Source organism: Erythrolamprus reginae, chromosome 9 (assembly GCF_031021105.1).
Source record: "Erythrolamprus reginae isolate rEryReg1 chromosome 9, rEryReg1.hap1, whole genome shotgun sequence".
Taxonomy (NCBI): Eukaryota; Metazoa; Chordata; class Lepidosauria; order Squamata; family Dipsadidae; genus Erythrolamprus; species Erythrolamprus reginae.
This window is the reverse complement of record NC_091958.1, coordinates 29,965,600-30,109,778: the sequence shown is the minus strand read 5'-3', so window position 1 is coordinate 30,109,778 and position 144,179 is coordinate 29,965,600. Positions and strand designations below refer to the sequence as shown.

Genomic DNA, 144,179 nt, shown 5'->3' with positions numbered 1-144,179 from the left:
TTTTTATTTTTCCAGTTCTTAATTTGTTTCTGAATTTTTTTCCATATTAAATTATAATTAAATTCCACCATTTTTTCCGGATTCTTTAATAACCATACTCCTAAATATTTCATTTTCTTGCTACCCAGTTTTAAACCCGATACCTTCCGTATTCCAATTTGTTCTTTAGGCCCTGTATTTAAACAAATAATTTCTGATTTTTCCATATTCACTCTTAACCCTGATTGGTTTTTAAACTCCTGAAGTATTGTAATCATTCTTTTAATCATATCTATTGGTGTTTCTGTAACTATTATAGCATCGTCTGCAAATAAATTTAATTTTAATTCCATACTTCCTATTTGATATCCCTTCCATTGTATATCTTTTCTAATTTTATTTGCCAATGTTTCAATTGCCATTGCAAAAAGCATCGGGGATAGGGAACATCCCTGCTTATTCCCATTATTTATTTCTATCTTCTCCGTTCTATTTCCATCCACTCTGACGTAGGCTGTGTTGTCCTTGTATATTTCTTTTATTATTTGACAAAACCCTTTCCCCATATTCAAACTATTGCATAATTGGAACAAATACTCATGATTTATTTTGTCAAAAGCTTTGTAAACATCTAACTTTAGTAATCCCATTTTCCTTTTAGTTTTGGTAGCATGGTGCAGCACATTCACTATATTTCTAATTGGCTCATATATTCTTCTCCCTTTTATAAAACCATACTGGTCTTTCCCAATTATCCTTGGCAATATATTTTCCAACCTATTTGCTAAAATTTTCATAAAAATTTTATAATCTTGATTTAGCAGACTAATTGGGTGGTAGGAACCTGGTTCTTTTAAGTCTCGACCTGGTTTAGGAATTGTTACAATTTCAGATACCTTCCATGTTTGTGGAACATCTAGTGTTATGAGGATATTGTTATACAGTTTCTCCAAATGCGGTAATAGAATTTCTATATACGTTTTATAATATTCACCTGTAAATCCATCGGGGCCTGGTGCTTTATCGGGTTTTAACCCTTTTACCACTTTAATTATTTCATCCCTTGTTATATTTGCATTTAACATTTGTCTTTCTTCCTCATTCAGCCTTTCTTTAACCTCTATTTCTTGTAACATAACATGTTCTTTTTCATATAGTTTTGCATAAAAGTCTCTTATTACATTTTCTAATTCTCTGTTACCATATTTCATTTTCCCTTTCCATCCCCCAACTTTTTCTGATATAAGACTCCATACTAATTAGATTACCCCTAATAACTGCCTTCTTCGTGTCCCAGATAACTGATTGTCTCATTCCGTAATTTTGATTTATTTCATAAAATTCCTGAATATCTTTCTGAATTTTTTCCTTATTTTCTTCACTTACTGAGACAATTGTGTTATATCTCCAAATTCTTTCTCTACCAGTAGGGTCTATCTTTATAACTGCCGTTATAGCTGCATGATCAGATATCCAATTACTTTTGATTTCTGCCTTTTTAACGTGAATATTTCCTGTTTTGTTCATGAATATATAATCAATACAACTAAACTTATTGTGTCTTGCTGAATAATATGTCCCTCTATTTGAATTATCAGCGTGTAAATCTATCATATTTAACTTATTCAAATTTAATTGCTTCTTTTCTTTGTTATTAGCTGTTATTTCTACATTGAAATCCCCAGCAAATATCACCATCCCCTCTGAAAATAAATCCAGTTTACGTTTTGCATTCATAATAAATTGTTTAGCATTTACATTTGGAGCGTATATTACCGCTAACGTTATCATCTTTTAATTCATTTTTCCTTTTACAAATAATAATCTTCCTTCTTTATCCCCTTTTGTTTGTATCACCTGAAAAACATTTCTTTGATTTATTAATATGGCCACTCCTTTACAGTTTGTTTCTCATCTACACTCAAAAATATATTTCCATTCTTTACTCTCAATCAATTTATCCGTTTTTTTCCTTCCCTTATGAGTTTCAGTAAGAAATAAGAAATCCACATAGTTTTCTTTAGCTAATTTCAATAATCTATACCTTTTCACAGGCGATGCTAAACCATTTATATTCAATGCCATAATTGTTCGATCACCCATAATATTTCCATTTAACCTTTTTCCCTCTTGCAACCCAGAGTTCTGTTAATTTTTTCATTTTTATTAAAGATTCTCCCCACCAGGTGCCTCCCCCCGAATTTCTCTCACAAGGAGAGAAGAGCGGGGGGGAAATCCGCTGCTTTGGCTAGGCACCGTAAGGGGCATGGTTCCACCGAAGCTAGTGCCCCCCTATGTTAAGACTTCTCAATCCAAAAATTTAAAAATCAAAGTCCAGAATCAATATATGGTAATTAAAATATAGAATATAAAATCGTCTTTTCTCTCTTCTTTTTTTTTCAAAGCAAACCATTTAACAACGGAAAGTAGGTCCAGCCGTGTCTCACTTTCGCAGAAGGATTTCACTCAGAGAAACAAACTTTTTCTCTTTCGCCTTTTAAGTTCAAGATCTCCACTTTTAAAGTATTGAGTACCAAAATTTTACCTTGTATGTGCTTATTTCTTCTTCTTTCTGTTGATCTTATTATTATGGACTTCTGTTGTATTTCTTCACTTCCTTCATGGACAGATCGCTATGGCCATGTCCCTGCCGATGCTGGGGCGCAGTTCTCCATGCTGCAGCTGTGGGACTTTCCCTACCCTTTGGGGCAGCGGCGTTCTGCCCCTAGGGATCCAGGAGACCCCCTGTTCTATGCCGAGCCCTCTGGGCTCAAACAAAGCACAAATCGCGCCCTGCAGCACGAAAAAGGAAGGAACGAAGACGGAGCTATGTCTTCGTCCTCCCGGCGCGATCGGAGCGTCACCCGGAAGTCCTGCCAGGCCATTTCCTTAAGCCATGGTTTATTTGTTTGTGTATAGCATGCTCAGTAAACAGGAGAGCTGTGTTTTGCTAATCCATGTAGGGTTTAGAATATAGTATAAACTCAAACAGAAAGTTTTTGGCTAAGTGAGGATCTTGTATCTCTTATCCTAGTTTGACACTTGAATTAAGAATAGAGAGCTTGTTTTGACCACATGATGAATTGAATTCTAAACAAGATGTTGCTGGCTGTAGTTATCATGTCTGAACTGTCTGTCTCCATTCAGCAGAGATGGGGGGGAAATGGGATTTTCTTCATTATTAGCAGATTCTCAGCTTCCAACCTTGTTCAAAGAAGAAAGTGGTATGAAAAAATGAATCAATTTTTGGTGGTGTTGTTAGTTGCAAAGTCATGTTTGACCCATCATGACCGGATTTAGGACTTTTTGTCTCTGCCAGTTGGATGAAGCTCTTTCTTCCTTAGCAGCTGATCGGCCGCTGAATTATCTCTCTGGCCAAAAGGCCCCTAGCTCTTCACCGCAGCCCTTTCATCACAAAAATCCACATTCAGTCGCAGCCTTTTGGCCACATGGGACACTTTGCCACCATCCAATCAGAACGGTCCTAACAAAATGCTACTTTTGGGAAGGAAAGAATGGGACAGTTCGCCTCCTCTTGAGTTATCCTTCCCTGTTTGCAGAGAGAGAGAGAGGTCTGTTCGTGCTCTGGGCATCTAGACGATCCTATGCATTTTTTACCCCCTCCTCTGTTCATGTGGAGAGTACCCAAAGTGTGGGAGGAGGGGGGCTTTGGGAGCTCTTTCATACATGCACACACACCAGACTGTTCCAGAATCATAGAGATGGAAGGGATTTCAGAGGCCATCTAGTCTGACCCTCATCTCAAGCAGGAGGCTGATACAGAATGATAGAGATGTGGGGGATCTCACAGGCTATCTAGTCCAACTCCTGCTCAAGCAGGAGATTGAAACAGAATCCTTAGAAAGCTAATTTGGGAAACCAATCAGATTGGTCCTCACAAAAGAGGGGTGGGAGAGAGAGCTAGGTAGCATCCTCTTAGCAAAGGAAAGAAGTGAAGTTACTGGTTACTGACTGGGGCCACTTTATGACCTGCTCGTCATGGTAATCTGTGGAATTTTTATGATGTGTGGAGCACTAATGACAAGAGAAAATGTTTGCCGAGAGAGGCAAAAGCTCTGAGGCCCCAGAAGTGGGGGTTGCGCTGGAGTTTTCGGAGAGGGGCGGCATACAAATCTAAGTAATAAATAAATAAATAAATAAAGTTTCCTCTTCAAAACCGTGGGCTCTACAGGTCCGCGGTCACCCGACTAGGTAATCGTAGCTCTTCAAACGCCGAAAGAAACCCGGAGGACTGGGAATCACTCAGCAACAGCGTGACGTCACAACCGGAAGTCCCACCCTTTTACACCCATACACATTTAACAAGAGTTGGAAGGGACCCTGGAGAGTCCCCAAAGTGGATCTGTGGAATTTTTACAGTGCGTGGAGACTGATGCAAAAGGAACAAGTGGTTATGACAAAACAAACTAGCTGGCATCTAGTCCAATCTCCTTCTCAAGCAGGAAACCCTTACAGAATTGGATGAGACTTTAAGGAGATTATCTATAATCATAGAGATCATCTAGTCCAACCCCCTTCTCAAGCAGATTTCTACAGAATCTGAGAGATGGAAGGGACCACAGAGGTCATCTAGTCCAACCTTTCTCAAGCAGGAGATTTCTATAGAACAACAGAGTTTGAGGAGACACCAGAGGTCATGTAGTGCAACCCCCTGCTCAAGTCGGTGACTTCTTCAGATTCCCATACAAATTAACAAGTGTCACAGAAAATCCACTGGATACATTATATGAACTTAAAATAATTTTGAAAGATTTTGAGGCAGTTTCAGGAATGGAAATAATTTTGAATAAATCAGAGATAATGTTATTGAACATGAGTTTGACATAGCAAAAAAGAATAGCAGAGGAAGGAGGGATACAATTATCAAAAAGGAGAATAAAATATTTAGGTATTCAAACAACTAAAAAAGAAGAGTGGCCTAAAAAATGGAATCATGATAAGTCCCATCCCCTCGTGACCCCATGGGCAATATTTCTCCAGGCCTTCCTGTCCTCTACCATTGCCTGGAGTCCATTGAAGCTCACGCCGGCTACTTCAGTGACTCCATCCAGCCACCTCGTTCTCTGTCGTCCCCTTCTTCTTTTGCCCTCAATCCCCCTAGGCATTAGGCTCTTCTCCAGTGAGTCCTTCTTTCTCATTAGGTGGCCAAAGTATTTGAGTTCCATCTTCAGGATCTGGTCTTCCAAAGAGCAGTCAGGGTTGATCTCCTCTAAGACTGACCAGTTGGATCACCTTGAAGTCCAAGGGACTCACAGGAGTCTTCTCCAGCACCAGAGTTCAAATTATTTGGCGCTCAGCCTTTCTCATGCTCCAACTTTCACAGCCATACATTGCAACTGGGAAAACCACAGCCTTGGCTATATGCACTTTTGTTGGCAGGGTGATGTTTCTGCTTTTGCTTTTTAATATGCTGTTTGTTTAATATGGTTTTTACAATCAGTTTTAGGTAAACTGAATCTAGGTTGTTTATTACTAAACCAACCAGTGCTTCGGGAGGCCAAAAATGGCTGTACAGTACTTGTTGTATAAGACGCACCAACACTTCCACCATCTTTTGGGGGGCAAGGAAGGTGAGTCTTATAATCAAAAAAATATGGTATTTATCAAATGAGCTGATTAGCCACAAAAACTTTACTAAAATCAAAGGTATCTTATTCCTTTGTTACAGGCCCATCATTCTGTCTTTAAGACGTTTGTGGTTTATGGTCAGAAAACAGACACCACAAGGACCCCTGGAACTCCAGCGGTGGTGGGCTGGTAAATGGTTTTGCTCCTGTTCATGCACAAAGCATCCTAGGCCGGTGGGCGGAGCCTCCGGCCACCAGCACAGTAGTGGTCTGCACCTGGTATGGGCCACACTATAGTGTGGGGGCAAAAACCGTGATGCGCACACACAGCTGCGCAACCCCACATGAGATTCGGCTTCTGCGCATGTGCTGCAAGTGAAATCTCATGCAAGGACACCTGTGCTCATGAGATTTCATCGATTTTCAGTGGTTTTTTGCTTCCACGCATGCGTGGAAAGAAATTGCAGAAAAATCTCTCACACGTGAGCATCCTTGCATGAGATTTCGCTTCCTGTGCATGTGTAGAAGCTGAATCTCTTGGCGGCACATTCCACACATGCATGTGTAGAAGCTGAATCTCTTGGCGGCATATGTGCACCTCCACGTCGGTCACCGGGAGCGCCAGTGACGGGCAGACCTTCCCTACACCAGCGCTATTGTTGTAAGAACAGGTCTGAACAGGGAACAGCCGATCAGTGAACTCTGTGCATGGTTAGGAGTTACAATAGCAAAAACCCAATTCTTATAGTCAGGAAAATCAAGACAGGTCAATCATGAGCTTCTTTTTCAACCTCTCCTCCCATCCCAAATGAAGCTTGTTTGTACATGACAGCCACTAATCAATCCATCAAATATTCTGTCATAGGCTAACATAAACAGCGGTTGAATTCTTCCTTGAAGACTATCTCTATATTCCTCTACCACAATGGCATTCATGCATTTGGAAGCCTTTTATATAAACTCAAGAACATCATCAATGTCTACCAAAACGGAGTGAGGAATCTGCCACTTGGATATTTTCCGTCTCCAAACCTGGGAGATTTCAGATGATTGATGATTGACACTCTATGGCAGAGGTCCCAAACTTGGCAACTTTAAGACTTGTGGACTTCAACTCCGTTGGCTGGAAAATTCTGAGAATTAAAGTCCACAAGTCTTAAAGTTGCCAAGTTTGGAGACCCCTTTTCTGTGGCAAATTCCCACCTCTGTCCCCTCCTACAATGGCCTACCTGAAAGAGGCAAGACGTTTTCACGTAAATGCAGATAAGTCTTATTTCTTTTGCAGGAGTCATTTGGATATTCTTCAACAATGTTTTTGGAAAATACATGGAATGCCGGCTCTGTCTCGAAGCATCATATCCCTGCAATGCACCATGAAACAGACATTTATGCAAATTATTATCTATGCTGCTACGATAAACTTTTCCCTTTGCATTCCCAATTCACAAGATTTAAAACTCCATGTCTGGAATTCCATCATGACTAGATAAGTTTGAAATTAGATTGGGTAACTGTAGATCAGCCTAGGAAGGTAATAACCAGTATTGGTTATTACAATGAGGTTAGAGTGCAGGACCACAGACTACTTCTGCTAACTACCTGCTGCCTGTAATTTGGTAGTTCAAATCTCACCAGGCTCAGCCTTCCATACTTCCAAGATGGGTAAAATGAAGACCTCAAATTGTTGGGGGAAATATGCTGACTGTGAAGCACTGTGAAGCGGTATATATAAGTCAGTCATGGTGAACCTATACCACAGGTGGCACGCAGAGCCACATCAAAGGACATACGAGGTGTTGCCCTTTGTCAACTTCAGCGCACACTGACCAGCTGATTTATCAGCCTTGCAGAAGGCCATTTCACCCTCTGGAGGCTTCAGGGAAGCTGCCCTGAAACCCCCGGAGTGCAAAAAACAGCACAATGGGCAAACCATTTTCCCATTTGGCCATTCCAGACTTCGGGCCTGCACAGGGCAGGAGGGGGTGAGCATGCATGGTGGGACATACTTTTGGCATGCGAACCAAAAAAGGTTCGCCATCACTGGTCTAAGTGCTATGGTTATCTTAGCAGGCTGTGGGGGAACTTGTCTTTCATGAAAATTGATCAAGTTAATGTTAATCACATTAATGATAATATTTTAGGTGGATGTAGTAGCATGCTATTTAGACACATAATGGTGGATTTCCAGTGCAGGATTTATCATTTTGTGTGGATCCAGGCTGTATGTGCTAAGAAAAATCATGATAATTCAGAGAACTATATAGGGTAACAGTAAACATCCTTCCTCCAGCCCACTTCTCTATTCAAGATGGATCAAATAACTAAACCATTGTGTCCCAGTCTTGACAGCTTTAAGTTGAGTAGACTTCAATTCCTAGAATTCAGATAGTAGGCTGCCTGGGGAATTCTGGGGATTGAATCCACACATCTACAAATTGCCCAAATTGAAAGACACAAAATTAGACAGATATTGGAGAAAAGGAAAAGAACACTTACTAAAATTGTCTCACTGTTGATATTCAACCCTTCAGGTTTAGTGTATACTAATGTTTGAATATTAGAGTGAGCAGTAATGAGATTATCACTCGGTAAATCGACTTCTGACAAGATCCCCTGCAAGTCCTTTAGGATGCTATAAAAACAAGCAAAATAGAAACCATAGGCCTTGTAAATGGAATATACTCTGGTGCAACTCAATAGTCAGTCTTCAGATTAAATAATTTATAGAGATGATCCAACAACATGTCATCAGCTAGAGAAAGTTAGCATCTCTTTTATTTTATTGCTCTACAGCTGTGCTTCTCATACTAGAACGTCTTCTGCCTCACATGTCCCAGCGACTGATTAGGTTGCACAGAGTTGGCCTTCTCCGGATCCCGTCGGTCAAACAATGCCGTCCGGTGGGACCGCTGGGGAGAGCCTTCTCTGTTCTCCCGGCCCTCTGGAACCAACTCCCCCCAAAGATTCATACCGCCCCCACTCTCCTCGCCTTTCAAAAAGCTCTTAAAACACACTTTTGTCAAGCAGGCCTGGGATAGTTGAAATGATGGTTCTCTGCTCCATCCATCAATATCTATGAGTGATGACTGTGTGTGTTTTATTGGGTTAAATTTTTACTTGTTTTTAGTTATGCATTGGGGTATTTTAAATTTTAATCATGTTTTTTACTGTTGTAAGTGCCCTGAGAAGGATGCAAGGAGAAGGGCAACCTATAAATTCAACAATCAAACAGACACACAAACAAATAAGTAAATAAATAAACTTGGCAAGTTGAAGATGGGTGAACTTCTACTCCCAGAATTCCTTCTGGCTGGCAAATTCTGGGAGTTGGTCCATCTTTCTTAAAGTCACCAAGGTTGAAAAGCATTGGACTAATTAGTTGTTTTCTCTGTGTAGGTTATGAGAATAATAATGAACATGACTTTGAAAGACTGCTTAAAAATCAGAAACTGGAAATCTGATATATTTAGAATGCATGGTAGGAAGTGCTACATTAAGCTGAAATTAAATATAGACATAAAATGTTGCTTACAGTTAGAGATCAAAGTTTATGACAGCTCCACCTGGATGTGCCAGAAATTCAGTACTTATTAATTCAATCAGTCCAACACTGGTTTCATGAGCGTGTGAATGAGTGGGACAGCACAGGATCAGTACTGGTTGCAGCACGGATGGTCCAGTGCAACGTCCCGGAAGGAAAAATAGAGATGCACACACATGTCCGTGTCCCTGATGCGTGCACACGTGCGCCCGCATCAGGTTCAGCTTCTGTGCATGTACAGGCAGCGAAATCTCACTTGAGGATGCTCACAAGAGAGATTTTGCCAAATTTCGGTGTTTCAACACGTGCGCAGAAGCAAAGAAATCACCAAAAATTTGTAAAATCTCAAGCGTCTTCACACAAGATTTTGCTTCCTGCGCATGGTCAGAAGCTGAATCTCATGCCGGCGTATCTGCACAGGTTCCCTCTGTTCCCCACAAAAATTAAACAATGTGGCTTCCTTGAAGTTGCTGTATATGGACTGGCCAAAAGGCAAACTCCTTCCCCTCCATTTTTATAACATAAAAACGCAAATAATAAGAACCTACTTCCCTGTCCTATTGGAAGTGCATCCTGAGTTTATGTGTTCTTCATAAATCTCCATAAATGCAGCCACTTGTTGTTCGCGTACACGGTTTGCAATGGTTCTTTCGTTGCTGGGCGCTTAACACCAGGGGCGGCACAGAACATGGGAAAGAAGAAGTAACAGAAAAGAGAAAAGGTATCTCAATATCAGCAGGAATAGAAAATTTGAAGATCCAGACAGGAGCAGAAATGGTGGTCATCTCCAATTGATATGAAAGCAGACCCAAAGGTGCTTGTTGAAGAGGCCACCGGACTTTCTGGGGGGCTTTTTTCACTTCTTATGCAAGAAGCTTCTTCAACTTCAACTTCTTCATTCCCCACCACCCAGTCAGAACTGAAGAGGCTTCTTGGATGAGAAGAGAAACGTCTTCAAAGAAAAACCAGAAACTCCAGTTGCCTCTTGAAAAAAATGCACCTTTGGGATAACCATGCGCATGAGAATCTCCATAGACCATTTGGGGCAAAACTTTTTATCACTGCGTCCCACTCCCTCCCGTGTGCCCTGCCCCCTTGCACATGCGTGCAAGACCCCTGCATGCGCCCCGTCCCTGCACACACGTGCGCTCCATCATGCTCTTCCACACTCCCCCACCCCTGTGCACGCGACCCCCATGCATGCCACCATGCATATACACATAACCCCGCGTGTGTTCCCCTTGCCCCCATGCATGCATGCACATCTCCTGCATGTGCCCCATGCCCTTACATGTGCTGCAGAGACCCAGAAACCAGCTGGTTGGCGGGAGGCGCACCACATGGACGGTGGAGCTGAGCTGGGGTGACAGGTCGCATGCCTGCAGAGAGAGCCCTGGGTGCCTCCTGTGGTATGCGTGCCATAGGTTTGCCATCACAGCCATAGGCCTTCATAGAACCACCAAGTTCATCCCTCTGCGTGAAGCTTCCTCGGCTGGACCTTTACCAGATCTGTTGGGAGTGCAGTTTTGCCAAAGCCCTCCTTGGCTGGGAGATCACAGGTCGCCCTTGATTTATAGCCACAGCTAGGATGGGAACTTCCATTGCTAAGTGATGTGGTTGTTAATTGACTCATCGCATTACTGCATTTGATTTTATAACCCTTTTCATTAAGCGAGGGATAGTTTAATGTGCCTTAATGCACTTTCGAGAGTTCAGAAAGTGCCTGGTGACCATTTAAAGTTACAATGACACTGAAAAAAATACTTATTTTTCTATTTACAACCTTTGGAGCATTAATAAATAGAATAGAATAGAACAACAGAGTTGGAAGGGACACTAGAGGTCTTCAACCTGCTGCTTGGCAGGAAACTATAGTAGTGATGGCAAAACTTTTTTGGTTCGCGGTCCAAAAGGAGTGGGTGTGGGTGTGGGTGTGCTACCATGCATGCACAAACCCACACTCCTCCCCACGCATGCGCACCCCCTGCGCGCTGCCCTCCGTGGTAGTGAAAAAAATGCCCAAATGGGCAAACTGGAAGTTCAGAAAAATGCACTTCCACTTTGCTGTTTTGCTGTTTTTTGTACTCCGAGACTTCAGGAAGCACAACAGCAAACCAGAAGTGAATTTTTCCGAAGTTCTGGTTTGTCTGTTTGGGGAATTTTTTTGCTTACGGGGCTTCAGAGAAGCTTCCCTGAAGCACCCGGAGGGCGAAATGGCCTTTTCCAAGGCCAAAAATGAGCTGGACAGCATGTGAACGCATGCTAGAGCTGAAACATGGCAAAGTCTCACGTGCCCTCCGATATGGCTCCACATGCCACCTGTGGCATATGTGCCATAGGTTCACCATCAGGGCCTAAAGCATTTCAGGCAAATGGTTTTCTTCTTTAAAACTTCCAGTGTTGGAGCATTCACAACTTTTGGAGGCAAATTGTTCCACTGATTAACTATTCTAAGTGTCAGGAAATTTCTTCTTAGTTCTAAGTTGCTTCTCTCCTTGATTAGTTCCCACCCATTGCTTCTTGCCATGTCCTCAAATACTTTGGAGAAATAAATAAATCAAACCATGAAATTAACTAGCCATCATGGAAACATCCTCAACAACCCACTGCAGTTCTTAGGCAAAACCCTTGCAAAGAAATCAGAACTGCCTCTTTCTGCTTAGCCCACCAAGGTCTTTTACCTGTTACAGAATTCACAAAAACCCAGCAGGCAAAAAAGCCAAGGCATATTCGAGAATCCATTGCTGAATCATGTAGCCCGCTCCATGTAGCCCGCTCTGAAAAAGAACCAAGATAAATGTAGGAGGTCTCCTAGTCTAAACCCCGAAGGGATGGCTCCCCTCATGCTGCTCTGAGCACCCTACACAAGACCACAAAGCCACATTTTAACTCTGGGGAGTCCAATCTTCAACTCCCAGAATTCCCCAGCCAGCTTTGCTGGCTCTGAGGATCTCTGGGACTTAAAGTCCACAAGTCTTAAAGTTGCCAAAGGTGGAGACCCCTGTTCTATAGGATGGTGTCAACTATCTCACTCAGTCATCTAGCAAAGAAAGATCCCTGGCTGCAACCAATTTAACAACCAGTTCACTGAGCGCACACTTTGTGCACACACCCTTCACCCATGTGCATGTTGTATTTATGAGCCAAGGTGGTGCAGTGGGTAGAGTGCAGTACTGCAGGCCACTAAAGCTGACTGCTAGATCTACAGGTCAGTAGTTCAAATCTCATCACCGGCTCAAGGTTGACTCAGCCTTCCATCCTTCCGAGGTGGGTCAAATGAGAGCCCAGATTGTGGGGGCAGTTGGCTGGCTCTGTTAAAAACTGCTATTGCTAACATGTTGTAAGCTGCCCTGAATCTAAAGAGAAGGGTGGCATAAAAAAATTGAATAAATAAATAAATAAATTTAAAAACCACCCATTTTAAGCTCTAAAACTTACCTTTTACCACAGCTCCGGTGAGTAAAACAGCTGAGGCCTGCCAATCCGCTGTGCCACATGAATCAGCTGAGCTGAAAAACACAGAAATGTAGGATGGAGATGGCAGGAGTGGGTGAGCAAAGCCAACTGCTCCCTGGAACTACCAGTTCATCCGAACCAGTCTGAACCGGCAACAGCCCAGCACTGCTCCTGGCCATTCATTTTTGCCAAGAGTATACTTTACTGAATCTTAGGTGAGTACAGAAATAGCAAAAATGAATATAAAGTTCTCCCAAACAAACAATACGAAGTAAATTCTCCTCTTCACCACTTCCCACTATGCACTACCACCACCCCGTTCTCTATAATTGTCCAATTAGGTGCTTATATATTGTTTAGACCAGTGTTTCCCAACCGGTGTGCCATGGTCAGGTGTGCCGCGAAGAAAAAAGCTCAGCTTCTGGTCTCGCAACTTTTTGCAAAGATCAAAAAGTTGTGAGACCGGAACCTGAGCTTCATTATTTGTGCCTTCCAAGTTTTCCGGCAGCTACAGCGCCCCGCCCGGCTGGAGCTTTCCTGGTGACGGCAGCAGGTGAGCTTTGGGGCCTGGTGGGTGGGCGGCAGCAGCGGGAGGGCGGCGCGCAGCGGGAGAGTGATGGCGGCGGCAGCGGGCAGTAGCCATGTGGCGGCGCCAGGGTGGTCAGCTGTGAGGCGGAGCTCCGGAACGGAGACTCCGACCGGCGGCGGCTGGACATGTTGCTGTAGCCGTGCGGCGGCAGCGGCAGCGGGCAGTAGCTGTGTGGCGGCGCCAGGGTGGTCAGCTGTGAGGCAGAGCTCCGGAACGGAGGCTCCGACCGGCAGCGGCTGGACATGTTGCTGTAGCCGTGCGGCGACAGCGGCAGCGGGCAGTAGCCGTGGGGAGGCGCCAGGGTGGTCAGCTGTGAGGCGGAGCTCCGGAACAGAGGCTCTGACCGGCGGCGGCTGGACATGCTGGAATTGCGTGGCTGGCACTTGCCTGCTGGCTGGGCTGGGACGGAGGCTCCAGCCCCACGTCCATGCCCAGCGCAACGCCAACATGTACGGCGTCTAGCAACATGTCTAGCCGCCGCCGTCTGTGCCTCGGTTCCGGAGCTCCACCTGACAGCTGATCACCCTGCTGCCGCTGCTGAGAGAAAAAGAGAGGGGGGAGAGAAAGAGATAGCAAGAGAGGGAGAGAGGGAGAGAGGGGGTTAACAAGAGAGGGACAGAGAGAAAGAGAGAGGGGGGATAGCAACAGAGGGAGAGAGAAAGCGAGAGGGAGAGAGGGGGGAGAGAAAGAGAGAAAGAGATAGCAAGAGAGGGAGAGAGAAAGAGAGAGGGAGAGGGGGGAGAGAAAGAGAGAGAAAGAGATAGCAAGAGAGGGAGAGAGAGAGGGGGGGAGAGGGGGTTAGCAAGAGAGGGACAGAGAGAAAGAGAGGGGGGATAGCAACAGAGGGAGAGAGAGAAAGAGAGAGGGAGAGAAAGAGATAGCAAGAGAGGGAGAGGGAGAGGGAGAGGGAGAGAGGGGGAGAGAAAGAGATAGCAAGGGAGAGAGAAAGAGAGGGAGAGGGGGGAGAGAAAGAGATAGCAAGAGGGAGAGAGAGAAAGAGAGGGGGAGAGAGGGGGAGAGATAGAGATAGCAAGAGAGAGAGAGAGAAAGAGAGGGAGAGGGGGGAGAGAAAGATAGCAAGAGGGAGAGAGAGAAAGAGAGAGGGAGAGAGGGGGAGAGATAGAGATAGCAAGAGAGGGAGAGAGGGGGGAGAGAAAGAGAGAGAAAGAGATAGCAAGAGAGGGAGAGAAAGAGAGAGGGAGAGAGGGGAGACAGAGATAGTAAGAGAAGGAGAGAGGGGGGAGAGAAAGAGAGAAAGCAAAAAAAGAGAGAGAAAGAGATAGCAAGAGAGAGGGAGAGAGAGGGGGAGAGAGAAAGACAGCAAGAGAGAGAGAAAGCAAGAGAGAGAGAAAGAGGGGGGAAGGAGGGTGAGGGAAAGACATTGAGGGAGGGAAGGAGGGAGAGAGAAGGAAGGCAAAAAGGAGAGGAAGGGAGAAACAAAGAGAGATGGAGAGAGAGGGGGAAAGAAAGAGGAAGGAAGGGGGAGAGAGAAAGGGAGAGAGAGAAATAGAGCGAAAGGGAGGAAGAGAGATATTTTTTTGTCCAAACTTTTCTTTGCCCCCCCCCCCCCCGCTCAATGTTCCCCAGGATTTTGTAAATATGAATAATGTGCCGCGGCTCAAAAAAGGTTGGGAAACACTGGTTTAGACAACAGGTGCCTGGAGCTTCTCAAATATAGATTGGTGAAACCAGGCTTAAGAGCAGTAACTCTGAGAGAGGTATTGGAGTCTTAGTGGACAACCAACTGAATATGAGCCAGCAGTGTGTGGCAGCAGCCAAAAAAGCCAATGCAATCTTAAATTGCATTAACAGAGGGATCCAATCAAGATCAAGGGAGATACTAATACTCTATAAAGCCTTAGTAAGACCATAACTAGAGTACTGCATCCAGTATTGGTCACCATGCTATAAAAATGATATTGAGACTCTAGAAAGAGAGCAGAGAAGAGCAACCAGGATGATGAGGGGACTGGAGATTAAAACATAATGATGAACAGTTGCAGGAACTGGGCATGGCTGGTCTAGTGAAGAGAAGGACCAGGGGAGACATCATAGCAGTCTCCCAATATCTCAGGGGTTGCCACAAGGAAGAGGGAGTCAAGCTATTCTCCAAAGCCCCTGAAGGCCAGACAAGGAATAATGGATGGAAACTGATCAAGGAGAGATCCAGTCTAGAAATAAGGAGACATTTTCTGACAGTGAAAACAATCAACCAATGGAACAGAAGTTGCCTTTGGAAGTTGTGGGAGCTTCATCACTGGAGACTTTCAAGAAGAGACTGGACTGTCATCTATCAGAAATGTTGCAGGGTCTCCAGAAGCGACCCAGACACACCCCTGAATGGGCTTTCTGGGTGGCACCATCTTGGTTTTTAAGCACCACACATGCACACGTGCCACTGAGCGAACCAACAGCAAAGAAAATGGAAAACCACCCCTGGGCAGGCAGTTGGACTAGATGACCTACAAGGTCATTTCCAACTCTGTTAATCTGTAATCTGAGGGTCAACTGGTCTTCCATTCCCCCCTCCTCCCTTATAATTCAATCATTCCCTCTTCCCTCCCTTCCCTCTCCCTCATTGCTAATGTCAGGCTGTCGGCTCATAGCATTTAGCAACAGCCTTTAGACCTATATACTGTTTCACAGAGCTTTGCAGCCCTCTCTAGGCGGTTTACAGAGAGTCAGCCTCTTGCCCCCAACAGTCTGAGTCCTCATTTTACCCACCTGGGAAGGATGGAAGGCTGAATCAATCTTGAGCCTGGTGAGATTCGATCTGCCAAACTGCTGTCAGCTGGTGATCAGCAGAAGCAGTTTGCAGTACTGCACTCTAACTGCTGCACCACTGAGGCTCTTATGAGGCTTGGATAGGATAGATGGAGACATGATAGGTGGAGTGGGCAGAGAAATCCCCTATACTTGGTTCCATAGGATGCCAGCTTTGAAATAACGGAGCTGCAGGCACCCACTCTGCAGGATGTGGCAGAGAGGCAAAATTAAATTTCCTTTCAGTTGCCGAACCCGGCTACATCAAGCGATCTAAGCATCTTTTATTTCTTAGAAGAGATCTTTGTAGGTGAACTGCCTACATTCGACTTCAGCTTAAAACTGCAAACCACAAGTTACGTGTACACTTAACATACTGGCCTTGCAGCTTGAGATGTACATTTAGTGCCATAGGTTTGCCATCATGGTGCTAGCCTTTAGAAACCGTTTGAAGTTATGACATCACTGAAGGTGTCTTATGATCATTTAATTCACCTAAGGTATTTGACAAAGTAGACTCTAAATAAAGTAGAAAAATGTGGGATGGACAGCAACACCTCCAGATGGATTCAAAACTGGCTAACCAACTGCCCTCAACATGTAATGCTCAATGGAACTACATGTACATGGAGGGATGTATGCAGTGGAGTACCCCAAGGCTCTGTTTTAGTCCCAGGATTTTTCAACATCTTCATCAATGACTTGGATGAGGGGATAAATGGGGAACTCATCAAATTTGCAGATGACACCAAACTGGCAGGAATATCCAACACTTCAGAAGATAGCTTCAAAATACAGAAAGTTCTTGACAGACTTGAACATTGGGTGCTATCTAACAAAATGAAATTCAATGGTGAAAAAAGCAAGGTTCAACATTCAGGCAAAAACCCCATACACAAGTACAGTATATGTGGTATCTTCCTCAACAGTAGTAACTGTGAGAGGGATCTTGAAGTCCTAGTCGGCAACCCTTTAAATAGGAGCCAGCCGTATGCAGCAGCTGCCAAAAAAGCCAACACAGTTCTAGGCGGCATTAACAGAGGGATAGAATCAAGATCACATGAAGGGTTAATACTATTTTATAAGGCCTGGGTAAGGCCATACTTGGAATACTGCATTCAATTTTGGTCACCACAATGCAAAAAGGATGTTGAGACTCTAGAAAAGGTGCAGAGAAGAGCGACAAATATGATTAGGGGACTAGGGGCTAAAATATATGAAGAACAGTTGCAAGAACTGGGCATGGCTAGTTTAATGAAAAGAAGGACCAGGGGAAACATTATAGCAGTCTTTCAGTATCTCAGGGGTTGCCACAAAGAAGATGGAGTTCTCCAAAGCACCTGAGGGTAGAATGAGAGGCAATGGGTGGAAATTAAACAAGGATAGAAGCAACTTAGAACTAAGGAGAAATTTCCTGATAGTTAGAACAATTAATCAATGGAACATCTTACCTCCAGAAGTTGTAAATGCTCCAACACTGGAAGTTTTAAAGAAAATGTTGGATAACCATCTATCTGAAGTAGTGTAGGGTTTCCTGCCTAAGCAGGGGGTTGGAGTAGAAGACCTCCAAGGTCCCTTCCAACTCTGTTGTTGTTATTGTTGTTGTTAGTAGTAGTGGTAGTGGTGGTAGTAGTAGTAGTAAGTATTCACACTTAACAACCGGTGTAGCATTCCCATGATTGTATGATCAAAATTTAGATGCTTGGAGACCGGTTCACATTTATGATGGTTTCAATGTCACAGGAACATGGAATCCCCTTTTGTGACTTTCTGACATGCAAACTCAATGGGGAAACTAGATTCACTTCCGTGTTCCTAACTTAGCAACTGCAGAGGTACACATAACAGCCATGGCAAGAAAGATTGTAAAATTATGCAAAGCTCACAACTGTCTCGCAAAGTTAACAGAGGTTTTGAGCTCAATTGCAGCTCTAAGTTGAGGACTAAATGGCATAGTTAGCACCCAAGGCCTCACTGGACGACCACAATGGGGTTTGTAGTCCACACACCTCATCGAGGAGCAATTGGGGTCAGTTGAGGTAACCAATATGGTCTGTTAGCTGAGTACACAGCTATGAAAGGTCAGTTGGTCCTCTTGCATGTTTTTAAATCAGTATTTCCAACTTTATTTTACATTTAAGATGAAGGAAGAGGGTTTTTTCCGCAACATTCACTGAACTGCAGCATTATCACACTAAAGGAGAAGTTTCTGGTTTCCTGTTTTTATGGTACCAGAAAGGATTTTTTTTTTTTGCTCTAAATTCAAAACTTTTCCTTTTCTTCATTTGAAAATCTTGAAAGTTCAGACATTGGTATCCACCTTCCCAGCTGAGCTCCTAAACCAATCCAGAGAACAGCCAGTTTAATCTTGTTATGCCTTTCAAATATTTGGGGATGACGGTTCCTACATTTTCCAACCACCATGTGGATGGATGGTTTCTTTATTCCTAACACATTGATTTTAACTTGTCTAAGTCTTCGGAGAGGGGCGGCATACAAATCTAATAAATAATAATAATAATAATTATTATTATTATTATTATTATTATTATTATTATTATTATTATTATTTTTAAAGCATACAATGCAACAAAGCATCTACCAGTAATTCTCAACATATGGCTGTAATGGAGACTGCCTTGATGGTGCAGTGTCTAGGGTGCAGTATTGCAGGTTAATTCTGCTGCCTGCCTGCAATTTGCCAGTTCGAATCTCAGCAGGCTCAAGGTTGACTCAGCCTTCCATCCTTCCGAGGTGGGTAAAATGAGGACCCAAAAATTGTTGGAAGCAAGAGGCTGACTCTGTAAACCGCTTAGAGAGGGCTGGAAAGCACTCTGAAGCAATATATAAGTCTAGGTGCTATTCTCCTTCCTTCCTTCCTTTCTTCGTCCCTCCCTCCCTCTCTCCCTCAGCCTTCCATCCTTCTGAGGTGGGTAAAATGAGGACACAGATTGTTGGGGGCAAAAGGCTGACTTTGTAAACTGCTTAGAGAGGGCTGTGAAGCAATATTTATTTATTTATTTATTGGATTTGTATGCCGCCCTTCTCCATAGACTATATAAGTCTAAGTGCTATTGCTATTGCCCATGATGGTTGTAAGTCATGACAGTTGTAAAAATGATTGTCCAACCCAATTTTATGAATATTAGAAATCTGGATGATGTTATACTAATTCTTATGCTTACTTTCCCTTTTATTTCTATTAACAAACATATAACTGGATAAGATTTTGTGATGTTCTGTTTGATGGATGGTGGATTTGGGGGTTTTGTTTTATCATGATAATTTTTTAAGGTTTTAAAGCATATGCCTATAATAAGCACTACTCTTTGGATCTAGAAAAGACTCCGTTGTTTCTATGGAAATGGCCTTCATTACAGAATGTTTCTAGTCTATAAAAGTTCCTCTTCTATAAAAAGTGTAACCACATCCTTTGGGTGATGAATCACTCCTTGAAATTTCCTTCAGTGTTTGTTTTTTTAAAAAAACCCATCAAGAACAAAGGGGGAGAGATTTAATTTCAAACAATCCAATATAAAGAGAGGTGAAGGAAAAACCTGAACAGAGAATTTTCCAGATGTGTTGGACCACAACTCCCATCTTCTCCAGTGCAGCAGGCAATGGGGGCCTCAGAATGTCTATAGAGATACTCAGTCACCAAGTTATGGTTGTCCTGAGGGTGTTTTTTCAGAAGGCAACTGGACCTTTGTTATATCTCGAAGAGGTTTTTCTTTTTGAGGGCCTCAGGAGCTTTTCAGAGCTGCCACTGGAGGCCCATAGAGCGTTCTGCTTTTAATAACTCCAGATTCATCAACTCTCAAGTTGATGGATCTGGCCTTTTTCTAATTTTCCTTATCCTGCGATGCATCTTCTTTCTTCGTGTTCACTTTCATTTTATTTTGTTGTGAGGTTTATCTACTTTTTTTGGTGGGGAGGTTGCAGTTTTTTAGATGTATGTTTAAGATAATGTGTCAATTCGTAACGACGCAGAGGGGACAATCTATAGAATAACTTTGGAGACTCTCAGTCATCTAACCCTGAGCCTGAGTCACGGTTGTCCCAGAGGTGCTTTTTTCAAGAGGAAACTGGACTTTCTGATTTTTCTTGGAAGACGTTTCGCTCCTCATCCTAGAAGCCTCTTCAGCTCTGACTGGAAAGTGGGGAATGACCCCAATGACACAGACATGGTGCTTCAACCACCCTCGAAAAGGATGCAAATGACCAGCTGTCTGCAAGGAATATAAATCCTTCCCCACTGTCCTGTAAGAGCTGAAGAAGCTTCTGGGATGAGAAGTGAAACGTCTTCAAAAGAAAAAAGCAGGAAGTCCAGTTGCCCCTTGAAAAAGGCGTCTTTTGGACAATAGAGATCACCATCTCTCAGCTGTGGCCAGGAGAACCTTTGCCCAGGTTTGCCTGGTATACCAATTGCGGCCCTTTCTGGACCCCTTTCTGGGGCCTTCCTTATGCAGGACATCCTGCATTTTCTTCCAACATCTTTCAGTGCAAATTGGGTGCTCTGGGGTGAAGCTCCATTTTCGCTACCCCACTGTGATCCCCCCCCCGTTCGGGCAGTAGCCCACCCCTGAATGCAGGTTGGCGGGACCCCAGGGGAGGGCCTTTTCTGTGGTCGCCCCAGCTCTATGGAACCAACTCTCCCCCCCCCCGATGTCCTTACTGCTCCCATCCTACTGGCCTTCCAGAAGGCCATGAAGACCTGGCTTGCCGGCAGGCCTGGGGACCATGAAACTGACATCTGTCATGGCCAAATTACATTGAATGGTATGTATGTGTGTTGCCTGAACTGATTGAGTTATGGGTTTTTAACTGGGGTTTTATAGTTTTAGATTTTCCATATTTGACTTCTTTTTTACTGAATCCTTCGGGATTGGGCGGCATAAAAATTGAATAAAATAAATAAATAAATATAGAATGACTTAGAGTTAAGATGAGATGGGATGGGATAGGCATATAAATAGAAACAGAACAGAAATAGGAATAGAATAGAACAGAACAGAATCAAATAGAATAATGGAATAGGAATAGAATAGAAACAATAGAGTGGAGTGGAATGGAATAGAATAGAATAGGACTTTGGAGGTCTTCTACTACCTATTCAAGCAGGAGAATCTATAACATTTCAGATAAGTGACTGTCCAGTCTCCTCTTAAAAACCTCCGATGATGGAGTCCCCACAATTTCTGGTGGCACGCTGTTCCACTGGTTAATTGCCTTCACTGTTAGGAAGTTTCTCCTTCATTCAAGGTTGCTTCTCCCTTTGATTAACTTCCAACCATTGTTTCTTGTCCCCCTAGTGCTTTGGGGAAAAAATTGACCCACTCACATCCTGGACATAAATTATTTCAACTTTTTCCCTCAAGACACTGCTATAGCTCAGTGATTTTCAATCTCTTTTGAGCCGCGGCACATTTTTTACATTTACAAAATCCTGGGGCACACCACCAACCAAAATGACACAAAATGTCACTCTAAGACACTCTCCTCTCTTTTTCCATCCCTGAGTCCTCCCCCCCTTGTGTGTGTGTGTGTTTATGTGTGTATACACACTCTTGAACCATTTCCAAAAACAGGTGAGGGCTGGGGGGGGTTTCTCTCTCTCTCTTTGGATGCTTTTTAGCATATGCTTTAAATCAAGAGTCACTTCTCTCTCTCTTTTGTTTCTCTCTCTTTCCTCTCATTCTCTGCCTCTATCATTTTCTCGTTTCTCTTTTTTTCTCCCCTTTTGCTCTCATTTCTCTCTCTCTCTCCCTTCCTCTCCTTTTCTCTCTCTCTTTTGCTTTCTTTCTCTCTCTTTCTCTCTCTCTTGCTTTCTCTTTCTCTCTCTTGCTTGCTTTCTCTCTCTTGTTTCTCTCATACTACTTCTCTCTTTCTCTCTTGCTTTCTTTCTCTCTCTCACTCACTCTCTTTCTCTCTCTCTCTTGCTTTCTTTCTTTCTCTCTCCCTCTCTCTTTCTCTCTCTCTCTCTGTCTGTCTCTCTTTCTCTCTCTCTTTCTCTCTTGTACACCATGCCGGCAACAGCACTAGTACATGCTGGCGCTGCGCTGGGCATGGGTGTGGGGCTGGCACCTCCATCCCGGCCCAGCCAGCGGGCCAGTGCCAGCTCCGCAACACCAGCATGTACCGTATCCAGCAACACATCCAGCTGCCGCCATCGGTGCCTCTGCCCTGGAGCTCCCGTTCACAGCCGACCGCCCTGCCGCCACCTCGCAGATACTGCCCAATGCTGCTGTTGCTGGCATGGTGTACGCTAATGCCGACCGCTCGCAGCTGCCACCCCGCGGCTACTGCCTGGTGCCGCTGCTGCCAGCGCCCTCCCACTCCCACTGCCGGCACCCTCCCGCTGGGGCCCAAAGCTCACCTGCCACCACCGCCAGGGAAGCTCCAGCTGGGCGGGGCGCTGCAACTTCCGGAAAACTTGGAAGGCGCAAAGAAGGAAGCTCATCTTCTGGTCTTGCAACTTTTTGCTCTTCGCGCCCTGAGCTTCCTTCTTCGCAGCACACCTGACCATGTCTCGTGGCACACTAGTGTGGTGCGGCACACTGGTTGAAAAACACTGCTATAGGTCATTGCAACTAGACACAAAGATGGTTTTTCTCCTGTACCAACACTCTGCTAAATGCCTAATTTCCACTGCACTGCACTGATTTAGGCTTAAAGTTATTTACCCCATGTTGTAGGACTGTATTGCTATTATCCCCCTCATCTTTCTCATTTCTTATTTTTTTCTAATCTTATCTTTCCTACTATCTTCTCCTCTCCCTATATTATAATTTACCACTTGTTTTTTGTATAATTAATGGGTCATATGATTTATGATCTATGACCTATAACTTTGTTGTTTGTGTGTACACTGAGAGTTTTTGCACAAATGCCGTCTGTGTTCAATCACACTTGGCCAATAAAGAATTCTAAAGAATTCTAACAGCTAAGCTAATAATAATAATCCTGTTGACCTGGGGGTTTTTTCCTGACATTTGGCTCTTTTGGACATATTTTAATCTGTATCTTTGCTTTCCTGCCTGCATTAACTAACTCTGGTCTAATTCAACCAGTTTCACTTACATTTATTATTTCCCTTCCCTTCCTATTAGTTTCACAAGCAAACAACTATTTTTCTTGCTTTTATTTCACATGTTCATTTCTAAACTTTCCTGATTGTTCCTCTTTCAAGTTGTTGCCTGGCTTCTACACGGGATGCCTGTCACCAAATGAGCCTCTCCTGATAGTGGGCTCCACTTTTACAATGGTTTACTCAGTCAAGCTTTCCCATTAAGCTTTCTAGGAACAAGGAAAATTTTTGACTAAAGGGACCAATTTTAGTTGTATCTGTGTCACACCACCATTTCTTGCTAATAGTAATTGTAACTTGACATCAGTTATAGTTAAAATGTTATAGTTATAGTTAAAATGATGGAGTATATAACTATATAACTATAGTTATAGTTTAAATGATGGAGACTCTACTCAAAAAGAGGATAAAATAGCATCTAAAAACCAATAACTTATTGGACCCAAACCAGCATGGCTTACTGAGGGCAAATCATGTCAACTATTCTCATTGATTTCTTTGACTATGTTACAAAGGTGTTGGATGAAGGTGGTGCCCTGGATATTGCCTATCTGGAGTTCAGCAAAGCCTTTGATATGGTTTCATATAAAGAGCTGATAGATAAGTTAGTGAAGATTGGGCTTAATCCCTGGATAGTTCGGTGGATTTGCAGCTGGCTGAAGCGTAGATATCAGACAATTATTGTTAATGGCAAGTATTCTGAGCTGAGCCTGATTACAAGTGGTGTGCCACAAGGGTCTGTTCTGGGTCCTATTCTTTTTAATATGTTTGTGAATGACATAGGGGAAGGTTTAGTAGGGAAGGTTTGCCTATTTGCCGATGACTCTAAAGTGTGCAATAGAGTTGATGTTCCTGGAGGCATCTGTAATATGGCAAATGATTTAGCTTTACTAGATAAGTGATCAAAACAATGGAAACTGCAGTTTTGTGTTTTCAAATGTAAAATAATGCATTTGGGCAAAAGGAATCCTCAATCTGAGTATTGTATTGGCAGTTCTGTGCTAGCAAAAACTTCAGAAGAGAAGGATTTAGGGATAGTGATTTCTGACAGTCTCAAAATGGGTAAACAGTGCAGTCAGGTGGTAGGGAAAGCAAGTAGAATGCTTGGCTGCATAGCTAGAGGTATAACAAGCAGGAAGAGGGAAATTGTGATCCTGCTGTAGAGAGCACTGGTGAGACCCCATTTGGAATACTGTGTTCAGTTCTGGAGACCTCACCAGAAAAAGATATTGATAAAATTGAACGGGTCCAAAGATGGGCTACAAAAATGGTAGAAGGTCTTAAGCATAAAACGTATCAGGAAAGACTTAATGAACTCAATCTTTATAGTCTGGAGGATAGAAGGGAAAGGGGGGGACATGATCGAAACATTTAAATACGTTAAAGGGTTAAATAAGGTTCAGGAGAGAAGTGTTTTTCATAGGAAAGTGAACACAAGAACAAGGGGACACAATCTGAGGTTTGTTGGGGGAAAGATCAGAAGCAACGTGAGAAAATATTATTTTACTGAAAGAGTAGTAGATGCTTGGAACAAACTTCCAGCAGATGTGATTGGTAAATCCACAGTAACTGACATGCCTGGAATAAACATATATCATCCTAAGATAAAATACAAGAAATACTATAAGGGCAGAGTAGATGGACTATGAGGTCTTTTTCTGCCGTCAATCTTCTATGTTTCTATGTCTCTATGTGTTCCGCCGGCATGTCCCAACCGCCTGTAATTATAGGGTAATTAGTCCAGAAAGACACATACCACACAATAGAAGGAAAACCAAAAGTCTTTAGCAACAGAAAAAACTCCCTTTTAAAATATCAAAGGGATTTTCTGATACACACAAGGCACAATTGCAATCTAATTTCTCACCCAGTAACTGGGAAATTGAGTCCAATTCCAAAGTCCAGAAAGTCCACACACAGTCTTGAACAAGGAAACAGCAATACCACGATCTTGACGAAACTATGAATCAGATAAACTTCCACAAGGCTAAATCAGCACGCTGCTCTTTTTATCTGTAGCACTAAATACAGCAGCCCCACCCAACCACAGGTGGCCTCACTTATCTCCTGTAATAATCCTTCAGTTGTTCTCTTCTATGCATCACTCTCCACATGCGTGGGTCTGTCATAAGTTCTTGTTCAGAATCCAGGGATGATAAGGAAGATTGATCTCCTTCTGGGCTGTCTGCCAAACTCCCCTCTTCCCTGTCACTCACACTTCCTTGGTCAGAGGAGACTTCGTCGGAAGATTCTATTGGGAGCAAAACAGCCCTGTGGCATGTGGATGTTGCACCCACATCCACCTCCACATTCCTTGGGGCAGGAGCTGGGCCAGAGCTAACCACAACACTATGTAATGAAAATACCAATTAATTTAGGGACATTAAGGCTTAGTAAACTACCACAACTTTGTTTTAACTCATGTATGCTCATAACTCACTGCTACACAACTCAGGGTTTCTAGTCTGGCTGATGAATACTTGTAAAGCACTATATCATTGCTTGAAATCTACTAACTAGAAGTATAGACAGTGCATCAACACTAATACACAATGCTATTTTGTTGACTTGATCCTGGCACAAACTTACTCTGGCAATATATTTTCCCCCCTAAGGCAGTAGTGAAATCCAATTTTTTTTACTACCAGTTCTATGGGTGTGGCTTAGTGAGCATGGCAGGGGAAGGATATTGCAAAATTTCCATTCCCTCCCCACTCTGGAGCCAGGCAGAGGTGATATTTGCCTATCTATCTATCTATCCATCCATCCATCCATTCATCCATCCATCCATCCATCCATCCATAGCTGAACCACTAAGCATAATCTTTGAAACACCCATCAGAACCAGTTCCCTACCAAACCTAGGATCACTAGCCACTGTCATCCCCAACTTCAAAAAAGGAGATCCCAGTCTAGTAGAAAACTACAGACCAATCTTTCTATGCTGTGTCATATGCAAATTCCTGGAATCAATCATAAACCAATCCATTACCCTCCCCCTAGAAAATAACAACCTACTTTCAAACAAGCAATTTGTTTTCAGGAAAAAACTATCCTGCAATCTACTACTACACTTCAAAAACATCTGGACCACAAAACTTCACCAGGAAAAACAATAGATACACTTTATATAGACTTCTGTAAAGCCTTCAATTCAGTGGTTCATGATAAACTACTTCTGAAACTGAAATTCTATGGCATCTCTGGACCCCTACATGACTGGATAACTGCATTTCTGTCAAACAGAAACAAGTGGTCAAAATAGGGAGCACCCTATCTATTCCCGTTCCTGTTAATAGCGGTGTACTCCAAGGCAGCTTACTAAGACCAACACTCTTTATACTCTGTATAAATGACCTTTGTGATCACATTACAAGCGACTGCGTTCTCTTCGCTGATGATGTAAAACTTTTCAATACCACCAGCAACACTGCTACCATCCAAAAAGACCTTGACTGTGTGTCAGAATGGTCAAACATCTGGCAACTCCAAATCTCAACCAACAAACACTCTGTCCTACACATTGACAAAAAAAATCAGAACACCAAATACAAGCTGAATAAACAAGACTTTGCAGATGACCCTCACTCTGTCAAATACTCACTCTTGGAATACTCATATCAAATGACCCAAGTGCCAAAGGCCACTGCAACAACATTGCCAAAAAGTCTTCAAGAGTTGTTAAGCAAAACTATTATTAAATGATATCTGGAGGGAAAGACACCCTCAAAAAAGACAATATACTTTTTATTCTAATCCCCACAAAATTTGGACAAGAATAAACATGGTATGGGCTCCAAAAACAACTGCAGAACAAATAAAAGAGGTGGAAATAGATGTCAATACATGGGCGGACCACAATCCTGTAGTAGTCTATATGAGAGTTAATAAAAAACATTTTAATTGGCAGATGAATAGAAATATATTGAAAGAAAAAAAATATAAAGATTGGATTGAGAAAGAATTAAAAATATTTTTCGAAATTAATAAAAACTCAAACACCACTCCACAAAATTTATGGGATACAACCAAAGCATACATAAGAGGATTAACGATATCTTACACAGCAAAACATATTAAGGAAAATAGAATCAATAAATGAATTAAAACAACTAGAATCTTTATCACAACAAAATATAAAAAACAAAGAATTAAAAGGAAAAATAGAGGTAACTAAACATAAAATTAGATTGATGGAACAGAATCAAACTGCGGAAAAAATAAAAAGAGCTAAACAATATTATTTTGAACATGCTAACAAACCAGGCAGATGGCTCACATATAAACTTAGGAAACAGAGGCAGTCAAAAGTAATTTAAAAACTAGAAGATAAAGATGGAATAATAAAATATGATATGGAAGGGAAAGCAGACATTGTACAATTTTTTTAAAAAGAATTATACAAAAAAGAAAACAGTGAAGATGAAGTTTTCAAATATTTAGAACAGGCTGAATTACCACAATTAACGGAAGAGCAACAGGCAAATATGGAAGAACCAATAATAATGGAAGAACTTCTTACAATAATTAAAAAACAGAAAAATAATAAAGCTACCGGACCAGATGCCATACCGGCACAATGGTATAAAATAGAAAATGAGACAATAAGAAATAATATGTTAGAAATTTTTAATGAATGTAGACTTGATGGTAAAATCCCTAAATCTTGGTCTGAATCTTTAATAACCTTAATTCATAAACCCGGTACAGCAATAGAAAAAATTAAAAATTATAGACCCATATCATTATTAAATGTAGATTATAAGATATTTATTGCAATATATGCAAACAGATTAAAAAGGGTTATAAATGGCATAATTCATCAAGACCAGAACGGTTTTTTACCAGGTAGACAAATTAAAAATAATCTTAGAATGGTTATTAACACATTAGAATATTATGAGCAACATCCTGGAAAAACACTATCATTAATGTTTCTAGATGCTCAAAAAGCTTTTGATAATGTCAATTGGACATTTATAAAAATGCAATTGAATAAAATGAGATTTGGTCCCAACAAACCTCAGATTGTGTCCCCTTGTTCTTGTGTTCACTTTCCTATGAAAAACACTTCTCTCCTGAACCTTATTTAACCCTTTAACGTATTTAAATGTTTCGATCATGTCCCCCCCTTTCCCTTCTATCCTCCAGACTATAAAGATTGAGTTCATTAAGTCTTTCCTGATACGTTTTATGCTTAAGACCTTCTACCATTTTTGTAGCCCATCTTTGGACCCGTTCAATTTTATCAATATCTTTTTCTGGTGAGGTCTCCAGAACTGAACACAGTATTCCAAATGGGGTCTCACCAGCGCTCTCTACAGCAGGATCACAATTTCCCTCTTCCTGCTTGTTATACCTCTAGCTATGCAGCCAAGCATTCTACTTGCTTTCCCTACCACCTGACTGCACTGTTTACCCATTTTGAGACTGTCAGAAATCACTATCCCTAAATCCTTCTCTTCTGAAGTTTTTGCTAGCACAGAACTGCCAATACAATACTCAGATTGAGGATTCCTTTTGCCCAAATGCATTATTTTACATTTGGAAACACAAAACTGCAGTTTCCATTGTTTTGATCACTTATCTAGTAAAGCTAAATCATTTGCCATATTACAGACGCCTCCAGACTGCCATATTACAGACTAAAACAATTGGGAAAACCTACAAATATCTGATAGCACATAAAAACATAGAGCTGACCTTAAAAGACAATATGATAAGTTGGTGTAGAAATATTGGAAAAGAAATAGATATAGATACATGGGAGAAAGTTTGGATCCATAACTGGAAAATGACAAAATCAGTGTCCCTAAAAGAAAATCAAATTAAAATGTTTTATAGATGGCACCTCCCACCAAATAGGATAGCAAAAATGTTTCCCAAAACCTCCCCGATGTGTTGGAAATGTAAGAAAGAGATAGGGTCTTATTATCACCAATGGTGGACATGTAGTAAAGCCAGGATCTATTGGAATATGATAGAGAAAATAATGAAAGAAATAGTAAAGCAAGATGTAGAAATTACCCCGGAATTCTATTTATTAGGAATCACAAACCAGAGTTATAAGAAAGAAATTTTATATCTAATTATACATATTTTAACTGCGGCTAGGATTATATATGCGCAAAATTGGAAAGGGGAGAATATCCCCAAAGAAGAAGAAGTTATCACAAAAATATTAGATTGCGCTGAGATGGATATGATGACCAGACGCTTAAATGATCAAGAAGACACAAAATTTTATGAAACGTGGAACAATGTTTATATATGGAAAAATAAGAAAAAAAATAGATAATTAAGATACAAATGTGTAATTGTTTTGGTAAGGATAAGATTTTTTTAGGTTATAGTAGTGTTAGATAAACTAAGTTTGGTTTAGAAATATAGTAGAATTAGGTTACATATTAAGAATTATTATGAGAAGAATTCTTTTTTTAAATGAAAAGCTTAACAAATCATTTTTTTCTAATATTCAATTATACAGTATATACAATTATGTATTCTTTTTTCTGTATAGAAATTTATACTTTCAGGATAAGTGGGGAATATACATCCCCACCCTTTTATGTTAAATGTACGTATGTCTGTTTGTTTATTTTATGAAAAATTAATAAAAAGATTATAAAAAAAAAAAGAGTTGTTAACTTAATCTTACGTGGCTTCTTCTCCATTAATTTCACATTACTAACCAGACCATACAAAACATTTGCCAGACTAATCCTTGAATGCAGCTCATCTGTCTAGAATCCACACTGCATTTTGGACATAAATACAGTACATTAAAAAGTGTCCAGAGATACTTTTCTAGAAGAGTCCTCCACTCCTCTACTCACAACAGAATAGCCTACGCAAACAGACTTGAAATCCTTGACTTAGAAAGCTTAGAACTACATCGCCTTCTGCATGACCTAAGCATAGCTTATAAAATTATCTGTTACAACGTCTTGTCAACGACTACTTCAGCTTCAACCACAACAATACATGAGCACACAACAGATACAAACTCCAAGTGAACCGTTCCAATCTTGACTTGTAGAAAATACGACTCTAGCAACCGAGTAGTTAATGCCTGGAACTCACTACCTGACTCTGTGGTTTCATCACCAAACCCCCAAAACTTTACCCTTAGGCTGTCCGCTGTTTATTTTTATTTATTTATTTATTTGTCAAACAAGTATAGTATTATAGTACATATTAACATAACATAACATAACATAACATAAGTAGAATGTAGTAATAGAAAGGATAATGAGACAGTAGGACAGGGACATTAGGCACATAATTGCCCTTACCGACCTCTTAGAAAAGAGGAGAGGTCAATTGTAGATAATGTAAGGTTGAAGATTTTGGGGTTGGGGGAAGCAACAACACAGTCAGGTAATGAGTCCCACAGGCGGTGACCACTCTATTGCTGAAATCGTATTTTCAGCAGTCATGTTTGGAGCGATTTACATTCAGTTTGTATTTATTACATGCTCTTGTGTTGTTGTTGTTAAAGGTGAAGTAGTCGCTGACAGGGAGTACATTATGATGTATGATTTTATGAACCATGGTTAAATCAGTTGAGAGACGACGTAGTTGTAAATTTTCTAGATTTAGTATTTGAAGTCTGGAGGAGTAGGGTAATTTGTTACGTGAGGAAGAAGTGAAGGACTCTTCTTGTGAAGTATTTCTGGACTCCTTTGATTGTATTAATATCTGATGTGCAGTGTGGATTCCACACAGGTGAGCTATATTCTAGAATAGGCCTGACGAATGTTTTGTATGCTTTGGTTAATCAGTGTTTCTAGAGAAGAAGCTACGTAAGATTAGGTTTACAATTCTTAATGCTTTTTTGGCAATGTTGTTACAGTGGTCTCTAGCACCTAGGTCATTAGAAATGAGTACTCCAAGGTCTTTGACTGAGTGAGGGTCCGCTGTTAGTTCAATTTTACCAAGTATGTATTTAGTATTCGGATTCTTTTTACCAATGTGTAGGACGGAGCATTTGTTGGTAGAGATTTGAAGTTGCCGTTAGACCATTCAGCTACATGGTCAAGGTCCTTTTGAAGGGTAGAAGTATTGTCAGTGGTATTAAATAGTTTAACATCATCACCAAAGAGAACACAATTGCTTGTCATATTGTTACAGAGATCGTTTATGTAGAGTATAAAGAGAGTAGGTCCTAAAACACTGCCTTGTGGGACACCACTGTTAACTGGAGCAAGATTAGATATGGCATTACCTATTTTGACCACTTGTTGTCTGTTGGACAGGAACTCTGAAATCCAATCATACAGAGGTCCAGAGATGCCATAGGATTTTAGTTTTAGAAGAAGTTTGTCATGAACTACTGAGTGAAAGGCTTTGCAAAAGTCTATATAGATTGCATCGATTGATCTACCCTGATCAAATTTGGTAGTCCATATGCTTTTACAGTGTAAGAGTTGTAGATTGCAGGATAATTTTTTCCTGAAACCGAATTGTTGGAAAGTAGGTTATTAGTTTCAATATGAAGTGTTATGGATTGGTTTATGATGGATTCCATGACTTTGCAAGTGACACAAGTCAGGGAGATTGGTCTGTAGTTTTCAGTGTTGCTTGGATCACCTTTTTTGAAGATAGGGATGACTGTGGCTAGAGACCAGAGTTTAGGTAGGGAGCTAGTTGTAGAAGATATTTTGAAAATTATGCTTAGGGGTTCAGCCAGGGTTGGAGAGAGCTTTTTAAGAAGTATGCGCATAGTCCATCTGGTCCGATAGAAAGGGAAGGTTTTAGGTTGTGTAATAATTTTTTAACATTTTCCTCTATAAATTCAATTTGTGTTAGATCATTAAAGTTAGTTGAGTTGCGACTAGGAATGCTAGGCATGAGCAGTTGCTGTTAACAAAGACAGAGCTGAAGAAGGTGTTAAAGAGGTTGGCTTTAATTGTTTCATTGTTATACTCTTTATCATTAGGTCTTTTAAGGGGTGGGATGGATCTAGAGTCTTTGAGTTTATTGTTTACAAAGTTATAGTTGATTTTGTACGTAGGAGGTTTTCTTCTTGATTAATGTAATAGTTGGTACATTCAGTCTTTATTTGATGACATAATTTTTATAGCGGTTTTTAAAGTTTGCAACATGGCCTGTTTTATTTTTATGCCAGACTAATCTTTTATTGGATTGTAGCTTTCTTATTTTTATGGGTAATTTATTTTTCTTGGTTTTGGTGAATATTAGAGGTACATATAATTTTATGACTCTTTGGATCTCGAACAAAAAAATATTGTAACAGTCATCTACAGTGATACAGCCAGAGAATATTGTGGTCCAGTCAAGAGATGAGAGATAAGATTCTATGTTTTCATAATTGGCCTTTTTAAAGTTGAAATTGGTTGTCTTGTTCTGGGGGTTGTTTATTTGAGGAAGTACATTGAGGCAAAAGTCGATTGTGCTGTGGTCGCTGTTGGAAAAGGGTTCTCTTACTTTGAGTCCATAAATTGAGTGTAAACTGTTGCAGAAGATGAGGTATAGGCAATTGTTGAGTCTGGTGTTGTCTGTAACTAGTTGCATTAGTCCTAGACTAGTGATAGTATTGTAGAAGGTTGAGTGGATGGGTTCAGTTGTGCATTCATTTAGGAACCAGTTAATATGTGGTAGGTTTAAATCGCCAAGAAATATAAGAGGATGTCGGTAGGAGGTTGCCCACGTTAGTAGTGTGGTTAGCTTGTTCGCATGTGAGATGTCGTAGACAGGGGCTCTGTAACATAGGAGGAAGTGGAGTGTGGTGAGTGACTGAGGTTGCGAATTTTATTGATATCAGGTTCATTAGTGGTTTCTAGTCCAAATAGGATGGCATTATTACATTTTTGTTCTCTTTCAAGGGTGTCTTTTTGTCTGTGTTGTGATCAATTCAGGCTTCCATAGATTCAATGTAATCTTTTTGTGCAGATAAGGTTGATTCAAGATTGAGAAATTTATTGGACATGGCGATCAGTTCGTTAAGTTTGGGTAGACATGTAGGGCAAAAATGAAGGAAGGTGGAAGCTTTTTGAAGAAAATTGGTTATGTTTTTGTTTATTTCCAAGCAGGTGTTATGGGCGCAGTTTAGGTATATCTGGCATTTGTTGTATTCTTCTATATCATTGATGGATTTACTGCATTTGTAACAAATGTTATATTTGTTAGAGGTATCATCCATTTGAGGGAGTTTGTATGTGAGGGTTTTTGATTTTTTGTTTGTCATGGTTAATAATAGGTATTGTTGTGTCAGGGTGTTAGGAAGATTTAGCTTGTTTTACAGTTGAGTTAGTGTGTCAAGAAGCTTTAACTATGTTTCACAATTTATTTCTGTTTCTTGGGATGGTTCATGCACAAACAGGGTCAATGGTCTATTGTTACTCTAGGGAGCCACGTGGAGTGTTTCTTTAAATATTGGCTGACCTCCGGTGTAAGAGGGGGTTGCAGGAAAATCAGGATCAGCAGGAATTTGGAAATCCGGAATGAGTCCTGGCTTGATGGGCTTTCTTTCTTTATTATTATGTTTATTTGTATTTGTATACTGTTGAATATACAGCAGTCATCACTGTTGATAAAATTGTCCGCCAGGGCCAAGGAATATAAAATCTGTTAGTTACCCCTCACTTGAAGTCAGGGCTTTGCAGGGACAGAGGACTGCAAAGCTGGAGATAACCATCCCAAGTCCAGATAAGGCCATAGCAACATACAAGAAATATACAAATAATAGACTTATCTTTGAGGCCAACAAGAGATGTTAACTTCAAAGGGCCAGAACAACATACTGTATCTCAGATTTTAACCTTTGGAACTTTAGAAGTCATGCATATTCATAATATCAATATCAGGCAATCAACTACTGTATATGGCTTCTTTCATCTCTACAAGGAATATCGTAAATTACAAATGCATTATTAACTCTGCTAAAAAGATTAGAAGCAGCTTCCTCCCTCCCTTCCTCCCTCCCTTTTCTTCCTTCCTTTTCTCTTTTCTTTTCTCTTCTTTGTTATTCTTATTTTCACTGCTTCTTTTCTAACATTTGCATTGTTCTTCTCTTCTTCAAAACTTCTTTTAAAAAATGATGTTGAAAAATAGTATTAATATCCATAAGCAACCTTCAGCCAAGTCAAGAGAAATAATCCAGCCATGGAGCTGAGGAGAACTGCTAATGGGAGTTGATGTCCACCCATCGTAAAATTGCCTAGATTAAAATAAAAAAAACCCTGCTCTTCACACATGTGGAAACATTAAACTGATTTCCTATTACATTATCATTGGTGACCCTAAGACCCGGTTGCTACTCTCAGCTTTTTGTATATTAGAGTCCACATAGATAGTTAGATCACTGATTGTACAAGTCAACACTCAACTTACCCTCACCCCAAAGAGAAGGAAGGACATCTATTTATCAGGATGTGGTATCAGCAAGGATTTGGAGTCAATCCTGATCTGGCGAGGCTCGGATCGAGCACCTTGGTCAGAAAGTCTTCAGATGCCTCTGAATTCTCCCATGTTTCTTTTACAGTAATGCCTGTTTTACAGTAATGGTCTTCTTTTTGAGTGCTTCCTGTATCTCAGTATGTTTCAGATCATTTCCGGACTTACAAAGAAATAAGGAAAGGAAATGCCAATGAGTCAAAAATTAGCAGAAATGCTAGTGGGTACAACCTGGCCCACTTAATTCTCCTTTTTGTGAGTAACCCTTCCCAACCCAACAAAATGGGGCCTCCAATTGTGTCCAGGGTGGGTGAAACTCCCCATACTCTTAGTTCCAAAGATGGTTTTGAACTCCTGCACATGCTAATTTGCACCCCAAACCTGTTTGGATTACTGTAATGCAGCCTGTGTGGGGCTGCCCTTGAAGAAACCCAGAAGCTAGAATTGTTCAGAATGTGGCTGTGTGTGCAAGGATGAGCACCCCTAGGCTCTAGTGGACAACCATTTAAATTTGAGCCTGCTGTGTGCAGTAGCTGCCAAAAAAGCCGACATAGTTCTAGGCTGCATCAACAGAGGGATAGAATCAAGATCACACTAAGTGTTAATACCACTTTATAATGCCTTGGTAAGATTCCACACCTGGAATACTGCATTCAGTTTTGGTCGCCACAATGTAAAAAGGATGTTGAGACTCTAGAAAGCAACAAAGAGAATTAGAGGACTGGAGGCTAAAACATAGGAAAAACAATTGCAGGGACTGGGTATGGCTAGTTTAATGAAAAGAAGGACCAGGGGAGACATGAGAGCAGCTTTCCAATATCTCAGGGGTTGCCACAAGGAAGATGGAGTGAAGCTTTTCTCCAAATCACCTGAGGGTAGAAAAAGAAACAATGGGTGGAAACTAAACATGGAGAGAAGCAACTTAGAACTGAGGAGAAATTTCCTGAATGTTGAAACAATTAATCAGTGGAACAGCTTGTCTCCAGAAGTTGTGAATGCTTCAACACTGGAAATTTTTCAGATGTTGGATATAGTTTGTCTGAAGTAGTGTAGGGTTTCCTGCCTAAGCAGGGGGTTGGACTAGAAGACTTCCAAGGTCCCTTCCAACTTGTTGTTGCTGTTAGGTTTAATCATGCAAACATCTTTGTTATGCAAAGCACACTGACTTCTAGTTTCTTTCCAAGTCCAATTCAATACTTTGATGATCACCTTTAAAGCAGGGGTGAAATCCAGCAGGTTCTGGAATACCGGTAACGGACATTTTGAGTAGTTTGGAGAACTGACAAATACCACCTCTGGATGGCCCCAGAGTGAGGTGGGGATGGATATTTTGTAGTATCCTTCCCCTGCCATGCCCACCAAGCCACACCCACAGAACTGATAGGGATGAAAATGAAATTTACCTCTGCTTTAAAGCCTTATAAGGCACAAGACCAGGTTATTTGCAGGACTGCCTCTCCCCAAAGATATTTACCTGTCCTACCAGGTCAGTTGGGGGCGGGCATGCTGCTATTCGCTTCCCTAAATGTTGACATCTGATGCTTTTCCCAGGCAGCCTCTGTTCCGTGGAACTCCCATACATACAATCCTGGGCTTAGAAAGCTTAGAAATAAGACACCTTAAACATGATCTAAGTATTGCCCACAAGATTATATGCTGCAATGTACTGCCTGTCAACGACTACTTCAGCTTCAACCACAACAACACAAGAGCACATAACAGATTCAAGCTCAATATTAACCGCTCCAAACTTGACTGTAAAAAATACGACTTTAGTAATAGAGTTGTTGAAGCATGCAACTCATTACCGGACTCCGTAGTATCATCCCCTAACCCCCAACATTTTACCCTTAGACTGTCCACAGTTGACCTCTCTAGATTCCTAAGAGGTCAGTAAGGGGTGTGCACAAGTCCACTAGAGTGCCTTCCGACCCCTGTCCTATTGCTCTCCTATATGCCATATATCTTCTCTTCTATCCCTATATCTTTCTCTCATTGATTATTTTATCCTATACTCTCTCTTCTATTTTTCTCTAATTCTATTTTCTCGAAGGTGTCCTCTTTTACCTTCATTGTGTATTATTGTGTACTGGACAAAATGAATGAATGAATAAATAAATAAATAAATAAATAAATAAATAAATAAATAGATTTTGGCAGATCTCTGCCCTCCTAGCCTTCGAAAAAGTTTTGAGCACCTGTTTTTTTCCTCCAAGCACTGGGATTAGATGACTGAATGTCAGAAGCTTGTTTTTAATGTTTATGGTTTTAGTAGCTTTAATATGGTGTGTATATTGTTTTATTACTTATATTGCTTTATTACTTATTTTAATTCTTGCTTGGAGCCGCCTAGATTTTGGTTTAAGATGGATGACTATGTAAAAGTTAAACACTAAACACTAAAATAAAATAAACCAAAAATTAAAATTAAAATCCATTGTTGGTTAAAGGAGACTGTAAAGCCTTTTTCATAAGGGTGCAAAAGTCAATGTGTCTCCAGGAAGCACCACTCAGAGGCAAAGTATAAAGAACCATCTGCTGGCAGCTAAGATAGTAACATTTCTTCACTAAATGTCTGGCTATATTTGCACAACTCATTTTAGCAGATCATTTAAAATACATTGTGTGCACATAGACAATGGCTGAGTTTGTTTAGCAGCCAAAATTTAAATCTAGGTCAAAAACTATAACTGTTATTTTTATTCACAGAAGACATTATGCTTGCCCAGACAAAGAAAGCAGATTATTGTTTAACCTAAAGGCAATAGCTGAGATTCCCACAATACAATGAGACACGAATTGTCTAAGCCCGTTTGAGCCTAATGTAGTTCTTGTTGTTATACCCATGAAAAAAAATCTCATGATTAAATTGCCATTCTTTATTCTGCTTTAATCAAGTATACATTAAGGATGACTTTGCTTCTCTCAAGTCAGCTGGAAAGGTCACAAATCATGATCATGGGATAATCATTCCAAATTGCAATCACATGACTATGGGGTGGGGAGTGCAATGGTCATAACTCTGAGGACAGGTAAAAAGCCACTTTTTCCAAGGCTGTCATAAATTGAAACCATTGCTAAAAGAACGGTTGTATATAAGTACCTCTAAATAAACCACTTTATAAAACCCTAGTAAGCCCTCACCTGGAATCCTGCAACCAATTCTGGTTACCACATTACAAAAAAGATATTGAGATTTTGGAAAAAGTTCAGAGAAGACAAAGTAAGGTGATAAAAGGCCCCAGAAGACTAAAACATAAGAATGGCTGCAGGATTTGGGTCTGGCTAGTCTAAAGAAAAGAAGAATTAGGGGTGATATGATAGCAGTATTCCAGCATTTGAGGGGCTGCCACAAAGAAGTGGGGAGTCAACTTATTCTTCAAAGCACTAGAAAGCAGGACGAGAAGCAAAGTGTTGTATCTTGAAATGGCTACCTTGTATTTCCTGTAGATAGTTTGTTCCGTCTTCCAGCGCTGTCTGAGCTAAAGCAGGAAGTCGCTCCTGATTGGCTCAGACGCGGCTGGCTCTTGCTTTGGCGGGAGCCGCAAATGTATAAAAGAAGCGGTTTCTCCAAGCAGAGTCAGTCGGTACTAGCTGAATTGTCACTTGCCTTGCTGAGCTGTCACTTGTTCTCTGAGCTGAATAAAAGTACCGATTTTGTTTGAACCCTGCCTCTGGGTCTACTTCACTGGCGACGACGGACGGAAGAAAACCTCGCGTGCAACATGAGCAACGTCCAGATCGGCCGGGCTCCAGAATTCTTCGACCCCGAAAAAACGTCCTGGGATGAATACATGGCTACTTTCGAGATCTTCCTCGAGGCGGCAGGAATACAGGACGCCGAAGCCGATCGCAGACGGGCTATTTTCTTGAATTACTGCGGCCCAGAAATCCGTGGCCTTGCCCAGACTCTCACCGACCCGCAGCCAGCAAGAACCGTCGCTTGGGACGTCCTACAAGACAAGCTAGCGAGCCACTTCAAACCGACCAAACCAGCCATGGTTTTTCGGCATCAGTTCTCCATGATGGCTCAGAAGGAAACAGAATCAATCAACCAGTTTACAACGCGACTTCGGACGGTACTTGCACAATGCAAGTTTAAAGACCCGGAAGCTCGCCTCACCGATGCCTTGGTTTTCGGCATGAGAAGCGCCACGGTGAGGAACAAACTCCTCACCGAAGACGAACCGACTCTACAAACCGTGATTAAACTAGCGCAAACCGCAGAAGCCGCCGACGCAGCGGCTAGGGAATTAAAAGAACACGGAAGGCGAGAACTCATCGCCAAGATTGACTCCGCGTCTCCCCGCGCCGAGGGATCAGACGACCTCAGCCAACCAGCTCACAACGTGGACAACTGCTTCCTGGTACAAGACCAGCCAAGACACCACAGAGCTACTCACCCCCCAGCCCCCTGCGCCGGCTGCCGAGGGAACCACCAGCGCCATCGATGCCCTTTCCGGGACGCCACATGCCACCGCTGCAACCGTCGAGGCCACATCGCCATCGCATGCAGAGCAACGGCACCAGAGGAGACATTCTCCACACCGCGCCACCAACGACCACAAAACCAGACGCCCCAACCGCGAGAAAACCGACCGTTCCGCTATTCGCGTCAAAGGAACTACTCAACCGCTAACCGCGACTACTCAAGAGGTAACACTCAATTTTCCGTGAATAACACGGCAACCAAAAAAGGGGGCAAAATTGTTATCTCGCTGTTACTTAACAACCAACCATGCTCGATGGAGCTTGATACAGGGTCTAGGTATACCATTATGCCATGGGAGAAGTTTAAACTGTATATGCCTAATCTGTCTAAATCTGATCTAAAACAAACCTCTTTAGTAATCAGAGATTTTCAAGGGGGGGTAATCTCGGTCCTGGGAACAGCAAATGTACCTATTGTATTCAAGAATGTCAAATGTACCCTACCCATGCTTATTGTAACAGGGGCTAAGCACTCTCTCCTGGGTTTGGCTTGGATGGAACCTTTGGGGATTGAAATTTCGGGTGTTTGTACTGTAAACTGTGATAATATGCCTAACTTCGTGCAAGAGTTCCCTGAAGTGTTCAGCCCCACCTTGGGATCGTATAAGGGGCCCCCTATATCTTTTTCTATTGACCCCAAGGTCCCACCAGTCCGGCTCAAACCTCGCAGGGTACCCCTCCCGCTTCTCCCCAAGCTAGACCTGCAGCTGGATAAACTTATAAGCCAAGGTATTTTGGTCCCTGTGGAACAAGGGCCATGGGAAACGCCCATAGTTACGCCTTTAAAGCCAGATGGTTCCTTAAGGGTTTGCGCTGACTACAAATCCACCCTTAATAAGGCTCTCCAACATCACCCCTACCCCATCCCGGTGGTACAACAACTCCTACACTCCCTGGGGGAAGGGAAAAGGTTTGCAAAAATCGACCTTGCGCAGGCTTACCAGCAACTCCCGGTCGATGAACAAACAGCAAACGCACAAACAATTGTAACGCACAGAGGGGCTTTCAAATGCACAAGGTTACAGTTTGGGGTAAGCATAGCCCCAGGGATATTCCAGAGTATTATGGAACGCCTTTTGTCAGGGGTAAATGGGGCCATCCCATATTTTGATGACATCTTAATTGCAGGGGAAAACCAAGAACAAGTAAACAAAAGAATAAGGGAAGTACTTAAGAGGTTACAGGATAAAGGTTTAAGGATCAAGCCTGACAAATGTGTCTGAGGAACCAACAGTATAGAATTCCTGGGATATAAAGTGGACAGAGAAGGTATCCACCCCACAACAGAGAAACTGAGGGCCATTAGGGAAGCCCCGTAGCCATAAGATAAAAATGAACTGCAGGCATTTTTAGGCCTCCTTAATTTTTATTCCGTTTTTTTAAAGCAGAAGGCAACAGTAGCAGAGCCTCTACATCGTTTACTCCAGAAGGAAACCCGTTGGACCTGGGGGAAAATTGAACGTGAAGCCTTTTTCCAAATAAAGCAATTATTAACTTCTAAAAGTGTGGTAGTCCAGTACAGTACTTCACTACCCATTAGGCTCACGTGCGACGCTTCACCGTACGGCGTAGGAGGAGTCCTAGCTCACGTTCTGCCTAATAATACAGAGGCCCCAATAGCATTTTTTTCCAGAACCATGACCAGCACAGAGAGGAATTATAGCCAGTTAGATAAAGAGGCTCTAGCTTTAGTAGCAGGGGTGAAGAAATTTCACAACTACATTTTTGGAAGAAGTTTTGAATTGGTTACAGACCACAAGCCCTTACTAGGCCTGCTAGCCCCCAACAAGCCCACTCCACCATTTATGTCTCCAAGACTGATCAGGTGGGCCCTTTTCCTCTCAGGGTACCAGTATGAACTCACCCACAAGGGGGGGAAGGAAATCAATCATGCAGATGGCCTCAGTAGGTGCCCCATAACAGACCTAGTGGAGGACCCTGCTCCTTCCACAGATGTATTAATGATAGAGCTCGAGGATAACCCACTAACCACGGCCAAAGAGGTAGCTGCACACACGCAGCAAGATCAAATCCTTAAACAAGTGGTCAACTGTGTACTTAAGGGATGGCAAAATGACTCTGTGAAACTTGAATTGTGTGATTTCAAAACCAAAAGACTTGAATTATCATATGTTAAGGGTTGCCTGCTGTGGGGAGATAGAGTGATCATCCCCAAAAGCCTAAGGGTAAAGGTACTCAAAATGTTACATGTGGGCCATCCTGGGATTGTCAGGATGAAGAGCCTAGCAAGAGGGCATTTATGGTGGCCAGGTTTGGATGCTGATATTGAGAACTGGGTATCAAAGTGTGACCCATGCCAAGAATCACGGCCTAATCCCCCCAAAACAACTCCGGCTGAGTGGGAGCAGCCTGCTGGGCCTTGGTCAAGAATCCACATTGACTTTGCTGGTCCAGTGGGATCCCAGTATTTCTTAATAGTGGTTGATGCGTTCTCCAAATGGGTGGAAATAATAGCAATGAACAACATAACCACAAGTGCCACCATCAAGGTATTGAGTAGACTGTTTGCCACCCATGGTTGCCCGGATATCTTAGTGTCTGACAATGGGCCACAGCTAACAGCCAGGCAATTCGAGTTGTTCCTAGACGGCCTAGGGGTCAGGCATGCCCTCATCTCGCCTTACTCGCCATGGGCTAATGGCTTGGCAGAACGTTACGTTCGTGTGGCAAAGGAGGCATTGCGCAGGTCAGGCCCTGGGGATGTACAACAAAATTTGGACCAATTCTTGCTCACCCAACACATCACCCCTAACTCTCACACACATGTAAGCCCTGCAGAGTTATTAATGGGAAGAAAATTAAGGTCACCACTAGACAGGTTGAACCCAAGATTTTGTGTTAATAATCAAATGTGTGTAAAACCTGAAAGAGAAATGTATTTGGGACAAAATGTATATGTAAAAAATTTTGATGGAAGTGTAAACTGGATGAAAGGAATTGTTGTTAAACAAAATGCACCAAAGACTTATATAGTAAAACTAGAGGATGGTCGAATGTGGAAACGACACATCGACCACATTCGGAAACGAACAGAAAATCCTTTGCCACAAACCGCTGACATGGACTCTCCCCCTTCAACAGACTTTAACACATTGCCCGAATTAAGAGACACGCAAAGGAACTTATTGGGCCAGGGGGAGCCATCCAGCGACGCCGAGCCATCCTCCTCCTCCGAAGTCTTCGTTGGGCCCGCCAGGCCAAGTCCACCGCACCGGGAGAACAACGGCGAGCCATCCTCCACAGTCAGTGTCGAAGGAGAAATTGAACTGCGCAGGTCAGAGCGAGCTTCACGGAGACCACACCGATTGGACGACTTTGTCACATGGCTTTCGTGATGGATGTGTCCAACTATGAGGGGAGGGGTGTTGTATCTTGAAATGGCTACCTTGTATTTCCTGTAGATAGTTTGTTCCGTCTTCCAGCGCTGTCTGAGCTAAAGCAGGAAGTCGCTCCTGATCGGCTCAGACGCGGCTGGCTCTTGCTTTGGCGGGAGCCGCAAATGTATAAAAGAAGCGGTTTCTCCAAGCAGAGTCAGTCGGTACTAGCTGAATTGTCACTTGCCTTGCTGAGCTGTCACTTGTTCTCTGAGCTGAATAAAAGTACCGATTTTGTTTGAACCCTGCCTCTGGGTCTACTTCACAAAGGATGGAAACTGATCAAAGAGAGAAGCAACTTGGAAATAAGGAGAAACTTCCTAACAGCAAAGACAATTAACCAGTGGAACAGTTTGCTGTCAGAAGTTCTGGAAGTTTTTAAGAGGAGACTGGACAGTCACTTGTCTGAAATGGTACAGAAGACCTCCAAGGTTCCTTCCAGCTCTGCTCTGCTCTATTCTAATGCCATTCTTATTCTATTAATTTAAAGGCAATGAAGATATGGAAGAGATTTTAAACACCATCTATTCTGTTCTGTTCTGTTCCATTCCATGGATTATCCCAAAGGTGCTTTAAAGTCTATTGTAAACATGGATATTACTTACAGGCCCAATTGAGACCAATATTGGGTTAACGTGGGCTGTGTTCAAGTTTAATCCAAGTATCCAATGGGATTTTTTTTCTACGTCACTGACTACAGGTAGTCCTCAATTTACAACTACAATTGAGCCCAGCACTTATGTCACTAAGAGAGAAATATGTGAAGTGATTTTTGCCCCATTTCACGACTTTTCTTGTCACCTTTAAGTGAACCGCAGCTGTTGTTAAATTAGCAACATGGTCATTAAGTGGCTCTGGCTTTCTGCAAGAGGGCATCGCATGACCCAGGGCCACCGCCACTGCCATAAATGTGAGTCCGTTGTCAGGCATACAAATGCAAATCGCATGTTCGTGGGGAAAATGCTGCCATGGTCATAACTTAGAACCACTTTCTACCTAATATTTCTCTACAACCAATAAGGGCCCACAGAGTTGCCCTTCTCGGGGTCCTGTCCGCCAATCAATGTCAGTTGATGGGACCTTGGGGAAGGGCCTTCTCTGTGGTGGCTCCGATGTTTTGGAACCAACTGCCTCAAGGATCCATATTATCCTACCCTACCGGTCTTCTGGAAAGCTGTTAAGACCTGACTTTTCCAGCAGGCCTAGGACCATGAATGAATGAGTGTATGGTTTTTAGGGTTATATTGTATTTTATACCGTTTTATTGTAATTATTGCTCTCACTTATTTTTATATTGTTGGTACAGTGGTACTTCTACCTAAGAACCCCTCTACTTAAGAACTGTTCTAGAGTTGTTGAAGCCTCTTAAGTTTTTTTTGCCTCTTCTTAAGAACCATTTTCTACTTGAGAACCTCAGCCCGGAAAAATTTCCCATGAAATTTGAGAGCGGCACAAAGGCCCAACCAGTTTCCTGCCATTCCCCCTTTAATCCCAGCCATCTCGGGCTTTTCTGGGCTGCCAGAGGAGCCTTTCGGTGGCGCTCCCCCTCTCGCCCGCCTGGGTTTCTCTCTCTGGCGCAGTGTATGAGAGGCGCGTGCTCCTCCTCGCCACCTCCGAGTCCCTCTTGGAGCCTTGGATTTAAGTTTTGGATTTTTTTGATTCCCCTCACTTCACCTTCTTCCTTCAGCAGCGATTGTCCTCCTCCTCTTCTTCCTCCTCCTCCCACCCAAATTCCGAGCTTTTATTTCTTTCCTAATGGGTTTGCACGCATTATTTGCTTTTACATTGATTCCTAGGGGGGAAATTGCTTCTACTTACAAACCTTTCTGCTTAAGAACCTGGTCACGGAGCGAATAATGTTCTTAAGCAGAGGCACCACTGTGTTTATTGTTAGTACTGCAAGCCACCCAGAGTTCAATTTGGAATCGGGTGGCAGATAAATCCCATAAATAAATAAAATAAAATAAACAAGTGTGAAAAACGGTCAAAAGTCCCTTTTTTTCAGTGCTGTTGTAACTTCGGCCACTAAGCGAGCTGTTGTAAGTCGAGGACGACCCGCTCTCCATCAGCCGATTCATAGAAGACAAAGTAAATGAAAACATGCAAAGTTGCTTCGTTGAGCAAACGGAGCCCTGAAACGTCCGGCTCGGAAACTTCCGAGCAACTTTCCCGCTCGGCTGCGGATGATGGGACTCCGGAGTGAGCCTTCACCCACTCGAAAGGTGCAAGCAGAGGTGAAGCCCTCTCTGTCTCTCTCCCTCTCTTCCCCGCCGTTGGGCCCAGCCAGCCCCACCGAAGACGCGGCGACCCCCGCCCTCCTTCCCGACCGCTTCCAGGGGGAGGAGACTCCCAGCAAGCCCGCGCCCACCCGCCGCAGCCCCCGGCCGTCTGACCCACGCGGGGCTCTCCAGGCGCCTGCCTCAGGACCGGGGACCAGGTGAGCCCCGCGGGGTGACGGCGGGCCGAGGAGGAAGGGGACGACGAAGGGGGGGGAGCGGGGACGAGGAGGGGGGTCTTTGCTCGTCCGAAGGGCCGGCGGAGGTTGAGGGGGAGGCGCGGGAAGTCCCTCAGGAAAGTTCAGGCGGAACTTTTCCCGCCCGCGGGGGAGGTGGGAGGGGGGGCCGCGGCCGGAGAGGCCCTTCAGAAGCAGTGCCCCCCCCCCCCCCTCGGGTAGGCTTGTGAGGAAGCGGCGCCAGCCAATTCCGCGCTGGGCGCTAGGGGGGCGGCTTGTCCTGGAGCCGCTGCCCGGGATCCCCGACCGGTGGATGGGGCGGTTCTCGGAAAGGAAAGAGCCGCCTGCTTTTTGCGCGCGGGGTTGGAAGGGAGAACGGCGCAGGCTCGGGGATGCTCGGCCTCGCCCCGGGCTCTCGGTCGCCGTTGGGTTGCGGAGGAGCAGTGGGGAAAGCCTGCTCCTGTCCGGCCTCCTGATCTCCGGGGAGGCGGCCTGGCTCCCGGCTTTTGCTTCGGCTTTCCCGGAGGGTCCCCTTGCCCGGTTGCCGGATGCGCCAGAGGCTGCTTTGGATGTTGGGCAAACGGTTTTAATGCTTATATTCTTTCCTGAATCCTTTTGAATTCATGCGGTGTGTTTGTTTTCTGTATAAGGATTCAGAATCTTCATTACAAATCTTTATCATAATTCATAATCGGAATCTTCATTCCAAATCTTAATTCAGAATCTGTATCATCATTTGGAATCAGAATCTTCATTCCAAATCTTAATCTTCATTGGGAATCTGGGTCGAATGTCTTAATTCTTTTCAGCCATCTTCAGTGTTTGGCTGTCAAACGGCCTTCTAGGGCCAGCCACAAGCTGTGTGTTTAGGGTTTTATTTCATTCTCTCAGCCAAATCGCCGGGAGGTTGAGCAACCCCTTCCTGGTTTTTTAAGAGAGGTGGTGATGAGAACTTTCAGGGCTCTGGGCACACTTTGGCATTTAGAAAAATAATCTGTTGCCCTTTCTTTCTTGTAATTCCAACTACATATGGGAAACCTTCCTGCATTTCTCATGGAAACTAAAATGATCATTATTATTTTTATTTTTAAATGTGTACGCTGCCCCCCCCCTCAAATTCACAGCAACTCTGGACAGCTGACACCAGTCAAATAAAGAAATCAAACCGATAATACGTAAACATTGGGTGTGAGCTAGCTAGAGTTTTTTGGTGAATCTTCTGCATAGTTTAAATAACAGTAGAAAACAAGCAGTACTGAATTCACTGGGAATTTCGCTCTGATTCAAATGGTTCGATTTGGCTACATGTGGCATTCAAGCCTCATGTGGCTTTTTTGTTTGAGGCTTAAAGTGACGCTTTGTAGCCTGGCCCACAGATTCTTCAAGAGCGGGTCAGGAAAATCCCCCGTCTCCCCCCCCCCAAAGTGTGTCTCAGCCCCCCACATGCCTCAACAGCCAGCAGGCTTGTGCAAATGAATCACTGGCTGAAAAATTGGTTCCTTGTCTTGTGCAAACAGCACTGCAAGTTCCAACATGGATTGTAATGTTCTAAAAAACGGGCTAGCAAACCATGTCTTCAATATGGTGGTGAATGTAGGTTCATTGTATACATTGCCGAGTGGTGGTGTGTGATTCTCACATAAGCAACCCCCAAGGAAAGAGTGAGATAGGAAACACAACCATCGATTCCTAAAGATAGAATTTCACAGAGTTGGATTTGTGCACACACAAACACATTGCATAGAATTAAATTAAATCAACATTCTTGATCAGGAAAGCTGCTGTGAGTCTCTAAAATAATTCTTACATTGGAAATTAGTAGTTGGTAGTTTTAAATTCTTTCGTCTCTTTTGGGATGGAGGATTAACATTGTTGTGTTATATTAATCAGCATTCAACTAGGGAGAGTGTTATGTATATGTGTTAATCTTTTTAAAGACTTTAAATGTCTTGTGTTTTTTCTTTTTGTTTTTTTTAACATTTTAGTATGTTGTATTTTTTCTTTTCCTTAATAAAATAAATATGATTCAGAAAAAATGAAGAAGATGGGAAAACAAACAACACAGCCATAATTGTAATTAAGGGTGAATTCCCATGCTCTTAAAATGGATATAATAAAAATAAAACTTTGAGAAACAGCACTGGGTCATGATATTCAAGAGATCCCAGAAAAGTTATGTGTGAATATTGTCAAGGGCATAGATTGCAGTTTTTCCCTGTTAAATGTGGGGTTTTATCAGTGGTCTCTTTGTCTTCAGGTAACCATGTTAAAAAATGCATACCTGTTTGGCTTTCCCATTTGCAGAGCTGAATTATCAAAGCTGGGCATATCTTTATAGTTTGCAAATTAAATGTGGCCCATTTCTACCACCACAACTTTTAAGTGCTCTTCTGAACTGACAACCCCTCCCCAGGCAAATACATTCAAACTGTTTGAACTTTATTTTCGTTGTGAATGCTCTCCAGACTGAATTCTTCAAAGGAACTTCAACGGTTTTGGTTTTTTTACAGAAATGAGCAATTAGAACGAAAGTCAAAAAAACATTTTATTATCTCTGATAACCGCAAGAGATTTTTGCTTTTGGCATCAGTTCTGTGTTATCTGCAGCCACAAAGGATGTTTAAAGAATTCAGTTCAGAATACAGATAACAACGGTTCATTTAGTGATCGTTCGAAGTTGCAACGCCACTGAAAAAAGGTGAATTTATGACAATTTTTCAGATTTACAACTATTACAGCATCCCATTGGTCACATGATCAAAATTTGGACGCTTAGCAACTGGTCCATATTTATGACGGCTGCAGTGTCGCGGAGTCACATGATCCACTTTTGCGACCTTCTAACCAAAATCAATGGGGAAGGCAGATTCACTTAACAACTGCAGGGTTTCACTTAACAACGGTGGCAAGAAAGGTTGTAAAATGAGGCAAAATTTAGTTTAAAATGTCTCACTTTGTTCTGATCAAAAACATATCCTAAAGTTCTGTTCCCGGGTCTATTTGACCCGGACCGCACATTGTTCATTTTAGGTACTTATATTTGGTCTTTTTGAAAGCTTTTTTCACTTGGAAACAAGTTTGAACATTTCTGCATACAATGAAATGAAAATTGAAATGAAAAAAGTAATGCCTAGTGGTTTATTTTGCTGATAAAATGTGCCCCCCCATTTTTGTGACTTTTTTTCAATATATAGATAGTTTTGCCTGCAAAATGCGTTCTATTTTACTAAAGTTGGTGTGGAATTGGTAGCTTGAACATTTCTGAATATAATGATATGAAAATTGAACTGAAAACATTGATGCTTATTTGTTTATTTTGCACATAAATGTCCCCCCTGCTATGTTCAATTATTTCAATTTATATAAAAATTATGCTGTTAATTTCAAAATTACATACTTGTTTTTAGTAAAATGAATTTCTTTCATAAAATTAGTTGTCTGGCTATCATGTGCTTGCTTTTCAAAAGAATATTCCAAATATTTCTAGCCAAATCTATATAAAAAGTGAAAATAATGGCACACAGCAAGGCCGAGGGGGTGGCCCATTTGTGAGCAAAATAAATCAGCATAATTTTTTTCAGTTCATTTCTATTTTTCTTATGATGAGGAATGTTCAATTTAGTATATCAAAACTTTTGGAGGGAAATTCCTTTGAGATTTGTAACCTAAAAAAAATATAAACTGACACAAAATGCTGAAAAAATGGGGGGATAGCTTTTTATCAAAATAAAATATAAGCATCACATTTTTTCAGTTCAATTTTCATATCATTACATTCAGAAATGTTCAAACTAGTTTACCAGTGAAAAACGTTTTCAAAAAGACCAAAGTTAAGTACCTAAAAGATTTTTTTTCTTTTGGGTCAAATAGACCTGGGAACCGTACAATTTTAGGTAAACTTTTTCCCAGAAAAAAGTTAGCCCCCACCCCCCAAAAATATTTTTATGATGATCAGCAATGTTAAATTGAGTAAATCAATGCCTAAGATATTAAAAATATTTCGGACTTGGAGCCTTAAAAATTTTTAAAGTGAAAATGGTTGCAAGCAGCGGGGGGGGGGCCTTATTTCTGATTTTAAAAAACCAATAAGCCTCATTTTTTTCAGTTCATTTATATTTTTCTTATGTTCAGAAATGTTCAAACTACCAATCCCACACCAACTTTAGTAAAATTGAACGCATTTTGCAGGATAAACTATCTATAAAGTGAAAAAAAGGTTCACAAAAAAGGGGGGCTGCCTTTTATGATCAAAATAAACCAATAAGCATTATTTTTTCAGTTCAATTTTCATATCATTGTGTGCAGAAATGTTCAAACTACTTTCCAAGTGAAAACAGTTTTCAAATTGATCAAACATAAGCGCCTCAAATGAAGAATTTCCAGGCCGGGTCAGGGTGACCCAGTAACAGAACTTTAGTTGGGAAATGGGCCATTTCTGGCCTCCCACAGGGCCTCCAAGAGAAGGGGGAGATCATTTTCGCCCTCCCCAGGCATTTAATTATGGGTGTGGGCACTCAATCATGCATCACAGTGCGCGCACCCGCACTTTCGGCACCCATGGGAAAAAAGGTTCACCATCACTAGTCTAGTCTCTTAAAAACCTCCAGTGATGGAGCGCCCACAATTTCTGGAGGCAAGAAGTTCCACTGGTTCATTGTCTTCACTGTTAGGAAGTTTTTCTTAAATTCCAGGTTGCTTCTCTCCTTGATTAGTTTCCATCCATCACTTCTTGTGCTGCCCTCTGGTGCTTTGGAGAATAATTTGACACCCTCTTCTTTGTTGCAGCCCTTCAAATAGTGGAATACTGCTATTATGTCTTCCCTAATTCTTCTTTTCTTTAGTCTTGTTTATACAACCAAGATTGTATTCACTTTTTTGGCTGCTGCCACACACTGCTGACTCATGTTTAAGTGATTGTCCACCAAGACTCCAAACCCCCTCTCACAGTTAACCGTTTTTGAGCCAGAGTAATAGCCTGATGACCCATTCAGATCCTCAGTGGTGCAGTGGTTCTGCTGATCACTGACTGCCAGCAGTTTGGCAGATGGAATCTCACCAGGCTCCAGGTTGACTCAGACTTCCAAGGTGGGTAAAATGAGGACTGAAATTGTTGGGGGCCATATATGCTGACTCTGTAAACCGCTTAAACAGGGCTGTAGAGCACTGTGAAGTGGTCTATAAGTCTAAATGCTATTGCTATTCTTCGGTGGGCTAATGCAAAGTGGATTCCAGCAATTGGGTTGTCTGGAAAGTAGCAGCCTGACCACCGTTCCCTGCAGTGGTATACTTATTCAATTAGGTTATTCCACCAGTCTCTTGTTAAGGTTTCCTGGGCTGTTTTCTCAGCCACCCGCTGCCACACTGATTAAAATGTCTGTTCCAAAGTCCATCTCAGCTATTAGGAGCAACAGAGGAGGGTCTCCAGCCACCCCCTCAATTCAACCTCCTGCACTGCTCTAAAGAGACGTTTTTACTGGGGTTAAAAGTGGTGTAAAAACAATTCAATTTTTAAAACATTTGGCAAAAAAAGTAACAGACAGTTTAAAAGTAGCAGGTGGGAATTCCTGTGACATTGTACAGATATAGATTAACAGAATTGGAGAGGACCTTGTAGGTCACCTTGTCCAACCCTCCACCCAAGCAGAAGACCCTCTATAATTTCTCACAGATGGCAGTCCAGTCTCTTCTTGAAAGCTTCCAGGGTTGAAGCTCCCACAACTTCCTTTCATGTTTCTTTTAGGAAATGGTTACACTGAAAGCATGTGCACCAATGACAAATGTCTTGTGTGTCCAATCACACTTGGCCAATAAAGAATTATATTGATCGATCGATCTAAACGGGGTGCCACCATCTGAGAATCCCTACAACAGAAACCAGACTAGATAATCTTGGGCGTGAATAATTTGCTGATAATTGGAGGTATTCCCCTAAAACCGTGATGGCAAACCATTGGCACGTGTGCCCCAGGTGGTGCATGGAGCCATATCGGAGGGCACGTGAGGCGCTGCCCTATGTCAGCTCCAGCGCACATGCGTGCACTAGCCAGCTGGTCTTCATCGTTGGGGAAGGCCCTTTTGCCCTCCAGAGGCTTCAGGGAAGCTTCCCCTCAAGGCCCAGAGTGTGAAAAATAGCCCAACGAGAAAATCAGAAATTTGGAAAATGGGTTTCCGGTTTTCCCATTGTGCTGTTTTTCACGTTCCAGGGTTTTAGGAAGCTTCCCTGAAGGCTCCATAGAGTGAAAAACAGCCCGGCAGGCAAACCAGAAGTCTGTTTTTCCCAGGACGGGGATGGGGGAGTTGTACACATGCACAGAGGCAGTGAGGAAGAGTGCACATGGGTGGGAGGAGGGAATGGGTGTTAGCACACACACACACTCTTTTGGCAAGCGAACCAAAAAATGTTTGCCACCACTGCCCTAGATCATTCCCTGTTGCTGTTGGAAGAGGAGGAGGAGGAGAGGACTGTGAGGTCTTTGGTGCTCTCTAAACTTGGCTGTTTTCTTTCAGATGTTTCCCTACCAAGTTAAGCAACCTCATCAGTGCTAGAAAAGAATGGAAATTGCTTGGGTAGAGCGGAGGAGGGGGTCCATGAAACACTTTGCATACAAAAAGAAATGATTACTCTATTAAATAAACAGATCAATCAAACAACTGCTGCCCGCTTTACATGTAACATGCAAGATTGGCCACACTTAAAAGGACTGGAATCATTTGAAAGTAAAAGATTGAAATGATACTGGTCAGCTTGACCAAGGTATTTAATTAGGTGGAAGGCTGACACTGGAACGAGTCTCAACACAAAAAGAATAATAAAATATGTGGTGGTTTCAGTAACTGCTCCTCCTGTGGGCAAGGTTTCAATTTAGATAGGATGACTTTGTAGCCCTCCTCCAAAGGTGTTGGGCCAGCTCCCCAAAACCATCTTGGAAGCTCAGGCAGACATTCAACAGGACCATCAAACTGGCTGGGTACTGAAAATGGTTGGGCCTTCTGAGTCCCCTCGTGAGTTTCCTGGTTGATCTTGCAACCCTGCAGAGCTGGAGAGAAAGTCCCCAGAAAACTTTCTGGCTGGGCTCCTTGTTTTCTAAAGACAATTCAGTAACCAGACTTTTCCTTGCAGAATGAAAATGCCACCCAAGGAAAGTAATGTCTGGTGGCAATTCGTTCCAGCCCCTGCAACCCTCCCACCAAGTCTCAGGGTAGCCATCACACTGCCTGGATCACACAGGGCCGGGGGGGGGGGGGTTCAACCTATTGTGGGGAGCCCACTGTTGTCTCCACATGATGTCTCGACTAGGACAGGCAGAGGTGGGCTGCTAAGGTGGAACAGTGACGTGTGCTCGCCCCCGTGGCTCTGAGTGCTAACGGAGTCCAGCAGAATTCTGCTACTGCACCTGGGCAGGGAGCGAAATTGCGCACGGACACGCAGGGGCGCCCATGGCAGAATTGTGCTGGACTCTGCTAGCACTCAGAGCCACGGGGGCGAGCACATGTCACCGTCCCACCTTAGCAGCCCACCTCTGGGGACAGGGGTGTCCATCTCACATTGCCATGGCGTCGTCATGCGATGTATTGGGACTTCCCCCCCCCTTTGCTAAACCTGGCATGGACCTGACCAGTGTGTGACACATCCAGCCCGCGGGCTGCGAGATTGGCAGCCCTGTAGAAGATAACCAGGCTGAACCAGTATCGGGTTCCTACCAGTACGGATGAGGACGCACACTGTAGTAAAACTGGAGCTGCGTGCAGCAGCTTTGGGTCTCTGGCGTGCGCGTGTCCCAGTGAGATTTTGCTTCTGCATATACACAGAAGCAAAAACAAAATCACAGATATCTCATGTGCGAGTCCCCTCACAAGATTTTGCTTCCTGCGCATACTCAGAGCAACATCTCACTGGGATGTGCATGCACATGCATGCCAGAGACCTGAAGCTGCGCACACTCAACACACCGGTAGCAGTGGTAGCAGCAACCCCCATCTTGGCTGAACCTGAGGGGTTAAGCGCATCATCAGACGTGAGTCCCTGCGTATCTATGCTTGGATCCCTTCTCTTCTGTCCTGCTAATTTCCCTTGTCCAATAGTAGCTCAGATTCTTGTAGAGACCTTCAGCTTGCAATCAACCTTTATACTCATTTGAACTGCCTAAATCTCTTGGTTTTACCGGCATTTGTGCTTCAAGAATTCTTCCGCAGCATAGCCTGCATTTCATTTATTTCCTCGCATGTCAGACAAAGGAGAAGGAAGGGGAGGCTTGGAAAACAAATGCCTTCGTGGTCGGAAATGTGCTTTGTTCGAGCAGCTGAATGAGTCATTATGCCCTGCAGCCCACATCTTGGGCCCTGGCCAAGCAAACTCCTTCTATTGCTAGGACCCTTCTTGGTGGACGGCGTGCTTTCCCCTTTCCAGAGATGCTTCTGGGCAGAGGGAGGCTCAGTCCCACAATTGCAAGGTTGATTTTGCAGGATCCAATCTGGGTTGGTCCCTGGGACCAGAGCTTCAGCCTCCCGAGGTTTCTGGCTCAGAATGACAGAGTTGGAAGCCGTGTTGGGCTCCTACCAGTACGGAAAAGGATGGCGCACCGGTAGCAAAAGTTGAGCTGTGCGCACAGGTTTGGTCCTTCTGTGTGCGTGGGTTCACATCCGAGCGTGGTTTTGCTTCTGCGCATGTGTGTAAGCAAAAAAATCAATGAAATCTCACACGCACGCATCCACTGACAAGATGTTGCTTCCTGCGCATGCACAGAAGCAAAACCATGCTGGGACGTGCGTGCACGCATGCAAGACAACCGAAGCTGCGCGCGCAGCACACTGGTAGCGGCAACAATGGGAATGCGCCCCAGTTGGAAGGGACCTTGGAGGCCTTTTAGTCCAGCCCCCCTCCTCGGTCAGGAAATTTTATATCCATGATGCCGAACATGTGGCACAGGCAGCACACACACAACCGTCTCCGCAGGCATGCAAGCTATGTCCCCAACTCAGCTTCATTTCGCATGCGCATGTGCCTACTGCCACCCAGCTGATTTGGGGGTCTTTGCCACACATGTGGGGGGGAGGTTTGCGCACACATGCACGGGTTTGGCGGGACATGCATGGGAGTCATGCACGCATTGCATTATGGGTTATAAGTGCAGTGAGGCCGAATAGGCCCAAAATGGGGTATGGGGGAGTGCAGGGGGGGTGTTGTGTGCGCATGTGGACGGGGGTGGCATGCCAGGGGGATAATGCACACACATGCGCATGCTTTTGACACACAACAACAAAAAGGTTAGCTATCACTGTCTGATACCGTTTCAATAAACAGTGGTCGAATAGCACGTCTGTGCGCCAAAACACCATGAAAAAATCACCATCCCACCCAAGAGGTCCCTGTTTACCTGCTCCCTTTTGTGCCTGCTTTCAAACTGCCAGGTGGGCAGGAGCTGAGGGAAACAACAGGAGCTCCCCTGGAGCTTGGATCTCAGACCCCGTCTGTCAGCTTTCCAGCTGCTAATCTCAGTTTCTTTAACCACAGAGCCGTCACGCCTTTTAAAAAAAAAGTTATGCATTTCTATTTTAGGTAATAATAAAGTTTAAATCCCTCTGTTTACTGGAGAGTTTGTTGTATCCGGAGCTGAAGGGACCAATTTCCTGGGCACTGATCTCTGCCCTGATCCTTGTGGGGTGTCAGTGCCTGTTAAAAAGGAGGGAGGGATTTGGGGTTGCAGAATCATAGTTGCTCTCTTGACTTTTGGGACAAGCCTTGTAGATGCTCCTGAGCGCGATTGTTCCCTTGCTTTTGAGCCACGGTGGTTATAGTACAGTAGTTGGCTGTCTGTAATTTGGCAGTTCAAATCTCACCAGGATTAAGGTTGACTCAGCCTTTCATCCTTCCAAAGGTGAATAAAATGAGGGCCCGGATTGTTGAGGGCAAGAGGCTGACTTCGGTAAACTGCTTAAAGAGGGCCGCAGAAGCACTATATAGTGGTATAGTGGTATACAAGTATATGGTGATATACTATTGCCCTTCCTTCCTTCCTTCCTTCCTTCCTTCCTTCCTTCCTTCCTTCCTTCCTTCCTTCCTGTGCACAATGATTAGAATGCAATATTGCAGGCTAGCTCTGCCAATAGTTCAAATCCCACCAGGCTCAAGGTTGACTCAGACTTCCGTCATTCCGAGGTGGGTAAAATGGGGATCCAGATTGTTGGAGGCAAGAGGCTAGACTCCGTAAAGCCACTTAGAGAGGGCTGCAAAAGCACTGTGAAGAAGTATGTAAGTAAGTGCTATTGATGTTGCTTTTTGGCTGGAGGTAGTTGTGACTGAGTCATTCGGAAGAGCCTTCCCAGAGGTCTGAAGAACTAGCAAGCCCAAGCTCTGACTGCTACCAGCTGGGCACTTTCATGTGGGCAGAAGTCTTCGGGAGCAGGACCGTCTGCGAGCAATTAACGCTCATTGTGGTTGTCTCACGTGGCTCTTGTGTTGGGAAGGCAGGACCATTTCCAAAGGGGAAAAGAAGTTCATTGCTATCCTGCCCTCCTTCTCTTCAGTAGACCTGACATACTCAATCCCTGAAAGCCTTCTTCATATGCTCAGCTCCCCGACCATCTTTCTTGCTCTCCTTCACACCCTTGCTAGAAAGTCAACATCTTTTTGTAGCGTGGTGATGAAAATTTGGAAGAGTTGAAGTCCACATATCTTAAAGTTGGCTAAGGTTGAAAAACACGGCTCTCTTGGTTTCCTGAAACAAATCTATATCTATGAAATGACATTATAGAGATATATCTCACCACTTCTTGATCCCCTGCAAACATTCTTCGTGGTGCAACCTTAAGATAGTGTAAATATCTTGGGCCCAACCCAGCCTTTGGCAGATGCTTTTGAGACATTTCAAGGCACTCAAAATGCCTTCCCTAAGACAGCTGCCCGCCTCCCATTCACTGTTCAGTTCCCTCTGCCTCTCCTCTCCTGCCTCCAGTGATTCATCCCACGTCCCCTTTGGGTTAACCAGTCTCCATCTCTTTCTAGCAGCCTTTCCTAGGGAAAAAAGATCAAAAGTCAGCAAGGTGGGAAAGAGACCCCTTTAGAACTGGCAAGGGATGGGAAGGGTCGGCTTTCCTTTTTTTAATACCTCCCCTCCTCTGCAGTTCTTGTGGAATGTTTAGAATGGAATGGTATAAAAAATAGAATAGAAGAGGAGAGGAGAGGAGAGAATAATAGAAGATAATAGAATGAATAGAACAGAATGAGACTCTAAAAGTCTTCTAGTCCAGCCCCTTGCTCAAGCAGGAGAACCTGTACAGTTTGAGACAAGTGGCTGTTCAACCCCTTTTTGAAAACCCCCAGTGATAGAGCACCCAGAATGTCTGGTAGCAAGCCGTTCCACTGGTTAATTGTCCTTAATTTGGTTTCTCCTTAATTCCAGATTGCTTCACTCTTTGATAAGTTTCCATCCTTTGTTTCTTGTCCTGCCCTCTGGTGCTTTGGAAAATAAGTTGACCCCCCTCCTCTTTGTGGCAGCCCCTTAAATATTGAAATGCAGTGGTACCTCTACTTAAGAACGCCTCTACTTAAGAACCTTTCTAGATAAGAACTGGGTGGTCAAGATTTTCTTGCCTCTTCTTAAGAACCATTTTCTATTTAAGAACCTGAGCCCAGAAATATTTCCCAGGAAATTTGAGAGTGGCACGAAGGCTTAGCCAGTTTCCTACCATTCCAAGGCCATCTCGGGCTTTTCTGGGCTGCCAGAGGAGCCTTTTGATGGCACTTAAGGAGGCTTTGGCAATCCAGAGCAAACAAAGCATTTTCCTTTCTGGGCATTTGGAGAGGTGATTGTGACTGTGGTGACTCCCTCACGCTGCCTCCCACACACCCAGCGCGAGGTTGCGTCTGGGTGCGGAAAGGCAAAAGGGGGCACTTTGCCCTGGTCAGATCAACTCAGCTTTAGCCAAACCAAGGAGTCACCACAGTGAAGGAAAGGCGCCGGCTACAAAGCGAGTGAGTGAGAGAAGAGGGGAGCCCTTCAGCATGGGAAAGAAGAGGAAGCAGGTAGCAGCAACAGCAACCACCTTTTGGTCAAAGGAGTGGTAGGTTGCCCCCTCTTGCCTGCCTGGGTTTCTCTCTCTGGCGCAGTGTATGGGAGGCAGCCTCGCACCGGGTGTATGGGAAGCATATGCTTTTCCTCGCCGCCTCAGGCCCTCTTTTTTTTTAAGCCTTAAACTAAGTTTTGGATTTTTTTGATTCCTCTCACCTCATTTTCTTCCTTCGGCAGCGACTGTCCTCCTCCTCTTCTTCTTCCTCCTCCTCCCACCCAAATTCCGAGCTTTTATTTCTTTCCTAATGCGTTTGCACGCATTATTTGCTTTTACATAGATTGCTATGGGAAAAATTGCTTCTACTTACAAACTTTTCTACTTAAGAACCTGGTCAAGGAATGAATTAAGTTTTTAAGTAGAGGTCCCACTGTACTGCTGTCATATCACCCATAATTTTTTTTTATACTAGCCAATCCAAAATCTTGCAACTGTTCTTCATATGTTTTAGCCTTCTGGGTTTTGATCATCTTAGTTGCTCTTCTCTGAACTTTTTCCAAAATCTCAACATCTTTTTTGTAGTAGGATGACCAAAACCTCCTTACCTCACTTCTGCCATCTCAAAGGTACCAACTTGGCTTCCCCAAGTGAGGTAAGATGCTGAGTTTTTAAATCTCTCCTTTTTTGCCATACCCAACTGTTGTGTGCCTGTTGTCCAATTCTTACATGTAGTTAGGCAGGCAGGTAGTTAGTTATAGTAGTGTGCTACCAATACTTAGCTAGCTAGTTATTAGATTTATGTGCCATCCATTTAATCTAAATGTGACTGGGTAGCTTACAAATATTAAAAACCAGTAAGCAGCAAAATAATAAAACAATAAATAACTATAACAGTAATAATTTACATTTGAAAGATGGGGAGAAAGAGGAGAAAGGAGAAAGATGGAGGATGAGTAAGATGTTCCAAAGGGCAGGAGCCATGGCAGAAAAGGTTCTTCTCTTAGATCTCACCAGCTAAAATTCCTCAACCAATGGGATCTGCAGCATGCCTCTTCTGGTGGCACGGATGGAGGGGGACGATCTTGTTGGAATGAGATGGTTCCTTAGATAGTGTTAGGATTCTGTCCAATTAGTTGAGTTGGCAATATATAAACCAACAATGTATGTCTAGGTTTAACTGTGTTGATGTATGTGTTGTGGCTTGTCCGCGTCCTGCACAGCTGATCACAGATTCTGAGGATCGAGAGATGGGTGTGGATTGGTATCCTAGGCCAGTGTACTTGACACCCGAGTCTGATAGTGAGAAGGTCAGAGAGGATGTGGAGACAGAGGCTGAAAGCCAACCAGGGCCTGTTGCCCCTCCAGAGGTGCCCATGAGTGACTCAGGAAAAGAGGAAGAGCCTCTTCTCGATGCCAGAGTGCGCAGGAATGTCAGAAGGTGTGAGTGACTGAGCAGGAGGAGGTCTCTGCGTGAATAGATCTTTGGAACACTTGGCCATGCCTTTTGGCTATTTAAGGGTGAGTCTCGTGATGAGTGAGTATGGAAGTCAACTTTCTAATGTGAGCGATGACTGTTTGGCTTTGGCTCTTGGATTATTTATGTAAATTTCAAACTAAGAAGGTGAAATCTGGACGTCTGGGCTTCTTGGCAACTTGGAGTGAGTCAGGTTAATTAGAGCAGTGATTTTAAACCTTTTTTGAGTCACGGCACATTTTTTACATTTACAAAATCCTGGGGCACACCACCAACTAAAATTATACAAAATGACACTCTAACACAGTACATATTATACATATAGTTAATAATATAGTTTCTAAAAATATTTATATTCACTTAATGTGAAACATGGGCCTCTTTCAATGAACACAAAAGGGATATCCTGGCAGGAATGGTAGTTTGGGGACCCATGTTTAATTTCCCCACGGCACACCTGACCATGTCTCACGGCACACTAGTGTGCCGCGGCACACTGGTTGAAAAACACTGAATTAGAGATTGAATCAAAGAGAACTATTAGGGAGTTTTGGTTTTATGTTGAGACTTTAATGAACAGCTGATATGAATTGACTTATTTCTTGCTTAACAGATACATTTTACACAGTTAAATCTTTCTGATACTCAATTATTAGAATTACATGTCTAAATCTTGTCAAAGCCGTGTGTGTGAACTTATTTCTTGGAAGGGCTCATCGTTTGGACAGAACACTATGTAGCTTTAACTGTATGCTATTTCCGATTGGTTAATTGTGTTGCAGATTGCTGTAAGAGGCAGCTAGAGATCATCTCTCTCTCTCTCTCTCATGTACTTTCTTTGACATTCGGTTCTCTGTTGTATCTAAGCTGTGTTTATACCTTGAAATCTTTGTTTACTGTGAATAACAAAGCCAAGAAGACTTTGTAATTGTATATTCTTTGGACCGTTATTATGACTATTACATGTATGACCTAGACTGTTCATCAGATTGTGCTATTTCTTAAGTTAAACTTTAACTCAAGTTAGTGTATCAGTGTGTGGTTGAAAAATTATTAATAACTACCCTCATAAATGTTTCCATGGGCATATCCTTGTTATTCAACAGTTAATTTGCACCTAACTTAACAGGTAGCCTGACCCCGCGCCACGAAGGGCTTTAGAGGTGATAGACAACACCTTGAACTGAGCCCAAAAGCAGACTGGCAGCAGCTTCTGGAATAGCGGTGCAAATGGGGCCAACCTGCAGTACCCAAGAAGGTTCTGTAGGTTCTGAATACTCTTCAAGGGCAGCCCCGTGTCAAGCACATTGTGATAGTCTATACGTGAGATAACCTGGGCTTGAGTGATTGAGGGCAGGGACCCCAGACCCAGGAGGTTTTAGCAATAGCAATAGCATTTAGACTTATATACCACTTCTTATTGCTTTCACATCCCTCTCTAAGAGGTTTAAAGAATCAGCTTATTGCCCCATACAATCTGGGTCCTCATTTGACCCCCCCTCGGAAGGATACAAGGCTGAGTCAACCTTGAGCCTGGTGAGATTTGAACTGCTGAACTACAGCTAGCAATTAGCTGAAGTAGCCTGCAGTACTGCACTCTAACCACTGCGCCACCCCGGCTCAGTAGACATCTAAGTTCAAAAACCTGATGAAGGAGACCATGAGAACAACCAAATTCTCTGCAGATCCTACTGGGCTGATCCATCCTTTTCTTGGCATTTGTCGCACTCTTTCCTCTGCAGTTTATTTTTGAAGAATCTGCTTAGGTTAAAAATAAGCCTGTGAAAAGCCGGTATGCTGCAAAGCAAAGCAACGTGAATCATCTTGATTTCTAAGACTGTCTCCAGCCCCGTCGATATATTTGGAAGAGAAAAACAGCAGGTGGCCACAGCTCACTATCTGGGGTGGCCAGGGCACACGGCATGAGGCACCCCTATCTGTTTCTCTTTGGGCGAGGAAAATCTTTGGAGTTGGACTCACCCGGCTGGCAGGATCTTTGGTGAATGCAAAATTGGGATCAATCCCAGCGATTTCATGAAAGTGAACAGAGCAGTCCTCACTGTGAATGAGCGGCTGATGAATCCCAGGAAATGAGGCAGTTGCCTTAATGAGCTGCAGAGAATGACATGGTTGGCCACCCTGCAAAAAAGCAGCATTAAGGGATGGGCTTCTGACTGCTTCACATCCCTAGCAGAGGGGGTATTCAGCTGGTTTGGACCAGTTCGGGCAAACTGGTAGTGCTGACTGAATGCGCAGACACATTTGCCAACCAGTAGGGAAGGTACTGTATTTTTCAGAGTATAAGATGCACTGAAGTATAAGACGCACCTTAGTTTTGGGGGAAGAAAATAGGGGGGAATCTACCTACCAGGTATTCAATCTGGCTAGTGTCCTTAGTTTGGTCAGCTTCAGCAGATTATTTTATCCCCTGGTTAGGACTGAAAAAAATCTTCTACGGAGGGAGTAGTGTTGAAAACAAACCTGCAAAGACTTAGGGCTGGAAAAAAACTTCAGAAGGAGTAGGAATGAAAAAATCCTGCAAGATGGTAAGATTGTTAGCAGCTGGTATGGAGGAAAAAACAAGCCTGCAAGCCGGGAAATCATTAGCACCCCAGGGCTGGGAAAAAAGAGCTTCGAAAAAGCTACATTTGGAGTATAAGACACACTCAAATTTTCAGCCTTTTTTAGGGGGGGAGGCGCGTCTTTTACTCTGAAAAATACGCTAAGTGAATATCACCTCTGATCCCTAGGAAGTGTCACAAATTCCACGCTGTGGGTGTTGCATTCTGGGCTTGGGCAGAGTGTGCAGCTGAATATTTTGCCTTTGTGGCTGCTTTGGACCAATTCTCATCTAATGGATTTTCCATGTGAGATCCGGTTTCCACAACATTTTATTGAAGTTTTAAAATGAGGGTATTTTTCAAGCAGACATAAATTCTCGTTCATCCCACTTTACAGGATTTTAATTGCCTGCAGAGTCTGTTCCCATATTCATTTCACCCTGTGCAACTTTGGGCTCAGGATGGAAGTTAGGAATTTCACTCCAGGTCCAAATTGGGAAGGGGGAGGCGAGGGGGGGGGGAGCAAATTGTTGAGAGAGGGCCATGAAGCTCCGAGTAAGAAAAGTGGCCAAGTAGGATGTTGATGATCGGTGCTTTGAGGCCGTCTGGTAGCCATTTGTCCAAGTATTTTCCTCTTTACAAAGCATTCACCTATAGCGACTGAACCATATGGAGAGCAGTCGGATGTTTGGCTCTGGAGAGAAGCAAAGCAGGAGGCAGCCAAAGAATTTGGGGAGAAGTGCCTAGAAAGTCTCTCCAGATTTTTTTTTCCGGGAGGGGGGCTCTGTGGGTGGAAATAAGACACAAGACAGGCGTCCTGCGAGAGGCAGCCAAGGGGCCTTGAAGCAGCCAGGCGTCTGGAGCCACGGAAGCCAAAGAGAGCGTGAGAAAGAGAGGAGGGAGGGCAGACAGGCAGAGACCCTGCCCCTCCCCTGGCTGGGAGCCAGTCCCCATCTGTAGGGTTGAGCAGGCAGCCTCCGCACACGTGAGCAGCAACCTTGGTGAAAAGATGAACCAGGTTGCTGGGTGCAGTATCCCAATTGCAAGACCCAGGCGAAGGAGGGTAAGTTGGCACGCCTTCTGAACGCCTGCAGGGGCGAAAGAAGCGTCGACAGTTGGGACCTCGGCTTCTTTCGATCAGAGTAAGAGCTGGAAGGGACCTTGGTGGGGCGGGGGAGTCTTCTAGTCTGACCCTTTGCTCAAGCAGGAGACCCTGTACCCTAGCTCAGCAATGATGGGCATGTGTGTGCCGGCCAGATGATTTTCGGCTCACCTGGAGGCTCTGCGAGGGCATTTTCAGCTTCTGGAGACTCTCCAGATTGGGAGAGGGCATTTTTGCCTATGGAACCTGGAGAGGGCAAAAAAACCCTCCGACCTACCAGGCTCACCAGCGGTTGGGAAATGAGCTGTTTCAGGCCTCCAAAGGGCCTCCGGGGGTGGGCGAGGGAGGCCATTTTCGCCATCCCCAGGCATTGAATTATAGGAGTAGGCACCTGCACATGCGCGATAGCACACGCACTTTGGGCACGTGAAAGGAAAAGGTTCTCCATCACTGCCCCATGCCATTTCAGGCAGGTGACTGTCCAGGTTTTTTGTAAAAAACCTCCACCGATGGAGCACCCACAAGCAGTTCCACCGGTTGATGGTCCTCACAGTTATGAAGTTTCTCTTTAATTCCAGGTTGCTTCTCCCTCTGATCAGTTTCCACCCACTCTGCTTCCTTCCTGTCTTGCCCTCTGATGCTTTGGAGAATAAGATGACCCCCCCCACTTCTTTGTGGCAGCCCCTCCAATGCTGGAATGCTGCTGTCAGGCCCCCCCTGCTCTTTCTTCTCTTAAGGCCCAAATCCCGCAGCTGTTCTTCATGTATATTTGACTCCAAGCCCTTAATACCTTTAATTGCTCTGCACTTTTCCCCAAAACTCAGTTGGTTACCCCCACTCTTGAGTGTAGTGTGGGGGCTGTTCCAGTAGCGGGTTCAGTGCAAAAGTAGCGAAAGTTGCGCATGCGCAAGAAGCAAATCTCATGAGGGGACGCACGCATGCGATAGAGATTTCGGCAATTTTTTGCTTCTGCGCATGCGGAATAATTGTCTTCCGGACTTGAGTGGCTGTCACAGAAGAAGAGGTTGACTTATTCTCCAAAGCATCTGAGGGCAGGAGCAATGGTCATCAAAGTGAGATCTTCCTCTCCTCTTCCTCTTCCTCCTCCTTGTCTTCTCCTTCTCCTCCTCTTCCCTTCATCTTCTCTTCCTCTTCCTTCTCCTCCCCTCCTCTTCCTCCTCCTCTTTGTTTTTTCCTCTTCCTGCTCTCCTTGTCTTCTCTTCTTCCTCCTCCTTCCTCCTCTACCTCTTCTTCTTTTTCTCCTCTTCCTCCTCATCCTTGTCTTCTCTTCCTCCTCCTCCTCCTCCTCCACCTCTTCTTCTTTTTCTCCTCCTCCCCTCCTCTTCCTCCTCCTCTTCTCCTTCCTCCTCCTCCTCCTCCTCCTCCTCCTCTTTTTCTTTTTATTCTCCTCCTCCTCCCCTCCTCATATTCTCTTCCTCCTCCTCCCCTCCTCTTCCTCCTCCTTGTCTTCTCCTTCTCCTCCCCCCTTGTCTTCTCTTCCTCCTCCTTCTCCTCTCTTCCTCCTCCTCCCCTCCTCCTCCACTTCTTCTTCTTCGTGCATTCTACAGCTCTGCAGCCGCATGTGGCTCTTTCATCCCTCTACTGCAGCTCCCTGTCACCAGTCGGCACCACCGTTTTGAGCGGAGCTTCCAGGTTTTTTGGGGGGGGGAAGTGCTAGGCAGAGTCTATGACAAGGGGCGGGTTTTCTGGTCATCTCCACAATTGATGGGGCTTTTGTTTAGGACAGGTAGAGGAAAAAGGAGACTGTGCTAAGAGGAGACTCTACGGCAAGGGAACCAGATGTCTGGAGGTCGGCACCAGAGTTGAACAGGGAGCTTCCGGTTAGGACTTTTGTGGCTCTTTGAATGTTTAAGGTTGCTGACCCCTGTCCCCGAATATCCCCGCAGGTGCAGGGTCCGCTTTTCGGGTAATTGCATGCCACTTTGCATGATTAGCTGCGCCTCTAGAGCACAGGCCCGCAGTTTGCATATCGTTGTGGATGGGGTCTTGCCATCACTGTTTTGGGTGTTCGTAAGGTCGCCAGCCATTGATTTCTAGTTGGTGGGCAGCCGAATGGTGCCCTTTGTGATGTGATCAAGTAGGGAGACGCCCAATATCCAAACATTAATCAGTGGAACAGCTTGTCTCTCAGAGTTGAAAACCTCTTGCCTCTCAGAGTTGAAAAATGTATTTTTTGGGAGTATAGGAAGCACCAGACTATAAGATGCACCTTAGTTCTGGGGGAAGAAAATAGGAGGGGGGATCTACCTACCAGGTATTCATCGGGCTAGCATCCTTAGTATGGTCAGCTTCAGCACATTATTTTATCACCTGGTTAGGAGTGAAAACCCCCCACCTTTTTTGGAGGGAGTAGCAATGAAAATGCCTGCAAGCTAGTAAGAGCTAGGAAGATCTTTAGCCCCTCCTAGGGCTGGGGGAAAAGCTTTTCAAAAAAAGCTACATTGGGAGTATAATTTTCAGTCTCTTTTAGGGGGGGGTGTCTTATACTCTGAAAAATATGGTAAACTGGTTGTTAATGTACAAGCAGAGTAATCCTTGTTTACCAAAGTTGTGCACACAAAGAAGTGTTTAGATTGAGATTAATTGTGAATAGCTACTCAGCCACACACAGATATACCAACGTGAATTAAATTTACTTTGAGAAATAACATATTCAGATAAACAGTCTAAAATCATACACATAATAGTTACAATAATAATCCAAATATTATTAAGTACATGGTCTTTCTTACCAGTTGTCTTTATCATAGTCAGTAAACAAAGGTATCAAGCGTAAACACATTTTAGCTGTAATACATGACTGCAATACAGAGAGATTGCAGAGAAAATGCCGAGTATACATACAGTGAGTAGCCATTAACAATGAGTAACCAGACAAAGGGAAACAAAGAGAAAATTTCAGAGAAATAAGCTATAAACTCTAGCTCCTTCTTGTGGCAGTCTGCAACACCAGCAGCCTGTTTGTTTGTTTGTTTGTTTGTTTGTTTGTTTGTTTGTGTTGAAAGGGACCTTACAGGTCATCAAGTCCAAGCCCCTGCTCAGGCAGGAAATCCTACAGCACTGCAGGCAAGTGACAGTCCATTCTCCGTACTGAAAGAACGGGTCCAGCAGTCACATGGGTTGCTCACTGTCCAATCCGTGGAGGACCGAGCCTCATCTTTAAAAAGTCTGCTGGATCCGCCCCTTCCCCAGAATTCGCTCGGTCCTGTGATCCAGCAGGACATGTGATGGCTCGTTCCTCTCTTAAAACACCTTCCGTTCGTCTTTCTTCAATTCAGATAAGTAAAATTTGCTATTGCCTTTTACCTTAAAGATTGCCTTCTTTTCGCGCCAGCCTTACTGGGCTCGGCGCCAAGGGAGAAGCCACGGCTATAGTGGTTTCTTTTCAAATGCCCTGCTCGCGCTGTTGCCGGATTGTATTTCTTAGCAAAATCTAATCGGCTGGGAGGTTTTTTGGCAAGCTAAGGAAACAGTACAAAAAGGGGCACTTTTCCTCCTGCGTTGTGGGACACTTTAGCAAGTTCTCTTGGCTGTCTCCTGGACTTTAGTCTTCCCTCCGGTTTCATAAAACGGTGGAGCGGTTTATTTTGGTGCGAAGGCCCTCAGTGCCCATTAATCCCGGCACTTGCAGATTGCCCACGTGTGTCCCGCCTGGCGCCATTAAGTCCACCGCTTGGCCCTGGAGCAGGCTGTGAGACCCTCAGGCCTTTTCTCCCTGGCTAGGCCTCCAAACCAGTGTGCCTTGGTTTTTACTTTTGTTAAGGTTAGCGAGGCCTGCCCCTCTGTACTCACTGGCACGAACTCTAGTACCGGCCAGACTGACTTTGAATTGCAGACGCTCCTGGGCCTAGGAGCAGGGCTCCCCTTCCTCTTGGGAATGTTGCCCTATAGAGCTTCTCCCACTTATTTTTGGCTCAAGTCTTGTACCTATAATTAGTTCAGGCCATGACTTCGTTTCCCAAGAGAGGCACTTCTAAAGGTTCCAGAGAGGTTAGGCCTACTGGCGATGAAATTGAAAATATCCCCCAGGCCTCTTCCTCGGGAGCCCCTATAATGGCTAGACCCACCAGGGCTGAGAAGAGACAGGACCAAGCTCTGCAAAAGCTGCATGAGAAATCGGCTAAACGTTTAAAAGTGCAGGAAATTTAAGATGCATTCCTTGTCATCCATCCTAGCCTCTATCCATCCAGGGGACTTTATGGTCTCCTTGGATCTGACGGAAGCCTACATCCACATCCCTATTGCTAAGGGTCACAGGCAGTTCCTACGTTTCGCCTTCCAGGGCAAACACTATCAGTATAGGGCCATGCTCTTTGGGCTCTCCTCGGCATCCTGGCGGCTCACATTCGAGCCACGCCCATCCATATTTTATGCTATTTGGATGACATATTAATTCACGGTTCCTCTAAAGAGGACACCTGCTCAGACCTCAATATTGCCATGTCTATCCTACAGGATCATGGTTTTTCCATTAATTTAAAAAAAATTCAGCTCCATCCATCTACTTCCATTTAACATCTGGGGGCCATCATAAATTCAGATCTCTCTCAGGTCTTTCTCTCTACTGAGAGAAAGATCAGTATTAAGGAGCTTATCTCCCAGATAAGATCTCAGAGAAGGACTGCCATCGTCACCCTGTCTTCCCTACTGGGAAAGATGGTGTCCTGCATTGGTATTATCCCATGGGCCCGTCTTCACGCCAGGGATATCCAATGGCTTCTGTTACCATTCCAGAGATCAGGGAACAGCAACTCGGCATGCCTCATCATCGTTCCGACCATAGTCTTAAAATTCCTTACGTGGTGGACCTCCCCAGCTCTGGACAAGGGATCCCCCTTCAGGTGTCCAGATCAATTTACCATTACTACGGATGCCAGCTTAGCGGGCTGGGGAGCCCATGCTCAGGGCTTGATAGCCCAAGGCACGTGGTCAGCGGAGGAGGCTTCCAGACCTATCAACTGGCTGGAATTGAGAGCAGTGTCTTTGGCCCTCAAACAATTCAAACCACACATCATCAATCAACATGTCCTGATTCTCACGGACAATATAGCTACAAAGAGTCATATTTGCAGACAAGGGGGCACCAGGTCCAAGGCTCTGATGAGAGAAGCCCTGAAACTGGGTCTCTAGGCAGAGAGACATCTACAGTCCTTATGGGCCGACCACATATCGGGAGTTCTCAATGTGCAGGTGGATTAGCTTTCCCGGTTGACTCTGGATCCAGGAGAGTGGAGCTTTCATCCGGCTCTGTTCCAGCAAACCTGCCTCAGATTCGGTCACCCATCGCTAGACCTATTTGCGACCACGACCAACACTCAACTCCCTCGATTCTACTCCAGGTTTCCATCCCCGGGAGCGGAGGCGACAAATGCACTCAGAATTCCTTGGCCTCGAGGGCTCCTTTACACCTTCCCTCCAATTCCAATTCTCCCAGATGTGATCCACAAGATCACACTCGAGAAAGCCCATGTGATTCTAATAGCCCCTCACTGGTCACGCCGGCCCTGGTTCACGGACCTACAATGTCTGTCCGTCCAGGACCCCTGGCGACTCCTCGTTTTGGAGGATATGTTGCAGTAGATGGCCTCTCACCATCCAGATCTGGAGTGGTTCCACCTCACTGCTTGGCTATTATCCGGCACAACCTAGATCTGCGAGGCTACGATTATAGAAATAATCCTGAAAGCCAGAAGACTTCTCCACTGCATCTGGAAGGAGAGTCCAACATGGGTAGTTAACCAATCCTATTGGTAGAGACTGAGTTACATATTAATTGAGTACTGCCCCCTTGTATCCCCCATGAGCTCAGTTTTTAAAACTCAGTCCCAGTGTAGAGACTGCTGAGTTTTTGCTCTTAGGTTAAAATTGTAAAATTACCTGTTTAATGTTTTTCTCTTTTGTCTTTCAGATGGTGATGAAGACTTGGATGGGGTCTCTGCCCTCCGCGGGCACCACCCCAACGGACTCTCCTCAGGGGTCCTTTTCCCCCCGCGGGAATTGCCCTGGAGAGGAGCACCTCAGCCTGGGGTCCCTGGCCTCCGAGGCCAACTAGGGCTGCGAGCTGAAGGTGGGGGGGTCCGCCCCCCCCCCCCCCCACTGGGAGGCTCGACATCGCTCCCGGGACCCGGCATCGCCTGCCTGCAGTGCCTCTCAGCTGTTCGGCGGCTGGGGAAAAAAGCCGCTGCCGAAGCCACCGCCGCGCTACCGCCGAGGCCACCAGGCACTAAAGGCAGCGAGGATGGGAGCCAGGAGAGGAACCCTGGCAGAGACATCAGCAGCAGCAAAGCGAGGAGTGGTAAGCCCAAAGACCACGAACCGGCATGGGTGCCGCCATTTTGGAACGCCACCATTTTGGAACGTCGCCATTGGCCAGCGCGAAAGAGCGCGAAAACGCTACATTCCGGCGGCGGTGGGCACGAAAGGGCTGATAGACCCTAGTGCACCGGCACAGGAGGCTAGGAAGCCTGAGCGCCATTTTGGGAGCGACCTGACGAAGCAGTTGGGTTTATTCCGAGTCACAGAGCCTCTGCTAGATCACCAGAGCATTACCTGTGAGTAGAATGGAGGAGCAGACCGGGAGTGATAAAGCCGGTTCACCCATAATAATAAAAGACAAGGGCAAGGGGAAGGCTAAAGATAAAGCCAAAGCCTCCCATTCCTCAGCTTCAAGCTCCTCGTTAAAGGAGGCTGAGAAGCAAATTAAAGCCCTGGAACAGAAGCTGGAAGCGGCCCTCCACTCCTCACCTACAGGATTGCCCCTGACACAAAGGCAACCGCTGACCCCTGACCAGATGACCACCCAATCTACCTTGGGGGCTACAGGGATCATGACTGAGGGGGACTGGTCTCCTGAAAGACATTTTCCACCTCTAACCCCAGGTCATGCCATCACCTGGCACATCTTGGACCAGGCCGGGATCTGCAGGCCACTCAGTCCGAAGCCTACAGGGGCCCTCAGCTACATTTACCCCCACAGCAGAAGGCCTAAAGGGCCCATCTGGGTCATGGCAGCAGATGCCACCTGACCTGCAGGAGATCATCTCCAACGCATACTCACAGGGCATTGCAACGGGGGTACAACAATATGCTAGACACCCTCAACAAGCTCAAACGAGGAACCTCTGGTCGGTACCTCCCCCTTCGGGCGTGGGATCCTTGACGGAGGAACCACAATTTGATGACAGCGACAGAGAATACGACTTATCAGAGGACGAGACAGCGCCAGAACAACCGCCAGCGGTAGGCCTGTTTAAACCGACTCTCTTCAGGACCCTGCTCTACAAAGCCAAGCAGGTGATGAACCTACCCGGTGCACCAAAGGCAACCGATACCACTGAAACGAACAAGACTTCAGCTACCCTCCTCAAGGAGCCTCAGCCCGAATCTGACCACATCCCAGCGTCAGAGATCTTTGTGGAAGGGGTCAAGCGCCCCTGGCAGCATCCTGCAGCGGCACAAGGACCCTCAAACCTCGAGCGGAAGTTTTACACCTTCGATGAAGAGGTAGAGAAACTCCTTGAGTTCCCACCTATTGACCAGCCGGTAGTGACACTCGTCTCCAGCGTCCTGGTACCCTCAGAGACTGGTGACAGCCTAAAGCCAGAGGATAGGAAGGCGGAGACATTGCTGCGAAAAACACATCAGATGTCTGGCTGGGGGTTCAGAGCAGCTGCCACAGCATCATTCTTTAATAGGGCATCGATTATGTGGCTGCAGGAAATACAGTCTCGGCTCGGACCTGAGGACGGTCGCCTGCGTCAAGATCTGAGCAAGCTCTTGGCGGCAGCGGAATTCTCTGCAGACGCCACTCTACATGCGGTGAAGTTTTCAACTAGAAGCATGGCAACCACACTGTCGTCACGCCACCTCCTCTGGCTGAGGAACTGGCAGGCAGATTTGAAATCTAAATGGCGGCTGGCCTCAGGTCCCTTCCAAGGGTCCATGCTCTTTGGGGAGATTTTGGAGAAAGTCCTCATAGAGGACAGGGACAAAAGGAAAGTGCTCCCCAAAGCCAATAGAAGGCAGGACCGCAGGTCCACTCCATACTCAAGATGTCAGAATACTCGCTGGGAAGCTTCCCCCAGAACGGGGCAGACCCAAAGATCCTTTACACAAGGCCAATATAGCCAATACAACCAACCGGCCTTTAGATCCGATCGAGGATCGTTTCAGGACAGACCCCGAGGCTATCAACAGTCGAGACGGCCCTTTCGGGGTAACAACCAGAGATGTTTTCATCGCACCAAATGACTCTGCCCTGCTTCCAATAGGAAGGAAACTACAACAATTCAGTTCCTCCTGGCAACTCACGTCATCCAACAAATGGGCCTTGGCCACCGTTTCACAAGGACTCCGGTTGGACTTTATCCATCCTCCACCCAATCGCTTCCTTCATTGCCCCGTAATACTAGACTCACAAAAGAGGCTACAATTACGCAAAGAAATCACACATTTATTGGACATTCACACCATAGAACAGGTACCCTGCCAGGAAGAAGGCAAGGGGTTCTACTCGGTGATCTTTATAGTCCCCAAGGCCTCAGGAAGATGCAGATTGATCCTCAATCTAAAACAACTGAATGTTTTCATAAAATACAGGAGGTTCCGAATGCACTCCTTACAGACAATTCTGGCTTCCATACGATCTCGAGATCTATTAACATCCATAGATCTAAAGGAAGCATATCTACATGTCCCAATTCATCCAACACTGTTGGACATTTTAACTGCAGATCTTTGACAGCAGTCAATACGGTTAATGGCCTACCTGGACGACATAATTATATTGTCCAGGTCCCCATCAAGAGCCAGAACCAATTTGGAAAGGACTGTACAAACACTAGAATCTCACGGCTTCACAATCAATGTGGAGAAAAGTCAACTTTGTCCCACCACAAGATTGCTACACTTGGGGTCAGTCATAGATACCCTGTCAAACACAGTATCGCTTTCTCCGGAAAGACAACTCAACATACACCAACTGATCTCCAGCATCCAGCGCCACAAGAAGGTTCCACTGGCACTGCTATCCAAAGTTTTGGGGACCTTGGTGTCAGCCATAGGCATCGTTCCTTGGGCCAGACACCATATCCGGAGCCTACAGTGGTTTTTGCTTCCCGCTCAGAGGGCCAAGGCGAGCCACTCCCACAAAAAGGTCCATGTTCCACAGACAGTCAAGGAGTCTTTGAGATGGTGGACATCCCAAGCTTTACGCAAGGGCTCCCCCTTCCGCCTACAGGACCCGATCATCCTTACGACAGACGCCAGTCTTTCAGGATGGGGCACCCACATTGGACATCATATGGCCCAGGGTCTCTGGTCAGCCAAAGACCTAAACCCGGTCAACATAAATTTCCTTGAACTCAGGGCAGTCTTCTTAGCCCTTCAAACATTTACCCCACTAGTACAGGACAGACACGTACGGGTGCTAACAGACAATGTCGCGACCAGGGCTCATCTGAACCACCAAGGAGGCACGAGGTCACAACGCCTCATGGAAGAGACAAATCACCTTTTCAATTGGGCTGAGAATCACTTGGCGTCCTTGACAGCGGAGCACATTGCCGGCATCAGCAATACTCAAGTGGATTGGCTGAGCAGGACCATCCTAGACCCATCAGAATGGAGACTAGACCCAACACTTTTTCAACGAATGACCCAGAGATTCGGGACTCCTCTAGTAGACTTGTTTGCGAGTCCTCAGAAAGCTCAGCTCCCCAGGTTCTACACACGTTTCCCGGAGCCGGGGGCAGAAGGGGTCAATGCTCTTCTATCCCCTTGGCCACCCGGACTGCTTTACGCCTTTCCCCCGACAAATCTCATACCCAGGGTGGTGGAGAAGATTCTGGAGGAGAGGGCAGAAGTGTTGGTGGTGGTTCCTCATTGGCCACGTCGCCCGTGGTTTTCCGACCTGGTGTCACTATCGGTGTCACCTCCGTGGAGAATTCCGGATCAAATTGTATCCCTCAGTCAGGGGAACCTACAACATCCGGATCCCCAGTGGCTACATCTAACCGTATGGCACTTGAGAGGAGCAGACTGAAACAACAAAAATTACCAGAGAAGGCCATCGATACAATGCAAGCAGCACGACGTCCATCTACCTCAAGGATTTACCAAGCAATTTGGCAAACCTTCTGTAAATTTTGTGACGAACATCACTTGAACCCGAAAGAGGCATCGGTGCTTACAGTATTAGAGTTTGTACAAACGGGGATGGAGCGGGGCTTAGCCCCTAATACCCTAAAAAGACAGGTGGCGGCCCTCTCGACAATGATACAGGTACCAGAGGCACGTTCGTTAGCCTTCCACCCATGGGTGACAGACTTCATATGAGGGGCCACAAACAAACATACTCCACCAGTACGAAGGTTCCCTCATGGGACCTCGCCTTGGTACTCAGGGCATTGACAAAGCCACCGTTTGAACCCTTGAGATCCATTTCACTACGGCTGCTTTCCATCAAAACAGCATTCTTAGTGGCAATAACGTCAGCACGCAGGGTGTCTGAAATATCGGCCCTATCAGTTAGGCCAGACCTCTGCATCTTCCATCCTGACAGAGTTGTGCTAAGACTAGATCCTACCTTTATACCAAAGGTGAATACTATATTTCATAGGAAACAGGAACTGATACTCCCTGATTTTTGTACTCATGGAAGCCATCCATCAGAATTGAGATGGCACAAAATAGATGTCAGGCAACCACTGAAGATCTATATCAGAAGGACAGAAACATTCAGGAAATCTGAACGATTGTTCATTTCATTTTCACACCAGAAAATGGGACTTGGACTGTCTTCTAAGTCCATTAGCCGGTGGCTCAAGGACTGTATCACAAAAGCTTACAAAGCAAGGGACCAGGTACTACCATCAAGGTTGACGGGCCACTCAACGAGGAGTGCGGCCGCATCAGCCGCCTGGTCTACACAAGCGTCCATAGAAGATATTTGCAAAGCCGCAACCTAGGCGGCTCCTTCAACCTTTATTAGACACTATAAGTTGGACTCTTTTGCTTCAGCGGACGCAGCTTTTGGGAGACGTGTTTTACAACGAGTGTGTTCGTCTCCAACATCCCTGACAAGACCTTCTCCCTCCCATGGGCCTTAAATCTTTGGCATATCCCATGTTGGACTCTCCTTCCAGATGCAGTGGAGAAGGACTGTTGTACCTACCTGAACGGTCTTCTCGCTGCACTGGAAGGAGAGTCCAAACCCCCCGGCACTGCTATGTTCAGGGACGCCGGAGCTGGGGGGAATCTGTTTAATTGTTGGTTGTTGACAATAAAATTTGGTTATCCTCTTACATTGTCTTCGTTTTTAAAACTGAGCTCATGGGGGATGCAAGGGGGTGGTACTCAATTAATATGTAAATATTTAACTCAGGCTCTACCAATAGGATTGGTAAACTACCCATGTTGGACTCTCCTTCCAGTGCAGCGAGAAGACCGTTCAGGTAGGTACAACGGTCCTTTCCACCAACAGGATATACGACCATACCTGGTCCAAGTTTCTCCAATGGTGCTCACAAGAGGATCTATCCCCTCTGTGCATTCCCATTCACAGGATCGTAGCCTTCCTCATGAAAGGTTTCCATCAAGGCCTTTCATCCAGCACCATTCGATGTCATCTAGCTGCTTTATCTTCGGTTCTAGCAGGGCCTCGCAGATAACCACTCCGTTCTTTCCCGGAAATTCAAGAATTTCTAAGAGGTATTTCGAACCTCAGGCCTTCCAAGGTCCACAGATACCCGTCCTGAGACTTACCGCGGGTTCTCTATTCCCTCACTCAGGCACCATACGAACCCCTAAGATCAGCATCCTTCAGATACCTATCTTACAAGGTAGCATTCCTGGTGGCGATAACATCTGCCCGACGCATCTCAGAATTGGCAGCCCTTTCCATTCAGCAGGATCTATGCCAGTTCCATACGGACAAAGTAGTCCTGCGCCTGGACCCCACCTTTCTACCCAAGGTCAGTTCCATGTTCCACAGATCCCAGGACATCATGTTGCCTTCTTTTTGTTCCAATCAAAACCATCATCTTGCAGTCAGATGGCACACCTTAGATCTCACCAGAGCACTGAGAATCTATATCCAACGGACGAGACCCATTCAGAGGTCTGAAGCCCTATTTGTGGCCTACCATCCCAGATCTCTGGGATCCAAGGTATCTTCAACCATAATAGGTCATTGGATCCGAGGGATTATCTCAAAGACCTATGAGTCAGCTTCCCTTAGGATACCTAGAGGTATCACGGCACACTCCACAAGAAGTGCAGCCACATCTGCCACATGGGCAACTCAAGCTCCATTGGAAGAAGTCTGCAAAGCAGCCACTTGGACCTCTCCAAACTCTTTCATAAGGTATTACAAAATTGACTCTTACACTTCAGCGGATGCTGCCTTCGGCAGAAGAGTCCTCCAATCCATTATCTCTCACGATAGTGAACTAATCCCTCCCTAGGGACTCATCTATTGGGTATGTCCCACGTGACTGCTAGACCCGCTCTTTCAGTACGGAGAATAGGCATTGATTGCTTACCTGAACGCCTCTTCTCGTACGCTGAGCAGGTACAGCAGTCACTTCCCTCCCTATTTCCTTTCTAACTATGGTTATTCTTTTAACCTGTCTCTTTTCCTATCATGAGAGTTGAACACTATTGAGCCACCAGACTTCAGCCTAAGTCTACGGATTCGCGAATTCTGGGGAAGGGGCGGATCCAGCAGGCTTTTTAAAGAATAGGCTCGGTCCTCCATGGATTGGTCAGCGAGCAATCCACGTGACTGCTGTACCCTCAGCGTACAAGAAGAGGCGTTCAGGTAAGCAATCAATGCCTAATCTCCTCTTGAAAATGTCCAAAGTTGGGGAGTTCACAACCTCCGCAGGCAGGCCGTTCCATTGGTTGATCGATCTGGCCATCAGGAAGTTCTTCCTTATTTCCAGGTTGAATCTCTCCTTGGTCAGCTTCCAGCCGTTGTTCCTCGTCCGGCCCTCTGGTGCCCTGGAAAACAGGATGACCCCCTCCTCTCTGTGGCAACCCCTCAAGTACCTGTAGACTGCTATCATGTCCCCTCTGGCCCTCCTTTCTCTAGGCTATCCATGCCCAGTTCCAGCAATCTCCCTTCATAAGTCTTGGTTTCTAGTCCTCTAATCATATTGGTTGCTATTTTCTGCACCTTCTCCAGAATTTTTATGTCTCTTTTGAAGTGGTGTGACCAGAACTGAATGCAGTACTCCAGATGTGGTCTGACCAGGGTGTAGTAGAGTGGTATTAATACTTCACTGGTCTTGGAGTGTATTCCCCTGTTGATGCAGCTTAGGATTGTGTTGGCTTTTTTAGCCGCAGCAGCATATTGCTGGCTCATGTTTAGTTGATTATCCACCAAGACTCCGAGATCCTTTTCACAGTCACTATTGCTAAGTGGGGTTCCTCCCAGGCTGTATGCGTGTCTAGGCTTTTTTTTACCTAGGTGAAGGACTTTGTTCTTCTCGACGTTGAACATCACTTTGTTAGTTTGGGCGCACAGCCACAGCGCTAATCTATCTAGGTCTTTCTGTATTTTGAGCCTGTCCTCTAGGGTGTTGGCTACCCTCGCCAGCTTGGTGTCATCGGCAAATTTGATTCGTTCCCCCTCTATTCCCTCATGTAGGTCATTGATGAAAATGTTGAAGAGCACAGGGCCCAGGACAGAACCCTGTGGTACCCCACTGCCTTCCTTCTTCTATGTGAATTTGGAACCGTTAAGGACAACTCATTGGGTGCGGTTGGTCAGCCAACTGTTTATCCATCTGCATGTGTTGTAGTCTACCCTGTTTTTTTCTAATTTGTGGATTAGGAGATTGTGATCTACTTTATCAAAAGCTTTGCTGAAGTCCAAGTATATGAGGTCTACTGCGTTCCGTTGGTCTACTGATTTGGTTATGATGTTAAAAATGATATGAGATTGGTTTGGCACGATTTTTTTCTGACAAACCCATGTTGGCTGTTGGATATTATCTTGCTTGTTTCTAGGTACTGGCAAAGCTGTTTTTTGATTATTTTCTCCAGTATTTTTCCAGGTATAGAAGTCAGACTGATTGGTCTGTAGTTGCCTGGGTCAGTCTTTTTACCTTTTTTGTGGATTGGGACTACATCAGCTTGTTTCCAGTCTTCTGGTAGGTCTCCAGTGGTCCAGGATTTTTGGTAGATGAGAAGTGGTTCCACGATGCCAGTTCTTTTAGGACTCTGGGGTGAAGTCCGTCTGGTCCTGGCGATTTTTACTCGTTGAGTTCCCTCAAGTAGTCCTTATTGTGTTTTTATCTATGTTGAGTTCAGTTCCGGGGCTGTTTATTGCAGTTGAGTTGCAGGTTGGTTGGTTGCTGATTCCTTTTTGTGTGAAGATTGAGGCAAAATAGGCGTTGAGTAGCTGGGCTTTATAGTTATAGTTATAGTTTATTAGATTTGTATGCCGCTCCTCTCTGAAGACTCGGGGCGGCTCACAACATAATAGTGATACAATACATTACAAATCTAATAGTAGAAGTTAAATCAGTTTAAAAATGTTAATACATAATAAAATCCCTAACTAACTTTATCTCTGTGTCTGTGATTTCTTTACCACCTTCATTTTTTAGTGTGATGACAGTTTCCTTGATTTTCTTCTTGTTGTTTATGTGCTGGAAGAAACTTTTTTTGTTGTCATTGATTTTCTTTGCAAGGTATTGTTCGTGTTGGGCCTTAGTTTTTCTTATTTTTTGTTTGCAGAATCTTGCTGTTGTATCCTGAAATGGCTACCTTGTATTTCCTGTAAATAGTTTGTTCCGTCTTCCAGCGGTGTCTGAGTCGAAGCAGGAAGTCGCTCCTGATTGGCTCAGACGCGGCTGGCTCTTGCTTTGGCGGGAGCCGCAAATGTATAAAAGAAGCGGCTTTTCCAAGCAGAGCCAGTCGGTACTCGCTGAATTGTCACTTTGCCTTGCTGAGCTGTCACTTGTTCTCTGAGCTGAATAAAAGTACCGATTTGCTTGAACCCTGTCTCTGGGTCTACTTCACTGGCGACGAACGGACGGAAGAAACATCGCGTGCAACATGAACAAAGTCCAGATCGGCCAGGCTCCGGAACTCTTCGATCCCGAAAAAACGTCCTGGGACGAATACATGGCCACCTTCGAGATCTTCCTCGAGGCGGCAGGGATACAGGACGCCGAAGCCGATCGCAGACGGGCTATCTTTCTAAATTACTGCAGCCCAGAAATCCGTGGCCTTGCCCAGACTCTCACCGACCCGCAGCCAGCAAGAACCGTAGCTTGGGACGTCCTACAGGAAAAGCTAGCGAGCCATTTCAAACCGACCAAACCAGCCATGGTTTTTCGGCATCAGTTTTCCATGATGGCTCAGAAGGAAACTGAATCAATCAACCAGTTTACAACGCGACTTCGAACGGTACTTGCTCAATGCAAGTTTAAAGACCCGGAAGCTCGCCTCACCGATGCCCTGGTTTTCGGCATGAAAAGCGCCACGGTGAGAAACAAACTCCTCACCGAAGAAGAGCCGACTCTACAAACCGTGATTAAACTAGCGCAAACCGCAGAAGCCGCCGACGCAGCAGCTAGAAAATTAAAAGAACACGGAAGGCGAGAACTCATCGCCAAGATTGACTCCGCGTCTCCCCGCGCCGTGGAATCAGACGACCCCAGCCAACCAGCTCACAACGGGGACAACTGTTTCCTGGTACAAGACCAGCCGAGACACCACAGAGCTACTCACCCAGCCCCCTGCGCGGGCTGCCGGGGAAACCACCAGCGCCATCGATGCCCTTTCCGAGACGCCACATGCCGCCGCTGCAACCGTCGAGGCCACATCGCCATCGCATGCAGAGCAACGGCACCAGAGGAGACATTCGCCACACCGCAATACCAACGACCACAAAACCAGACCCCCCAACCGCGAGAAAATAGACCGCTCCGCTATTCGGGTCAAAGGAACTACTCAACCGCTAACCGCGACTACTATAGAGGTAACACTCAATTTTCCGTGAATAACACGGCAACAAAGAACGGGGCCAAAATTGTTATCTCACTGTTACTAAATAACCAACCATGCTCGATGGAGCTTGATACTGGGTCTAGGTATACCATTATGCCTTGGGAGAAGTTTAAACTGTATATGCCTAATATGTCTAAATCTGACCTAAAACAAACCTCTTTAGTGATCAGAGATTTTCAAGGGGGGGTAATCTCGGTCCTGGGAACAGCAAATGTACCTATTGTATTCAAGAATGTCAAATGTACCCTACCCATGCTTATTGTAACGGGGGCTAAGCACTCTCTCTTGGGTTTGGCTTGGATGGAACCTTTGGGGATTGAAATTTCGGGTGTGTGTAATGTAAACTGTGATAATATGCCTAACTTTGTGCAAGAGTTCCCTGAGGTGTTCAGCCCCACCTTAGGTTCGTATAAGGGGCCCCCTATATCATTTTCTATTGACCCCAAGGTCCCACCAGTCAGGCTAAAACCTCGCAGGGTCCCCCTTCCGCTTCTCCCCAAACTAGACCTGCAGCTTGATAAACTTATAAGCCAAGGTATTTTGGTCCCTGTGGAACAAGGGCCATGGGAAACTCCCATAGTTACGCCTATGAAGCCAGATGGTTCTCTAAGGGTCTGCGCTGACTATAAATCTACCCTTAATAAGGCCCTCCAACACCACCCCTACCCCATCCCGGTGGTACAACAACTCCTTCACTCCCTGGGGGAAGGGAAAAGGTTTGCAAAGATCGACCTCGCGCAAGCTTACCAGCAACTCCCGGTCGATGAACAAACAGCAAACGCACAAACAATTGTAACGCACAGGGGGGCTTTCAAATGCACGAGGTTACAGTTTGGGGTAAGCATAGCCCCAGGAATATTCCAGAGCATTATGGAACGCCTATTGTCAGGGGTAAATGGGGCCATTCCATATTTTGATGACATCTTAATTGCAGGGGAAAACCAGGAACAAGTAAACAAAAGAATAAGGGAAGTACTTAAGAGGTTACAGGACAAAGGCTTAAGAATCAAGCCTGACAAATGTGTCTGGGGAACCAACAGTATAGAATTCCTAGGATATAAAGTAGACAAAGAAGGTATCCACCCCACAACAGAGAAGCTGAGAGCCATTAGGGAAGCCCCAGAGCCACGAGATAAGAATGAGCTGCAGGCATTTTTAGGCCTTCTTAATTTTTATTCCGTTTTTTTAAAGCAGAAGGCAACAGTAGCAGAGCCTCTACATCGTTTACTCCAGAAGGAAGCCCGCTGGACCTGGGGGGAAACTGAACGTGAACCTTTTTTCCAAATAAAGCAATTATTAACTTCTAAAAGTGTAGTAGTCCAATATAGTGCTTCGCTACCCATTAGGCTCACGTGCGACGCTTCACCGTACGGCATAGGAGGAGTCCTAGCTCACGTTCTGCCTAATAAGACAGAGGCCCCAATAGCATTTTTCTCAAGAACCATGACCAGCACAGAGAGGAATTATAGCCAGTTAGACAAGGAGGCTCTAGCTTTAGTGGCAGGGGTAAAGAAATTTCACAATTACATTTTTGGTAGAAGTTTCGAATTAGTCACTGACCACAAGCCTTTACTAGGTCTGCTAGCCCCCAACAAGCCCACTCCGCCTTTTATGTCTCCAAGACTGATCAGATGGGCTCTTTTCCTCTCAGGGTACCAGTATGATCTCACCCACAAGGGGGGGAAGGAAATCAATCACGCAGACGGCCTCAGCAGGTGCCCCATAACAGACTTAGTGGAGGACCCTGCTCCTTCCACAGATGTACTAATGATAGAACTCGAGGATAACCCACTAACCACGGCCAAAGAGGTAGCTGCACACACGCAGCAAGATCAAATCCTTAAACAAGTGGTAAACTGTGTACTTAAGGGGTGGCAAAATGATGCTGTGAAACCTGAATTGTGTGACTTCAAAACCAAAAGACTTGAGTTATCTTATGTAAAGGGTTGTCTGCTGTGGGGAGATAGAGTGATCATCCCCAAAAGCCTAAGGGAAAAGGTACTCAAAATGTTACATGTGGGCCATCCTGGGATTGTCAGGATGAAGAGCCTAGCAAGAGGGCATTTATGGTGGCCAGGGCTGGATGCTGATATTGAGAGCTGGGTTTCGAAGTGTGAACCATGCCAAGAGTCACGGCCTAATCCCCCCAAAACAACCCCGGCTGAGTGGGAGCAGCCTGCTGGTCCTTGGTCCAGAATCCACATTGACTTTGCTGGTCCAGTGGGGTCCCAGTATTTCTTAATAGTGGTTGATGCGTTCTCCAAATGGGTGGAAATAATAGCAATGAATAACATAACCACAAGTGCCACCATCAAGGTATTGAGTAGACTGTTTGCCTCCCATGGTTGCCCAGATATCTTAGTGTCTGACAATGGGCCACAGCTAACAGCCAGGCAATTCGAATTGTTCCTAGATGGCCTAGGGGTCAGGCATGCCCTAATCTCGCCTTACTCGCCTTGGGCTAATGGATTGGCAGAACGTTACGTTCGTGTGGCAAAGGAGGCATTGCGCAGGTCAGGCCCTGGGGATGTACAACAAAACTTGGACCAATTCTTACTCACCCAACACATCACCCCTAACTCGCACACACATGTAAGCCCTGCAGAATTATTAATGGGGAGGAAATTAAGGTCACCACTAGATAGGTTGAACCCAAGGTTCTGTGTTAACAATAACCAAATATGTATAAAACCTGAAAGAGAAATGTATTTGGGACAAAATGTATATGTAAAAAGTTTTGATGGAAATGTAAACTGGATGAAAGGAATTGTTGTTAGGCAAAATGCACCAAAGACTTATATTGTAAAACTAGAGGATGGTCGTTTGTGGAAACGACACATAGACCACATTCGGAAGCGAACAGAAAACCAATTGCCACAAACCGCTGACATGGACTCTCCCCCTTCAACAGACTTTAACACATTGCCCGAACTAAGAAACACGCAAAGAGACTTATCGGGCCAAGGGGAGTCATCCAGCGACGCCGAGCCATCCTCCTCCTCTGAAGCCTTCGTTGGGCCCGCCAGGCCAAGTCCGCCGCGCAGGGAAAACAGCGGCGAGCCATCCTCCACTGTCGGTGTCGAAGGAGAAATTGAACTGCGCAGGTCAGAGCGAGCTTCACGGAGGCCCCATCGATTGGACGACTTTGTCACATGGCTTTCGTGATGGATGTGTCCAACTATGAGGGGAGGGGTGTTGTATCCTGAAATGGCTACCTTGTATTTCCTGTAAATAGTTTGTTCCGTCTTCCAGCGGTGTCTGAGTCGAAGCAGGAAGTCGCTCCTGATTGGCTCAGACGCGGCTGGCTCTTGCTTTGGCGGGAGCCGCAAATGTATAAAAGAAGCGGCTTTTCCAAGCAGAGCCAGTCGGTACTCGCTGAATTGTCACTTTGCCTTGCTGAGCTGTCACTTGTTCTCTGAGCTGAATAAAAGTACCGATTTGCTTGAACCCTGTCTCTGGGTCTACTTCACTTGCTGTTTGTTGAAATTCCACCTTGGTTATGTGTCCTTCTTTCCAGTTTTTGTATTTGGCTTTTTTTTCTTTCAGGTTGTCTATGAGGTCTGTGTTTAGCCATGCTGGTTTCTTTTTAGTTTTCCCGATTTTCTTTTTCATAGGGATATTGCCAACCCAACAGTTATGGACAAAGTCCTAACACCGGACAACAATTAGAGTGGGCTCGTGTAAGGTCTCCTGCCTTAGGCAGTGGTTTGAACTAGAAGACCTCCACAGCCCTTTCCAGCTGCTATGTTCTCTGAAGATTGTAGGCATTGCCTCCATATGTGGAAGATGGAGGAAGCTTTTGCTGCATCTCTTCCAATCAATTACAAAACATCAATTTTGGTGGTGGGGGGGGTATGTCCACCTTCTGGAGATGTGGGCAGGTGTAGAAAATTGTGAAATCTCCCCCCCCCCCAAAAAAATGTTAACTTTTTGGGTGGAGACTCTGCTCTGATCCATGGCTTGCAATCTCTTTTATCCCTGCATTTTTTCCCCCGTTTATATGAAGCTGTATACAATTATTGTCTCTCTTGTTTTGTTCTTCTCTTAGATTTTTTTTAAAAAACCCTCTACTTCTGAGAATCTTTTTCCTACAGTTTCTGGGCATAGGGCCAAGTTGAATGGAAAAATGGCATGAAGTCATTTTATATTCGGCAATGGCTGTTTATTTTATTATTTAGATTTGTATGCCGCCCCTCTCCGCGAACTCGGGGTGGCTCATTCCGCCGCTTACCAGCTCATTCACCAGGGTGTGTTGCCAAACCAGACAAGAATGCTGCTGGCATTCATTGAAGGAAGAGGAAGAATTGATCAGCTTTCCATTTTGGGGAGAAGCCTTTCTCAGGTCCCTTGGGAGTTCTGGGAAGTTGAGTGAATGCAAGACAGACCACTAGATAGTGAGGATTGAGGGATGGGTAGCCATCTTCGTATTCCTGGACCACAAATCCCAGCAGGCTCAGCTGGCTGGCCCACAGGGAGGGATGCTGAGAGCTGAGGTTGAACAACAACATCTGTGGGCCTTCACAATTCTTATCCCCAGTTTCCATTGACTACCAGATGTTGGATGCACAATGCAGTTCTCAAACGTTACTCACTAAATGTCTCTCAAGAAAGTCCAAATGAAAACTCCCAATGTTGTGGCTTGCAGGATAATTCACATTTTCTTCCTCTCTTTATTTTCAGGTAGCCTTCTGGATTCTCCAGTTGCCATGATCAACTCTGATCGGTATGAGGTCGAGTGCTGGAAGGAAGCCCAGAGCACGAGGCCATCCTGAGACATCCAGAAAGGGTCGCCATCCTTGAAATCTCCTGAAATCTTCTAACGTCTCCTTGGGTCTGCTGCTCCCCTCCAAGGGAATTCTGGAAAGAAGGCCACAAGGCCTCTGACGCGTGAGGAGTCTCCCTGGCGAGCAGAACCACGGGGGTCCTAGTGGCAGCGCCCACCTGTTGGCAGGAGATGTTTCCTCCACCCGTAGCGAAATGAGCCACGGCCTCAATTCTCCCCTGGCTGATTCTCCTCGGCTCTCCAAGAGGAGCTTGCTCAGCATCCTCGGGAGCCTGCAGCCTGAAAGGATGAGCTTGTCGGACTCCATGTCTCCCACCCCAAAGAGTGGCACGCCTTCCCCTGGCCCGCCACAGCTCTCCCTGTTGAACTCCACCTGCCACGACAGCGACTGGGAGAGCCGGGAAGAGTTACGCCTGCGAGAGCTGGAAGAAGCCCGGGCCCGAGCCGCCCAGATGGAGAAAACCATGCGTTGGTGGTCCGACTGTACCGCCAACTGGCGGGAGAAGTGGAGCAAGGTCCGCACGGAGCGTAACAAGGCCCGGGAGGAGGTGCGCCACCTGCGCCAGAAGCTGGAGACCCTGAGCAAGGAGCTGACCAGCCTAAAGCGGGAGAAGCAGGAGGCCCTCAACGAGAACCAGCAGCTGGGCAAGGAGGTTGCCCGCCTGAAAGGGGAAGAGAAGGAGGAAGAGAAGGAGAAAGAGACAGACAACCGCATCGTCTCCGAGAAGGAGAGCCAGGCCTCCCCCGAACAGGAGCCGGTGCGAGACGTGGGCTCCGAGAAGGAGGTGAAAAATAAGGTGAGGGAGGGGGGAAGGCGAAGCCACAATCTTTTTTTTTTTTAGAAACATGGACACGCGGGTTTTGCAGTCTCCCACCTGTAACACTGACCTCCCCTCCCCAAAGGTTGGTTGCTCATTCATTCATTCATTCATCCACTGATTGGATTTCTATGCTGCCCCTCTCCAAACACTTGGGGCAGCTTACAACACGTAAAAACCAGTAAATTACAATAGCATTAATCCAATTAAATTTATTAAATAGCTATCTAAAATCCCAAATATTAAAATCAATCACATCCATTCGTACAACAATCATACAATCGTTTGTTGGCCAGGGGCCAAGATCTAGTCTGCCCAAGCCTGATGACATATATGAGTCTTAAGACTCTTATGAAAAGCGAGGAGGGTGGGGACAGTATGGATCTCCAGGGGGAGCCGATTCCAGAGGGCTAGGGCCCCCATAAGGAAGGCTCTTCCCAAACGACATTGTCTAGTTCAGTGTTTCCCAACCTTGGTAACTTGAAGATATTTGGACTCAACTCCCAGAATTCTCCAGCCAGCGAATGCTGGCTGGGGAATGCTGGGAGTTGAAGTCCAGATATCTTCAAGTTGCCAAGGTTGGGAAACACTGATCTAAAAGACCCATTTAAAAAGGGTTGTTGTTTTTTCTCCAGGAGGCAAGGGGACGTTCTTATTTTTTCGTTTCACTTCTCATCCAAGAGGCTTCTTCAACTCTGACTGGATATAGGGGAATGGGAGGATTTGCATTCAATTCAATTCGATTTATCGATTTATAAACCGCCCGTTTCCAGAATGGACTCTGGGTGGCGTACAGCAATGAAAACAGCATACAATGAATAAAACCCCCAAATTAAAAATATTCATCCATCAATCATTCATCACTTCCAGACAGAGTTGTATGTTGTGGCTCAACAGGCCCAGGCCTGGCGGTAAAGCCATGTTTTTAAAGGCCTTTCAGAAGGCCAGGGGAGTGGGGGCAGTGCGAATCCCTGGGGGGGGGAGTTAGTTCCAGAGAGCTGGAGCCGCCACAGAGAAGGCTCTCACCTGCAGTCCATTTGGCCGACGGGACCTGGAGGAGGCCAACTCTGATCAGTCGCTGGGACGTGTGAGGCAGGAAATGGTCCCGTAACTCCTTGCAGACCATTTGCTGCTCATCCATGTGTGGATGTGACTGAGTGAATTGACTGCTTTTTAATGTAGTGGGATTTTATCTGATAGTTTTAACAAATTAGATTTGTATACATATTGTTTTGTTTTTATCCTGTCAGCCGCCCCACAGCATACAAGTCAAATAAATAAATAAATAAATTTGCATCCTTTTAGAGCAGGGGTGAGCAAAGTTGGCTCTTCTATGACTTGTGGACTTCAACTCCAAGAATTCCTGAGCCAATCATGCTAGCTCAGGAATTCTGGGAGTTGAAGTCCACATGTCATAGAAGAGCCAACTTTGCCTACCTTGTTTTAGAGGGTCGTTAAAGCACTCGGAGTTTTATCTGTGTCCCCAGGGTCACTCGTGTGGTGCAAATTTTATTTTATTTTATTTATTTAATTCATTTATTTATTTGTTTGTCAAATGTGTGCAAGATAGCATATGTAGGTATAAACATAAACTTAAGCAAAGTAAGTGCAGACAAACGAGGGCAAAAGGACAGGAAGACAGGCAGGGCAGCCACCAGGGTCTGCAATTTTTCCTGGCTGGAAATCCATTCCTACTCCCACGCCATCCAAATTGTACAGCTAAAAGTCTGCAGAGATTCTCAGTCATCCAGGACAGGTTTCCTTTTTTAAAATTTATTTTTTACCTCCATATTCATACATATATCGATGTGTATACAGTGATCCCTCGTTTTTTGCGGGGGATGCATTCCAAGACCATCCATGAAAATCGAATTAATGTGAAGTAGAGGAAATATATTTTTTTATGTATTTAATGAGTATTTGGACTTTTAAAACCCACCCTTTGCATTAAACAGTCATTCTGTAATGTTTCTCAGCTGGAACTACATGTGATATCCTACCGGTTTCTTTAATAGAGTACAGTAGTACTGTAGAGGAATTTTATGAATTTTTAAGGCTTTAAAATTTTTAATGGATTTAATGGATTTAAGCCCCTTTTGAAAACCCCTGAAGTAGCGAATACGCGAAAGATGAACCGCGAAGTAGCAAGGGATTATTGTACCTTAACAACATATCCTTAACATACATAGTTATATGATTCTAACTGATCTCTTTTATTTTCCCATCAGCACCTCTGTCATATTCATAGATTATCAGTCTGTGTCCGTGTTTATCCTTCTCCATCTCTCCCATCTATTTTCCTTCCCTTCTGTCCGTCCTTCCTTCCTTCCTCTCTGCCTTTCTCCAACTACTCCCTCTCTCTCTCTCTCTTAACCGGCCCTGAAGGGATTTCAGATCTAATAAATTTTATGTTAAACAAACTGATAATATATCCCTAAATATATTCTTTGGGTGTCTCTTCTCTTTTAGTATTTTTATAATATTTATAGCCATTATCCTTTTGTCCCATGAGAATCTCTGCAGACTTTTAGCTCTACAATTTAGGATGGACACCAGTGAAGGCTCTCTCCATTAGTGGTGCACTCGATGCACCGCTCCGCGTCTCCAGCGGATGGGCAGGCCCAAGTGAGATTGTGCTTCTGCACATGCGGAGGGAACAAACTCTGGGGAGGGGATGCGTGCACTGGCAAGATTTTGGCAGTTTTTTTGCTTCTGTGCAAGCACAAAAGCAAAAATCCCCGGAAATTGCTGAAATCTCGCACAGCCGTACGTCCTCTCAGAAGATTTTGCTTCCTGCACATGTGCAGGAGCAAAGTCTTGCTCTTATGCGTGTGCCCACCCACCACCCGAAGCTGCGTGCACACCACCCTTTTCCCTCCTGGAACGCCACCCACCCCAACCCCGTTAAGGTAGGATGGATGGCCCCCCTTGGAGTGTTGGGGGAGTCGGGAGGGGTTACCAGAGGGGAAACTGCAGACTCCAGGAAGTGGGAGCACCACTCGGGTGACCCTTGGGGACTCTGATACGCCTCCGAGGGCTTCAACTGACCTGTAAAAGGACACAAAGAACCAGCAGTCTGCAAGGAGTATAAACCCTTCCCCCTGATCCCGCCAGAGCTGAAGAAGCCTCTTGGTCTAGAAGCGAAATCTCTTCAGAAGAAAAAACAAGAAAGTCCAGTTGCCTCTTGAAAAATGCCCCTTTGGGACCACCCTGTCCCAGAGGGCTGAGACTCTCTTACAGCTTGAGTCACGAACAATCCCCGGACCCCACACGGGGGGAGCTCGAACTAGCTGCTCTGTTGTTCTCTTCCTATAACACAGGTAGTTTTCTACACTTACGACCTCTGCATATTCGTCCTCCTGGTCACGTGATCAAAATTCAGACACTTGGCAGCTGCCTCACATTTATGACGGTCGCTGTGTCCCGAGGTCACATGGTCCCTTTTTCCGACGATCTGACAAGCCACTTCAAGGGGGGAGCCAGGTTCACTTAGCAACCAGATCCCCCAACTTCTGACCAGTCAGCCCACAGCCCCTTTATTTCTCCTCCTCCTCCTCAACCCCATTCCCTTCTAGCCCTGATGGTGTTTCCTAGTTTGGCCATGAAACGTCTGCAAGACAACAGCCACCCTCAGGGAGCACCGAGGACTCCACAGTCCTTGTGGCCTTGTGGCCTTGTGGCTAATTTCACAACTGCTGGGAGAAAGGTTGTAAAAATGGAGCAAAACTCATCTATCAATTGTCTCTCTTAGCAGACAATTGGCCTCCATTGTGGTCGTAAGTTTATTTGTTTATTCATTTATTTATTCGACTTCTATGCCGCCCAATCCCGAAGGACTCAGGGTGGTTTACAATAATAATATAAATAGAAATACAAGGTTGAGGGCTGCCTATCGACAGGAAGCAGCAAAAACAGGTTGAGGGCCACAGTCCCTGAGCCAAGGCAACTCGTGGTTCTCCCAGGGCTCAGGATCCAACAGGTGAAACGGACGGTGTTCCTTCTAAAGTGAGGTAGGGAAGTGACAGATGTAGCGCATGATTGGCGCATGGGCCAGGGTTTACGCTTGGCCTCCAGTGACTCCGAGCACCTTTTCATCCCAAACCATTGTGATCAGTGTTGGTCATCTGTGATGTTGTGCCAAAATGTAGCTGGTTTGGTTTTGGCTTGGTGTCATGCCTCAGTTCAGCAATTATGGCTTGTATGGTTTATCATGTGATGTTATACACAAATCCAGCCAAGCGTGGCTTATTCAGCAAAACACGACCAAAATGCAACGGTTTACAGTACTATAGTGCAGATTATGAATCAAGCCATTATTTCTCTAAGATGCATTTGATTCCTTTCTTTAAATTTCATTATGGAGCAACCCCAGAAAAACATTCCCCCCACAAAAAAATATTAGAGAGCAGGGGTGTCCAACCTTGGAAAATTTGAAGAGTGGTGGTGGACTTCAACTCTTAAAATTCCCTAGCCAAGTCATAAGTCGAGCTAATGCTACTGACCATTAATAAAACCAGATGGATTCCAAATCTTAACATTAAGCTTTTGTGTTGTGTGAATGCTAGTTTTCAGGGCCCTGGTTAAGCCTTTTGTGCAAACCAACCTCTATTGGCCATGTAGTTTTGCTGCTTATTTGTAAAGCCTGAGCTCTCACCTTCTGCACTTCACCTACTATTCCCCTTTGGTTTGATTTCCTGGGATAAAAGCAGCCAAAGAGAAGATGCTTTTGATTGTGAAAACATCTTAGGGAGCTCTGAAAATGTGGTGTTTTCACAAAATTGAAATGGTTTTACACACTCTCCTCTCTCTTCCTCTCCCTCTCCCCCTCCCTCTCTCTCTCATCTGAGATACAACATTTCTATGAACCTCAGAATCCTGCCATAGATTTATCCTGGTCCTGGATCTCTTTGGTGCTGATTTTCTGTTCGTTTTCTAAAACGGAGGAAGGAAATATAAATGCTTGAAAGAGCCATGAGGCTTATTACAATGCAACAGACACATTCGGCTGAGATTGTCTCTGGGATGGGCAGCGTGCCAGCCAGCAATGAAACATTTTTTTCTGGGTGAAAGAGAATTGTTGGCTCTCATAAAAGCAGCTGGTGTACATCAAAAGGAAACTGCTGGGCTCAAAGGCAGAGGCTGATGTGAATGGATTGCTAAGATGAGCGTGTTTACATTTAGAGAATATAGATAACAAAGAATTAATTGTCCTCGAAGTAGCTACAGTTTGAAAAATTCCTCCTGTTCCCATACTAAGGAAGGATGCAAAGGTTTTGCAGGGATTTGGCTCACTGAGTTCAGTTTAAGTGGGCAGAGGGATGCCATCGTGTTGGAATGGCTGGCTCATTCATCTTCATTGGCTGTCAGATTTACACAAAAGATCACCTGAGTGTAATCTGGCAGATGATTCTGGATCACTGACCTGATCCTGGTGGTCCTCCGTACAATAGAATGGAACATTGGCAATGGAGCTCTCAACATGGAACATTCTACCTTTGAAGAATGTTAAAAAACTCCAGTCATGGGCCTTCCGAGATGCGCCCATCTCTCTCCAGCACTCCACGAGCTGCATTGGCTGCCGATTGGTCTCCAAACGCAATTCAGTGTTGGTTATGACCTATAAAGCCCTACATGGCATCAGACCAGAATACCTACAAGACCGCCTTCTGCTTCATGTATTCCAGCAGCCGGTCAGGTCCCACAGAGTCGGCCTTCTCAGGGTCCTGTCAGCTAGACAATGTTGCCTGGCAGGGCCAAGGAGAAGAGCCTTCTCTGTGGTGGCCCCTGTTAGAATGAGAAAGATCCTACCAGGCAGAGTGCTCAGCCTGTTAGGACTGAGGTAAGACCTTCCGGAGGCAGATGGCTATTAAAGTACAAACAAGCATGTTCGAATGAACCAAACTTTTATTATAAAAAGTAGAAAAATAAAGTTTGCCTTAAGAGGCTTAAAATGAACGTCTACATCTCTAGAAGACTAAGACCGTAATGTCCGCTTAATAGCTTCTCTTCCTGCAAGGAGGAGGAAGTGAGCAAAGCAGTTACATCATAGAGAGGGAGGAGCTACATTAATAAACAGAGTTAACTAACTACTGAAAGTTTCTTAATGTCTTTGGAGGCTGTCAACCCCAGCGTGACACCCCTTCTTTGGCAGTCATCATAGACATAAGGGACATCAAGACATCAAGGCATCAATTCACTTAAGGCACATTTCGTTGGAGAGGTATTCATGTTAATCAACTGGCAATGGCTTATTCAGCAAGTCAGCGATCTGGTCAGTAGTAGACACATACTGGATTTTCACGAATCCTGCTTTCACACACTCTCTGGTATTTCTATACCGGATGTCAATGTGCCGTGAACGAGCTTCAACACATTCAGCTTCAGCAATATATGTGACTGAAATATTATCCTCCATGATAACAATTGGTTTCTTTGGACATTCCCAAATACTATCAATGAGAGCAGAAACACAGGTTAATGCATTACAACAATCAGAAACACATGCATATTCAGCCTCAGTGGAAGAGCAAGAAATAAACTTCTGTTTCCTAACTTTCCAAAAGATAGGACAACCATTTAAGAACAGTATGTAACCAGAAGTACTTTTTCGTGTTTCTACATCACCTGCCCAGTCAGCATCTGCATAACAAATCACTTCAGGGTACTTATCATGTTTCGGCTCAAGGAACAACTTCTTGTCCTTAGTAAGCTTCATGTATCTCAACAGTCTCTTTATGCAAGACCAGTGGAACGTGGTTGCTTTTCCAATGTATCTGGACAGTAGATTCACACTCAGTGAGATGTCAGGTCTTGTCCAACTGCTGATGTACAATAGCGATCCAATCACTGACCGATACAGCGTTTGGTTGTCAAATTCAGGATGTTCTTCTCGGGTTAACCTGTAAAAATCAGTCTGCATAGGGGAACGACAAGTGTTCGCATCAGACATATTACAATTCTGCAAAAGCTGGTCAACCTTACTTTCTTGTGAAAGAGAGAACCCCTTCTCAGTTTTCTCAAACTGAACACCTAGATAATCATTAATATGCCCTAGGCTTTTTAAGGTGAAATGTTTCTCAAGACCCTTAGCAAAAGTTTCACTCATGCTTTCATTTGGACCAATGTAAACAATATCATCAACATAAACAAGAACAATTTCATAAGTCTTACCTTGCCCTTTTGTAAACACGCATTCATCAGAGACGGACTTAATAAAGCCCATTGAATTTAGCTTTTGGGTTAAGAGTCTGTACCACATAAGAGCACTTTGTTTGAGGCCGTATAAAGACTTGCTCAGAGTCCAGACATCACCTTCTCGGTCCTGGAATCCGGGAGCACCCTTGACGTAGATCTCTTCATTCAGATCAGCGTTCAAATAGGCAGTCTCTACATTGAACTGAAAAACCTCTAAGTTCAAAGCAGTAGCAGTGATCAGAGCAATCTTGACACTCTCATTTCTGACTGTGGTGAAAATGTGTCAGTGTAGTCATCTGGATAAATTTGTGAGAATCCTTGAGCTACAAGTCTAGCTTTGTAAAGCTTTTCTTCATTAGGTTTTTGTTGACCTTATACACCCAGCGTGACTTTCTTGTTTTTAGGAGGCTCCACCTGTTGGAACACTTTCAGTTTCTTTAAACAGTCCAGCTCATGTTCCATAGCCTCATACCATTTTTCTTGTTCAGATTCAGGCAAAAGTTTGATCTGGTAAAAATGATCAGGTGGAAGTGTAAGATTATTACACAAGAAAGGAAAAGGAGATTGAGATACTTGCTGTGCAAATCTCTTTGGAGGAGTTCCTTTGGTGGTTCTCTTTGAACGCCTGGGAACGCTGGTCCATCCTTCATCATCATCTCCGCCTTCAAGTTCATCGTCAGGGATTTCCTCTGCGACTGTCGAAGGCTGTTCATCATCTGGAACATCAGGAACATCTGGAACAGCTGCCTGAGCATCAGGTTTTGCCATACCTTCCTTAGGAAAATAAACTGAAGTATCATTACTATGTATACTGGACCAATTTGTGTCTTCCTCAAATTTAGCTGAATTAGAAATATATGCTCTATGATGAGAGTCAGCAAATTTGTAGTACTTAGAGTTTTCATCAAAGCCGATGAATCTCAGTCTTTCTGACACAGGACCTCCTTTTCTTCTTTGGTCAAGTGGAATGTTAACAGTGGCATAACAACCAAAAATGTAGATGTTTTGAACATCAGGCTTCTTAGCATGAAGCAAGTAATAAGGAGTCTCTTGTATTGCACTACTCCAAGTTCTGTTAACAATGTAATTAGCATACCTTAATGCTTCGCCCCAGTATGAAAAGTCCAAATCTGCATCCTCAAGGAGACAACGAAACATTGTCTGCAGGACCCCATTACGGCGTTCACAAATACCATTGTGAGCAGGAGTCGCAGGTGATGAGGTCTGCTGGCGGATTCCATTCCTGGCCATCCATCCTTGGAACTGTTGCGACATGAATTCGCCTCCACGGTCACTTTGAATTCGCTTGATCCAGACATCATGTTGGGTAAGTATCTCTGCAGCAAAGTCTTTAAAGACCTCAAACGCCTCAGATTTTTGCTTTAATAGAAAAACATAGCCAAAACGGGAGTAACTGTCAACTACAGTTAAGAAATAGTTACGTTTACCAATTGTAGGCCGAAATGGACCGACAACGTCGCTGTGGACCAATTCAAAAATGCGTGTAGACAAATCGAAGAGCAAACTTAGGTATGGGAGATGTTTTGGACTTGGCTGTATTACAAACTTTACAGTCTAAATGAACTTTGCAAGCCCCATCAATTTTGAAACCATCAACATATTCAGACATCTTTGCTAAAACAGGGTAAGAAGCATGCCCCAAGCGACGGTGCCATCTGTGAATACACCTGGAATGAAAAGATTTGTTTGTTAATACATGTTTAACATTTGTAACAGCATTAGGAACCTCGGAGATTTCATTGGCTTTAGGAGCCTCTGAACCTATAGTTGCACCAGGTTTTCTCTCTGGACCTGTGCTTTCGCCCACTGGAACTTTTATACTTACACCACCTTTAGTTGGAGGTTTAGGTTTTAAATAAAAAACACCTCTGATGGGAATGGCAGTAGCAAGAATCTTGCCATCCTTGGTAATGTAAGTCTCTGTGAGTTCATGGGTTACTACAGTCCCTAATTCTTCTCTCAGGCGATACACGCTAAGAATGTTGTTCTTGGCAGTTGGAACGTAGAAAACACTTGAGATATGGCAGTCCAGTTCTTTGACGTAGACTTTTCCTTCTCCTTCCACTTTGGAGAGATTCTCTGCAAATCCAAACACCTCTTTGACATCTGTCTGGTGTAGCTCAGTGAAGGATTCCTTCCGGTATGCGAAGTGCACGGCCGCTCCGCTGTCTAGGGTCCATAATTGACGTATGTCGTAGAGTGGACTCTTGTCAGGAACAGCTTTGAGGAGGAGAGTGCTAACATAAGCAGTTTTCTCACCTTTGGAGTCTTTGGGAGTTGTCTTTGCAGTCCCAGAACTCTTTCCTCGGGATCCTGTCTTCTGTGCCCCCTTTGGTTGAGTTGGATATGTGGGAGGATCAGATTCGCCAGATTGAACACTTTGCAAATCAGCAGACTTACGAGTGTCATCCTTCTTAGGTTGTTTCTGGCGTGAATATCTCGGTGTACTGGTTTTCTGTTGACCGCTCTTGGCCAAGCTAGGTTTGTGCATTGCTGACATTGGCCTAAAGTTAGTGTGCAGCAACTCTTCTTCTTCAGTTAGCATGTTACAGAGTCTCTGTGTTGTTTTCTGGGCCAATGGGTACATATTAAACTTGTAAATGGCTTCCCTCCATTTGGGGCCAAGGGAATTTACAATAGCAGCATTGACTTGGGTATTGTCCATGTGATATCCTCTCTCCTCCAAATCTCTATGCATTGATAGCATCTTGGATAAGTGTGGAGCAAGTTCATTCCCAGTAGGAAGTTTAATATTATGAAACTTAGATAGCAGAATGAAGTTGCCTTCATCTGAGATTGGCCTAAACATGCCATCTAGTGACTCTAACAGCTCAGCAGAAGTAATGTCAGGTGTATACCTGATTGATAATTGTGAGTCTATGCTCATAAGAATAAGAAGTTTTGCTTTTATGTCAGCTTCTCTTTCTTCTTCAGTCCAGCGCCTTACTGGGGGATTCAGAGCAATCTGATCAATTTGATGAGCCAGTAGGTGCAAATTAATCCTGTGAAGCCACATCTTATAGTTCTGCCCATTTGGTTTCAACACGAACTCACCTTTCAGTGCTGATGAGGTGATAGTTTGCCTTGTAGATGCAGCCATCTGAGCTGCTTGCAGCTGTTGCGGTTGAGCCACAACACCTGCTGGCAAACCTGGAGGTTGAAGCAGTTGGGGAAGCTGTGTTGGCATCTGTGGAGTTAGGACTGGAGGTCTCTGTGGTGAAGCAGAAGTTCCTGGAATTTGAGAAGCTGGATCCTTTTGCATTTGTGCGGCCTGGAAAGCTTGCGAGAAAGTTGGTTTAGAATCAAAATGATGAAAAAAACCGTTTGTCCCAGCTTCAGGAAGTGGTTTAGCTTTGTGAGCATACCATCCACTAGTGGATGCTGTTGCATAACTTGCTGCGGTGGGTAAGATGCCCCCCCCCCCGTGGCTTGCAACTACAAAAGGGGGATCCCCCCTCCTTTCTCCTGTAATTTCTGTGGGTAATTCACCCCCCTTTTCCTTCTTAGCTTGTAAAGGAAAGGGCTCTATTTGAGACACAGCAGCAGGGTAGAAATGTGAGAGTATGGAGGGGTGACTCTGTTGCGCATGACTGCCTTCGGCTGGATAGGACAAAGACATTCCTTCGTTATCAACTTGTTGGAATTGGGCATGCGTGGTATTTCCCAGAGACACAGACTCCATCTTTTCAGTTATTAACTTTAACTGCAATTTCTTTAATTCTCTTAATTCTTTTCTTGCCTCAGTTGCTTGCATTAAGTAAGTTAAGTAAGATTCTCGCTGCTCAGTATTTTTGACAGTTGGTAAATTATCAAGGTGAATACAGAATGACTCTAAACCCTGAATTTCATTCTCAAGCTTGTCAATGATTTCCTGAATTCTTTCTAGATTCAAGGCGGTCCCCTTAATTCAAGCAGAAGTCAGAGAGACCTGATCATCAGAGTGCTTTGTCTTAGCAGAAGCTTTAAAGAGCAAAGCTGATGACTGGAGACTTTGAGATTGAGAGGGAGTTAGCATTTCTTCCTCCACCTCTTTGTCACTCGGCTGATTTGAAGTACTGTCTATGGGAACCCCAGGAACAGTTTCAACTTCTCCCCCACTCTCAATCAGATAAGAGCCCTTCCGGGTGGAGCTCGATCGCGCTGGAGGTGCGGAAGCCAAGCTCCGGCTCCGTGGCCTTCATTTCACCCTGTAGGACACCGCGTTGCGTTGTGCCGACACCCTGATGGGGTCAGCCTAGGACAGGGGGTCTCCTGGACCCCCCGGTACAGATCGCCGCGACCCCGGGGGTTAGGGACAGTCCCGCAGCTACAGGAATGGAGAGCTGCAACCAGACGGCCGTTTGGGCGCAGCCATAGCGATCGCCGATAGTGGAAGTTAAAAGAAAGATCAAGAAGTCTACAAACCAGCAGATCGGCAGATAAGGGAGATCTACAGCACCACACGGAATCTTTCGGATCGGAGAAATTTTTTTCAGAAAAAGAAGAGATTTCGAAGGCGAACACAGGCAGAGGAAAAATAAACAAACTGTAAGTCATATCCATACGTGGAGGAGAAGCCTAGCCGGAACTACTTGTCTTTGTTAAACTCAATAGTATAATCCTTTTCTTTTACAATTTTTTTTACAATCTTAGGATAGTGTGGTGCCTTTGTTGTTTATTCCTCATTATTGTTTTTCCTTTAAAATCATATTTTTCCCTGACAGTTAAAGACTGATTTGACAGCTACCTGATTAGATAAAGTAAAAATGTCTAAATGAATTGAATATACGACCATATGGATTGAACTGAAATCACCTTTTTATAATGGAATTTTATTGAGATCATAATTGCTTGGAGTAAATTTTGGATGGTATATTTTATTTTTATATTTTTATAATTGTTTTGATTGGATTTTTTTCCCTTTTTCTATGGACTAAGTGGGACTAATTTTCTTTCAACACGAATTTGGAGGCGTAAGGATATCTTTTGTGTTTGTTTCTTCTCTCCTTGTTTTCCTTTTTAAAATCCTTTTTTATACAATAAGAATATACTTATTCTAATTGGATATTATACTGGATATTACATTGGACATTTGCTTGGAATATATATATACAGTGATCCCCGCTCGTTGCGAGGGTTCCGTTCCAGGACCCCCCGCAACGAGCGGGTTTTCGCGAAGTAGCGCTGCGGAAGTAAAAACACCATCTGCGCATGTGCAGATGGTGTTTTTAACTTCCGCAGCGCTAGCGAGGAGCCGAAGATTGGGGGCGGCGCGGCTGTTTTAAAACGTCACCGCCGGCATGGGGGGCTTCCTAGCAGCCCCCCAAACACGGGTTGGGGGTCCAGGGGGTGCTGGCAAGCCCCCCATGCCGGCGGCGACGTTTTAAAACAGCCGCGCCGCCCCCAATCTTCGGCTCCTCGCTAGCGGGCTTTCGAGATGAGTCCTGAAGCGAATTCGCTTCAGGACTCAGCTCGAAAGCGGCGAGAGCTAGCGCCCAGCCCCGTGACATTCGCTTTCCTGCCGCCGGCAGCCGAGTGATCCTGGGCTCCTTCGCAACCTCGGAGAGCTTCCTGGGCATGAAAGCTCACGAAAACCAGGAAGCTCTCTGAGGTTGCGAAGGAGCCCACGATCACTCGGCTGCAAGCGGGAGGAAGGCGAATCCCACGGGGCTGGGCTCGGTTATCCCCTCGGCTCCCCTCCTACCAGCCCCGCCGCGGAAGGCTCCATTCTGTTCCCTGAATGGAGACCGCCGGCCGCTCAATCGGGCCGGCAGGGAACAGAATGGAGCGTTCCGTGGCGGGGCTGCTATGGGGGGGGAGACGAGCCCAGCCCCGTGACATTCGTTTTCCTGCCGCCGGCAGCCGAGTGATCCTGGGCTCCTTCGCAACCTCGGAGAGCTTCCTGGGCATGAAAGCTCACGAAAACCAGGAAGCTCTCTGAGGTTGCGAAGGAGCCCACGATCACTCGGCTGCAAGCGGGAGGAAGGCGAATCCCACGGGGCTGGGCTCGGTTATCCCCTCGGCTCCCCTCCTACCAGCCCCACCGCGGAAGGCTCCATTCTGTTCCCTGAATGGAGACCGCCGGCCGCTCAATCGGGCCGGCAGGGAACAGAATGGAGCGTTCCGCGGCGGGGCTGCTATGGGGGGGGAGACGAGCCCAGCCCCGTGACATTCGTTTTCCTGCCGCCGGCAGCCGAGTGATCCTGGGCTCCTTCGCAACCTCGGAGAGCTTCCTGGGCATGAAAGCTCACGAAAACCAGGAAGCTCTCTGAGGTTGCGAAGGAGCCCACGATCACTCGGCTGCAAGCGGGAGGAAGGCGAATCCCACGGGGCTGGGCTCGGTTATCCCCTCGGCTCCCCTCCTACCAGCCCCGCCGCGGAAGGCTCCATTCTGTTCCCTGAATCACTTTGAATCCAGCAGCTTCTGCTGGATACGGGCGGTAGGTGGGACGAGCGGTGAGGAAGCCAGGGGCTGTGGCAGCTCGCCCCCCCATCGCCCGTATCCAACAGAAGCGGCGGGATTCAAAGTGCTGGGGTGGGGGTGTGTGTCCCGACAGCCCCCCACCCCAGCACTTTGAATCCAGCAGCTTCTGCTGGATACGGGCGGTGGGTGGGACGAGCGGTGCGGAAGCCAGGGGTGTGGCAGCTCGCCCCCCCATCGCCCGTATCCAGCAGAAGCAGCGGGATTCAAAGGGATTCAAGGCTAACTTCTGCGCTTGGCTTGAGGACTCAGCTGGGAAGCGGCACGGGTGTTTTAAAAGGTCTCCGCCGGCATGGGGGGCTTCCTACCCCCCCCGAACCCCCAACCCGGGTTTGGGGGGGTGCTAAGAAGCCCCCCATGCCGGCGGAGACCTTTTAAAACACCCGTGCCGCTTCCCAACTGAGTCCCGAAGCCAAACGAACCCGGGTGGCCGGGCGAGCAGCGAGCAAATGGCGGGTGGCCGGGCGAAGGGCGGGCGAACGGAGGGCGAGCGGGTGCTGGGGGGGCTTCTCGCCCTCCCACCAGCAAGAGGGGAAAGACCCAGGGAAGCCGCCCAGCAGCTGATCTGCCCGGCGGGGAACACCATCTACGCATGTGTGGCCATAGGAAAAAAGGGCGCACATGCGCAGATGGTGTTTTTACTTCCGGGTTGAAAAATCGCGATGTAGCCCATTCGCAATGGTCGGGGACGCAATAACCGGGGGATCACTGTATATATTTAGAGATTTTTATCAAAGCATAACTTATATTTGGCACTTTTGGACTTAATAGTTTTTTTTTCTTTTTTGCTTCCTTTTTTCCTTTTTGGATCTTTCTTTTAGACTTTTTAGATCTTTTATTTTTCTTACATATATTCCTTTCTATTTCTTTCTTCCTTTTCTCTTCTAAAGAAACTTTTTCCAGTTTTTTCTTTTTTTCCCCCCTATCACTTTCTTCTCTTTAAAGAAATCTCCCTACCTTTTTATCTTCCTTTTTCCTTTTTTTTCTTTTTTCTCCCTCTCCCTTTTCTATCTTTTATCTTTAATTATTATTAATTTTTCCCTCTCTCAAAATCACATTTATATCTTTTCTCTCTTTCAGTATCAAATAGCCATGTGCTAGAATATTGGTTTCTTCCTTTCCCCCACCTGATCCCCCCTTTAAGGAGTCTAGGAACTCACTGAAACATTTCTCTACCTTTCCCCCCCTTCTTTCTTTCTCTCCATTTTCCTTTTTAATTAAACCAAATAATTAATTATAGCAGTAATTGAATTGAATTGATATATTTAATTTCTTTCTTTTCTTTTCGTTCCAGTTTCCTATCAAGAATATATAAGATTTAGATTAAAATAATTTTTAAAATAAAATAATAAGTGATTTTGGATTCTGAAAGGTTCCCACAGGGCACAGAGTGTGACTTCAGTGACTACAATAACAACGCGCAAACAACCAACTACTCCTGCCTCAACCTCTACACCCAGGGTCTCCCCAACTTCATCACCGTTACAACAAAGGACCATACCCACAATGTTGGCCAAAGAGAAAGAAAAAGACAAGCCTACGATGGATCCTAGTTTCCAGATTATCCAAGAAGCACTAGCAGACATCAAGGCATTACAAACCCAGGCCAAAACTCAAAGCGACACAAACAAAGAAGAAATGAAAACTTATCTACAAGAACTTAGGCAAGAGATGAAGGAGATGAAAGACGAAATTAAAAAAGAAATTGTGGAACTTAAAACTGAATTAACTGAAGTAAAAGGGAATGTTGTCGAAATGGACGGAAATATAAAAGTCATGCAACAAAAACTACAAGACAGCAAAAAGAGAATACAAGTGACAGAAGAAAAAATCCAAGAGGTGAGACAGAGAGTAGAAGAATATGAAGACCGTAACTATGCAGCCCGTAGAGACTTCGATATAGCAATAACCAATCTAGAACTCCACTCCGCACAACATGGCTTGAGGTTCCAAAATATTGAAGAAGAAAGAGATGAAGACTTGCCTTCAAAAATGGCAGAAGTCATGGGAGCTATTTTGCAGTTAGACCCAACAGACCTGGTGAAAGAAATCGACGAAGTCTACCGAGTCCAGACTGGCTATGTAAGGCGCCATAATTTACCCAGAGAAGTCCACATTAAGTTCACAAGAAGAATCGTCAAAGACGAGATACTGAGATACACAAAAAACGAGTCCTATCAACGTAACGGGAAAGAAATCACGATTCTGAAACAAGTTCCGAGGAGAGTCCAAGAGAGTAGACAATATTATTTTCTTACAAGCATTTTAATCAGAAAGAACATTGTTTTCAGATGGCTGATACCAGAAGGGTTGACTCTAACATGGCAATCAACGAGAGTGAAAATAGAAAGTGTAGAACAAGCAAGATCTTTCCTAGCATGCAGTGGACTGGACAGCACCGCACAAATTCAGATTCAACCAAAGCCTAGCGAAGATATGATGGGGGCCACAGGTGGCGGAGGGGAAGAAGCATTGGTGGTGAAGCAGAAACAACTACAGATTTCACAGGACTTAATTTTGGATACTCGACTCCGAGAACCAAAAGAAGTTAAAAGGTACTACAAATAAAGATAACACATGATTTGAAAATATTCTCAGTCAATGTAAATGGATTGAACAACCCAAGGAAGAGAAACCAAGTATTAACTAAACTTACGAAACAAAAAGCCCAGATAAATATTCTACAAGAAATTCATATCAAAAAATCAAAAAGAAGTCTCCTTAAAAATTCAAAACTGGGAAAATTATACACCAGCTTGGCTAATCAAAAGAAAAGAGGTGTAGCAATGTATATTGATGAACTAATTGAATCAAAATAAATATATAACGATGGGGATGGAAGGATTTTGATAGTACAATTAGATTTAGAAACAAAACCACTAACAATTGTCTCAATTTATGCACCAAATGATAATCAAAAACAATTTTATAAAGATTTACATAAAAAAATTAATGTTATCTATTGAAAATATGATAATAATAGGAGATTTTAATGCAATCTCAGATGACCAAATGGATTATAATGGGAAAAGAAAAGAAAAGAAAAAAAAGGTAATTCTACCGGCGTCATTTTGGAAAATGAGTTCAGAATTATTATTAAAAGATGTATGGCGAGAATTGCATTTAAAAGATAAACAGTATACTTTCTATTCCAACCCGCATAAGACATGGTCCAGAATTGATATGGCTTGGGCCCCTATTCACATAATGGAACAAATAAGTGAAATAGAAATAGAGACAAATACTTGGGCGGACCATAACCCTTTATCCATATATTGGAAAGGTAAAAGGAGAATAAAGAATTGGTCAATGAACAGAACTATAATAAAAGATCCTGAATATAAGAAATGGATAGAGAAGGAATTAGAGATTTTTTAAAAAATAAACAAAAATATAGATACCACTCCTCAAAATTTATGGGATACAACTAAAGCATATATACGTGGACTAACAATATCATTTATAGCAAAAAAAAAATAAAGAAAAGAAAAAATATCAAGGAACACTAGTAGAAGAATTAAGAAAATTAGAAATTTTAATGCAAAAAGAGGACAAGGATGATAAATTAAAAAATCAGAGACAATTAATAAGACATAAATTGAGATTAATAGAACAAGAACCAATTGTAGAAAAGATAAAGAGAGCAAAACAAGATCACTTTGAGCATGCGAATAAACCTGGAAGATGGCTGGCATACAAACTAAGAAAAGAGAGAGAAAATAAAATTATAAAAAACTTGACAGATTCAAAAGGTATAATAAAACATAGAATAGAAGATAAAAAGGAAATAGTATTGGAATTTTATAAACAATTATATAAGAAAGAAGAGATAAGTGAGGATTTAATTTTTAAATACGTGGAAAAAATAGAACTTCCAGTTTTAACCGAAACACAACAGCAAAGATTAAATAGACCTATTACTGATATAGAATTAAAACAAGCTATAAAGAATCAAAAAAATAACAAAGCGACCGGTCCAGACGCAATACCAGCTGAATTTTATAAATTAGAATTAGAAATTTTTTTTTCTAACATGCTTGAGATATATAATCAAATATTGACAATAGGTAAATTACCAAAAACCTGGTCAGAAACCTTAATAACCTTAATACATAAGGCTGATACCAAGAAAGAAAAAATCGAAAATTACAGACCTATCTCATTGTTGAAGGTCGATTACAAAATTTTTATATCAATATTTGCCAATAGACTTAAAAGTCTTATAAATAATATGATACATAGTGATCAAAATGGATTTTTACCAGGAAGACAAATAAAAAATAATTTAAGAATAATAGTTAATACTTTGGAATATTATGAGCAGCACCCTGAAAAGCAAATGGCATTTATATTCCTGGATGCCAAAAAAGCATTTGACAATGTGGATTGGAATTTTATGAAAATACAATTAAATAAGATGGAAGTAGGAACAAAATTTTTTAATATAATAGACGCCATATACTCTGAACAAACTGTTGGATCTAGAGGGTCCTTACCTTTGCAAGGTGCTCAGCCCGCTGGGACTGAGCCAGGACCTTCCGGAGGTGATGGTTATTAAAGTACAGACAGAGCATGTTCGAATGAACTAAACTTTTATTAGAAAAAGTAGAAAAATAAAGATTGTCTGAAGAGACATAAAATGGCACATCTACATTGCTAATGAAGATAATGCATAATGGAGATTCTCTAAAACTAGAGATCTTCTTCTTCCTGCAAGGAGGAGGATGTGAGCAAACAGGTTACATCACAAAGGAGGAGCTACATTAATAAACAGAGTTAACTATCTAACTACTGGATGTTTCTCAATGTCTTTGGAGGCTGTCAATCACAGCGTGACACCCCTTCTTTGTCAGTCATCAGAGACATCAAGGCATCAGTTCACTTAAGGCACATCTTGTTGGTGAGGTATTCATGCGTGACACAAACTGCTAAAATTATTATAAATAGTGAACAGACAGAAAATGTAGTTATACAAAGAGGAGTAAGACAAGGCTGCCCAATATCACCATTGTTATTTATTTTAACCTTAGAAGCATTGTTGATAAAAATAAGAGCAGATAAGGAAATAAAAGGATTGAAAATTAGGAAAGAAACCTATAAAACACAAGCATTTGCAGACGACGTAGTGTTTGTTTTGGATCACCCAATAGAATCTATTTTAAACTTAATAAATGTGATTGAAGAATACGGGAAAGTTGCAGGATTGAAAATAAACAAGGAAAAGACACAGATATTAACAAAAAACATGACTGAAATACAGAGAAAATATTTAGGAGACCTATCAAACATGAAGATCACGAAAAAAGTGAAATATTTAGGGATATGGATGACTTCCAAAGCCGTATCTTTAAAAAATGACAATTATCTAAAATTATTAAGTCAGATCAAAAAAGATTTAGAAATACGGAGTAACCTACAATTATCATTTGTAGGAAGAATCTCCACAGTTAAAATGAATATCCTCTCAAAAATATTGTTTCTTTTCCAAGTGATTCCAATAAATCCAGGAACGAAATTCTTTGCCGAATTGAATAAGATAATAAGAAAATTTATTTGGCAAGGTAAAAAACCAAGAATAAAACAAAAGTCATTAGAAGATCGTAAGGAAAGAGGAGGCCTAGGTCTCCCAAATTGGAAACTATATTATCAAGCCACGGCCCTGACATGGATAAAAGAATGGCTCACACTAGAAAATCAAAGATTGCTCAATCTAGAAGGACATGACTTGATGGTCGGTTGGCACGCATTTGTATGGTATGATAAATTAAAAACTCACTCATATTTTAAAAATAATGTTATTAGAAAAGCATTGATAGAAGTGTGGAATGAGATAAAGAAAAATCACTTTTTAGTAATGCCAGAATGGGTTTCACCCTTTGAAGCCATTGTTCACCCGAACCTTAAAGGAAAAGGCAAGATTTGGAAATATAGTGATTTGTTAGATAATCAATTAAAATTAAGAACAAAACAAGAGTTATACGAGTTAGGTATAGATTTAGATTGGTGGCATTATATGCAGATTAGTTCTAGATATCAAATAGATGCAAAGACCTATATTTTTAAAAAAGAAAACAATGTACTGAGCAAATTATTATTTCAAAATCAAACAAATACAATTGGAAATGTTTACAAATATTTACTAAACCATAGAACGATAGGTTGGATATTGAAAGATAATATGATCAGTTGGTGCAAAAATTTTGGTAAAGAGGTCAATTTAGAAACTTGGGAAAAGATATGGACGTATAATTGGAAAATAACAAAATCAATTTCTTTTAAAGAAAATCAAATTAAGATGTTTTATAGATGGCACCTTCCACCATATATATAGAATTTCTAAAATGTTTCCATCTGTATCGCCTATTTGTTGGAAATGCAAAAAAGAAGTTGGCACATATTATCATGCATGGTGGACCTGTTCTGAGACAAAAATATTTTGGAACAAAGTAGAGAATTGGATAAATGAAATAACTAAGGAGAAGACTAAAAAATCTCCTGAATTTTTCCTATTGGGTATTCCAAATATAAAGTATAAAAAAGAAATTTACTATTTAATAATACATATATTGGCGGCGGCACGAATAGTATTTGCACAGAAATGGAAAGAAAAGACGATACCGAAAGATACGGAGGTATTTAAAAAAATTATAGAATGTGCAGAATTAGACATGATGACTAAACGTTTGAATAACCAAACCGAAACAGAATTTTACAAAATATGGGATAAAGTATATGATTGGTGGAATGCTAAAAATAGTACTAAAAATTAAATATGCAAGAATAAATGACTATTTGAAAAATTATAAGATAGAATTAAATAGTTTATATGATAACTAATTTAGAAGTGTTTATTTTATTCTCTTTTTGTATTACTAATAATTTGTTTATTGCTCTATATATATATACAAGTGTATTACTTTATATATATATATATATATATATATATGACGGTCTTGGTATATTCGGGTTTCTTCCCGTGTAGGATTTGGAAATCCTACACGGGAAGAAACCCGAATATACCAAGACCGTCATACCTGTACCCGTGAAAATCTACGAAAACATATATATATATATATATGTGTGTGTGTGTGTGTGTGTGTGTGTGTGTGTGTATGTATATATATATATATATATATATATATATAAATTTAATCAATAATCTTAATCTTAAAAAATTTAATGATAATGTAATTTGCAAGTGTGGCATTTCTGCTTAGATCTGGTAACAGTTAGAGTTTTTTATATTCTGTATTAGTTAGACTTCTACGATAAGCGGAGCAATGGTAGCTCCTTTAAAAGAAAAAGAAAAAAAAAGAATGACTTACGATTTGTTGAGTTTCGCCAGCTTCAGAGGCTTCCAGCACACGCTGTTGAGACATGATGAATTTCCTTTTATCTTCCGTGGCACGGATGATTTGTTTGAGGTCAGCTAGCTGCTCCTCGGAGATTGCATCGATGTAACTTTGTGTGAGCGGATTTCTCTTTCTTTTGGCTGGCATCGGGAGGACAGCCAGTGTTGCTTACGGAATATAAGCATTTGTTGCTTTAATAGGCAACCATCCTCTGCTACCATGTTAGAATGAGAAAGATCCTACCGGGCAGAGTGCTCAGCCTGTTAGGACTGAGGTAAGACCTTCTGGAGGCAGATGGCTATTAAAGTACAAACAAGCATGTTCGAATGAACCAAACTTTTATTATAAAAAATAGAAAAATAAAGTTTGCCTTAAGAGGCTTAAAATGAACGTCTACATCTCTAGAAGACTAAGACCGTAGTGTCCGCTTAATAGCTTCTCTTCCTGCAAGGAGGAGGAAGTGAGCAAAGCAGTTACATCACAGAGAGGGAGGAGCTACATTAATAAACAGAGTTAACTATCTAACTACTGAAAGTTTCTTAGTCTTTGGAGGCTGTCAACCCCAGCGTGACAGCCCCAGCCCTCTGGAATCAGCTCCCCCCGGAGATTCATACCACCCGCCCCCTCCCCACCTTCCGCAAGGCTTTCAAGACCCAACTCTGTCGACAGGGTTGAAGCCATGAGGTTTAGCATCTAGCCCCGACCGATGAATGAATTTGTATGTGTGACTGGGTGAACTTGAGCGACTGGTTTTAAGAAATTGGGGGTTTAGGATGTTTTCAGATTTAGATTTCTAGATGTTTTGTATTGATTTTTGTTGTGAGCCACCCTGCGTCTGAGGAGAAGGGCAGCATAGAAGTCAAATAAATAAATTAATTAAGTGAATGAAAGAAAGAAAGAAAGAAAGAAAGAAAGAAAGAAAGAAAGAAAGAAAGAAGTTGGGCTCTCCTGAACACTGCTGCCCGCATAGCTCATGTGGTTTTCCCCGGATGAAATGCTCCCTGTTCACTTGAGCCTGTCGGTCATTGGAGAGCCAGTTGTGAAGGGAGCGTGAGGCTCCACCCACCTACCCAGAAGCCGCCATTTGGGTTCTTTTATCCTGTTTGGGTTCTGTGCATGCACAGAGGATAAAAGGACCCAAATGGTGGCATTTGGAGTGGAGCCTGGCGCTCCCTTCACGACCGTCTCTCCAACGATTGACAGGCACAAGCGAACTGGGAGCATTTCACCCCCGGTTTCCCCTTTTGTTTGCTTTTGTTTGTTTGTTTGTTTGTTTGATTGATTGATTTTTATGCCGCCCTTCTCCTTAGACTCAGGGCGGCTTACAACATGTTAGCTATAGCACATTTTTAACAGAGCCAGACTATTGCCCCCACAATCCGGGTCCTCATTTTACCCACCTCGGAAGGATGGAAGGCTGAGTCAACCTTGAGCCGGTGATGAGATTTGAACCGCTGACCTACAGATCTACAGTCAGCTTCAGTGGCCTGCAGTACAGCACTCTACCTGCTGCGCCTCCCCGACTTTTCCACAACTGTCATCCTCTGCCACGATATGGGGACAGCAATCCCAGCCCCCATCTGCTCTGTCAACCCAAAGATGGAGTTTTGAGATTTAATGCAGGCTGGAGTGGCATTTGAGGTCATTAAGCGAGCTTCACTGGCTGTTTCTTTGCTTCCAGGTCCAATTCAAACTGTCGGTCAACACCTTGAAAGCCTCTTATGGCAGGGGCCTCCAACCTGGGCAACTAAGACTGGTGGACTTCAACTCCCAGAATCACCCAGTCAAATGAGGCATTCTGGGAGTTGAAGTCCACAAGTCTCGCTGGCTGAGGAGTTTCTGGGAGTTGAAGTTCACACATCGTAAAGTAGCCCTGGTTGAGAAACACTGGGTTAGGGTCTTCTGAACATGGAAGAGGCTTGATGTGTGATGCTTAAACTTGATGCTTAAATGTTTAAAAGCAGATTTAAAACCACCCATCTAAATTTTGCTATTTTGCTGCCAAATTTATTTAGAATGCAGTGATAAATCAAGGGTCCCCAAACTTGGCAACTTTTTCTGGGAGCTGAAGTCCACAAATCTTAAAGTTGTCAAGTTTGGGTATCCTTGGTATAAATGGTAGGTTGAATTTCCCAGTTGTAACTCAATGCACCCAAAGGATGATTGCTATTAAGTGCTGGGGTGGTGCAGGGGTTAGAATGCAGCACTGCAGGCTACTTCAGCTAACTTCTAGCCGTAGTCCAGCAGTTCAAATCTCACCACCGGCTCAAAGTGGACTCAGCCTTCTGTCTTTCCGAGGTGAATAAAGTGAGGACCCAGATTGTTGGGGGCAAAAAGGCTGATTCTGTAAACCGCTTAGAGAGGGCTGTAAAAGCACAATGAATATAAGTCTAAATGTTATTGCTATTGCAATTCACTTGAAGAATGTTGGGTTGATTCCTTTCGTCTGGTGCCAAATGCCTTAAGGGCCTTTATTTCTTCCCTAACTTTGGCCTTTTGTGAATCTCAGTCCCTGCAGGAGTTTGAGCTGATGGAGAACTTCCTGAAGAACAAGCAGGAAGAAGGTGAATGCTGGGACCAACGGAGCACAGTCAGCGTCCGTTCATCCTTCCCCCGTCAAGAGAGGAACCGGCTGCTTTGGGAAGACGTTTCGGTCATTGAGGAGGATGCCACCAAGATCACTGCCCTGAAGCTACGTCTGGACGAGTCTCAGAAAGTGCTCCTAAAAGAAAGGGAGTGAGTGCCACTTTTTGACAGCTGCTCTTTCTCCACCATGGGATTCCCTCAGGAGTTGTGGTGGAAGGTAGCCTGGATTCCCAGGAGAGAGGAACTCTTTCCCAGAGGGCAAAGAGCTTGCAGAACTTGGAAAAGTCTGCAAAAAAGGAGGACCCTCTGTAATAGTTCACACAGTATATCTAAGAGTTATGCAGATAATGCTTGTCTGACATGATTGATGTCAGGCCCAAGAACCAAGAACAACAGGTGGAGTTACTTCTGAGTAGTTTCCTTTGTTGTTGTTCGCCTAGAGACAGAATCTTGCCAGCTATTTGAATAACTTTAAATATAAATAGCCCATTCATTTAATGACTGCTCAAAGTTACAGTGGCACTTTAAAAAGAGACAAATGGCCAGATTTCACACTTATGAGACTTGTAGCATCCCCATGGTCACGTGATCAAAATTTGCATGCTTGGCAACTGGTTCATATTTATGACGATTGCAGGGTTCTGCAAGGAAAGTCATTGGGAAAGCCAGATTCACTAAACAACTGAGTTACTAACTTAACAACAGTAGTGAGTCACTTAAGAATTGTGGCAAGAAAAGTCGTAAAATGGGACAAAACTCACTCAACAAAGTTAAGTCTCCCTTAGCAACAGAAATATTAAGCTCAATTGTGTTGTAAGTCGAGGACCACCCATATTTGAACAACTACAAATATACTCTGAGAATAGCTTGGGAGGAGTCCCTTTTAACCCTCTTCCTGCCTACCAGACTTTCCACGCTCTGCTGCCTCTTTGTCCTCCGGGAAACAGCCCCTCCCTCCTAGGAATCCAGACTACATTCCACCGCAGGAGCAAAGATGGGCAGCTTCCTCAGAGAGACACTGTTGCCTTCAGTGCAGTTTCTCAGCCTTGCTGTTGTCTTGCCTCTTTCAGGGACAAGCTGTCCCTCAGCAAGAACATTGAGAAGCTGGAAGGTGAACTGAGCCAGTGGAAGATCAAGTATGAGGAGTTGAACAAGAATAAGCAGGAGGTGCTGAAGCAGGTAAGCTTCCCTTCACCCTCTGACCCAAATGCCATTGGACAAAGCCAGAAGGTCTTGCATTGGCCCATGCTTCAAAGTTGAGGGTGCCAATTCAGTTTGGATCTGAACTAGCATTTCTCAACCTTGGCCACTTGACGATGTGTGGACTTCAACTCCCAAAATCCCCCAGTTAGCTTTCTTGGTTGGGAATTTTGGGAGTTGAAGTTCACACATCTTCGAGTGGACACAATTGGGAAACACTTGTCTAAACTCTTCTCCAGACTGGATGTTCTGAGTCCCTGGAGAGGGGTGGCATACAAATCAGATAGATAGATAGATAGATAGATAGATAGATAGATAGATAGATAGATAGATAGATAGATAGATAGATAGATAGATATTACTCTGGAGATGATTGACAGATGATGCACTTTTCTGTGTCTCCAAAGACTTTACACCTCAGCATTTCTCTATTCTGCTTTCTCTGATTTGAATCCCAAATTCCTTAATTACCTCTTTGAAAATTTGGGGATTTGGATTCAATTCTCAACGGATAGTTTACAGCAAGGGTGTCAAACTAAAGGCCCACGGGTTGTATCTGGTTCACAGGGTGTTTAAATCCGGCCCGCAGGGCTGGCCTGCAAATATCAAAGGACCAACCTGTGGTGCCTTTGCCAACCAAAACAGGCTGTGGGCCTCTGCGTGGCCTCTGGGCAGCCCATTTTTGGCCATCAGAGTGCTTCTGGAGGCTGAGGAGGCCAAAAACAGACCTCGTTGGGGCCTCCATGTGGCCCATTTTTAGGCAGCAGAGTGCTTCTGGAAGAGGCAAGGCCAAAAACAAGTCTTGCAGGGCCAATGCGTGGCCTGTTTTTGGCCAGCAGAGTGCTTCTGGAGCTTGGGGAATACTGTGGAAAGAAAGAAGAGACGGGAAAAAGCACATCTTTAGCCTGTATCAAACACCCGCCATGACCATGCCCACCCCAGCCACCCCCAGCCCTCCAAGATCAAACACAATTCTGATGCAGCCCTCAATATAATTGGTTACTGACCATTACCGAGGTCTTCAAACTTTACAAATTATGGGATCTAAATGACAAAGGTTCTAGAACAGTGGTTCTCAACCTTTCTAATGCCACGACCCCTTAATACAGTTCCTCATGTTGTGGTGACCCCCCACCATAAGTCTAGCACCAATTCTCCCAACAGAGTTTTACGCTGATTGGCAGGAAGGTCACAGGGAAACCCGCACTGTAAATGCCTGATTGGTCAGATTGTAAGAATATGTTCCAAGACGGCAGAATAGAAACTTTAGTTGCTAACACCAGGGGAAATTTGTCTTTTCCCATGGTCTTAAGCGACCCCTGTAAAATGGCCATTCGACCCCCAGGTTGAGAACCACTGTTCTAGAATGTTGTCATGAAGGACAAAAACATGACCATTTTTCAAACTGGTAATGTTCAGAGCAATATATCAATGCAGATGGACACTGTCAATTCCACAATGTACCTATAAAACCAATTCTTTTGGTAAACATATACACAACACTTCTGCACATTAGTTTTCTCTGCTTGACCAAACCAGGCAAAGATATATACACATCTCCATATTTTTCAAAGTATAAGACACTCCAAAATATAAGACACATCTTATTTTGGGGGGAGGAAAACAAGGGAAAAAATTCTGCCTCTGCCTCCCAGCAAACAGCAAACATTACAGATGATATACATTTTCCTGTGTTTTTCAGTGCATGTGTACCTGGCCCATAGAAATTGCAACAATTGGAGAAATGTACATTATGGCAGTATATTAATGCCAGAAAGTTTTCTGAAATGTTGTCATACTAACTCAGTGATGGCGAACCTATGACACGCGTGTCAGCACTGACACGCGTAGCCATTTTCGGTGACACGCAGTTGGAGAAACGAGGAGCATTAGGGCAGCGGTCCCCAAACTATGGCCCGCTGAGGCCATTTACCCGGGCCCCGGCAACGTACGATATTTTACCATAAGCTCCCGAATCTCCCCTCCACTCTGCTGCTGAGTGTCTGGCGGTGGCAAGGAAGAAAGCCAGGGGGCGGGGAGGAAAGCACCCTATGGCAGAGCAGCAGCAGTTCCTCTCCCTGAAGGCGAGAAAGAAATTGGCCAATTGCAGGCCCGCTTTCCTCCCCACCCCCTGGCTTTCCTCCTCCTCCTCCTCCAGACGCTCAGCTGCAGACCGTCTTGGTCCCTCCAGTGCCGCTTTTTTGCTTCTTCAACGCCCCGCGGGAAGCCTGGAAGCCCTGCAAGAGCGGCTGGAGGGGGCCGTAAGCAAGCCATCAGGACCCCTGCGCACTAACTTGTTGACGGCCATGCCGTCCCGGATCGCGGGGATGGGAGCTCTTCTCCCGCCAAGCGACGGCGAGGCCCTCCCAATGCTTGCCTGCCGAGTCCCCGCACTTGGAGCCGGGGCGACGGGCCTAGCCTCAGCTTACTTGGCCCCGGCGCAGCCGAAGCGTGGGGCAGAGTAGGCGGCGGCTGCTTCAGGCCCGCCCCCGAGCTGAGCTTCGTTTGGCTTCCTTCGAGGCAAAACTGCAAAGCTCACCTGCTGCCTCGAAGGAAGCCAAAGGAAACTCAGCTCAATGAGGATCGGCTGTTGGTCTCTTCAAGCTGCTGCCACCCACTGCGGAGATCCCTTCGCCCGAACAGAGGCGGCGGCGGCGGGTTCAAGGGACCAACAGCCGGTCCTTTTCGGGGCTGCGTTGTTGCAGCGTCTGAGGCCACCTCCGCCTCCAGGCGAAGGGATCTCCGTAGTGGGCGACAGCGGCAGCTTTAAGGGACGAACAGCCGGTCCTTTTCGGGGCTGCGTTGTTGCAGCCTCCAAGGCCGCCCACCGAGGAGATCCCTTCGCCTGGAGGGGGAGGCAGCGGCGGCCTCAGACGCTGCAACAACGCAGCCCCGAAAAGGACCGGCTGTTGGTCCCTTGAACCCGCCGCCGCCGCCTCTGTTCGGGCGCTCCCCCTGCCCAGGAAAGAGTTGCAGCAGGAAAGCAGCGCATTTGAAAAGTACGCTGTTTTCCCGTAAAGCCGGCTTTCCTGGCTGGCACAGGGCTTTCCCAGGCAGCTGGCTTGAGCCTTGTGCCGGTTAGCAAAGCCGTCTGCCCGCCGGAGACGTGGAGAGAAAGAAGGGAAAAAGAGGGAGGGAAAGAGGAGAGGAAAGAAGGAGGGAGGTAGGTAGGGAAGGGAGAGAAAAGTGAATGAGAGGAAGAGAGAAAGGGAGGAAGAGAGGAAGGAAGGAAGAGATAAAGGAGAAGAGGAAGAGGAAGAGGAAAAATGAGAGGAGGAAGAGGAGGAGGAAAAGGAGAGGAGGAGAAAGCGGAAGAGGAGAAGGAGAAGGAAGAGCAGGAGAAGGAGAACCAGAAGGAAATGGAGGAGATGAAGAGGAGGAGAAAAAGGAGAGGAGGAGGAAGAGGAGGAGAAAAACCGAGAGGAGATGAAGAGGAGGAGAAAAAGGAGAGGAGGAGGAAGAGGAGGAAAAGAAGATGAAGAGGAGGAGAAAAAGGAGAGGAGGAAGAGGAGGAAAAGGAGAGGAAGAGGAAGAGGAAGAGAAGGAGGAGGAGAAAGAAAAGGAGAAGAGGAAGAGGAAAAATGAGAGGAGGAAGAGGAGGAGGAAAAGGAGAGGAGGAAGAGGAGGAAAAGGAGAGGAAGAGGAGGAGAAAAAGGAGAGGAGGAAGAGAAGGAGGAGGAGAAAGAAAAGGAGAAGAGAAAGAGGAAAAATGAGAGGAGGAAGAAAAGGAGAGGAAGAGGAGGAGGAAAAGGAGAGGAGGAGGAAGAGAAGGAGGAGGAGAAAGAAAAGCAGGAGAGGAAGAGTAGGAGAAAAAGGAGAGGAGGAGGAAGAGGAGGAAAAGGAGAGGAAGAGGAGGAGAAAAAGGAGAGGAGGAAGAGAAGGAGGAGGAGAAAGAAAAGCAGGAGAGGAAGAGGAGGAGAAAAAGGAGAGGAGGAGGAAGAGAAAGAAAAGCAGGAGAGGAAGAGTAGGAGAAGAGTAGGAGAGAGGGAGAGGGAAGGGAATAGGGGAAGGAAGGAAAAGAGAGAAAGAGAAAAAAGTGGAAGGAAGAGAGAAGGAAAGAAAGGAAGAGAGTGAGAGAGAGCAAGAAACAAAGAGTGAGAGATGAGAGAGGAAGGAAGAGAGTGAGAGAGAGTGAGAGTGTTTTTTTCTCAAGGTGACACACCACCCGAGTTATGCTCGGTTTTTTGGCGAATTTTGACACACCAAGCTCAAAAGGTTGCCCATCACTGTACTAACTCGTCCTAATTATTTAAATAGATCTACTCCAAACATGACTAAGTCAGGGTCTAACTCAGCTGCCTTATCTTAATACTAAACAGGACACTGTTACATTTCAGACTATAGTTGTACAGATGCTGTTAAAATTGATGTGGCTTTCTGGAAGTATAGTTGTTCTCTGCTATTTAAAAGAAAATACAATAACATTGGGCCTTTTCAGAACAAGCATTTATTTTTAAAAGCTTCTTTATATTGTTGAGTTGTCTAGAACAATAATAAAACAGTCTTTAAAAATAAGTCTAATAATTTGAACATTCTATAGGCATTTATAGTTATTGACTTACCTCCTTGCAGCAAACAACGAGCAGCCAGTTTCAGCAGTCTAATTAGCACAAAAAAATTAAATTCTGCCTCTGCCTCTACCTGCCAGCAATTTGCCTCCTTGCAGCTTTAGTTTCACTTTCAGTTTTATCACAGAGGCCTACCTGCAGCCTGAATCAGCTGATGGTCGGGAAGCTGATAATCAGTTGCATGTTCTAATCAGCCTCTGTTCTGTTTCCTGCAAGGAGGCAAATGGCTGGGAGGCAAAGGCCAAAGGGTGGGGGGGCTGGGGGGGGTACATTCAGTGTATAAGACGCACCCAAGTTTTCACCCTCTTTTAAGTGGGGAGGAAATGTGTCTTATACTCCGAAAAATACAGTATCTTGATTGTTTCTCCTCCTCTTTACTTCTCCTTTCCCTTCTTTTTTCCCCTTCTTTTTTCCCCTTCTTCTTCTCTGCCACTCCTTCTCCCTCTCCATCATCATTCCTCCTTCATCTCCTCTGTAGTATTACTAGAGAAGAGCAACCAGGATGATTAGGGGACTGGAGACTAAGACATATGACAAGTGGTTGCAGAGCCTGGCTAGTCTAGTGAAAGAAGGACCAGGGGAGACATGATAGCAGTCTTACAATATTTGAGGGGTCAAGCTATTTTCCCAAGCACCTGAAGGCCAGACAAGGAATAATGGATGGAAGCTGACCAAGGAGAGATTCAACGTGAAATGAGGAGGAACTTTCTGACAAGTGAGAAGATTCAACAAACAGAACAGAAGTTGCGTTCAGAACTGGTGGGAGATTCATCACTGGAGGCTTTCAAGAAGAGATTGGACTGCCCTCTGTCCAAAATTGTGCAGGGTCTGCTGCTTGGGTGGGGTTGGACTAGATGACCTACAAGCTCCCTTCCAACAATCTGTTAATATTTTGGAAATCAGTGGGCACAATTTAATGGGGTCATGCTGGCTGCAGACAGGACTTTGAATGTCCTCTCTTCCTAATGCCCCAGTCTGATCCACCAAGGCGGGTTGTTACACAAATGAAATTTCCAATTCTTCTTTTTCTTCTTCTTGTCTCTAGCTGAACATTCTCAAGGAGATTCACCAGGATGAGCTGGGACGCATCTCTGAGGACCTAGAAGATGAACTGGGGGCTCGCTCTAGCATGGACAAGAAACTGGTGGAGTTACGGTCAGAGGTGAGGCTGAAGGGAAGAGTGGATTAGCTATTTGCTCATGGGCATCCTCTGAATGAACCTTTGACCCATTAAAGTTTAACAGCTGCTGAGGATGTTTTAGAACTTGTGCCAGAATTCTCAGGATCTGAGATCAAAGTGTTCATCTAGAACAGAATTACTCAATCTTTTGGGGTTGGCATCCTGGAGCAGAGAGGTGGAGGGGATTGTTTGATGGGAGGGGGTGCATGTGTGCAAGCACCTGTGATGTTCATGGTGACACGTGAGTGGCACCACAAATGCCCACGAGTATGAGTGGGGCCATGCGCATTGACATACATGCACCAGCCAGCCACTCATGCAGTCTAGTACTGATTAGGCCATGGTCCGGTAGTGGGTTGCCGCCCACAGATTTGGGGGCCCTGATCTAGAGCCTTAAACCTTTGACTTGGGATTTGACTTGGGGTTTGGAGGAGGAAATTGTTGGAAGTCTTTGAGTCCAGATTGCAGCAAGAGATTTTGCTGCCTAAATGTCAGAGCTGGAGACGATTGGACCAAAGTTCATGTAGACCAGGGGTCCCCAACCCTCTTCTACATGAACTGTGCAGAGGTAGCAGCAGAATCAGACAGTGAGAAGGCTAGAGAGGAACATGAGCCAGTTCTGGAGTCTGGAGAAGGCTCAGTGCCAGAGGCAGAGATCCAGCCCAGGCCATCTGGGGGTCTGTGCTGACTCCAAAGCCTCCAGGGGCTGACATGAGCGAAGCAGAGGAACAGGGGGAGCCTGTTCTCAATCTGTGCATATGCATAGCTGCCAGAAGGCAAGAACGGTTGTGGAGGATAAGGACTACTCGGGAGAAAGGCTTGGAGGTAATTGACCCCTGCCATAGGCAACATAAGTGGAGCACACGGAAGGACTCGTCTTGCTAATTGGTCTTTGGAAGCTTGTCAAGGAGGATCAAGGTTCATGTACTTATCTGCCTTTCCCCAAAAGACTGTTGTCGGACTTGTTATCATTGTTTGGGACTTATTACGGCTGGGAATGTAAATAATTCACAGCCATTAAAATAAAAGAGGTTTTTTGGACAACATTTGTGTCATATTATTTGAACAGGAAGCCTACCTAGGTCAGAACACCGATCTGCAGCATGTCAGAAACCAGGTTGCACAAGCAAGCAAAGCCCCATCCACGGGATGCAGACAGCACACGAAACCACATCCCCACCTCTCTCCACAGAATCGGTCCCTGGTACCCAAAAGGTTAGGGCCCACTGATGTAGACCATAGATGGACAACCCTTGTTAATTAATCAGGTGCAACTACTTCTTTCTTCCCAGAGGCTATTAGCTGTCCTCTCCACTCTCAGTCTTGATCTTACACCTGTAAAACACATCAACAAGTAAGCCCTGTTGTTGTGGTTCAGCCTGGGACCCCTCCGGGAATGGCTGATTTGCTGTCGGTGTCCGGCTCAGAGGATGAGGACCAGGAGGGGCAGACTGATGAAGAAGCTGAATCCCAGGCTGAAGATGAAGGACAGCCAGAGTTCCACCAGGGGGAGCTCTCCCCAGCAAGCAGCCTGGATTCCCTGGGGGAAGATGCTAGTGACTTCATAGATATGCGACAGAGGAGAGCTAACGAGAGAAGAACGCAATTGGCCAGATATTTCCAGCATTAGGGGTCGCAGCTGGGTTTGGGTGTGGTGCTTGGGAAAGGATAAAAGGCGGCCCCACCCTTCCTGGCTTGTGGAGTTTTATCTTGGAGATTCGTGAGACCTGTTTGTGAACTTTGGTGGCTACAATCCTGGTTTGTGCCTTGGACTCTTGAAACCTTGGGGGGGTGTGCCAGCAAGAAGCTTTTGGAATTGACTGGACATCAGGACCCTGTTGTAAAGTATTGTAACCTGTCTGCTGTGAAGACAGGTTTTCCTTTGTGCTTATTTTTTCCTGCTATAAATTACTTTTGGATTTTACCAGAGTGTCTGGCTGTTTTTCAGTGGGTGTGGAGGTCTGGGAAAACCCAGACAGAACAGAATAAAACTCCACCAACCACCAGACACCTGGTGCTCATTTTGGAGGGGTGGTTTGGTTGTTTTGTTCCTTGCTTTTTGCTGCTGGTTCCTGGTTGGACATCTTTTGTTTTTCGGCTTCCTGTTCTTGCCTGTCACCATGGATGTTGCTGCAGCTGACATGCAGGCTGTCTTTGCAGAGTTGCGAGGGGACATTGCTCACTTGACCCAGACAGTCTTGTTCTTACAACGTCAAGTGGAGGTTTTGTCCCAGGCGGCCCCACCCCAGGCGGCACCTGTGGTACCACCTCCAGCACCTGTGCCCAGAAGGAAATGTTTTGTGGCGATGCCGGAAAAGTTCTGGGGGGACCGGCGGCTGTTTTCTGCGTTCCAGAGCCAGGTGCAGCTTTTTATCAACGCGCAGATGGTGCACTTCCCAGGGGATGACCACAAGGTGGCGTTTCTGTGCAGTTTATTGGCTGGCCCTGCAGCGTCGTGGGTGGCACCGTACCTGACCCGGGATGATCCGCTACTCCAGGACTACAATGCTTTTTGTGACTTGCTGCGTCACCAATTTGCGGACCCGGTGCAGGAACAAACGGCCACGCGGGCGCTGAAGCAATTACGCCAGGGTTCGCGCCCCCTGGTGGACTATATGGCTGACTTTAGGTCTCTGGCCGGGCACGTTCAGTGGAATGAGGCTGCCCTGATCGAGGCCTTTCAAGATGGACTATCCGACACGATGTTGGACGCCTTAGTGCATGAGGTGATGCCCGGCACGTTGGACGGTTTGGAGCGGCATTGCTTGGCAATAGAGGCCAGGCTGTTGGCCAGGGAAGTCCGTCGAGCGGGACGGTCCAACCCCCGTGCGTCAGGCGTCCCGCCGACACCTGTTTCGCGGTGGGGGTTGCCAACCGTAAGCACCCCGGCTCCGGTCCCTGCGCCCCGACGTTTTTCACCAGCGCTGCCTCCACGCTTGATGGATCGTGTTGCTGCCGGAGAGCCGATGGACGTAAGTTACGCCCGACCCCGACAGACCCCGGAGGAACGAGGGCGTCGGCGGGCAGCTGGGTTGTGCTTCTATTGTGGGGCCCCGGGACATTTTGCTGTTGTTTGTCCCCACAAGAGGCGGAGCACCGTGGCTGCCGTCGTTCCTGTACCCTACAGCCCTCCCGTGCTTCCCATGGCGTCCCCTGTGCAGTTACAGGAGACAACCCCTGGTGTCCCCGTTCCTGCCCTGAACTCTCCGATGGCGGGGCCTTCGTCTGGATGTCCCCCGTCGCCGGAACGATCGGGAAACGAGGGGGGCCCGGCTTGGTGGCAACACTAGGTCGGGCGGGGATCCCATTTTCGTCTGACTCCACGACTCCCGAATTCGGACCGTCTCGACATTTGACGCTTGCGGTGACCTTGCATATCGCGCAACGGACTCGGACTTACCCCGCGTTGGCCCTCGTGGATTCGGGGGCGACGACAAACTTCTTAGACGAAGCCTTTGCCCAACGTCATTCCTTGCCCCTTTGTCCTGTTACCCCGCCATTAACTGTGGAGACTATCGATGGGCGGGTTTTGTTGGCTGGTCCCATCCGTTTCCAGACCCTGCCGGTGCGGATGTGCATCGGAACTCATGAGGAGGCCCTACAGTTTTATGTTACCAAGGGGCTTCATTTTCCCCTCGTGTTGGGGTTGTCATGGCTGCGTGCACATGATCCACAGGTGGTGTGGTCTCAGAACTTGGTCACCTTCTCCAGTTTGCAGTGCGTGGACCATCACCGACATGTGTGCGCAGCCCAAGGCCCAGTAGTTCCCGCGATTCAATTACCCCGTTGCCTCGAGGAATTCGCCGATGTGTTCAACGAAAAGGAGGTGGATCGGCTACCACCACATCGGACGTATGACTGTGCCATTGACCTGCTTCCTGACGCCAAGCTCCCGGCTGGTCGTTTGTATTCCATGTCCGAGCCGGAGCTTGTGGCGCTCAAGGAGTTTGTGGAAAAGAATCTGGCCAAGGGATTTATTCGGCCATCCAAGTCCCCTTTGTCTGCCCCTGTTTTGTTCGTGAAAAAGAAAACAGGCGATCTTCGCCTCTGCTGTGACTATCGCCGCCTTAACGCCATCACAGTGCGGAATAGGTACCCCTTGCCCTTGATCCCTGAACTCATGGACCGGTTGCGGACGGCAACGGTATTCACCAAAATCGATTTGCGCAGTGCGTATAATTTGGTCCGGATGCGGGCCGGGGATGAGTGGAAGACAGCGTTTGGCACGCGTTACGGCCACTTTGAATATACAGTGATGCCATTTGGCCTCACCAACGCCCCGGCCGTGTTTCAACATCTGATGAACGACGTGTTCCGGGACATGTTGGACCATTTTGTGGTGATTTACCTTGATGACATTTTAGTGTATTCCCCGAACCATGCCTTGCATTTGACCCATTTGCGCCGGGTCCTGCTCCGGTTGCGGGAGCAGCAGTTGTATGCCAAGCTGGAGAAGTGCCAATTCTTCCAGACTACCGTCGAATTCCTGGGGCACATTTTATCTCCAGGTGGCATTTCCATGGACCCGAACAAAGTGGCCGCACTTCAGTCTTGGCAACCTCCACGACGGGTGAAAGACGTACAACGTCTTTTGGGGTTTGCAAACTACTATCGGGCTTTTGTTCCGGGGTATGCCACGTTAACCACGCCCTTGACTCGGTTGTTACAGAAACAAGTCCCATTTGGTTGGGGGGAGGCGGAACAGCGGGCTTTTGATGCCCTGAAAGCGGCGTTCATGGCGGAACCGCTTCTGCGCCATCCTGATCCCGCTCAGCCGTTTGTGTTAGAAACCGACGCTTCAGATGTAGCGGTTGGCGCAGTGCTTCTCCAAGCCCATCGGCCCGGTGACATGTTGTTTCCGTGTGCCTACTTCTCCCGGAAGCTGTCTCCCTCGGAAAGGAACTATACTATTTGGGAGAAGGAACTTTTAGCGGTGAAGGCCGCCTTTGAGCATTGGCGGCATTACCTGGAGGGGGCCCGTCATCAAATCGAGGTACGGACGGATCACCGGAACCTTGAGTATTTGCAGACGGCCCGGAAATTAAACCAGAGACAGATTCGCTGGTCTTTCTTTTTCGCGCGGTTCAATTTCCGCATCAGGTACACTCCCAGTGCCCAGAACCCCCGAGCGGATGCCTTGTCGCGCAAGCCAGAATACACGCACCCGAAAGAGCTGGCTCCTCTGCAGACAGTGTTACCCCCTGCAGCGTTGGCTGCCACTCAGGACCCAGTGGACTTGCGTCACCGTTTACGGGAGGCGCAGCGTGGGGATGGGTTTGTAGCGCAGAGAGTGCGGGAGTTAACACCCAATTCCCCATGGACGTTTCAAGACGGGCTGCTTCGGTACCGGGGGCAGCTGTATGTTCCCGCCGGCCCAGTGAGAGGGTTGATCATGACTGTCCAGTGGCGGGGCATTTTGGGCTGTTTAAAACATTGGAGCTAGTCTCTCGGACATTCTGGTGGCCACGCCTCCAAGATGATGTGCGTTCCTATGTGGCCACCTGTGTCCAGTGTCGTACGGCCAAGGGGGTGACTGGAGCCCCACCGGGATTACTGCGACCTTTACCCACGCCTGAGAGACCCTGGGGTGCCGTGTCCATTGACTTTGTCACTCATTTGCCTTCCTCTGCTCGCTTCACGGTAGTCATGGTGGTGATGGACATGCTCACCAAGATGGTGCATTTTGTCCCTTGCACTAGGGTGCCCACTGCCCAACTCACGGCTCAAATGTTTATTAGTCACGTGTTTCGGTTACATGGGCTTCCGGATCGAGTGGTCTCTGATAGGGGCACACAGTTCACAGCCCGGTTTTGGCGGGAATTGATGTCGGCCCTGAATGTGTCCGTGTGCCTCGCCTCGACGCAGCACCCCCAGACCGATGGCGGTACAGAAAAAGTGATCGGGATCTTGGAACAATACCTGCGGTGTGTCGTGGCGGATCGCCAGACGGATTGGTCCCGGTTTATCCCTGTCGCGGAGTTCGCGTTCAACAATTCCCGTCACTCATCGACCCGGCTCACGCCCTTTTTCGCAAACTATGGATTTCACCCTCGCTTCTTTCCCTTGACCCTCCTAGATTCCCCGGTGCCTGCTGCTGAGGACTTTCTCTCAGAGCTGCAGGCGGTTCACGAGATGGTGAAGAGATACCTGAATAAAGCCAAGGAGGACTACAAGAGGGTGGCTGATCGCTCCAGGCGGGATGTGCCCCCCTTGGTGGTGGGGGATCAGGTGTGGTTGTCCACAAAATATGTAGCCTCTGAACTACCCCGGCACAAACTAGATCCCCGGTTTCTGGGTCCTTTTCCCGTTGAGCGGGTGATTAATCCGGTAGCTTACCGGCTCACCCTGCCGGACAATTTGCGGGTTCACCCTGTGTTTCACCGTTCGCTGCTAGTCCCTGTCCCTCCCGATTGTCCGCTCCGTCCCCATGTTCCCGTGTTTCCTGCCCCGTGTGTTCGTGATCACCTCCCTGAAGCTATGGTACATGACATTGTGGATTCCCGTTGGGTGGATGGGTGTTTCCAGTACAAGGTGCAATGGGTAGAGGGGGATCCGGATGATTGCTCCTGGGTGGAAGCGGCGTTGTTGGACGCTTCCGATCTTCTTCGGGCTTTTCACGCCCAGTTCCCTCAGAAACCGCGTCCTCTCCGCTGGCAGGTGGGGAGGGGCCTTCCGCGGGGGGATGGTGTTGTGGTTCAGCCTGGGACCCCTCCGGGAATGGCTGATTTGCTGTCGGTGTCCGGCTCAGAGGATGAGGACCAGGAGGGGCAGACTGATGAAGAAGCTGAATCCCAGGCTGAAGATGAAGGACAGCCAGAGTTCCACCAGGGGGAGCTCTCCCCAGCAAGCAGCCTGGATTCCCTGGGGGAAGATGCTAGTGACTTCATAGATATGCGACAGAGGAGAGCTAACGAGAGAAGAACGCAATTGGCCAGATATTTCCAGCATTAGGGGTCGCAGCTGGGTTTGGGTGTGGTGCTTGGGAAAGGATAAAAGGCGGCCCCACCCTTCCTGGCTTGTGGAGTTTTATCTTGGAGATTCGTGAGACCTGTTTGTGAACTTTGGTGGCTACAATCCTGGTTTGTGCCTTGGACTCTTGAAACCTTGGGGGGGGGGGTGCCAGCAAGAAGCTTTTGGAATTGACTGGACATCAGGACCCTGTTGTAAAGTATTGTAACCTGTCTGCTGTGAAGACAGGTTTTCCTTTGTGCTTATTTTTTCCTGCTATAAATTACTTTTGGATTTTACCAGAGTGTCTGGCTGTTTTTCAGTGGGTGTGGAGGTCTGGGAAAACCCAGACAGAACACCCTGTATGGGTTAAAATTGTTGTGTTTGCTCAACAAAGCTAAGCATTATTCAATTAATTAAAATTAACCAAGGTTAGCATGTGCTGAGAATGTAGCTTATCTTTGTTAAAGTATGAACAGAGTAATCCTTGTTTATGAAGGTTGTGCACACCAGAAAAATGTTTAGATTGAGATTAATTGTGAATAACTACTCAGCCACAAACAGATATACTAACTTGAATTAAAGTTTACTTTGAGAAATAACATCTTCAGATAAGCAGTTTAAAGACATACGCATAATAAGTCAGAGTAACAATCCAAATATTACCAAGTACAGTCTTTCTTACCAGTTGCCTTTATCATAATCAGCAAACAAAGATATCAAGCCTAAACACATTTTAGCTATAATACATGACTACAATACAGAGAGATTGCAGAGAAAATGCAGAGCAAACCTAACAGTGAGTAGCTATTAACATGAGTAGTCAGACAAAGAGAAAGGAGAGAGTGACTCAGACAAATAAGCTATAAACTCTAGCTCCCTCTTGTGGCAGTCTGCAACACCTGCCGCCAATATATTTGCCAACCCAACAGTTATGGACAGAGTCCTAACAATCTTGGTTCAATACACTGGGCCAATATAAGCACCAATGTTGTATCTATCTGGCCATTGTGGGCAGCCATATGATTCAGGGCTACCTTCGTTAAGCGTTCTATAGATCAATATTAAGGCATTAATCCAATTCAGTGCAGTATTTGCAGGCTGGCAAAAGTCTACAAACGTTCAAAGTCAATCAGAATAGAGCTGAAAAGGACCTTGGAGAGAATCTTAATTAACCAAACAGAAGGACTTCAATTACCTAAAGTCAACATAAACTTAAACAATTATTTCCTTAAGCTTAATCAAGAGAGGTGAGTTGTCTGTGTCCAGCACGTAGCTTCTTTAATCCAATCATGGTTGGTTTGACCTTTGTTGTTAGCCAGACAAGCATGTAACATTTTCCTTAGATATATAAGGTATATTTTTATACGTTAAATAATACAGAATAATGAAATGTTTTATAGCAAGATTGGTTTTCCGTATCATTACAATAACTGGTAAATACCCATATCCTCTGCTCAAACAGGAGATCCTACACCTTTTTTGGTTTGTGTGCCAAATGTGTGTGTGTGTGTGTGTGCTAGCATGCGTGCACATGCCCACATCCCTTCCCTCCCCCCTACATGCATGCGCACACACAGCCCCATGCTGCCCCTATGCATGTGCACAATACCTGTCCCTGCGCATGCGCCTGGACCTCACTGAAGCCTGAGATGGTGAAAAAACAGCCAAACTGAAAATTTGGGGGAACGGACTTCCAGTTTGCCCATTTGTGCTATTTTCCGCACTCCGGAACCTCCAGGGAAGCTTCCTGAAGCCCCAGACTAAGAAAAAGAGCACCATGGGAAAACTGGAAGTCCATTTTTCTGAACTGTCAGTTTCCCCATTGGGCTGGTTTTCGCATCTGGTGGGCAAAACGGCCTTTCCCAACTGGGAGTTGAAGTCCACAAGTCTTAAAGTTGCTAAGTTTGGGGACCTCTGGCCCTAGTCCAATGATGGCAAACCTATGGCATGGGCGCCACAGGTGGCACGCAGAGCCATATTTGCTGACACATTGCTCTAGCTCAGCTCCAGGGTGCATGTGTGCGCTGGCCAGCTGATTTTTGGCTCGCACAGAAGCTCTGGAAGAGCATTTTTAACTTCCAGAGAGCCTCCAGGGGGACGGGGGATGGCGTTTTTACTCTCCTCCAGCTCCAGGGAAGCCTTTGGTGCCTGGGGAGGGCGAGACATGAGCCTACTGGGCTCACCAAGTTGAGTAACAGGCTGTTTCCGGCCTCCAGAGGGCCTCCAGGGGTGGGGGAAGCTGTTTTTGCCCTCCCCACACATTGAATTATGGGTGTGAACATGTACACACGCTCTTTCAGCACCTGAGGAAAAAAAGATTCACCATCACTGGCCTAGTCTCTTCTTAAAACCAGCTGTTCCACTGGTTAATTGTCCTCACTGTTAGGAAGTTTCTCCTCAATTCCAGGTTGCTTCTCTTCTTGATTAGTTTCCATCCATCGTTTCTTGTCCTGCCCCTCTGGTACTTTGGAGAATAAGTTGACCCCTTCTTCTTTGTAGCAGGAACTCAAATATTGGAACCCTGCTATCATGTGTCCACCCCCCCGGGGTCCCTCTTTTTTCTGACTCCTACCCACCTTTTTGCTGACTCCTACCCACCTCTTTCTCCCCATGCCAAAGATGGAGCGCCTCCAGGCCGAGAACGCAGCCGAGTGGGGCAAGCGAGAACGGCTGGAAACGGAGAAGCTGAATCTGGAACGGGAGAATAAGAAGCTGAAGGCCCAGATCGAAGACCTGGAGGAGATCCTGGCTCGGAAGCGGAGGCAAACCACTTGCGCTCTTGACACAGATTTCAAGACCATCCAAGTGGAACTCTTTGAGAAGAATAAGGTAATTGGGGTTCCAATTTCGGTGGGGAAGGAAGACCCTCTCCGCTCTGGAACCGGGACTTTGGATTTTGGATAGTACAAGTCAGGCGGGGGATTGCTACTTACTGCCGCTACCAGTAATGGGCTACTGCACCCACCGTGCAGGGGACGACACAGTGGGGGTAGTAACAGTGCACTATTTATTGAATATTTAATAGGGTTTTTTATTATCCTTCCTTCTCTAGTCCCTTAGTATAATCCTTAATTACTTTTAAAATAGGAAATAATTAAATCGTATGTTTTTACCCATAAGCAATTTAATCATTTAAATCATTATCTAGAACCGAACTTTTATAGCAATTAAAGAAAATTGAGCTACTTGCCTAATCTGTTATCATATTGAACCTTATGGGTTGCGTACAAAACCTTAAAATGTGACTGCTCCTCAACAAATAATGCTATCTGTCATTTATCCTTTTGGTGGCTATTCAAATAATGGGACTTCATCAACTGAAAAAGAGTCCAAGCACCTACTTGAAAACTTATCTTGGATAAGCCCCTCCCACCCAGTCAAATGACCTTTACACCACCCCCGGTCACATGATTGCCAAGCCACTCCCACCCAGTCACATGATTGCCAAGCCGCTCCCACCTGGTCACATGGTTGACAAGCCACTCCTACCCAGTCACATGACCATCAAGCCACACCCATAAAACAAGCTGCGCCTACAGTGTGGCAGTAAAAATTTTGGCAGCCCATCACTGGCCACTACCAGTGCAATGCACGTGCAGCTCCATGTCCAGTGTGCAGCATGTGCATCTCAGCGAGATTTTGCTTCTGAGCATGTACAGGAAGCAAAACCTCACAAGAGAACATGCGCAAGAAAGAGATTTCAGCAATTCTTTTGCTTCTGCGCATGCAAGGAAGCAAAAAATTGCCAAAATCTCTCCTGCGCACACACATCCCCTTGCGGGATTTTGCTTCCTGTGCAGCTCCATTTTCGCTCCCAGTGCGCAGTGTGGCCCGTACTAGGTAGCAGCCCAATACTGGGACAGGTAGTCCTCGGCTGACAGATGTCCATTTAGTGACCAATGGCACTGAAAACAGCACCCAAGGAGGGTTTTTCACACTTAGCGACTTTTGCATGGACTAGATCAGTGTTTCCCAACCTTTTTGGAGCCACGGCACATTTTTCATATTTTCAAAATCCTGGGGAACATTGGGGGGGGGGGGGGGGGCGCTAAAAAAAGTTTGGCTAAAAAAAATCTCTCTTCCTCCCTTTCGCTCTATTTCTCTCTCCCTCTTTCTCTCTCTTCCTTCCTTTCTCTCTCCATCCCTCTTTCTTTTTCTCTTCCTTCCTTCTTCTCTTTCTGTCTCCTCCTTCCTCTCTCATCTCTCTTTCCTTCCTCTCCCTCCCTTTCTCTCTTTCCTTTCTCTCCCTTTCTGTCTATCCTTTCTATCTCTCACCCCTTCTCCCTCTTTCATTCCCTTTCTCTCCCTCCCTTTCTCTCTCATTCCTTTCTCTCCCTCTTTCCTTTCTATCTCTCTTTCTTTTTCTCCCTCCTTCATATCTTCTTTCTCTCCCCCCTTCCTCCCTCTTTCCTTTCTCCCCCTCCCTTTCTCTTCCTTTTTCTCTATCCTTTCTACTTCTTACTCTTTCTTTCTCTCCCTCCTTCATTCAATTTTCTCTCCCTCCCTTTCTCTCTCTTTCCTTTCTCTCCCTCCCTTGTTCTCCCCTGGGGCTGCCTGTGCCTGCCCTGCACCACCCAACACGGACGGACAGCCCCCGGTCGTCGGTTCGTCGCCCCCCCCCCCACACAGAGGGAGATCAGCCACTGGAGGGAAATCGGGCTGGCGGGGGCGGCGAATCCACCTCCCCACTCGGGTGGAGGGAGATCGGGCTGGCGAGGGCGGTGGATCCGCGTCCCCAGCCACTAGAGGGAAATCGGGCTGGCGGGGGCGGCGAATCCACTTCCCCACTCGGGTGGAGGGAGATCGGGCTGGCGAGGGCGGTGGATCCGCATCCCCAGCCACTGGAGGGAAATCGGGCTGGCGGGGGCGGCGAATCCACCTCCCCACTCGGGTGGAGGGAGATCGGGCTGGCGAGGGCGGTGGATCCGCGTCCCCAGCCGCGCGGAGGGAAATCGGGCAGGCGGGCGGGTGGCCGCGGCTCCCTGTGCGCCCCTGGAAAAGGGTGCGCGGGGGGGCATTTTGGGGTGCGTTGGCAGCCTGTTTCCGCTGCCAGTGCCCTTCCACCGGGCCGCAAAGGACACTTGCCGCCGACGCCATTGAAGGCGGGAAAAAGCCACGAAGAATGAAGCTCTCTTTCTTCCTGCCTTCCTTCTTTGGGGCGCAGCAGGAGAGCGCCAGAAACCGCGGCATCGGGCAGGAGCCGGGAGGTCGGAGGCACCGGCAGCTCCCCGCCCAGCTGTCGCTGTCGCGGCACACCTGGCTGTGTCTCGCGGCACACTAGTGTGCCGCGGCACACCGGTTGGGAAACGCTGGACTAGATGACCTACAAACTCCCTTCCACCTATCTGTTAATCTGTTAAAAGAGGTATCGTGCTGCCTTTTGCAATTGAGGGATGGTAAATTTTTTAGTGCCAATCGCATTCCAATTGTGCTCCAATGTTCCTAGTGTAATGGTTGATCACCTAGTCAGTCAGAAGTTTAGACTGGATTTGGTGTTTTTATCCGCCTACTCCGTCCTTTCCAAGGGCTTGAGATAGGCAGATGTGGTTGTTTGATGGTGTTCGAGGTCTTGTTGGAAGAAATACCCATCTGATCCAGTTCCAAGCTGGGAGAAAGACACTGGAAATGTGAAGGTTGATTGGAAAGATGGTTTAATGAAGCAGAATCACATGGATTCTAGGTAGCTGACTACATGGAGTTGAGAGTGAGGGGTATTTATGCCTTCTCTTGGGCTTGGCACTTGAGCTTCCTGTTTCTGTGCAAGAACATGCATTCTATTGGCTGTTGTGATAGCTGGCTCTATGGGTTGTCTGAGCTCGGTTTGGTTGAAGTCTGGAGGGTGATGCAATGTCCTGAGGAGGTTGTGCAATGTGGTGAGCTCTGCTGCTAGATGGTAGAAGGATAACACTATTATGTCCTGAAGGGCCATGTCTTAATCCCATCCTTCTGGAGATGAAAGTCTTTCATTTTGTAGATAGGGTGGCCCAGTCTTTCTCAATGGGCAAAAAAAAAATCTGCTGGGGCTATTAGGGTAAGAAAGGTAGGAGCTGTCTCTTTCTGTCTCCAAGAGCATGTTTCTCCCTTCCTCTTTAAGGGAACTAATATTCTGCCTTTTTAATATTTCCTAAAATATTTCATTCTGGGATGGGATGGCTTCCCACATTGTCATCGCAGGATGTGAGCTTTTCCTAGCAAAGATACCATTTGTAACTGACTGATGGGGATTTTGTCAACGTGATGATAATAAGAATAGAATAGAATAGAATAGAATAACAGAGTTAGAAGGGACCTTGGGGGTCTCGTAATCCAACCCCCTGCTTAAGCAGGAAACCCAACACCACTTCAGACAAGTGGTTATCAACATCTTCTGAAAATCTTCCAGTGTTGGAGCATTCACAGCTGCTTCTTGTCCTACCCTCAGGTGCTTTGGATAATAGTTTGACTCTTTGTAGCAACCCTGAGATATTGGAATGCTGCCATCATATCTCCCCTAGTCCTTCTATTCCTTAAACTAGCCATGCTCAGTTCCTGCAACCGTTCTTCATATGTTTTAGCCTCCAGTCCCCTAATCATCTTTATTGCTCTTATCTGCACTTTTTCTAGAGTCTCAACATCATTTTTACATTGTGGTGACAAAAACTGAATGCAATATTCCAAGTGTGGCCTTACCGAGTCATTATAAAGTGGTATTAACACTTCACGTGATCCTGATTCTATCCCTTTGTTAATGCAGCCTAGAATTGTGTTGGCTTTTTTGGAAGCTGCTACATACTGCTGGCTCATACTTAAATGGTTGTCCACTAGGACTCCAAGATCCCTCTCTCATTGAGCTGATATATTAATTTTTTATTATGATGATGAAACATTTGCAGTTATAAATAATTCTGTAATCCAAGCAAAGAAATTTGTATATGTAGGTTTTTAAAAAAGGAAAAAAACCATCAAAGTCAGAATCAGCTCCTGATAACTACCCAGACATGGGCATATGGGTTTCTTGTCCATACAACAATCTCTGCCTTTTCTTCTCCCAGTTTCTCCCTTCCCAGTCTAGCCAAATCCTGGTGGTCTCCTATCCAACTCGTAAAGAGGTTCAGCTTTGCTTGTTTGTTTCTATGATCCAGGTTTTTCCTCCCCTAATTATGAGGGCCACAAGTCATAAGTGCGATTGTTCCCATTTCAGGCAAAAAAAAAAATCTATACAGGGTTTCCATTCAGCAATAAACATAATTATCTTTTCTTTTAATCAACCAAGTTAATTTGGCCATCCCTGCAAGTTGCATTAAATTCCCAACCATCCCTCCATTTGTGGGTGAAACATTTTCCCACTTTTGGGTGGTCACAACTTTCCCCTCCCCAAAAATATGTTAATTTTTATTTAAGGATTTGAAAAATATAAACGGGGAAAAAAGAACCTCATTTAGAAGAGACAAGTGAATGATGCTTAAAAGTGCTTTTCCAACTCTCAACAGCAGGGGGCAGTCAAACTTTACTATTGGGGGGGGGAAGTATTTTTATTTTTCAATTACTGTGTCTTGCAAAAGCAGACTTATTTGTGGTACAATGAATGCTGTTCATCACCACACCCAGACAGGGGTTGGCACTCCTGGCGCTCTGCGTCTCCGGCATGGGCACGCTTCCATGTGAGATTTTGCTTCTGCGCATGTGCAGGAAGCAGGATCTTGTAAGGGAAGAGCACACGCACGAGATTTTAGCAGCTTTTCCTTCCACGCATGCCCAGAAGCAAAAGATCACATGCGCAGAAGTAAAATACAGCTTGGAAGCATGTGCGCGCACACCAGAGACATGGATCAGCACACACAGCTCAATTTTTGCTACTGGTGCCTCGACCGTACCGGTAGGAACCGGCTACTGACCACACCCAATCTAGTGAAATGGCACAGCTTCAACCTTAAACTGTTTCCCATGGGCCTCACATCATTCCTGAGAGATCCATAAAAGGGGAGGGGCATAAGCACACCAGCATGCCGGCTGTCCTGTTCTACTCTTCCCATTTATTTGTATTCTTTTGCTTCATTCGTGTCCATGTTCATATTTATACCTGCTATCTTGTACAACAGAGATCTTCAAACTTGGCAACTTTAAGCCTTGTGGACTTATTATTATTATTATTTATTAGACTTGTATGCCGCCCCTCTCCGAGGACCCGGAGCGGCTCACAACATGCAACACAAAATAATGTGTATACCAATCTAATAGTTAAAACAGTAAGCTAGAAATCCCCTTATGTTAAAAAACAGTCAGTCTACTCAGTCATTTCCACAGATAACATTTAACGGTCAGAGAAGAAGGGGGCATAGTCTAGCTGCCTCATGCCTGGCGACATAGATGGGTCTTAAGGGTCTTGCAAAACGCAAGGAGGATGGGGGCAGTGTGAATCTCTGGAGGGGGCTGATTCCAGAGGGCCGGAGCCACCACAGAGAAGGCTCTTCTCCTAGGCCCCACCAGATGACATTGTCTGGTGGATGGTACCTGGAGAAGGCCGACTCTGTGGGACCTGACCGGCTGCTGGGATTTGTGCAGCAGGAGGCCACAAGGCTTAAATTAGATTAGATTAGATTTATTGGATTTATATGCCGCCCCTCTCCGCAAACTCGGGGCGGCTCACAACAAGGTAAAAAAATACATAATAACAAATCCAATACCCACCAATCCAATTACAATTTTAAGCTAAAAAATTCATAAAAAACAACCCCAGAATATTAAAAAACAAGCACACAATCAATCTAACACCAAAACAACATGGGCAAGGGGGAGATGTTTCATTTCCCCCATGCCTGACAGCAGAGGTGGGTTTTAAGGAGTTTGCGAAAGGCAAGGAGGGTGGGGGCAATCCTAATCTCAGGGGGGAGCTGGTTCCAGAGGGTCGGAGCCGCCACAGAGAAGGCTCTTCCCCTGGGTCCCGCCAGACGACATTGTTTAGTCGGCAGGACTCGGAGAAGGCCAACTCTGTGGGACCGAACCGGTCGCTGGGATTCGTGCGGCAGAAGGCGGTCCCGGAGATATTCTGGTCCAGTGCCAAAAAGGGCTTTATAGGTCATAACCAACACTTTGAATTGTGACCGGAAACTGATCGGCAACCAATGCAGACTGCGGAGTGTTGGAGTGATATGGGCATACTTAGAGGAGCCCATGATTGCTCTCGCAGCTGCATTCTGCACGATCTGAAGTTTCCGAACACTTTTCAAAGGTAGCCCCATGTAGAGAGCGTTGCAGTAGTTCACTTTGTTCACTTAAAGTTCACGGTCACTTTGTCCAGTGCCATTGTAGCTTTGAATGGTCACTAAGCAAACTCTTCGTAAGTCGAAGTCTACTTGTACAGTCACCAGGAGTTAAGCTCATCAGTTTAAAAGCTTCTTTCTTTATCCTAATTTTCGGATGGGTTGACCAATCAGAAGAGGGCAGAGGGTGTTTCTCCATCTGCCTCCGGTTGGGTTGCACTCCAGGAAAGCCTTCTACCTTGGTGGGAGATAGTAGATAGATAGTAGTAGCACGTAGTAGAGAAATTAACTGCTAGCCTCCATTTATTACACTTATGCCGCTGAGATTGTAAGGAAACAGGAACCTGAATGCGAAGAGCAGGAACGCTGCTGTGATGGGGGCCCAAGATGCTGACTGAAGCACCACAAAATCGACAGGGTCAGGGCCACCGGAGAATTTCTTGACCATTTTGAGATTGAAGGGGAGGCTTTTCTCAACTGTAGAGTGACAGGAGATGAAACTTGGGCTTATCACCAGACTCTAGAAAGCAAACATCAGTCAATGCAGCGGCGCCATGCCCATCCTCCTTTAGCCAAAAAATCCAAAACTTAGCAATTGGCGAGAAAAATCTCGGGCACCCATCGCAGCAACGTCCCTACCCTTAGCATTCAGGGAGCCTATGACAGTGTGCACTTTGCACTTGGAGGGAAACAGAATGAGGGCGCCCATCTCTAACCTTCCCCACAATGCCACTCGGTGATCTACGGAGCCCTGGCACTGCCCGTTCTCTTCCGCTGGCTTCCTGCTACACAATAGGAATACCAACTTCCCCCACGAACATTCCCCACGAGAGCTACGTGTCTTGTAACCTTCCTTTCCGGATTACCCTCGTATTTAGCTGCTGTGGCCTAGAGGTGGTGCTCTTGCCTCACAATCAGGACGTTGTGAGTTCGAGCCTAGATAGAAGCAGATTCAATTCCATTTTCAATTCAATTTATTAGATTTGTATGCCGCCCCTCTCCAAAGCCTCGGGGCGGCTCACAACAATGTAGTAGGGGCTTGGGCAAAGGGTTGGACTAGAATCTAGATGACCTGCAAGGTCCCTTCCAGCTCTGTGAATCTGTATGTAATGGGACCAGAAAGCCCCCCCCTTCCCACCTCCCTCAGTCTGAGCTGGCCTTGTATCCTTCAGGAGTTAGCTGACCTGAAGCACGTCCATGCCAAACTGAAGAAGCAGCACCAGGAGAAGACGGCCGAACTGGGCCACACGATCCGGCGAGTGGAGCAGCACGAGGGAGAAGTGAAGAAGCTGCGCTTGCGGGTCGAGGAACTCAAGAAGGAGCTGGCCCAGGCCGAGGACGAGGTGGGTGGCCTCTTCTGCTTCCTTTGCAATGCTGACTTTGGGGAGGTCCCAAATAGAGGAGGAACCCCTCACCATCCCCTCCTCCTTCTACTGTAAAGCCAAGCTGGCCCACTTCAACCCCAGTCCATTTCCCAGATGTTTGGGCCTTGATTCCCAGACTTCTCCAGCCGCCTTTTCTCGAGTCCCAAATGTGCTTTTTTTTCAGGATTTTCTGCTTTTTTTCTTTGAAGACATTTCGCTTCTCATCCAGAAGCATCTTCGGCTCTGACTGGATGGCGGGGAAGAGCCAAGGAAGCTTCTTGGATGAGAAGCAAAACCTCTTCAAGGGGAAAAAACCCCAAAAGTCAATTTACCTCTTGAAAAAGCACCCTTGAGACAACCGTGGCCCGCATGACTGAGAATCTTCCTAGACACTTTTTCAGAAGGCACCCGAATTGGACAAGATGCGTTAAGTGGTTTAGTATTTCAGTGTTCTGACCCAGCTCCGAACCAGAGAAAACATAGCACACATTCAGTTTGTTGAAACCAATATTTAATTGATTAACCACTACTAATAAACTGACTTAGTGGTGTTCACAAACAAATAAATCTTTAAATTAACAGCTGGCATAAGTCCTTAAAGTCAGAAAGCAAAAATAAGTAACTAATCCCGGATATCGCAGGAAGCTTATAGAAGTTGACAATATTCCTGGAATCTGTCCACCAAAAAAAAAGCCTAAACAGATAAGCCGAGCAGAGGTTTTCCAAACAAATGTCAAGTTCCAGGTAACACCCAAATTAAATCACAGTCCAAATCAAAGTACAGTGGTACCTTGTGATAAGAACCCCTTGTCATACGAACTTTTCGAGATACGAACCCGGGGTTCAGAATTTTTTTGCCTCTTCTTACGAACTTTTTTCACCTTACGAACCCGCCGCTGCTGCTGGGAAACCCCACCTCCGGATTTCCGTTTAAGTTTAAGTTTAATCAGATTTGTATGCCACCCTTCTCCGCAGACTTCCGTTGCAAGCGGAGTGCCCGTTTTTGCGATCCTGTGATTCCCCTGAGGCTCCCCTCCATGGGAAATCCCACCTCCTGACTTCCGCGTTTTTGCAATGCTGTAGGGAAATCCCATGAGGGGAATCCCAGGATCGCAAAAACGGGCGCTCCGCTGACAACGGAAGTCCGGAGTTGGGGTTTTGAGGACTTCCGTGTTTTTGCGATGGTGCGATTTCGCTGAGGCTTCCCTCGCTGGGAAACCCCACCTCTGGACTTCCGTTGCTAGTGGAGCGCCCATTTTTGCGATCCTGGGATTTCCCTAGAGCATCGCAAAAACGCGGAAGTCAGGAGGTGGGATTTCCCATGGAGGGGAGCCTCAGGGGAATCACAGGATCGCAAAAACGGGCGCTTTGGCTTTAAAAAGTGTTAAATTTTGGGCTTGCACGCATTAATCGGTTTTCCATTGATTCCTATGGGAAACATTGTTTCATCTTACAAACTTTTCACCTTATGACCCTCCTCCCGAAACCAATTAAGTTCGTAAGACAACATATCACTGTACTTCCCAAAGTTCCAATATTTTTCTGGAGCCATTCTGGCATCTACACTGGGAAGCCCGAATCAGAGTTTCCAACCCAGTTGAAAGTTCACATCCCTTGTCCCCCACCCACAAATTTGTCATGTTGCCCACTCAGATTGTGCCAGCATGGCAAGTCCCTCCTTTGCTTCCGCCCACGTGGGAGGGCATAGGATGGCCTTGAACCCCTCGAAAGAATGATTTCTGGTTGCATCTATTCCCTCCTGAAAAATCCCCCCTCCCAAGTTCCCATAAACATCAGGTCTTCTATAGATAGTGTGGCAAGCCATGAATATATCACCAACTTCTGCACCAGCTTGACAACAAGAGACACACAAGCAAACAAACTATCAAATGAGTTGTTTCCTGCAGAGTTTTTTCCATCTCCGGGCCTCTTCTTAATACACGAACGCGCAGAGCTGCCAAACGGCAGGAATGGTCCCTCAAGAGGAGGTCTCCTCAGAAGTAGGCGTGGGACTAATTGGCCATTCCCCTAGTCTACTTAAGGAATGATTAGGGGAGTGGCCAATTAGCCCCAAGCCTACTCCTGAGGAGACTTCCTCTTGAGGGACCATTCCTGCCGTTTGGCAGCTCTGCGCACTCGTGCATTAAGAAGAGGCCCCACTTCTTCTTCCTCCTGACTGCTGTGAGGGGCTGGAGGTTCCGAAGGCCTTGGCTGAAGCTCTGCCTCTGGCACCAAGCCCTCACCAGCCTCCTCCCTGTCCAACTCAGGTGCCAGCTGCACATCACCTCATCGGGCTCATCTCGGGCAGGATCCGCTCCCAGCTACACAGGCTGCTGGCTGGTCACCAAGTTTGGGAAGGAGGTTCTGCGTTGATGCCCCCAGTTCCTACTGGAGTGAGGCATCCATGCTGTGGCCAGGACACCCCCTGGGTGATCAGACTTTGGTCCAGTTGCCAGGATTTCCCCTTTTTAAACCCTTTTGGCCTGGATGGTTGAGTCGTTCAATTAACACTGTTTGACCGCCTTCTGTTGCCCGGAGATTTTACATCGTTCTGAACTGGTGAGAAATGCCGGCTGTGGGCCCTTTCTGTGGGAAACACCTTCGTAAATCCTGCTGTCCTGCCTCGCGTGTCCCACAGGGAATTCTTGACTTAACAGCCGTTCATTTAGTGACCGTTCAAAACTACAAAAGCATTGGGGATAAAAAGTACCTTATCGCTGTTTGGCATGACTATCCCTGTGGTCATATGATTAAAATTTGGATGTTTGGCAACTGACATGTATTCAAGACAGTTGTCGTGTCCCGGGGTCACAGGAACGCTTTTTGCAACTTTCTGACAAGCAAAGTCGACGGGGAAGCCAGATTCATTTAACAACCAGGTTCCTAACAGCTGCAGTGATTCACTTAACAACTACGTCAAGAAAGATCATAGAGTAGAATGGAATGGAATGGAATGGAAAGGAATAATAGAGAGGAATGGAATGGTATAGGATAGAATGGAATAAAATAAAATAAAATAGTAGAGAGGAATAGAATAGAATAGAATTCTTTATTGATTGGAAACACAAGGAATTTGTCTTTGGTGCAGAGGCTCTCAGTGTGCATAAAAGAAAATATATGTTCATCAAGAATCATAAGGTACAACACTTAATGATAGTCCGGGTAGAAATAAGCAATTAAATCATATCAGGAACCAGTCAATATAAATTGACAAGCAACAAAGTTACAGTCGTACAGTCATTAGTGGGAGGAGATAGGAAATGGGAACGATGAGAAGATGAATAGCAGTGCAGACTTAGTAAATAGTTTGACGGTGTTGAGGGAATTGTTTGTTCAGCAGAGTGATGGCTCAACAAATAAAACAGGCTAAAATTCATTTAACACCTTCCTTGCTTAGCAACAGACATGTTAGGGTCAATTGTGATCATAAGTCAAGAATTACTTGTAGTTATGCCTGGCCTTTATAGATGTTATGGCTTATTCTTAACCTCTTAATAGGGTGATGTGTGTTTTTTTGGCTGTTTATAGCTTTCCCCTTAATGTACATCAGGAAGGCAAAATGCTTGCTCCAGACACTCTTAGCCAGATTTAGAAGCCAATGAAATAAAGCAAAATAATAATAAAAAAATACATCAGAGTTAATTTTACCAAGCTCTGTTCATTATTGCCAAGGAAGGCCCATTAAGTTCTTCAGCTACAATGGAGGAGAAAATGCATTTTTTTATTTAGACGCATCTCTTCTTTGGCCCCCGAATTGTCTCGCCGTGCCCGGGGTGGAGCTCATTTTAATTGGCTTCTATTGATTCCATGGAAACGCTTCGTCTTCTGTCTTTTTATGCCATCTGCTGACGTCTAACTACCGTATTAGGCTATTTATATATTATGGCTTCTGGAATCACCATTTGAGATTAAGACCGGAAGCACATTAAGCAAAGACGGATAGATTGAAACATTATAAATCCCATTGATTTCAAAAGGACCAACCCTCTCGGGGGGTTTAATTATTGTCATGCACAAATTCTCTAGATGGTTCGGCTGGAGATGGGAGAGCATGCACAGAGCATGTAAAAGATGCTGGACGTTCCTCCTAACATCAGCAGATATTGGGACTCTAGAAAGATTGCAGAGAAGAGCAACCAGGGTGATGAGGGGATTGGAGGCTCAAACATACGAAGAGCGGTTGCAGGAACTGGGCCTGGCTAGTCTAGCAAAGAGGACCAGGGGAGACAGGAGAGCAGCTGCCACAGAGAGGAGGAGGGGGTCAGGCTGTTTTCTAAAGCACTTGGATGCCAGACAAGAAACAGTGGATGGAAACTGACCAAGGAGAGATTCCACCTGGAAACAAGGAAAGAAATTCTGACCATGAGAGCAATCAACCCGTGGTGAAGAATTTGCCTTCAGAAGTTGTGGGAGTTTCATCCCTGGAAGCTTTCAGGAAGAGATTGGACAGCCAATTGTCCAGAATGATTTAGGGTAGTGATGGTTCGTGTGCCAAAAGGATGTGTGTGTTAATGTGCTAGCTTGCACGCAGGTGGCCACACCCATCCCCCCCATGCATGTACGCCCCCATGCAGCCTCTGTGCATGCGCACAATCTCCTCCCTCGTCCCCACACAGGTCTCACTGAAACCCCAGAGTGGGGAAAAAAAACCTGCCCAACAGGCAAACTGGAAGTTTCAAAAATGGGCTATTGAAAGTGCTGTTTTTTGCACACTGGGGCTGCAGGAAGCTTTCCCAAAGGCTCTGAGTGCGAAAAACAGCCCAACAGACAAATTGGAAGTCCATTTTCCCTAACTTCCAGTTTGCCTGTTGGGCAGGGTTTTTTTTCCCACTCTGGGGCTTCGGGGAAGCCTCTGGAGGGCAAAACCCCCTGCCCCAAGGCCGAAGATCAGCTACCTAGTGTGCACATGTGCGCAGGAATTGACATAGGGCAATACCTCGCGTACCCTCCAATATAGCTCCACGCGCCATAGGTTTGGCATCGTGGATCTAAGGCCTCTTGCTTGTGTCTTGGGTTGGAGTAGAAGACCTCGAAGGTCCCTTGCAGCACTGTCATCCTGTTAGCTCAATCTCTCCTTGTCCTCCATGCTTGGAAGGAGATTTCTTAGAAATTCCCTAAGTGCTGCTCCCAAGCCGGGGGTGGGAGACCGGGGATCCAATTTTGCCTGAGACATTTTCATCTAAGAGTGATAGAAAGAGGCATAAAATTGGACAAGAGGTGCTGGTTTCCATTAGTGGCTGTCTTTAAGATCTGTGCAACCATTTATTTAAAGTGACCTTGATATGAATCAGTCAAATGCAGCCCTTGGTATTTCAATCCGCTTTGTTTATTGGACCTGAAAGATTAGAAGGTGAAGGAGATCAAGGCGGCAGCTGTTGATGGGGCTCAGGTTTGTCCATCAGCCCAGGGCAAGATCCAGGGAGTCCCAGGTGTATGACAGTCCATTTAGTGACCATTTCAAAGTTACAACAGCACTGGAAAAAATGAGTTAAGACCATTTTATAAACATAGAAAACATAGAAGATTGACGGCAGAAAAAGACCTCCTGGTCCATCTAGTCTGCCCTCATACTATTTCCTGTATTTTATCTTAGAATTGACCTATGTTTATCCCAGGCATGTTTAAATTCAGTCCCTATGGATTGACCAATCACGTCTGCTGGAAGTTTGTTCCAAGCATCTGCTACTCTTTCAGTAAAATAATATTTTCCCACGTTGCTTCTGATCTTTCCCCCAACTAACCTCAGATTGTGCCCCCTTGTTCTTGGGTTCACTTTCCTATTAAAAACACTTCCCTCCTGAACCTTATTTAACCCTTTAATATATATAAATGTTTCGATCGTGTCCCCCCCTTTCTCTTCTGTCCTCCAGACTATACCCATTGAGTGTGACATGTTTCAATTCAGTTCCTGTTGATTTACCAACCATGTCTGCTAGAAGTTTGTTCCAAGCATCTACTATTCTTTTAGTAAAATCTCAACATCTTTTTTACAGTGTGATGACCAAAACTGGATGCAGTACTCTAGGTGTGGTCTTACTAAGGCTGTATCATTAGTACCTTCCTTGATCTTGATTGTATCCCTCGGTTGATGGAGTTTAGGATTGCATTGGCTTTTTTGGCTCCTGATGTACACTGCTGGCTCCTATTTAGCTGGTCGTCCACTAAGACTCCAAGATTTCTCTCACAGTTCCTGCTCTTATGCCTGGCTTCACCCAGTCTATAGGTGTACATAAATGCACGTAAATGTAGATAAACAAATCAATAAATGCTGTGGTCTCTTCCCCTGCAGCTCGATGAGGCTCATAACCAGGCCCGCAAATTGCAGAGGTCACTGGATGAGCAGACGGAACAGAGTGAAAATCTCCAAGTGCAGCTGGAACATCTGCAATCCAGGTAGGGAGAAGAAGTAAGCGGCCTCTACTTGCCCTATGAACAGAGGGACGGAGGATAGGAGAAGGGACGCAGGTAGTTAGCAGTGACTGTAATTGAGCCGAATAATTGAGCCATTAAGCGAATGTAGCAGTTGTTAAGCAGATCTGTTTTACTCAATGGGTGTTTTTCCCCAGAAACCAGAAGTAAACCTGGAAACCAGGAAAAAAAGCATCAAACATCACTGCCACGTGTGAATATAGGATGTTGCAAACTGCCAATCCAAAATTCAGCCATGTGACTGAGGAAGGGGTGCAGCTGTTGTAATTTCAAAATTGGATCGCAAGTAGCGTTTTTTTGGGGGGGGTCTGTTATAAGTTCAAATGCTTCATAGGTGGGCTGCTAAGGTGGAATGGTGATGTGCCCAGGTGCAGTGGCAGAATTGCACTGGACTCCACTAGCACTCAGAGCCACAGGGGCGAGCCCACGTCACCGTTCCACCTTAGCAGCCCCCCTCTGAAATGCTTGCTGAGTGGCCAGTCATAAGTCAGTCCCACATCTGCAGATCTCAACCGAACCATTTTGTACTGTGCTGTGTGAAATGTTATTTTCAGATTCTGGCCTCACATAAGGTAAGTTGCTTTGATATGGGGTTCCCAGTGGGTCCTTTGTTTGGTATATTGACGGAGGTGCCTGTCTCTCACCCTCTTCTACAGGCGACAATCAAATCAGATGTGAGCCAGGCAAATGCAGAGAAACACTGATTTAATCCAATCTAGAAATTCTTCCCTCTCCTTTGCTCCCCGTAGGAGAAAAGACAGTCTGCCATCAGTTTTCCTTTACGGAACAACATAACAGGGCTTGTGCTGTGGCCTAGATATGGAGCTCTTGCCTCACAATCAGGAGGTGGCGAGTTCGATCCTAGGTAAAGGCAGATGAAAGGGTCTCCTTTTTTCAGCAGGGGGTTGGACTAGATGACCTGCAAAGTCCCTCTCAACTCTGTTAATCTGGAATCTGTATTCTGGTCTCCATTTCTAGCACGTTTTCTGGTTTCTCCACCACCATATCCTCCTCCTCCTCCTGTTCTTCCACTTTTAAAATATTTATTGCTCTCTGTTCTCAGCTTCCAATTTTGTTCCCTTCTCAGGAACTCCAAACCAATTAAAAGAAAAGCTTTCTCCCTGAAAACTCCTGGTAATTTGTTAGCTGAACACAACATGCAAATTGGCTGCGGCTATAATTAGAGAGTCAGAAGAAAGGGGGGGGGGTGTTTGTTCTGAAGAAGCAATGGTTGGGCAAAAGAGGGCATCGTGAAGAAGAAGCAGTTGCCATGGGGTCTTGAGAGGAGACCCAACCAGGTGGGCCATAGCAGTAGCAATAGCATTTAGACTTATATACCCATTCATGATGCTTTTACAGCTCACTCTAAGGGGTTTATAGAGTCAATCTATTGCCCCCAACCATCTGGGTCCTCATTTGACCCACCTCCGAAGGATGGAAGACTGAGTCAACCTGGAGCCAGTGGTGAGATCTGAACTGCTGAACTACAGCTAGCAGTTAGCTGAAGTAGCCTGCAGTGCTGAACTCTAACCACTGTGCCACCCCAGCTCGGGAATAGAATAGAACAGAATAGAATATGCAATAGAATAGAATAGAGAATAGAATACAATACAATACTGAAGAAAAGAGAAAATAAAAGAAAACAGAAAGAATAGATCTAATATGATCTCATCTGATCTGATCTGGAAAGGACCCTGGAGGTCTTCTAGTCCAGCCCCCTGCTCAAGCGGGAGAACCTGTGTCATCTCAGACAGGGTAGCTTTTTTTTAACCCTGCCGTGAACCTCCACTTCCGCGACCCTTTTGCTGGCTGGGGTCTCTTGTGCCCACTGCCCTCTTGTTGGGACGTGCGGCCAACCCCCTTTGTGACTGGGGGGGCAGGAGAACAGGGTGCCCTGAAGGACTCACACAGCCCAGGAAAAGGGAGGGGAAGGTTGTGGAGCTCTGTCCAATGCTCTGAGCAAAGTACCTTTAAGAGATACTTTAATTTTATGGCCTTTTAGAAAGGTTTTTTTTTTTAAAATTTGGATGTGTGCTTCTCTAGCAATAAAACACTGAAACATCTGTCAGACAGATCGATTCTGCTCCATCGAAAAGGCGAGGCAGGCGGTTCTCTCTCTCTCTCTCTCTCTCTCTCTCTCTCTCTCTCTCTCTTTCTCTCTCCTTTGTTTTCTTTCCTTGCAAAGAAAAAGTGGAGGGAGGAAAAGAGAGGGAGGATATGATTTTTATCTTCTTGTTTTATTGGGGAGGCCGCCATTAAATCAAAGGAGAATAATGGAGCCTTCTTCGGCACCCCCTCCGAGAGAACCCCACCCCCACCCACCCCACCTTAAATAATGCATGCTTTTTTCCAGTAAAAAGCAGCTGAAGCCAGGTAGCTGCGCAACGGAGAGAATGCAAGGCGAGGGCTCTCTCTCTCTCTCTCTCTCTCTTACTCACTCGCTTTTTCTCTTTCTTTCTTGTTCTTTCTCTCTCTCTCTCTCTCCCTCCCTCCCTCCCTCTCTCTCTCTCTCCATTCAGGCTTTGTGGCTCTGGATTGGAAACCCCACACATAAATTTTCTCAGTTGAAACTTAATGTTCATGGAGTTCACAATGCTGAGAATGCCCAATGGAGGAGTCCAGGCGGATAACGGCCGGGAGACAGAGGTGGGCTGCTAAGGTGGGACGGTGATTTGTGCTCGCCCCCGTGGCTCTGCGTGCTTGCGGAGTCCAGCGCAATCCTGCTACTCTACCTGGGCAGGGAGCGAAATCATGTACAGACATTTGGGCCACCCAGAGGTGGTGATGGGTGCCCCTGCGTGTCCGTGCGCGATTTTGCTACCTGCCCAGGTACAGTAGCATAATACCGCTGGTCTCCGCTAGCATGCAGAGCCACGGGGAGAAGAAACCTAGAATTAAGAAGAAACTTCCTGACAGTGAAGACGATTAACCAGTGGAACAGCTGGCCTCCAGAAGTTGTGGGTGATCCATTACTGGAGATTTTGGGGTTTTTAAAGAAAAGACTGGACAGCCAATTGTCTGGAATGGTGCGAGTTCTCCAGTTTCAACAGAGATACAAGTAGGAAGAGGCACAGGAACCAAAAACTGAGTCAGAACCAAAACCAGAGCCCCTCCTTTCACCTAATTGGAAAGGTGATCAAAGAGCTCTAGGCAGATAACATCAGCTGTTATCCATCAGAAGATTTGTGGAGACGTTCTGAGAAATGTTCTTGAAAGAAATAAGAGTAGGAACCAGAACCAGAACAGGGCAGAATAGAAGCTGGAAGGGACCTTAGAGGTCTTCTAGTCCAGCCCCCTGCTCAAGCAGGAGAAGCTAAAAGAGTGGTTCTCAACCTGGGAGTCGAGTGACAATTTCACAGAGGTCTCCTAAGAAGACCCTGGGGGGAAAAGACAAATTTCCCATGGTGTTAGGAACTAAAGCTTCTATTCTGGCGCCTTGGGACATATTTTTACAATCTGACCAATCAGGTGTTGACAGTGGTGGTGTCCCTCTGACCTTCCTGCCAATCAACTTCAAGCTCTGTTGGGAGAATTGGCGTTAGACTTATGGTTGGCGGTCACCACCACATGAGGAACCGGATTAAGGGGTCGCGGCATTAGAAAGGTTGGGAACCCCTGCGCCTAGAAGACCCCAATGTCTCTTCCAGCTTCTATTCTGAAGCTGAAATCTGCTTGCGAGCTTTGAAACCCAGATTCTCAATTGAAGAACGTGGGAACATTGGAGAGTTCCAGATAGGTTTTCATTACTGTCGGGCCCCTAGCCAGAAGCCTGTGATTAAAAAAAGAGAAGCTAGGGATGACCGCTTGCTCTTGCTCATTGAGTCAAGGTCTTCAGTGTTTCAGTCTCCCGTCGTCGTTGGCATCTTCTGCCTTTGGACTGACTTTGTAGAGCAGGGGGGGGGGGAGGCTGAAGCAGTTTGACCTACTTTTGGAGGAGGGGAGAGAATCTTTGCATCTTCCACCTTTTTCTTTCCTTTTTTTTGTGCAATAATTTGCTTGCTAACAAGGCCTGGAGAATTCGAACGCTTGCCCTTCATCCTTCCCCTCGACATCTTTTTTGTTGCTTCTTTAATTGCATGGCCTCTGAGCCGACATGCACACACACTAAAAATCAGTGTTTCCCAACCTTGGCAACTTGAAGATATTTGGACTTCAACTCCCAGAATATCTTCAAATGGCCAAGGTTGGGAAACACTGCACTAAGTGACTGCAAAGTGTCTGCCATCAGGGGAGAGCGTTTGGCTTTTTATTGATAAATAACATACATCCAGGGAGATGTAAATCCTTCTGTCGACCAACCTTCCTCCTCTCCCGTTCCTTGAAGGTGCCCATGAATGACATTCCATGGTCAGCCTAATGGATTCAGAGAAAAGTTTGGATTTAAATCAAAAACCGTCTTGTGCTAACTGAAAACATTGGAATTTTGGGTGCCAGAGGGTGAGATTGTCCAGATGTAACTTTATCAGCCAGTTGCACCCTCTTAATTAGATGACATTTAAATATAAAGGAATAGTTTTGGAAGCAAGTGGGCCCGGATCTATTTATATATCTTTAATCTTTTTATGGGAAAGACTGGTTTCTTTTCAAGCATTTAAAGCAATGTTTCTCCACTTTGGCAATTTGAATAAAATAAACTGCTCAAAAAATTAAAGAGAACACTCAGATAACACATCCTAGATCTGAATGGATGAAATATTCTCGTTCAATATTTCATTTGCACAACTATTCCATTTGCACAACAGCGTGAGAAATTGACTGTCAATCAGTGTTGCTTCCTAATTGGACAGTTTGATTTTACAGAAGCTTGATATACTTGGAGTTATATTCTGTTTTTTTAAGTGTTCCCTTTATTTATTTGAACAGTGTTGGGGGGAACCTCGTGGGTCTCTTCTAGTCCAACCCCCTATTTAGGCAGGAAACCCTATTCCAGCCATGGCACGGCTGGCTCGGGAATTCTGGAGTTGACGTCCACAAGTCATAAAATGGCCATTGTTTCCCAGCCTTCCCCTAGATCAGAGGTGTCAAACTCAAGGCCCACAGGCTGGATTTAGCCACGAGGTACTTAGATCTGGCCCACGGAGCCAAACTGGGAACTGCGAAGGACCAACCTGTGGTGCTTCTGCCAGTAGAAACACGGCCCTTCCGAGCTTCATTTTCACAGACAGAGGGTTTACAGGAAGCCATTGCAGCCGAAAACGCAGCTCGGGAGCCTGTTTTCACTGGCAGAGCGCTCGGGCCACCACAGGAGCTGCTGACATGGACATTGAGCTGGTCATGCCTCCCCTGCTCCCCCGGGGTCAAACACTCCTGACCTGGATGAAGGTTTGGATGATCCAGGATGGCGGTTCTTAAATATTTGCTCCTCTTTGGGCACTAATGCTTGCTTGCTTTTCCATCTGCTTAGATGTAAGTGTCAAAGCACATGCTAAAATATCTAAGGCGGTTTTTTCTCTATTCTGTGGGCCAGGCTTCGCCGACAGCAGAGCCTCCCTCTTTTTGGGAAGATCCGTGGGTCACGCTTTGGTCCAGACGAGCCCGGAGATTGTACCAGCGATTTGGATGAAGACGAAGACTTGAAAATCCAAGTCCCATAGCAGTTGGTTGTCCAAGTGTGGAGTTACTGAAAGTTGCGTCTAAAAGGCCAGGAAATTATAGAGCCAAGCCCGGTGGCTCTTGGGCGAGATAGTTCCTTGTCCCACCTTAGAGCTTCTTCTTTCACCTGACTTGAAAGATGATCAAAGAGTTCTGGACAGGTAACATCAGTTGTCATGCGCTGGCCTTCCATTAGAAGAAGATTTGCGGAGACGTTCTGAGAAACATTCTTGAAAGTCATGCCGTTTCTCCTTTTTCTTCTCTCCCAGTTCAGCCTCAATCCATCAAACACCACTGAGGCTAAGAGGAGCAAAATACTATGAGCTTCATGTAACCCAAAGCAATGGGAACCATGTCCTCCTGCCATGGAGAGAACATGTTTAACCACACCTGTACGGCCTTAATTTCTCCCCCATTTAAACTTTCTGCAAATGCTACAGTCCTTGAACTTGGTTGTGCGCCAGTCCAGTTCTTCAGGTCCATGATTTGGGGATGA

The 144,179-nt window shown here is 45.2% G+C and overlaps 2 protein-coding genes across 4 annotated transcripts in view; one reads left to right on the top strand and one right to left on the bottom strand.

Annotated features, from left to right (window-relative positions):
• The window catches only part of ADGRG5 (adhesion G protein-coupled receptor G5), a 67,564-nt gene extending 33,054 nt beyond the window's left edge, over window positions 1-34,510 (bottom strand). Inside the window, exons 1-6 of the mRNA XM_070760747.1 lie at window positions 34,359-34,510; window positions 12,547-12,617; window positions 11,790-11,885; window positions 9,657-9,771; window positions 8,064-8,199; window positions 6,797-6,928 (exon numbers count right to left, since the gene is read on the bottom strand). Of these exons, the coding sequence (XP_070616848.1) occupies window positions 6,797-6,928; window positions 8,064-8,199; window positions 9,657-9,771; window positions 11,790-11,850 (444 nt within the window). The 5' untranslated portion in view covers window positions 11,851-11,885; window positions 12,547-12,617; window positions 34,359-34,510. The remainder of the gene's footprint in view (window positions 1-6,796; window positions 6,929-8,063; window positions 8,200-9,656; window positions 9,772-11,789; window positions 11,886-12,546; window positions 12,618-34,358) is intronic.
• A 48,331-nt stretch (window positions 34,511-82,841) lies between these two features.
• Window positions 82,842-143,788, top strand: CCDC102A (coiled-coil domain containing 102A). 3 transcript variants are annotated; one of them, XM_070760744.1, is made up of 8 exons: window positions 82,842-83,526; window positions 107,084-107,310; window positions 108,231-108,339; window positions 113,974-114,090; window positions 123,679-123,888; window positions 131,474-131,641; window positions 137,952-138,055; window positions 143,559-143,788. In XM_070760744.1, exons 1-8 carry the CDS (start codon window positions 82,924-82,926, stop codon window positions 143,683-143,685), a joined length of 1,665 nt encoding a protein of 554 aa, XP_070616845.1. In that variant the 5' UTR covers window positions 82,842-82,923; the 3' UTR covers window positions 143,686-143,788. The 3 variants fall into 3 exon arrangements, with proteins under 3 accessions (XP_070616845.1, XP_070616844.1, XP_070616846.1); XM_070760743.1 differs by having other exon boundaries at window positions 131,471-131,641; XM_070760745.1 differs by having other exon boundaries at window positions 131,471-131,641; window positions 137,952-138,068; window positions 143,559-143,633.
• Window positions 143,789-144,179: the final 391 nt, after the last annotated feature.

Bases quoted from the DNA above. Each gene is read 5' to 3' on its own strand.
- CCDC102A (XM_070760743.1), top strand. From the start codon at position 82,924: ATGAGCCACGGCCTCAATTCTCCCCTGGCTGATTCTCCTCGGCTCTCC. The intron at 108,340-113,973 runs GTAAGCTTCCCT...TCTTGTCTCTAG, and splicing joins AGCAGGAGGTGCTGAAGCAG to CTGAACATTCTCAAGGAGAT. The intron at 123,889-131,470 runs GTAATTGGGGTT...TGTATCCTTCAG, and splicing joins AACTCTTTGAGAAGAATAAG to GAGTTAGCTGACCTGAAGCA.